The 139,262-nt window shown below is 41.9% G+C and overlaps 15 protein-coding genes and 1 long non-coding RNA gene across 28 annotated transcripts in view; 10 read left to right on the top strand and 6 right to left on the bottom strand.

Moving 5' to 3' along the window:
• LOC132988771 (odorant receptor 131-2-like) overlaps nucleotides 1-4,059 on the top strand; it is a 4,173-nt gene extending 114 nt beyond the window's left edge. Inside the window, exon 2 of the mRNA XM_061056347.1 lies at nucleotides 3,104-4,059. Coding sequence (XP_060912330.1) covers nucleotides 3,106-4,059 — 954 coding nt within the window. The 5' untranslated portion in view covers nucleotides 3,104-3,105. The remainder of the gene's footprint in view (nucleotides 1-3,103) is intronic.
• Nucleotides 4,060-8,746: 4,687 nt separating this feature from the next.
• LOC132988776 (odorant receptor 131-2-like) lies at nucleotides 8,747-9,787 on the top strand. Its single transcript, XM_061056349.1, has one exon. It carries the CDS (start codon nucleotides 8,753-8,755, stop codon nucleotides 9,704-9,706), a length of 954 nt encoding a protein of 317 aa, XP_060912332.1. The 5' UTR covers nucleotides 8,747-8,752; the 3' UTR covers nucleotides 9,707-9,787.
• An 8,766-nt stretch (nucleotides 9,788-18,553) lies between these two features.
• LOC132988778 (odorant receptor 131-2-like) lies at nucleotides 18,554-19,507 on the top strand. The gene has a single exon (XM_061056350.1). The coding sequence runs from the start codon at nucleotides 18,554-18,556 to the stop codon at nucleotides 19,505-19,507; it is 954 nt and encodes a 317-aa protein (XP_060912333.1).
• Nucleotides 19,508-23,541: 4,034 nt separating this feature from the next.
• On the top strand, nucleotides 23,542-24,549 carry LOC132988786 (odorant receptor 131-2-like). Its single transcript, XM_061056363.1, has one exon. It carries the CDS (start codon nucleotides 23,542-23,544, stop codon nucleotides 24,493-24,495), a length of 954 nt encoding a protein of 317 aa, XP_060912346.1. The 3' UTR covers nucleotides 24,496-24,549.
• Nucleotides 24,550-33,300: 8,751 nt separating this feature from the next.
• On the top strand, nucleotides 33,301-34,335 carry LOC132988783 (odorant receptor 131-2-like). The gene has a single exon (XM_061056356.1). The coding sequence runs from the start codon at nucleotides 33,301-33,303 to the stop codon at nucleotides 34,252-34,254; it is 954 nt and encodes a 317-aa protein (XP_060912339.1). The 3' UTR covers nucleotides 34,255-34,335.
• Nucleotides 34,336-37,672: 3,337 nt separating this feature from the next.
• On the top strand, nucleotides 37,673-38,599 carry LOC132988669 (odorant receptor 131-2-like). Its single transcript, XM_061056238.1, has one exon. The coding sequence runs from the start codon at nucleotides 37,673-37,675 to the stop codon at nucleotides 38,597-38,599; it is 927 nt and encodes a 308-aa protein (XP_060912221.1).
• A 2,541-nt stretch (nucleotides 38,600-41,140) lies between these two features.
• nup98 (nucleoporin 98 and 96 precursor) lies at nucleotides 41,141-64,579 on the top strand. Of its 6 annotated transcripts, none has more exons than XM_061056201.1 (36): nucleotides 41,141-41,320; nucleotides 42,824-42,933; nucleotides 43,487-43,585; nucleotides 44,003-44,029; nucleotides 44,136-44,321; nucleotides 44,617-44,801; nucleotides 45,176-45,283; nucleotides 45,435-45,615; nucleotides 45,876-46,042; nucleotides 46,417-46,554; nucleotides 46,703-46,838; nucleotides 46,939-47,031; nucleotides 47,331-47,474; nucleotides 48,068-48,201; nucleotides 48,331-48,518; nucleotides 48,723-48,839; nucleotides 49,000-49,195; nucleotides 49,602-49,704; nucleotides 50,753-50,866; nucleotides 51,057-51,195; nucleotides 51,307-51,484; nucleotides 51,704-51,865; nucleotides 53,600-53,839; nucleotides 53,918-54,056; nucleotides 54,187-54,449; nucleotides 54,532-54,713; nucleotides 54,981-55,240; nucleotides 55,560-55,835; nucleotides 55,955-56,112; nucleotides 56,375-56,515; nucleotides 56,976-57,121; nucleotides 57,429-57,650; nucleotides 58,649-58,890; nucleotides 59,924-60,078; nucleotides 60,917-61,028; nucleotides 61,753-64,579. In XM_061056201.1, the coding sequence occupies exons 2-36, from the start codon at nucleotides 42,855-42,857 to the stop codon at nucleotides 61,950-61,952; spliced, it is 5,610 nt and encodes a 1,869-aa protein (XP_060912184.1). In that variant the 5' UTR covers nucleotides 41,141-41,320; nucleotides 42,824-42,854; the 3' UTR covers nucleotides 61,953-64,579. The 6 variants fall into 6 exon arrangements, with proteins under 6 accessions (XP_060912184.1, XP_060912185.1, XP_060912187.1 ...); XM_061056202.1 differs by having other exon boundaries at nucleotides 47,334-47,474; XM_061056204.1 differs by having other exon boundaries at nucleotides 44,656-44,801.
• Nucleotides 64,580-66,540: 1,961 nt separating this feature from the next.
• LOC132988666 (proteoglycan 4-like) lies at nucleotides 66,541-72,138 on the bottom strand. Of its 6 annotated transcripts, XM_061056234.1 has the most exons (7): nucleotides 72,022-72,129; nucleotides 70,020-70,317; nucleotides 67,414-67,887; nucleotides 67,339-67,368; nucleotides 67,156-67,293; nucleotides 66,727-66,752; nucleotides 66,541-66,621 (listed from the first exon to the last, which is right to left on the bottom strand). In XM_061056234.1, exons 2-7 carry the CDS (start codon nucleotides 70,315-70,317, stop codon nucleotides 66,565-66,567), a joined length of 1,023 nt encoding a protein of 340 aa, XP_060912217.1. In that variant the 5' UTR covers nucleotides 72,022-72,129; the 3' UTR covers nucleotides 66,541-66,564. The 6 variants fall into 6 exon arrangements, with proteins under 6 accessions (XP_060912217.1, XP_060912216.1, XP_060912215.1 ...); XM_061056233.1 differs by having other exon boundaries at nucleotides 67,156-67,653; nucleotides 67,729-67,887; nucleotides 72,022-72,138; XM_061056232.1 differs by having other exon boundaries at nucleotides 67,339-67,887.
• Nucleotides 72,139-74,709: 2,571 nt separating this feature from the next.
• On the bottom strand, nucleotides 74,710-79,701 carry LOC132988440 (uncharacterized). Its single transcript, XM_061055850.1, has 8 exons — nucleotides 79,647-79,701; nucleotides 79,208-79,505; nucleotides 77,792-77,842; nucleotides 77,022-77,050; nucleotides 76,906-76,926; nucleotides 76,393-76,818; nucleotides 75,462-75,692; nucleotides 74,710-75,088 (listed from the first exon to the last, which is right to left on the bottom strand). Exons 2-8 carry the CDS (start codon nucleotides 79,503-79,505, stop codon nucleotides 74,828-74,830), a joined length of 1,317 nt encoding a protein of 438 aa, XP_060911833.1. The 5' UTR covers nucleotides 79,647-79,701; the 3' UTR covers nucleotides 74,710-74,827.
• A 2,654-nt stretch (nucleotides 79,702-82,355) lies between these two features.
• rnasekb (ribonuclease, RNase K b) lies at nucleotides 82,356-87,608 on the bottom strand. The gene is made up of 3 exons (XM_061056258.1): nucleotides 87,391-87,608; nucleotides 85,262-85,344; nucleotides 82,356-83,071 (listed from the first exon to the last, which is right to left on the bottom strand). Exons 1-3 carry the CDS (start codon nucleotides 87,466-87,468, stop codon nucleotides 82,927-82,929), a joined length of 306 nt encoding a protein of 101 aa, XP_060912241.1. The 5' UTR covers nucleotides 87,469-87,608; the 3' UTR covers nucleotides 82,356-82,926.
• An 83-nt stretch (nucleotides 87,609-87,691) lies between these two features.
• Nucleotides 87,692-92,557, top strand: LOC132988676 (chromatin complexes subunit BAP18-like). The gene is made up of 5 exons (XM_061056248.1): nucleotides 87,692-88,003; nucleotides 88,516-88,610; nucleotides 88,956-89,057; nucleotides 89,518-89,849; nucleotides 91,931-92,557. Exons 1-5 carry the CDS (start codon nucleotides 87,983-87,985, stop codon nucleotides 91,993-91,995), a joined length of 615 nt encoding a protein of 204 aa, XP_060912231.1. The 5' UTR covers nucleotides 87,692-87,982; the 3' UTR covers nucleotides 91,996-92,557.
• LOC132988687 (uncharacterized) lies at nucleotides 90,719-91,710 on the bottom strand. The gene is made up of 2 exons (XR_009675845.1): nucleotides 91,363-91,710; nucleotides 90,719-91,055 (listed from the first exon to the last, which is right to left on the bottom strand). It is a non-coding gene; the product is annotated as an uncharacterized LOC132988687 (long non-coding RNA).
• A 3,859-nt stretch (nucleotides 92,558-96,416) lies between the features above and the next one.
• On the bottom strand, nucleotides 96,417-105,537 carry LOC132988675 (P2R1A-PPP2R2A-interacting phosphatase regulator 1). 2 transcript variants are annotated; one of them, XR_009675843.1, is made up of 10 exons: nucleotides 104,781-105,537; nucleotides 104,251-104,335; nucleotides 104,101-104,157; nucleotides 103,715-103,761; nucleotides 103,574-103,631; nucleotides 102,354-102,418; nucleotides 102,222-102,277; nucleotides 101,981-102,065; nucleotides 100,242-100,508; nucleotides 96,417-100,039 (listed from the first exon to the last, which is right to left on the bottom strand). XR_009675843.1 is itself a non-coding variant. In XM_061056247.1 (9 exons), the coding sequence occupies exons 1-9, from the start codon at nucleotides 104,879-104,881 to the stop codon at nucleotides 100,385-100,387; spliced, it is 678 nt and encodes a 225-aa protein (XP_060912230.1). In that variant the 5' UTR covers nucleotides 104,882-105,537; the 3' UTR covers nucleotides 96,417-100,384. The 2 variants fall into 2 exon arrangements, 1 of the variants encoding a protein (XP_060912230.1); XM_061056247.1 differs by having other exon boundaries at nucleotides 96,417-100,508.
• A 2,613-nt stretch (nucleotides 105,538-108,150) lies between these two features.
• On the top strand, nucleotides 108,151-122,386 carry im:7136398 (schwannomin-interacting protein 1). 2 transcript variants are annotated; one of them, XM_061056243.1, is made up of 7 exons: nucleotides 108,151-108,430; nucleotides 110,152-110,340; nucleotides 111,329-111,432; nucleotides 111,608-111,689; nucleotides 111,977-112,093; nucleotides 112,187-112,304; nucleotides 119,056-122,386. In XM_061056243.1, the coding sequence occupies exons 2-7, from the start codon at nucleotides 110,155-110,157 to the stop codon at nucleotides 119,148-119,150; spliced, it is 702 nt and encodes a 233-aa protein (XP_060912226.1). In that variant the 5' UTR covers nucleotides 108,151-108,430; nucleotides 110,152-110,154; the 3' UTR covers nucleotides 119,151-122,386. The 2 variants fall into 2 exon arrangements, with proteins under 2 accessions (XP_060912226.1, XP_060912225.1); XM_061056242.1 differs by lacking the exon at nucleotides 108,151-108,430 and having other exon boundaries at nucleotides 109,599-110,340.
• A 3,087-nt stretch (nucleotides 122,387-125,473) lies between these two features.
• On the top strand, nucleotides 125,474-129,536 carry LOC132988662 (P2Y purinoceptor 3). The gene is made up of 2 exons (XM_061056223.1): nucleotides 125,474-126,094; nucleotides 127,313-129,536. The coding sequence occupies exons 1-2, from the start codon at nucleotides 125,613-125,615 to the stop codon at nucleotides 128,226-128,228; spliced, it is 1,398 nt and encodes a 465-aa protein (XP_060912206.1). The 5' UTR covers nucleotides 125,474-125,612; the 3' UTR covers nucleotides 128,229-129,536.
• Nucleotides 129,537-132,000: 2,464 nt separating this feature from the next.
• The window catches only part of LOC132988441 (uncharacterized), a 7,400-nt gene continuing 138 nt past the window's right edge, over nucleotides 132,001-139,262 (bottom strand). Inside the window, exons 1-9 of the mRNA XM_061055851.1 lie at nucleotides 139,124-139,262; nucleotides 136,828-137,040; nucleotides 136,541-136,679; nucleotides 135,696-135,838; nucleotides 135,529-135,581; nucleotides 135,292-135,416; nucleotides 135,014-135,121; nucleotides 133,967-134,176; nucleotides 132,001-133,461 (exon numbers count right to left, since the gene is read on the bottom strand). The exon at nucleotides 139,124-139,262 is cut by the window's right edge and continues 138 nt beyond it. Of these exons, the coding sequence (XP_060911834.1) occupies nucleotides 133,150-133,461; nucleotides 133,967-134,176; nucleotides 135,014-135,121; nucleotides 135,292-135,416; nucleotides 135,529-135,581; nucleotides 135,696-135,838; nucleotides 136,541-136,679; nucleotides 136,828-137,033 (1,296 nt within the window). The 5' untranslated portion in view covers nucleotides 137,034-137,040; nucleotides 139,124-139,262 and the 3' untranslated portion in view covers nucleotides 132,001-133,149. The remainder of the gene's footprint in view (nucleotides 133,462-133,966; nucleotides 134,177-135,013; nucleotides 135,122-135,291; nucleotides 135,417-135,528; nucleotides 135,582-135,695; nucleotides 135,839-136,540; nucleotides 136,680-136,827; nucleotides 137,041-139,123) is intronic.

Consider the following 139,262-nt stretch of genomic DNA (forward strand, 5'->3'; position numbering starts at 1 on the left):
AAAATCTGAAAGGAACTTGTTTGTTTTTTAAATCCTATGCCTGGAACTAAGATGGTTAGGTCAAACTTTTTCCAGTCTGCATTTTACAAGGTTTTGTTGTTAATGGACACACCTACACATTCGCACACTGATGGTAGAGGCTGCTGTGTAAAGAGTCCATCAGATAAGGAATCCCATTCATACACATTCATACGCCGCCAACGAAGCAGCGGTAGCAACTTTGGGTTAAGTGTCTTGCACAAGGACACATGGGACATGTGGCTGCAGGAGCTGGGGATCGAACCCACCAACCTTCTGTTTGAGAGACGACCAACTCTACCAACTGAGCCACAGCTGAAAAATGTGTTCTCAGAATCTAAACCTGGGTTGTTTAAAAAAAAAAAACCAATCTATTCTAATTCTAATATAAACTTGGGCCTTCATTTACTCCCTCTGCAGAAGGTACCAGGTGAAGAAGGCCTGTCAAGGCATCAAGTTCTCTCTGTCCGATTTGATGTCAAGTTCACAGCAGTTGTGAGTTGTTTCTGGCCTGGGCTTTTCCATCACATTCTTGCCCTTTCCCACAACAAATGTGAAGTTGTGTGCAAGACTCGAAAGATTTTTTGATTTGAACCACTTTGCCTTTCTTGTTTTCCTCCTCCATAGACTCTAGCCAATGCCAGACGAGTGTTGTGTGATTGTGTATGACAAAAGGATATTTTATTGATTTTCTGTCCAAGCAGATAGTTGAAAAGCTTGAAGTAATTGAAGTAACAAGAAAACTGTTTAATTAGAAACGGTAATGTCTTACATTCTTTTCTCATTACATGTTCTGGTTTGCTTTTGTAGGTCAAACTGAGGCATCAGACTCTTCTATAGGTTAAAATCATTCAGATTGGACCTAAGGTAAAATAATGTTCAGATATTTGTAATGATTTTTAAGGCCAATGTCCATGTTGTCTTCTATAGTCTTTTACTACTAACTATAGATGAAGGATGTCCTTTAGACTTTTACATCAGTTTTCATGTTTCTCTGGAACATATTCCAATGCCCTAAACAAATCAGAAAATAAAATTGCAGAGCTGGTTGGTAAGAGTTTTACTTCTGCTAACTTCTAACATAAGCAGGTTTGTTATTGTAGGAATGGAAAAATGTCAGCATGGTAAAATACTTTGAGGTATCACGGAGTCCCCTGATATCTCATTAAGACACATTAAATATTTGATTCCATAGTCATCATTGTGTTCGCTAAACAGTAATATAAATAATGTGAATGAATGTCCCATGTGGTTGTTCATCAGTAATCCTAACGAAGAGGGGGGATGTGATCATGTGTAACTCAAAATCAAACAATCGGAACAGAAGTCAAATGAGAAAACTGAAATCTTATAGTATAGCACTTACACTTAAACTGGGAAAACATCCTTTGAATTAGATTTTGAAACACAGTATTTTCTTTTCCATGAAAAGGTGTCAGCAAATACGTTCAATCAACAAAAATATCTCTAATAAACATTTAGAGTCATTGTTTCTAAAGTTTAGAACTTTTTAAATTGACGTTCACTTCTGTAAATCTGTGAAGTGCTGTTCAGTTGTTTTTCTGTTGCTGAAAACACTGAAGGTGCCTCAGAGAGACATCTGTCCCATCTGACCTAGACTCTTGATAACTCATTTAGTCACATTAAATATTCAACCCCTTATTAAGTCAGAAAATATTGACATGATTAACGGTTCCTGTGGGTATTTCGAATTAAACCTAATAGTTGGAGTATGATTAGAAACTTTGTGGAAAGTTTAACAAAAATCTGAAAGGAACTTGTTTGTTTTTTATATCCTATGCCTGGAACTAAAATGGTTAGGTCAAACTTTTTCCAGTCTGCATTTTACAAGGTTTTGTTGTTAATGGACACACCTACACATTCGCACACTGATGGTAGAGGCTGCTGTGTAAAGAGTCCATCAGATAAGGAATCCCATTCATACACATTCATACGCCGCCAACGAAGCAGCGGTAGCAACTTTGGGTTAAGTGTCTTGCACAAGGACACATGGGACATGTGGCTGCAGGAGCTGGGGATCAAACCCACCAACCTTCTGTTTGAGAGACGACCAACTCTACCAACTGAGCCACAGCTGAAAAATGTGTTCTCAGAATCTAAACCTGGGTTGTTTTAAAAAAAAAAAACAATCTATTCTAATTCTAATATAAACTTGGGCCTTCATTTACTCCCACTGCAGAAGGTACCAGGTGAAGAAGGCCTGTCAAGGCATCAAGTTCTCTCTGTCCGATTTGATGTCAAGTTCACAGCAGTTGTGAGTTGTTTCTGGCCTGGGCTTTTCCATCACATTCTTGCCCTTTCCCACAACAAATGTGAAGTTGTGTGCAAGATTCAAAAGATTTTTTGATTTGAACCACTTTGCCTTTCTTGTTTTCCTCCTCCATAGACTCTAGCCAACGCCAGACGAGTGTTGTGTAATCGTGTATGACAAAAGGATATTTTATTGATTTTCTGTCCAAGCAGATAGTTGAAAAGCTTGAAGTAATTGAAGTAACAAGAAAACTGTTTAATTAGAAACTGTAATGTCTTACATTACTACGTTACAGACAACTGTTATCTAATAACAGTAACCAGTCGGTTTGTAACTTTGTTACTCCCAACACTGGTGACTGCTAGCATGATGTGTGGAAAAAATAATTAACATTGAATATTGTACATTGTGTGCTTGATGTTGGATTGTAGTTGTGCTTTCCTCACAACAAGATGTTTCTTGTGTGTTTAAACACATACACCCCAATTGTCTCTTATTGTGTAGAGTTGAGATTGTTTAACAAGTTTCTAAAAGTAAGGTAAAGGTGATTGCATCATGTCTCTTGAAACTGCCAACCATGTTAACATGAAGGCGTTGCATGCACATGGCAAGGACAGAAGCTTATATACAGTATGACTGGGCAGACAACTCTGCAGACCAGCTCTGCTCTTATAGAGAGCATGGATGCTAATCTGCCTAGTTTTTTGGATTTTGCATGTTGACTTCACAGGCATCTGGGCTGAAGTTTTTTTTTTTCATTTTAGGGATACAAGTTTTCATATTAATGTTAAGAAATGTGTGAATTGCTTCTCTGAATGTCTAATTTAAATCTGTCTCAGAGCAACATCACCACTGAACAGTATCAGGGGCTACTGGAAAGAGTGTTGTTCTCCATTTTCATAACGGTACCATGCTGTGTGTTTCTCTTCATTAATTTTACCATGTTGTTCATCTTAAGGAGTAAGACTGTGTTTTGTGAAGCCTCTCGTTACATTCTGCTGTATAACCTGCTTTTTGCAGATACTGTAATGCTGCTTCTGAGTCAGTTAATGTACATAATCACTGCATGTAGGATACTGCTGACATATCCTGTGTGTGTTGTTCTCATCATGCTTGCTGCTCTCACAGAAGAGATCTCTCCGCTCACACTGGTGGTGATGTCTCTGGAGAGGTATGTAGCTGTGTGCTACCCACTGAGCCATGCTTCTATCATCACCATCAGAACCACAGTGGTGGCTATCCTTGTGGTTTGGGCTATCAGTTCACTAAATGTCCTCATTCGAGTTATTTTGCTGTTACAGTTTCCATTTGAAGACCTGCAGAGCCTGCAGATGACACAACTTTGTAGTGCACGCGTCATGTTGCTCTCGCCAATGTATGATTATTATGACAAAGCCTACACTTGTTTTGTATTTGTATCAGCTGGTTTAGCAATCATTTCCTCTTATATTGGAGTGATGATAGCTGCCAGGTCGGCCTCCACTGACAAAACTTCAGCTCGTAAGACCAGTAACACACTGCTGCTGCATATGATGCAGCTAGGCCTCACTCTCTCCTCAACTATACACAACCCATTGATCACAGCTGTTTCTGACATAGTAACAAGGATTGTTATTGTTCGTATACAGATCATTTTTTATGTGTTTATTTTTATCTTCCCCAGATGTCTGAGTTCTCTTATTTATGGCATCAGAGACCAGAACATCAGACCCCTCCTCATGTACTATCTATGTTGTCGACTAAAACTCAATTATGTCAGCCAAGGCTGAGCAGTGGATCTTGACAACTTTTCGAAAGGCCTTCATGAATCTTTAGTTGTGATTGAGCAAGAGGAAGAGATTTAACAAAGCTTCTTTGACAGGGTGCAAGCTGGGGATGTGTGTTCATGTTGAGTGTAAATACCCTGTGTATTTCGTATCACTGTTTATTGCAAAACCCTTTGCATAAAAAACCTAATCTGTTAAAATAATACAGATCACAAACTCTTCTTACATGTATGATTTGCAGGTTTGACACACAAAATGCAGTCTATCCCTCTGCTGCACTCATCTGCCTAGTGATAAGAGCCTGACAGACAGACAGACAGAACCATTACTCAGCCCAGCCTTTCAGAATATACACTGAACTTCAACCAATTCTTTTTCTAATCTCTCTTACTGTACTAAATTCTCCGCACAAGTTTTTGGTTTTTATTTGATGTCCAACTGAATGAGGAATAAGCTGGGAGGAAAGAAAATGTGTTTCATACAGGACAAAAATAATTGGAATGGCCTCGTTTGTAAAGCACATTTTCTGAGTATTTTGACATAATGTGGCAGCAATGTAACACTCTTTTCACTTCACTCAGCATGTCAGCTCTATGTCTTCTACAGTCTAGACACTTCTGAGCTTACAGCAAATCATTGCGGGATGAAACAAGTTTACGTTGGTAATCTTAAATTCTGTAGTTGGCACTAAAGTTCTCAGTTAGCTGATGGTTCTTAAGTGGTACAGACATGATAGGGTTGGTATGGGGGGGGGGGGGGGGGGGGGGGGGGGGGGGTAGCCGTTCATCGACTTGAAGTGTCCTATGTAAAAGAAACATTTATTGAAATATCAGAGCACCGGATCTCAGACCTCAAAAACAAAAGTGAGAGGCAGAGTTGACTTGAGTTGAGGCCATGTCAGTGGTCCCCTCGGGCGCACAGATCTGGAGGTTGTTGCCTTAAATCCCGAATGTTTTGAATGTAGCCCCTTGCAGAGCTCAACAGTGTGGTTCCAGAAGTAAAAATCCTGTTCACTTAATCCATCATGGATTTGATTATTAGCCATGTTTTTTTAAAAACATTTTTATTTTTGGTCCTTTATTGTAAAGATATGATAGTGGACAGAGTTGGAAATCAGGGAAAGAGAGAGTGGGTAACGACATGCGGGAAAGGAGCCACAGGTCAGATTCGAACCTGGGCCCCCCGCTTCGGGGACTACACCCTCCGTACATGGGGCGCTTACATTAACCTCTACACTTCTGGCACCTTGATTATTACTGATAATGTGATAACCATCCAAGGAAGAATGATCATGAGCTACCTGATTGTGAAACGATGGTTTATGCTCCTGTAGAAGACAGAAGTTTGTAATGTACAGTTTATGTTGTTGTTTGGTTTTTGCTTGTCATTGTGGTTATGTACATTTGTTTACGTGTGAACCACCAACCTGCCACGAGACTACGGATATAAATTAACCTATAATCTTGCATATTTACATATTTATGTTCATTCATGTGCACTGTCCCTATTTTTAAATAAAAGAGTAAATAAATTATATCAACTTTTTTTTCATAAAAACATGGTTACACGCAATCTCAGGGAAAAGAACTACACTACCCATAATCCTGGAGTGTCACAGCGATGTCTCTCATTGGTGGAGGTCGCTGTCACGATGGAAATGTTTACTGCTCCCGCTAACTTCGACTGTTGGCTGCTACCATTAAAGTTACCGGAATTTCAACACACAAACTACACTATATAAAAACATAACTATTATTATGTTTTTCACTACAGTAAAGATTAATATAGAAAGAAGGTCCATGTACGCTTTGAGAGAAGTGCGCTTAACTATAGAGCTCAACAGAGACCGACCACTTTTTTGGTCTGGTGTGATGAGTCTTTCCTTCAGCTAAACCTACTGAAAACAAAGGACATGATTATTGATTTTAGGAAGACTCAATCTAGTCCTGTGCCAACCATATTAAAGGGTGCTGACCCCAATCTATTCTAATTCTAATATAAACTTGGGCCTTCATTTACTCCCTCTGCAGAAGGTACCAGGTGAAGAAGGCCTGTCAAGGCATCAAGTTCTCTCTGTCCGATTTGATGTCAAGTTCACAGCAGTTGTGAGTTGTTTCTGGCCTGGGCTTTTCCATCACATTCTTGCCCTTTCCCACAACAAATGTGAAGTTGTGTGCAAGACTCGAAAGATTTTTTGATTTGAACCACTTTGCCTTTCTTGTTTTCCTCCTCCATAGACTCTAGCCAACGCCAGACAAGTGTTGTGTAATCGTATATGACAAAAGGATATTTTATTGATTTTCTGTCCAAGCAGATAGTTGAAAAGCTTGAAGTAATTGAAGTAACAAGAAAACTGTTTAATTAGAAACGGTAATGTCTTACATTCTTTTCTCATTACATGTTCTGGTTTGCTTTTGTAGGTCAAACTGAGGCATCAGACTCTTCTATAGGTTAAAATCATTCAGATTGGACCTAAGGTAAAATAATGTTCAGATATTTGTAATGATTTTTAAGGCCAATGTCCATGTTGTCTTCTATAGTCTTTTACTACTAACTATAGATGAAGGATGTCCTTTAGACTTTTACATCAGTTTTCATGTTTCTCTGGAACATATTCCAATGCCCTAAACAAATCAGAAAATAAAATTGCAGAGCTGGTTGGTAAGAGTTTTACTTCTGCTAACTTCTAACATAAGCAGGTTTGTTATTGTAGGAATGGAAAAATGTCAGCATGGTAAAATACTTTGAGGTATCACGGAGTCCCCTGATATCTCATTAAGACACATTAAATATTTGATTCCATAGTCATCATTGTGTTCGCTAAACAGTAATATAAATAATGTGAATGAATGTCCCATGTGGTTGTTCATCAGTAATCCTAACGAAGAGGGGGGATGTGATCATGTGTAACTCAAAATCAAACAATCGGAACAGAAGTCAAATGAGAAAACTGAAATCTTATAGTATAGCACTTACACTTAAACTGGGAAAACATCCTTTGAATTAGATTTTGAAACACAGTATTTTCTTTTCCATGAAAAGGTGTCAGCAAATACGTTCAATCAACAAAAATATCTCTAATAAACATTTAGAGTCATTGTTTCTAAAGTTTAGAACTTTTTAAATTGACGTTCACTTCTGTAAATCTGTGAAGTGCTGTTCAGTTGTTTTTCTGTTGCTGAAAACACTGAAGGTGCCTCAGAGAGACATCTGTCCCATCTGACCTAGACTCTTGATAACTCATTTAGTCACATTAAATATTCAACCCCTTATTAAGTCAGAAAATATTGACATGATTAACGGTTCCTGTGGGTATTTCGAATTAAACCTAATAGTTGGAGTATGATTAGAAACTTTGTGGAAAGTTTAACAAAAATCTGAAAGGAACTTGTTTGTTTTTTATATCCTATGCCTGGAACTAAGATGGTTAGGTCAAACTTTTTCCAGTCTGCATTTTACAAGGTTTTGTTGTTAATGGACACACCTACACATTCGCACACTGATGGTAGAGGCTGCTGTGTAAAGAGTCCATCAGATAAGGAATCCCATTCATACACATTCATACGCCGCCAACGAAGCAGCGGTAGCAACTTTGGGTTAAGTGTCTTGCACAAGGACACATGGGACATGTGGCTGCAGGAGCTGGGGATCGAACCCACCAACCTTCTGTTTGAGAGACGACCAACTCTACCAACTGAGCCACAGCTGAAAAATGTGTTCTCAGAATCTAAACCTGGGTTGTTTTAAAAAAACCAATCTATTCTAATTCTAATATAAACTTGGGCCTTCATTTACTTCCACTGCAGAAGGTACCAGGTGAAGAAGGCATGTCAAGGCATCAAGTTCTCTCTGTCCGATTTGATGTCAAGTTCACAGCAGTTGTGAGTTGTTTCTGGCCTGGGCTTTTCCATCACATTCTTGCCCTTTCCCACAACAAATGTGAAGTTGTGTGCAAGATTCGAAAGATTTTTTGATTTGAACCACTTTGCCTTTCTTGTTTTCCTCCTCCATAGACTCTAGCCAACGCCAGACGAGTGTTGTGTAATCGTGTATGACAAAAGGATATTTTATTGATTTTCTGTCCAAGCAGATAGTTGAAAAGCTTGAAGTAATTGAAGTAACAAGAAAACTGTTTAATTAGAAACTGTAATGTCTTACATTACTACGTTACAGACAACTGTTATCTAATAACAGTAACCAGTCGGTTTGTAACTTTGTTACTCCCAACACTGGTGACTGCTAGCATGATGTGTGGAAAAAATAATTAACATTGAATATTGTACATTGTGTGCTTGATGTTGGATTGTAGTTGTGCTTCCCTCACAACAAGATGTTTCTTGTGTGTTTAAACACATACACCCCAATTGTCTCTTATTGTGTAGAGTTGAGATTGTTTAACAAGTTTCTAAAAGTAAGGTAAAGGTGATTGCATCATGTCTCTTGAAACTGCCAACCATGTTAACATGAAGGCGTTGCATGCACATGGCAAGGACAGAAGCTTATATACAGTATGACTGGGCAGACAACTCTGCAGACCAGCTCTGCTCTTATAGAGAGCATGGATGCTAATCTGCCTAGTTTTTTGGATTTTGCATGTTGACTTCACAGGCATCTGGGCTGAAGTTGTTTTTTTTTTCATTTTAGGGATACAGGTTTTCATATTAATGTTAAGAAATGTGTGAATTGCTTCTCTGAAATGTCTAATTTAAATCTGTCTCAGAGCAACATCACCACTGAACAGTATCAGGGGCTACTGGAAAGAGTGTTGTTCTCCATTTTCATAACGGTACCATGCTGTGTGTTTCTCTTCATTAATTTTACCATGTTGTTCATCTTAAGGAGTAAGACTGTGTTTTGTGAAGCCTCTCGTTACATTCTGCTGTATAACCTGCTTTTTGCAGATACTGTAATGCTGCTTCTGAGTCAGTTAATGTACATAATCACTGCATGTAGGATACTGCTGACATATCCTGTGTGCGGTGTTCTTAACATGCTTGCTATTCTCACAGAAGAGATCTCTCCGCTCACACTGGTGGTGATGTCTCTGGAGAGGTATGTAGCTGTGTGCTACCCACTGAGCCATGCTTCTATCATCACCATCAGAACCACAGTGGTGGCTATCCTTGTGGTTTGGGCTATCAGTTCACTAAATGTCCTCATTCGAGTTATTTTGCTGTTACAGTTTCCATTTGAAGACCTGCAGAGCCTGCAGATGACACAACTTTGTAGTGCACGCGTCATGTTGCTCTCGCCAATGTATGATTATTATGACAAAGCCTACACTTGTTTTGTATTTGTATCAGCTGGTTTAGCAATCATTTCCTCTTATATTGGAGTGATGATAGCTGCCAGGTCGGCCTCCACTGACAAAACTTCAGCTCGTAAGACCAGTAACACACTGCTGCTGCATATGATGCAGCTAGGCCTCACTCTCTCCTCAACTATACACAACCCATTGATCACAGCTGTTTCTGACATAGTAACAAGGATTGTTATTGTTCGTATACAGATCATTTTTTATGTGTTTATTTTTATCTTCCCCAGATGTCTGAGTTCTCTTATTTATGGCATCAGAGACCAGAACATCAGACCCCTCCTCATGTACTATCTATGTTGTCGACTAAAACTCAATTATGTCAGCCAAGGCTGAGCAGTGGATCTTGTCAACTTTTCTAAAGGCCTTCATGAATCTCTAGTTGTGATTGAGCAAGAGGAAGAGATTTAACAAAGCTTCTTTGACAGGGTGCAAGCTGGGGATGTGTGTTCATGTTGAGTGTAAATACCCTGTGTATTTCGTATCACTGTTTATTGCAAAAAACTTTGCATAAAAAACCTAATCTGTTAAAATAATACAGATCACAAACTGTTCTTACATGTATGATTTGCAGGTTTGACACACAAAATGCAGTCTATCCCTCTGCTGCACTCATCTGCCTAGTGATAAGAGCCTGACAGACAGACAGACAGAACCATTACTCAGCCCAGCCTTTCAGAATATACACTGAACTTCAACCAATTCTTTTTCTAATCTCTCTTACTGTACTAAATTCTCCGCACAAGTTTTTGGTTTTTATTTGATGTGCAACTGAATGAGGAATAAGCTGGGAGGAAAGAAAATGTGTTTCATACAGGACAAAAATAATTGGAATGGCCTCGTTTGTAAAGCACATTTTCTGAGTATTTTGACATAATGTGGCAGCAATGTAACACTCTTTTCACTTCACTCAGCATGTCAGCTCTATGTCTTCTACAGTCTAGACACTTCTGAGCTTACAGCAAATCACTGCGGGATGAAACAAGTTTACGTTGGTAATCTTAAATTCTGTAGTTGGCACTAAAGTTCTCAGTTAGCTGATGGTTCTTAAGTGGTACAGACATGATAGGGTTGGTATGGGGGGGGGGGGGTAGCCGTTCATCGACTTGAAGTGTCCTATGTAAAAGAAACATTTATTGAAATATCAGAGCACCGGATCTCAGACCTCAAAAACAAAAATGAGAGGCAGAGTTGACTTGAGTTGAGGCCATGTCAGTGGTCCCCTCGGGCGCACAGATCTGGAGGTTGTTGCCTTAAATCCCGAATGTTTTGAATGTAGCCCCTTGCAGAGCTCAACAGTATGGTTCCAGATGTAAAAATCCTGTTCACTTAATCCATCATGGATTTGATTATTAGCCATGTTTTTTAAAAACATGGCTAATAATCAAATCTAATCAAATATTTTTGGTCCTTTATTGTAAAGATATGATAGTGGACAGAGTTGGAAATCAGGGAAAGAGAGAGTGGGTAACGACATGCGGGAAAGGAGCCACAGGTCAGATTCCAACCTGGGCCCCCCGCTTCGGGGACTACACTCTCCGTACATGGGGCGCTTGCATTAACCTCTACACTTCTGGCGCCTTTATTATTACTGATAATGTGATAACCATCCAAGGAAGAATGATCATGAGCTACCTGATTGTGAAACGATGGTTTATGCTCCTGTAGAAGACAGAAGTTTGTAATGTACAGTGTTGGGGTTGTATCAAGTCAACTTTGGTTATATTCTTTAATAATTATACCTAAATAAGATAATAAATATTAAATAAAATATCATTAAACTATGTTTAATCTCGTTTTGGGGCACCAGCCTGTACTCAGGTAAATATAACCAAAATATCACTCAAATCAGTCTCAAATTAGTTATTTAATTACTAATATTATTAATAATTAATAACTATATTTAATAAATTGAAGGCGTGAAATCCGTACACAAAGCCTTTGCACCCAGCTTATATCACAATGCAAATACACCAGTAATCACAAACAACTGCTCTCTTAAAATTATAACAGAATTTATTTAAACAAAGCAACATCAATCCAAAATCAATGAACTTAATCAAACAAATAACTATCATAAACTAATCTAAGCAACAAACATTATCAAGCAAAACTTGTGAATGAGGTGTAAATGTGTTTGTGTGTGTGTGTGTATGTAGATGAGAGAGAGAGAGAGAGAGAGAGAAAGAGAGAGAGAGAAAGAGAGAGAGAGAGAGAGAAAGAAAACAAGATGGTGGAGAGAGACAATGCACCATGTGGCTTCGTCACATGGTGACAAAATGGTGGGCAACAAAGGAAGCCGTGTGGCTACCTTTTGAAATAGTGTGAGCACTCTGAGCTGAGTTCAGTAACTGTTACTTAAACACCAGAAAGCCAGTGGCCGGACTTTGATTCAACGGTGGGTACACTGGTCTTTCTGATTGTGAAAGCCGTTGACTGAAGGTAAACTAGCATAGCATTACACACATAGGCAAACACAGTGGTTCATTACAATAAAACAAATGCAGCAGCTTACAACAGATAATAAACAGAATGTGACGTCTTGTCAACAATGATGCATAATTATCAGTGGTTATAAAAGAAACATAACTATTTCTGAAACTATTTCTGCCCAGACCAAAGATCTTACTTGGGGTAACTCCTGGTGATCGTTGCAAAGTTGGTTAGATCGTCACTCTGTTGAATGTTGAATCATCAGATTCAGGCAGGTTTCCTTCGTGGCAGATGTAGGAGGAGGGTAGCGGGATTCAGATCTTCGACCAGAGCGCTGCTCTATAGGGTCTTCTGGTTGCAGGAGCCGAGTTCTTTATGTGTCCTTGTGGATTCAGGGATCAGTGGGCTTCCTTCAGCGCTCCTGTCCAGTTGCGTTCAATGACGTCTTACGAAAAATCAAAGGAAAGAAACTCTTCTTTTTGCTCGAACCTGATAGCATCTGATTGCGCCCAAAACTCCTAAAAATATGCCGTGGAAGTAGTCAGCTGAATCCTCTGATGCTTGAATTCAGCATGTGAAGAGCTACCTATACTGAGCAACCTCAGCTCTGGAGTTTAACCTATGTAAGTCAAGAGGAGGAAAGGCTTTGTCTCGAATGCTGGAGTCCATCTTGTTGGAGAGGGTATCCTCTGGTGTCGGCAGACCACACTTGAAGAGAAGGAAGAAATGCCTGGTGATTGCTTTTAAAGACTGGAGCTGCCTGTGGGTTTACCTCAGGCCTCCTCCAATGAGGATAGAGAATTCAGAAGCCCCCAACCCCCCCCACTTTCCACACCTATTTGTTAGTTTCTGTCGGGGGGTTGCTGGGCTAAGACCCCTTTGTAGCCGTTATCAGCAGACACGTTTACAACTCTCTTAAAGACATGAACTGTGACCGAAACCAGTCTCTGCAAAGTCGTAAAATTGACCATCTGTTGAAGGACTGCTGAAGAACTGAACCACAGCTTTCAATTCTGCATCAAATGAACAATTATGTCTTTCTTCATCTAGATATTTGTAATTGTCACATTGAATGTATTATAATCATCTTTTTAAACTCAAAATCTGATCTTCAGAACAGGAATAAGAGTTATATTATTTTTAATAGGAATTTGATGTGGAGCGCTATTGCCATCTATTGTTAGAATATCCATGAATACGTAACCTTCATAATTATACATTTAGACATGTTATAAAGCATACTCTTTGATATTAGCTATAGAAGGTGTTATTTAAAGACACCAACTTCTTTTCCTACTTTATTAATATGTCTTATTAAGAATGTTGACTGTATAACATGTTTTTGTTCACCTACAGGCTGGGATTAACTGAGGATGTTCCCAGATGGTGTGATTTTCATCTCAACATGAATCTGATAGAAATGTTTGTCTAAATATATGACGTGAACCTACATCAACGTGGATCTGATAGAAATAATATCAAAATGAATGTATGGTGACGTATATATGTTTAGATTCTTATTCTTAATCTTATTGAGTAAACTCGGTTTAGTTTAAACAATTGTCCTCCAGTCAGAATGGGAGTCACCCGTGGGCGGCACCCCTCTTTGCCTGCAGAACCCCCTCTTCTCATCCAGCTGATAAGAGTTCACACTGAGCTCAGATCTTGGGTTCTTTTTAGTTTTGGTTTCTTGAAGTTTAGAGCTTCAGCTCTTGCTCTCTTCTCTTCGGACTTCGGTCCGAATCACTTCTTTTAAGTTTGTGCCGTAGAGACGAGTCTCTGCCGAACTTTCTTTTTCACGCACAATTTTTGGAACATCAATTCTTTCTGGCTCAAGCAAGGTTTTTGAACTTTCTTCTCCAAAGTTTTTGCTCTTCAATTTTGAATGCCAATTACTTAGTTTGGATTCATCAAGATGGCCATCCGGTTAATCTGAATTGGAAATCGACGTATCAAAAGACTCTTTAATATTTTTTTTCTCCTGTTGGATCCTCTTGGAGCTTCTGAGACAACGGCTGAACCGACGTACAATCTACATCCCAGCTGCATACTCCGACCAAGTTGTTAAGGCATCTTATCTGGCCCGTGGACCTCTCTCAGCCTGAAAAGAACCACTTGCCAGAGACTGAAACGCGGGACCAGCCGGCGGAGTTCAATTGAACACATCTCACAGTAAGACTGCTGGTGGCAAGGGGTGTTGGAAGATTAAGTGTTGAGTCGTGTCTATTCAGAGCCCTCCTTTAAATCCAAATAGAATCCCAAAATTGCTTTATCAACTTTTTATTTTTGATCATTTTCTGATTAAGTCATTCAAACAATATCGCGTCTTATCTCATTACTAAATATATAATGTCACCATACATTATAATTGTATTATCCTGATCATAATAATCCTATTCTTTATCTGTTTCATCTATACATTATTGTTTACCCCTTTTATATGAAATTTTACACATAAAATTCAGGACTTTGTCTGTGTTTTCTTGTTTAACATTTCCAGAACTTACTTCTTTCAAGATATGAAACTGACTGATTAATTAATTAACTTATACCATTAAAGTTATTTTCTTCCTTTAACAGGAAGTGGTGCCGCTTCTTAAATCCGAGGTTAAATAAAGATATAACATCTTAATAATAATTTAATTATGCTACACCTTTGTTTAGTTGCCTTCAAAATAACTTTAGTCAGGCTCGAGACTGTGATACAGGCCTGAGTCCTTTGTCCTACCCACATGGCTGAGGCCCAACATCCCCCCTTGTCATGAAGAGCGAAATGCAGGTTACGATCTTTAGGGCAGCTCACGGACCAAGCAGTCCATGTGTCTGGGATGGAGACACATCCCAGTTTTGCAGTTCCTTAGGGAAGCAGTCCATAGGGTTAACAGTTCAGAGATATTAGAGGCATTTTGGTCTGGGCAGACACTGAGGCAAAGTCTGGGCAGACTGTCTAACTATGTCTAACGCTAGGCATAAAACATAAACAGGCACTAGCAAAGCTTTGCTACTCAAGGTGCATTCTTTAACAAAACAAATGAAACAAACAGACAAGAGGAGGAGAGAAAGAGAAGAGTATCAGGTGTAGATTTGTGGGCTAACTCCTAGCCTGGGCAGGAGTGAGTCTGTGGGATGGTGTATGTGGCATGTAGGTGTGTAAATATACATGTGCATTATGTGTCTCACTACCACTGTCAGGTCATAAAACAGAGACTAGAAAGCATTAACGCTGAGTGACTTTGGTGGGTTTTACAGTGGAGGCTACTCCCCCCTCCCCACTGTGGAGTCAGAACCTTGTTCTTTGTAAGGGCTGGAGGCCTCCAACTGTCTAATCACCTCTGTCACACACCTCCAGATCATGTTCCCCATTCCCCTGTCAGAGCCTGCATCCTTGGGAAGTTCATGGGAACTCCGGTTATGCCTACCCCTCTGTCTGGGGCTTCGGCCATCCCGAGAGTTCCCGTTCGGGTCTGGTGGTGATCAGTACTTCAGGTTGGGAACTATCCTGTGACTGGCTCCTTCCTTCACCCCCCTGGTTCTGTTGTCTATTCTGCCGGTGATGCGATTTCTTAGATTTATTCATAGCATAAGGCAATTTGTTACCTTCTAGTGCTAGGTCACTATTGTGGCTCCAAAACCCAGGACGTATGCGTGTTTCCCAAGCCATCTGTGCAAATTTCTTGATTTCTGGCATACCAAGCTGATGTGTTCGGCAATGCATGGTGACATCGTAACGCACACAGCCATGCAGATTGTGCAGGAATAAGGACTTGAAAGTCTGGTCCTCTTCCAAACCTGGAGCATTACGTCCCTGGAAATATGCAGATTTTAGGCGCCGGTAATAATCTTTGGGTGCCTCGTGCTTCTGGTGCCAGACACTAAAGGCTCTAAGAGGAGCAGATACAGGGTCGGTGTAGGTGGAGAATTTCTCGCACAAAGTGTTGCAGAGTGCTGAGTACTGGTCTCTGATCTCAGGCAGGAGGGTAGTCATGAAGTCATTTAAACTCAGATTACTGTGCATTTACAATACACCAAAGCTGGTTTATTGAAGGCCTCACATGAGGCACCATTTGTTGGGGTTGTATCAAGTCAACTTTGGTTATATTCTTTAATAATTATACTTAATTATTAATAATATAAATAAAATATCATTAAACTATGTTTAATCTCGTTTTGGGGCACCAGCCTGTACTCAGGTAAATATAACCAAAATATCACTCAAATCAGTCTCAAATTAGTTATTTAATTACTAATATTATTAATAATTAATAACTATATTTAATAAATTGAAGGCGTGAAATCCGTACACAAAGCCTTTGCACCCAGCTTATATCACAATGCAAATACAACCAGTAATCACAAACAACTGCTCTCTTAAAATTATAACAGAATTTATTTAAACAAAGCAACATCAATCCAAAATCAATGAACTTAATCAAACAAAAAACTATCATAAACTAATCTAAGCAACAAACATTATCAAGCAAAACTTGTGAATGAGGTGTAAATGTGTTTGTGTGTGTGTGTATGTAGATGAGAGAGAGAGAGAGAGAGAAAGAGAGAGAGAGAGAGAGAGAGAAAGAAAAGAAGATGGTGGAGAGAGACAATGCACCATGTGGCTTCGTCACATGCATTACAGACATAGGCGAACACAGTGGTTCATTACAATAAAACAAATGCAGCAGCTTACAACAGATAATAAACAGAATGTGACGTCTCGTCAACAATGATGCATAATTATCAGTGGTCATAAAAGAAACATAACTATTTCTGAAACTATTTCTGCCCAGACCAAAGATCTTACTTGGGGTAACTCCTGGTGATCGTTGCAAAGTTGGTTAGATCGTCACTCTGTTGAATGTTGAATCATCAGATTCAGGCAGGTTTCCTTCGTGGCAGATGTAGGAGGAGGGTAGCGGGATTCAGATCTTCGACCAGAGCGCTGCTCTATAGGGTCTTCTGGTTGCAGGAGCTGAGTTCTTTATGTGTCCTTGTGGATTCAGGGATCAGTGGGCTTCCTTTAGCGCTCCTGTCCAGTTGCGTTCAATGACGTCTTATGAAAAATCAAAGGAAAGAAACTCTTCCTTTTGCTCGAACCTGATAGCATCTGATTGCACCCAAAACTCCTAAAAATATGCCGTGGAGGTAGTCAGCTGAATCCTCTGATGCTTGAATTCAGCATGTGACGAGCTACCTATACTGAGCAACCTCAGCTCTGGAGTTTAACCTATGTAAGTCAAGAGGAGGAAAGGCTTTGTCTCGAATGCTGGAGTCCATCTTGTTGGAGAGGGTATCCTCTGGTGTCGGCAGACCACACTTGAAGAGAAGGAAGAAATGCCTGGTGATTGCTTTTAAAGACTGGAGCTGCCTGTGGGTTAACCTCAGGCCTCCTCCAATGAGGATAGAGAATTCAGAAGCCCCCAACCCCCCCACTTTCCACACCGATTTGTTAGTTTCTGTCGGGGGGTTGCTGGGCTAAGACCCCTATTATTGCCTGGTATGGTAATCTGGCTGTAGCCAATAAAAACAGACTAGGTAGCCTGGTTAAAGTGGCGAGCAAGATTGCAGGGAGGAGTCAAGTCCAGCTGAGCGACCTCTACAGACAGGTGGTCAGAAAGGCGACTTCTCTCCTGCAGAGTCCAGATCACCCTCTCACCCCTCAGGCAGACGGTACAGACTGCCTGTGGTGAAGACTAAAAGGCATCGGGTCACATTTGTACCTGCTGCTATTTGTCTGTTGAATAGCAGTTGAATTCTAATTCATTGCTCATTGCACTTTATAATTTTTAGAGTGATGCTGGAACATCTCTGCTGGGCTTCATGTTTCATGTTGTATGTACTTATGCACTTGAGGTTTGGATGATTTATTAGTGTTGTTTATGTATTTGTATGTCTCCAGCTGCAAACAAATGTACCTGTGGGGACAATAACGATACCTTTGACCTTTGTAGTGTGTTGTTATCGTCTGGTATTAGCTAACAAAACAAAGGTACGCCTGAGCGTCCGTGTTGCTTTTCCGACTTACAACTGGGACGCAGTTAACTCGGGTCATTCCCAGTTCCCATTTCAGAGTTCCGAGGTAAATGGAACGGGGCATTATGCCTCATTGTTCGTTGTGTCTTGTTGGAATCGCAATGGATTGTGGGATGCGTAGTTCCTACACTTCTGGAAAAGAGATGATGTACTCAGCTTTGCACCTTTCCCATTTTTTCAGTTTTTCCCCCAATAATTTGCACCAGCTCAAATATAAGTTTTAATATTAAAAATTAAAAATTAAAAATATTGATATGAGGTTTTTCTGAAATGTCAATGGAGGATGTGAATGAGGACACTACATCGGGAACCAGAGCAACCAAAAAAGTGTTCAAGATTTGCTTGCACAGTAAACAGTTATACCCCAATTGTCTGTTATTGTGTATTGCTGAAATAATTTAACAGGTTTCTCAAGGTAAGGCACTAAAGGTGATTGCATCATCTCTCTTGGAGCTGCCAACCATGCTAACATGAAGGCATTGCATGCACATGGTGAGGAACAAAGCTTATATACAGTAGACTGGGCAGACAACTCTGCAGACCAGCTCTGCTCTTATAGAGAGCATGGATGTTAACCTGCTGATATCATTTAAATGAAAAGGATTTTTTTTATCATTTTAGGTTTTGCATGTTGACTTCACAGACATCTGGGATGAATTTTGACCTTTTTTTTCGGGAAACTAATTTTTATTTTTGCATAAATGTCTGAATTACTTCTCTGAAATGTCTAATTTAAATCTGTCTCAGAGCAACATCACCACTGAACAGTATCAGGGGCTACTGGAAAGAGTGTTGTTCTCCATTTTCATAACGGTACCATGCTGTGTGTTTCTCTTCATTAATTTTACCATGTTGTTCATCTTAAGGAGTAAGACTGTGTTTTGTGAAGCCTCTCGTTACATTCTGCTGTATAACCTGCTTTTTGCAGATACTGTAATGCTGCTTCTGAGTCAGTTAATGTACATAATCACTGCATGTAGGATACTGCTGACATATCCTGTGTGTGTTGTTCTTATCATGCTTGCTGCTCTCACAGAAGAGATCTCTCCACTCACACTGGTGGTGATGTCTCTGGAGAGGTATGTAGCTGTGTGCTACCCACTGAGCCATGTTTCTATCATCACCATCATAACCACAGTGGTGGCAATCATTGTGGTTTGGGTTATCAGTTCACTAAATGTCCTCATTCGAGTTATTTTGCTGTTACAGTTTCCATTTGAAGACCTGCAGAGCCTGCAGATGACACAACTTTGTAGTGCACGCGTCATGTTGCACTCGCCAATGTCTGATTATTATGACAAAGCCTACACTTGTTTTGTATTTGTATCAGCTGGTTTAGCAATCATTTCCTCTTATATTGGAGTGATGATAGCTGCCAGGTCGGCCTCCACTGACAAAACTTCAGCTCGTAAGACCAGTAACACACTGCTGCTGCATATGATGCAGCTAGGCCTCACTCTCTCCTCAACTATATACAACCCATTGATCACAGCTGTTTCTGACATAGTAACAAGGATTGTTATTGTTCGTACACAGATCATTTTTTATGTGTTTATTTTTATCTTCCCCAGATGTCTGAGTTCTCTTATTTATGGCATCAGAGACCAGAACATCAGACCCCTCCTCATGTACTATCTATGTTGTCGACTAAAACTCAATTATGTCAGCCAAGGCTGAGCAGTGGATCTTGTCAACTTTTCTAAAGGCCTTCATGAATCTCTAGTTGTGATTGAGCAAGAGGAAGAGATTTAACAAAGCTTCTTTGACAGGGTGCAAACTGGGGATGTGTGTTCATGTTGAGTGTAAATACCCTGTGTATTTCGTATCACTGTTTATTGCAAAAAACTTTGCATAAAAAACCTAATCTGTTAAAATAATACAGATCACAAACTGTTCTTACATGTATGATTTGCAGGTTTGACACACAAAATGCAGTCTATACCTCTGCTGCACTCATCTGCCTAGTGATAAGAGCCTGACAGACAGACAGACAGAACCATTACTCAGCCCAGCCTTTCAGAATATACACTGAACTTCAACCAATTCTTTTTCTAATCTCTCTTACTGTACTAAATTCTCCGCACAAGTTTTTGGTTTTTATTTGATGTCCAACTGAATGAGGAATAAGCTGGGAGGAAAGAAAATGTGTTTCATACAGGACAAAAATAATTGGAATGGCCTCGTTTGTAAAGCACATTTTCTGAGTATTTTGACATAATGTGGCAGCAATGTAACACTGTTTTCACTTCACTCAGCATGTCAGCTCTATGTCTTCTACAGTCTAGACACTTCTGAGCTTACAGCAAATCACTGCGGGATGAAACAAGTTTACGTTGGTAATCTTAAATTCTGTAGTTGGCACTAAAGTTCTCAGTTAGCTGATGGTTCTTAAGTGGTACAGACATGATAGGGTTGGTATGGGGGGGGGGTAGCCGTTCATCGACTTGAAGTGTCCTATGTAAAAGAAACATTTATTGAAATATCAGAGCACCGGATCTCAGACCTCAAAAACAAAAGTGAGAGGCAGAGTTGACTTGAGTTGAGGCCATGTCAGTGGTCCCCTCGGGCGCACAGATCTGGAGGTTGTTGCCTTAAATCCCGAATGTTTTGAATGTAGCCCCTTGCAGAGCTCAACAGTATGGTTCCAGATGTAAAAATCCTGTTCACTTAATCCATCATGGATTTGATTATTAGCCATGTTTTTTAAAAACATGGCTAATAATCAAATCTAATCAAATATTTTTGGTCCTTTATTGTAAAGATATGATAGTGGACAGAGTTGGAAATCAGGGAAAGAGAGAGTGGGTAACGACATGCGGGAAAGGAGCCACAGGTCAGATTCGAACCTGGGCCCCCCGCTTCGGGGACTACACTCTCCGTACATGGGGCGCTTGCATTAACCTCTACACTTCTGGCGCCTTTATTATTACTGATAATGTGATAACCATCCAAGGAAGAATGATCATGAGCTACCTGATTGTGAAACGATGGTTTATGCTCCTGTAGAAGACAGAAGTTTGTAATGTACAGTGTTGGGGTTGTATCAAGTCAACTTTGGTTATATTCTTTAATAATTATACTTAAATAAAATAATAAATATTAAATAAAATATCATTAAACTATGTTTAATCTCGTTTTGGGGCACCAGCCTGTACTCAGGTAAATATAACCAAAATATCACTCAAATCAGTCTCAAATTAGTTATTTAATTACTAATATTATTAATAATTAATAACTATATTTAATAAATTGAAGGCGTGAAATCCGTACACAAAGCCTTTGCACCCAGCTTATATCACAATGCAAATACAACCAGTAATCACAAACAACTGCTCTCTTAAAATTATAACAGAATTTATTTAAACAAAGCAACATCAATCCAAAATCAATGAACTTAATCAAACAAATAACTATCATAAACTAATCTAAGCAACAAACATTATCAAGCAAAACTTGTGAATGAGGTGTAAATGTGTTTGTGTGTGTGTGTGTATGTAGATGAGAGAGAGAGAGAGAGAGAGAGAGAGAGAGAGAGAGAAAGAGAAAGAAAGAGAGAGAGAGAAGGAGAGAGAAAGAAAACAAGATGGTGGAGAGAGACAATGCACCATGTGGCTTCGTCACATGGTGACAAAATGGTGGACAGCAAAGGAAGCCGTGTGGCTACCTTTTGAAATAGTGTGAGCACTCTGAGCTGAGTTCAGTAACTGTTACTTAAACACCAGAAAGCCAGTGGCCGGACTTTGATTCAACGGTGGGTACACTGGTCTTTCTGATTGTGAAAGCCGTTGACTGAAGGTAAACTAGCATAGCATTACACACATAGGCGAACACAGTGGTTCATTACAATAAAACAAATGCAGCAGCTTACAACAGATAATAAACAGAATGTGACGTCTTGTCAACAATGATGCATAATTATCAGTGGTTATAAAAGAAACATAACTATTTCTGAAACTATTTCTGCCCAGACCAAAGCTCTTACTTGGGGTAACTCCTGGTGATCGTTGCAAAGTTGGTTAGATCGTCACTCTGTTGAATGTTGAATCATCAGATTCAGGCAGGTTTCCTTCGTGGCAGATGTAGGAGGAGGGTAGCGGGATTCAGATCTTCGACCAGAGCGCTGCGCTATAGGGTCTTCTGGTTGCAGGAGCCGAGTTCTTTATGTGTCCTTGTGGATTCAGGGATCAGTGGGCTTCCTTCAGCGCTCCTGTCCAGTTGCGTTCAATGACGTCTTACGAAAAATCAAAGGAAAGAAACTCTTCTTTTTGCTCGAACCTGATAGCATCTGATTGCGCCCAAAACTCCTAAAAATATGCCGTGGAGGTAGTCAGCTGAATCCTCTGATGCTTGAATTTAGCATGTGACGAGCTACCTATACTGAGCAACCTCAGCTTTGGAGTTTAACCTATGTAAGTCAAGAGGAGGAAAGGCTTTGTCTCGAATGCTGGAGTCCATCTTGTTGGAGAGGGTATCCTCTGGTGTCGGCAGACCACACTTGAAGAGAAGGAAGAAATGCCTGGTGATTGCTTTTAAAGACTGGAGCTGCCTGTGGGTTAACCTCAGGCCTCCTCCAATGACTTCTCTCCTGCAGAGCCCATATCACCCTCTCACTCCTCAGGCAGACGGTACAGACTGCCTGTGGTGAAGACTAAAAGGCATCGGGTCTCATTTGTACCTGCTGCTATTTGTCTGTTGAATAGCAGTTGAATTCTAATTCATTGCTCATTGCACTTTATAATTTTTAGAGTGATGCTGGAACATCTCTGCTGGGCTTCATGTTTCATGTTGTATGTACCTATGCACTTGAGGTTTGGATGATTTATTAGTGTTGTTTATGTATTTGTATGTCTCCAGCTGCAAACAAATGTACCTGTGGGGACAATAACGATACCTTTGACCTTTGTAGTGTGTTGTTATCGTCTGGTATTAGCTAACAAAACAAAGGTACGCCTGAGCGTCCTTGTTGCTTTTCCGACTTACAACTGGGACGCAGTTAACTCGGGTCATTCCCAGTTCCCATTTCTGAGTTCCGAGGTAAATGGAACGGGGCATTATGCCTCATTGTTCGTTGTGTCTTGTTGGAATCGCAATGGATTGTGGGATGCGTAGTTCCTACACTTCTGGAAAAGAGATGATGTACTCAGCTTTGCACCTTTCCCATTTTTTCAGTTTTCCCCCCAATAATTTGCACTAGCTCAAATATTAAAGTTTTAATATTAAAAATTAAAAATTAAAAATATTGATATGAGATTTTTCTGAAATGTCAATGGAGGATGTGAATGAGGACACTACATCGGGAACCAGAGCAACCAAAAAAGTGTTCAAGATTTGCTTGCACAGTAAACAGTTATACCCCAATTGTCTGTTATTGTGTGTTGCTGAAATAATTTAACAGGTTTCTCAAGGTAAGGCACTAAAGGTGATTGCATCATCTCTCTTGGACCTGCCAACCATGTTAACATGAAGGCGTTGCATGCACATGGTGAGGAACAAAGCTTATATACAGTATGACTGGGCAGACAACTCTGCAGACCAGCTCTGCTCTTATAGAGAGCATGGATGCTAACCTGCTGATATCATTTAAATGAAAAGGATTTTCTATCATTTTAGGTTTTGCATGTTGACTTCACAGACATCTGGGATGAATTTTGATATTTTTTTCGGGAAACTAATTTTTATTTTTGCATAAATGTCTGAATTGCTTCTCTGAAATGTCTAATTTAAATCTGTCTCAGAGCAACATCACCACTGAACAGTATCAGGGGCTACTGGAAAGAGTGTTGTTCTCCATTTTCATAACGGTACCATGCTGTGTGTTTCTCTTCATTAATTTTACCATGTTGTTCATCTTAAGGAGTAAGACTGTGTTTTGTGAAGCCTCTCGTTACATTCTGCTGTATAACCTGCTTTTTGCAGATACTGTAATGCTGCTTCTGAGTCAGTTAATGTACATAATCACTGCATGTAGGATACTGCTGACATATCCTGTGTGTGTTGTTCTTATCATGCTTGCTGCTCTCACAGAAGAGATCTCTCCGCTCACACTGGTGGTGATGTCTCTGGAGAGGTATGTAGCTGTGTGCTACCCACTGAGCCATGTTTCTATCATCACCATCATAACCACAGTGGTGGCAATCATTGTGGTTTGGGTTATCAGTTCACTAAATGTCCTCATTCGAGTTATTTTGCTGTTACAGTTTCCATTTGAAGACCTGCAGAGCCTGCAGATGACACAACTTTGTAGTGAACGCGTCATGTTGCACTCGCCAATGTATGATTATTATGACAAAGCCTACACTTGTTTTGTATTTGTATCAGCTGGTTTAGCAATCATTTCCTCTTATATTGGAGTGATGATAGCTGCCAGGTCGGCCTCCACTGACAAAACTTCAGCTCGTAAGACCAGTAACACACTGCTGCTGCATATGATGCAGCTAGGCCTCACTCTCTCCTCAACTATATACAACCCATTGATCACAGCTGTTTCTGACATAGTAACAAGGATTGTTATTGTTCGTACACAGATCATTTTTTATGTGTTTATTTTTATCTTCCCCAGATGTCTGAGTTCTCTTATTTATGGCATCAGAGACCAGAACATCAGACCCCTCCTCATGTACTATCTATGTTGTCGACTAAAACTCAATTATGTCAGCCAAGGCTGAGCAGTGGATCTTGTCAACTTTTCTAAAGGCCTTCATGAATCTCTAGTTGTGATTGAGCAAGAGGAAGAGATTTAACAAAGCTTCTTTGACAGGGTGCAAGCTGGGGATGTGTGTTCATGTTGAGTGTAAATATCCTGTGTATTTCGTATCACTGTTTATTGCAAAACCCTTTGCATAAAAAACCTAATCTGTTAAAATAATACAGATCACAAACTGTTCTTACATGTATGATTTGCAGGTTTGACACACAAAATGCAGTCTATCCCTCTGCTGCACTCATCTGCCTAGTGATAAGAGCCTGACAGACAGACAGACAGAACCATTACTCAGCCCAGCCTTTCAGAATATACACTTAACTTCAACCAATTCTTTTTCTAATCTCTCTTACTGTCCTAAATTCTCCGCACAAGTTTTTGGTTTTTATTTGATGTGCAACTGAATGAGGAATAAGCTGGGAGGAAAGAAAATGTGTTTCATACAGGACAAAAATAATTGGAATGGCCTCGTTTGTAAAGCACATTTTCTGAGTATTTTGACATAATGTGGCAGCAATGTAACACTCTTTTCACTTCACTCAGCATGTCAGCTCTATGTCTTCTACAGTCTAGACACTTCTGAGCTTACAGCAAATCATTGCGGGATGAAACAAGTTTACGTTGGTAATCTTAAATTCTGTAGTTGGCACTAAAGTTCTCAGTTAGCTGATGGTTCTTAAGTGGTACAGACATGATAGGGTTGGTATGGGGGGGGGGGGGGGGGTAGCCGTTCATCGACTTGAAGTGTCCTATGTAAAAGAAACATTTATTGAAATATCAGAGCACCGGATCTCAGACCTCAAAAACAAAAGTGAGAGGCAGAGTTGACTTGAGTTGAGGCCATGTCAGTGGTCCCCTCGCACAGATCTGGAGGTTGTTGCCTTAAATCCCGAATGTTTTGAATGTAGCCCCTTGCAGAGCTCAACAGTGTGGTTCCAGAAGTAAAAATCCTGTTCACTTAATCCATCATGGATTTGATTATTAGCCATGTTTTTTAAAAAACATTTTTATTTTTGGTCCTTTATTGTAAAGATACGATAGTGGACAGAGTTGGAAATCAGGGAAAGAGAGAGTGGGTAACGACATGCGGGAAAGGAGTCACAGGTCAGATTCGAACCTGGGCCCCCCGCTTCGGGGACTACACCCTCCGTACATGGGGCGCTTGCATTAACCTCTACACTTCTGGCGCCTTGATTATTACTGATAATGTGATAACCATCCAAGGAAGAATGATCATGAGCTACCTGATTGTGAAACGATGGTTTATGCTCCTGTAGAAGACAGAAGTTTGTAATGTACAGTGTTGGGGTTGTATCAAGTCAACTTTGGTTATATTCTTTAATAATTATACTTAAATATTAATAATATAAATAAAATATCATTAAACTATGTTTAATCTCGTTTTTGGGGCACCAACCTGTACTCAGGTAAATATAACCAAAATATCACTCAAATCAGTCTCAAATTAGTTATTTAATTACTAATATTATTAATAATTAATAACTATATTTAATAAATTGAAGGCGTGAAATCCGTACACAAAGCCTTTGCACCCAGCTTATATCACAATGCAAATACAACCAGTAATCACAAACAACTGCTCTCTTAAAATTATAACAGAATTTATTCAAACAAAGCAACATCAATCCAAAATCAATGAACCTAATCAAACAAATAACTATCATAAACTAATCTAAGCAACAAACATTATCAAGCAAAACTTGTGAATGAGGTGTAAATGTGCTTGTGTGTGTGTGTATGTAGATGAGAGAGAGAGAGAGAGAGAGAGAGAAAGAGAGAGAGAGAGAGAGAGAAAGAAAACAAGATGGTGGAGAGAGACAATGCACCATGTGGCTTCGTCACATGGTGACAAAATGGTGGACAACAAAGGAAGCCGTGTGGCTGCCTTTTGAAATAGTGTGAGCACTCTGAGCTGAGTTCAGTAACTGTTACTTAAACACCAGAAAGCCAGTGGCCGGACTTTGATTCAACGGTGGGAACACTGGTCTTTCTGATTGTGAAAGCCGTTGACTGAAGGTAAACTAGCATAGCATTACATACATAGGCGAACACAGTGGTTCATTACAATAAAACAAATGCAGCAGCTTACAACAGATAATAAACAGAATGTGATGTCTCGTCAACAATGATGCATAATTATCAGTGGTTATAAAAGAAACATAACTATTTCTGAAACTATTTCTGCCCAGACCAAAGATCTTACTTGGGGTAACTCCTGGTGATCGTTGCAAAGTTGGTTAGATCGTCACTCTGTTGAATGTTGAATCATCAGATTCAGGCAGGTTTCCTTCGTGGCAGATGTAGGAGGAGGGTAGCGGGATTCAGATCTTCGACCAGAGCGCTGCTCTATAGGGTCTTCTGGTTGCAGGAGCCGAGTTCTTTATGTGTCCTTGTGGATTCAGGGATCAGTGGGCTTCCTTCAGCGCTCCTGTCCAGTTGCGTTCAATGACGTCTTACGAAAAATCAAAGGAAAGAAACTCTTCTTTTTGCTCGAACCTGATAGCATCTGATTGCGCCCAAAACTCCTAAAAATATGCCGTGGAAGTAGTCAGCTGAATCCTCTGATGCTTGAATTCAGCATGTGAAGAGCTACCTATACTGAGCAACCTCAGCTCTGGAGTTTAACCTATGTAAGTCAAGAGGAGGAAAGGCTTTGTCTCGAATGCTGGAGTCCATCTTGTTGGAGAGGGTATCCTCTGGTGTCGGCAGACCACACTTGAAGAGAAGGAAGAAATGCCTGGTGATTGCTTTTAAAGACTGGAGCTGCCTGTGGGTTTACCTCAGGCCTCCTCCAATGAGGATAGAGAATTCAGAAGCCCCCAACCCCCCCCACTTTCCACACCTATTTGTTAGTTTCTGTCGGGGGGTTGCTGGGCTAAGACCCCTTTGTAGCCGTTATCAGCAGACACGTTTACAACTCTCTTAAAGACATGAACTGTGACCGAAACCAGTCTCTGCAAAGTCGTAAAATTGACCATCTGTTGAAGGACTGCTGAAGAACTGAACCACAGCTTTCAATTCTGCATCAAATGAACAATTATGTCTTTCTTCATCTAGATATTTGTAATTGTCACATTGAATGTATTATAATCATCTTTTTAAACTCAAAATCTGATCTTCAGAACAGGAATAAGAGTTATATTATTTTTAATAGGAATTTGATGTGGAGCGCTATTGCCATCTATTGTTAGAATATCCATGAATACGTAACCTTCATAATTATACATTTAGACATGTTATAAAGCATACTCTTTGATATTAGCTATAGAAGGTGTTATTTAAAGACACCAACTTATTTTCCTACTTTATTAATATGTCTTATTAAGAATGTTGACTGTATAACATGTTTTTGTTCACCTACAGGCTGGGATTAACTGAGGATGTTCCCAGATGGTGTGATTTTCATCTCAACATGAATCTGATAGAAATGTTTGTCTAAATATATGACGTGAACCTACATCAACGTGGATCTGATAGAAATAATATCAAAATGAATGTATGGTGACGTATATATGTTTAGATTCTTATTCTTAATCTTATTGAGTAAACTCGGTTTAGTTTAAACAATTGTCCTCCAGTCAGAATGGGAGTCACCCGTGGGCGGCACCCCTCTTTGCCTGCAGAACCCCCTCTTCTCATCCAGCTGATAAGAGTTCACACTGAGCTCAGATCTTGGGTTCTTTTTAGTTTTGGTTTCTTGAAGTTTAGAGCTTCAGCTCTTGCTCTCTTCTCTTCGGACTTCGGTCCGAATCACTTCTTTTAAGTTTGTGCCGTAGAGACGAGTCTCTGCCGAACTTTCTTTTTCACGCACAATTTTTGGAACATCAATTCTTTCTGGCTCAAGCAAGGTTTTTGAACTTTCTTCTCCAAAGTTTTTGCTCTTCAATTTTGAATGCCAATTACTTAGTTTGGATTCATCAAGATGGCCATCCGGTTAATCTGAATTGGAAATCGACGTATCAAAAGACTCTTTAATATTTTTTTTCTCCTGTTGGATCCTCTTGGAGCTTCTGAGACAACGGCTGAACCGACGTACAATCTACATCCCAGCTGCATACTCCGACCAAGTTGTTAAGGCATCTTATCTGGCCCGTGGACCTCTCTCAGCCTGAAAAGAACCACTTGCCAGAGACTGAAACGCGGGACCAGCCGGCGGAGTTCAATTGAACACATCTCACAGTAAGACTGCTGGTGGCAAGGGGTGTTGGAAGATTAAGTGTTGAGTCGTGTCTATTCAGAGCCCTCCTTTAAATCCAAATAGAATCCCAAAATTGCTTTATCAACTTTTTATTTTTGATCATTTTCTGATTAAGTCATTCAAACAATATCGCGTCTTATCTCATTACTAAATATATAATGTCACCATACATTATAATTGTATTATCCTGATCATAATAATCCTATTCTTTATCTGTTTCATCTATACATTATTGTTTACCCCTTTTATATGAAATTTTACACATAAAATTCAGGACTTTGTCTGTGTTTTCTTGTTTAACATTTCCAGAACTTACTTCTTTCAAGATATGAAACTGACTGATTAATTAATTAACTTATACCATTAAAGTTATTTTCTTCCTTTAACAGGAAGTGGTGCCGCTTCTTAAATCCGAGGTTAAATAAAGATATAACATCTTAATAATAATTTAATTATGCTACACCTTTGTTTAGTTGCCTTCAAAATAACTTTAGTCAGGCTCGAGACTGTGATACAGGCCTGAGTCCTTTGTCCTACCCACATGGCTGAGGCCCAACATCCCCCCTTGTCATGAAGAGCGAAATGCAGGTTACGATCTTTAGGGCAGCTCACGGACCAAGCAGTCCATGTGTCTGGGATGGAGACACATCCCAGTTTTGCAGTTCCTTAGGGAAGCAGTCCATAGGGTTAACAGTTCAGAGATATTAGAGGCATTTTGGTCTGGGCAGACACTGAGGCAAAGTCTGGGCAGACTGTCTAACTATGTCTAACGCTAGGCATAAAACATAAACAGGCACTAGCAAAGCTTTGCTACTCAAGGTGCATTCTTTAACAAAACAAATGAAACAAACAGACAAGAGGAGGAGAGAAAGAGAAGAGTATCAGGTGTAGATTTGTGGGCTAACTCCTAGCCTGGGCAGGAGTGAGTCTGTGGGATGGTGTATGTGGCATGTAGGTGTGTAAATATACATGTGCATTATGTGTCTCACTACCACTGTCAGGTCATAAAACAGAGACTAGAAAGCATTAACGCTGAGTGACTTTGGTGGGTTTTACAGTGGAGGCTACTCTCCCCTCCCCACTGTGGAGTCAGAACCTTGTTCTTTGTAAGGGCTGGAGGCCTCCAACTGTCTAATCACCTCTGTCACACACCTCCAGATCATGTTCCCCATTCCCCTGTCAGAGCCTGCATCCTTGGGAAGTTCATGGGAACTCCGGTTATGCCTACCCCTCTGTCTGGGGCTTCGGCCATCCCGAGAGTTCCCGTTCGGGTCTGGTGGTGATCAGTACTTCAGGTTGGGAACTATCCTGTGACTGGCTCCTTCCTTCACCCCCCTGGTTCTGTTGTCTATTCTGCCGGTGATGCGATTTCTTAGATTTATTCATAGCATAAGGCAATTTGTTACCTTCTAGTGCTAGGTCATTATTGTGGCTCCAAAACCCAGGACGTATGCGTGTTTCCCAAGCCATCTGTGCAAATTTCTTGATTTCTGGCATACCAAGCTGATGTGTTCGGCAATGCATGGTGACATCGTAACGCACACAGCCATGCAGATTGTGCAGGAATAAGGACTTGAAAGTCTGGTCCTCTTCCAAACCTGGAGCATTACGTCCCTGGAAATATGCAGATTTTAGGCGCCGGTAATAATCTTTGGGTGCCTCGTGCTTCTGGTGCCAGACACTAAAGGCTCTAAGAGGAGCAGATACAGGGTCGGTGTAGGTGGAGAATTTCTCGCACAAAGTGTTGCAGAGTGCTGAGTACTGGTCTCTGATCTCAGGCAGGAGGGTAGTCATGAAGTCATTTAAACTCAGATTACTGTGCATTTACAGTACACCAAAGCTGGTTTATTGAAGGCCTCACATGGGGCACCATTTGTTGGGGTTGTATCAAGTCAACTTTGGTTATATTCTTTAATAATTATACTTAATTATTAATAATATAAATAAAATATCATTAAACTATGTTTAATCTAGTTTTGGGGCACCAGCCTGTACTCAGATAAATATAACCAAAATATCACTCAAATCAGTCTCAAATTAGTTATTTAATTACTAATATTATTAATAATTAATAACTATATTTAATAAATTGAAGGCGTGAAATCCGTACACAAAGCCTTTGCACCCAGCTTATATCACAATGCAAATACAACCAGTAATCACAAACAACTGCTCTCTTAAAATTATAACAGAATTTATTTAAACAAAGCAACATCAATCCAAAATCAATGAACTTAATCAAACAAATAACTATCATAAACTAATCTAAGCAACAAACATTATCAAGCAAAACTTGTGAATGAGGTGTAAATGTGTTTGTGTGTGTGTGTATGTAGATGAGAGAGAGAGAGAGAGAGAGAAAGAGAGAGAGAGAGAAAGAAAACAAGATGGTGGAGAGAGACAATGCACCATGTGGCTTCGTCACATGCATTACATACATAGGCGAACACAGTGGTTCATTACAATAAAACAAATGCAGCAACTTACAACAGATAATAAACAGAATGTGACGTCTCGTCAACAATGATGCATAATTATCAGTGGTTATAAAAGAAACATAACTATTTCTGAAACTATTTCTGCCCAGACCAAAGATCTTACTTGGGGTAACTCCTGGTGATCGTTGCAAAGTTGGTTAGATCGTCACTCTGTTGAATGTTAAATCATCAGATTCAGGCAGGTTTCCTTCGTGGCAGATGTAGGAGGAGGGTAGCGGGATTCAGATCTTCGACCAGAGCGCTGCTCTATAGGGTCTTCTGGTTGCAGGAGCTGAGTTCTTTATGTGTCCTTGTGGATTCAGGGATCAGTGGGCTTCCTTCAGCGCTCCTGTCCAGTTGCATTCAATGACGTCTTACGAAAAATCAAAGGAAAGAAACTTTTCCTTTTGCTCGAACTTGATAGCATCTGATTGCACCCAAAACTCCTAAAAATATGCCGTGGAGGTAGTCAGCTGAATCCTCTGATGCTTGAATTCAGCATGTGACGAGCTACCTATACTGAGCAACCTCAGCTCTGGAGTTTAACCTATGTAAGTCAAGAGGAGGAAAGGCTTTGTCTCGAATGCTGGAGTCCATCTTGTTGGAGAGGGTATCCTCTGGTGTCGGCAGACCACACTTGAAGAGAAGGAAGAAATGCCTGGTGATTGCTTTTAAAGACTGGAGCTGCCTGTGGGTTAACCTCAGGCCTCCTCCAATGAGGATAGAGAATTCAGAAGCCCCCAACCCCCCCACTTTCCACACCTATTTGTTAGTTTCTGTTGGGGGGTTGCTGGGCTAAGACCCCTATTATTGCCTGGTATGGTAATCTGGCTGTAGCCAATAAAAACAGACTAGGTAGCCTGGTAAAAGTGGCGAGCAAGATTGCAGGGAGGAGTCAAGTCCAGCTGAGCGACCTCTACAGACAGGTGGTCAGAAAGGCGACTTCTCTCCTGCAGAGCCCGGATCACCCTCTCACCCCTCAGGCAGACGGTACAGACTGCCTGTGGTGAAGACTAAAAGGCATCGGGTCACATTTGTACCTGCTGCTATTTGTCTGTTGAATAGCAGTTGAATTCTAATTCATTGCTCATTGCACTTTATAATTTTTAGAGTGATGCTGGAACATCTCTGCTGGGCTTCATGTTTCATGTTGTATGTACTTATGCACTTGAGGTTTGGATGATTTATTAGTGTTGTTTATGTATTTGTATGTCTCCAGCTGCAAACAAATGTACCTGTGGGGACAATAACGATACCTTTGACCTTTGTAGTGTGTTGTTATCGTCTGGTATTAGCTAACAAAACAAAGGTACGCCTGAGCGTCCGTGTTGCTTTTCCGACTTACAACTGGGACGCAGTTAACTCGGGTCATTCCCAGTTCCCATTTCAGAGTTCCGAGGTAAATGGAACGGGGCATTATGCCTCATTGTTCGTTGTGTCTTGTTGGAATCGCAATGGATTGTGGGATGCGTAGTTCCTACACTTCTGGAAAAGAGATGATGTACTCAGCTTTGCACCTTTCCCATTTTTTCAGTTTTCCCCCCAATAATTTGCACTAGCTCAAATATAAGTTTTAATATTAAAAATTAAAAATTAAAAATATTGATATGAGGTTTTTCTGAAATGTCAATGGAGGATGTAAATGAGGACACTACATCGGGAACCAGAGCAACCAAAAAAGTGTTCAAGATTTGCTTGCACAGTAAACAGTTATACCCCAATTGTCTGTTATTGTGTATTGCTGAAATAATTTAACAGGTTTCTCAAGGTAAGGCACTAAAGGTGATTGCATCATCTCTCTTGGAGCTGCCAACCATGCTAACATGAAGGCATTGCATGCACATGGTGAGGAACAAAGCTTATATACAGTAGACTGGGCAGACAACTCTGCAGACCAGCTCTGCTCTTATAGAGAGCATGGATGTTAACCTGCTGATATCATTTAAATGAAAAGGATTTTTTATCATTTTAGGTTTTGCATGTTGACTTCACAGACATCTGGGATGAATTTTGATCTTTTGTTTCGAGAAACTAATTTTTATTTTTGCATAAATGTCTGAATTGCTTCTCTGAAATGTCTAATTTAAATCTGTCTCAGAGCAACATCACCACTGAACAGTATCAGGGGCTACTGGAAAGAGTGTTGTTCTCCATTTTCATAACGGTACCATGCTGTGTGTTTCTCTTCATTAATTTTACCATGTTGTTCATCTTAAGGAGTAAGACTGTGTTTTGTGAAGCCTCTCGTTACATTCTGCTGTATAACCTGCTTTTTGCAGATACTGTAATGCTGCTTCTGAGTCAGTTAATGTACATAATCACTGCATGTAGGATACTGCTGACATATCCTGTGTGTGTTGTTCTCATCATGCTTGCTGCTCTCACAGAAGAGATCTCTCCGCTCACACTGGTGGTGATGTCTCTGGAGAGGTATGTAGCTGTGTGCTACCCACTGAGCCATGCTTCTATCATCACCATCAGAACCACAGTGGTGGCTATCCTTGTGGTTTGGGCTATCAGTTCACTAAATGTCCTCATTCGAGTTATTTTGCTGTTACAGTTTCCATTTGAAGACCTGCAGAGCCTGCAGATGACACAACTTTGTAGTGTACGCGTCATGTTGCTCTCGCCAATGTATGATTATTATGACAAAGCCTACACTTGTTTTGTATTTGTATCAGCTGGTTTAGCAATCATTTCCTCTTATATTGGAGTGATGATAGCTGCCAGGTCGGCCTCCACTGACAAAACTTCAGCTCGTAAGACCAGTAACACACTGCTGCTGCATATGATGCAGCTAGGCCTCACTCTCTCCTCAACTATACACAACCCATTGATCACAGCTGTTTCTGACATAGTAACAAGGATTGTTATTGTTCGTATACAGATCATTTTTTATGTGTTTATTTTTATCTTCCCCAGATGTCTGAGTTCTCTTATTTATGGCATCAGAGACCAGAACATCAGACCCCTCCTCATGTACTATCTATGTTGTCGACTAAAACTCAATTATGTCAGCCAAGGCTGAGCAGTGGATCTTGTCAACTTTTCTAAAGGCCTTCATGAATCTCTAGTTGTGATTGAGCAAGAGGAAGAGATTTAACAAAGCTTCTTTGACAGGGTGCAAGCTGGGGATGTGTGTTCATGTTGAGTGTAAATATCCTGTGTATTTCGTATCACTGTTTATTGCGGAACCCTTTGCATAAAAAACCTAATCTGTTAAAATAATACAGATCACAAACTGTTCTTACATGTATGATTTGCAGGTTTGACACACAAAATGCAGTCTATCCCTCTGCTGCACTCATCTGCCTAGTGATAAGAGCCTGACAGACAGACAGACAGAACCATTACTCAGCCCAGCCTTTCAGAATATACACTTAACTTCAACCAATTCTTTTTCTAATCTCTCTTACTGTCCTAAATTCTCCGCACAAGTTTTTGGTTTTTATTTGATGTGCAACTGAATGAGGAATAAGCTGGGAGGAAAGAAAATGTGTTTCATACAGGACAAAAATAATTGGAATGGCCTCGTTTGTAAAGCACATTTTCTGAGTATTTTGACATAATGTGGCAGCAATGTAACACTCTTTTCACTTCACTCAGCATGTCAGCTCTATGTCTTCTACAGTCTAGACACTTCTTAGCTTACAGCAAATCACTGCGGGATGAAACAAGTTTACGTTGGTAATCTTAAATTCTGTAGTTGGCACTAAAGTTCTCAGTTAGCTGATGGTTCTTAAGTGGTACAGACATGATAGGGTTGGTATGGGGGGGTAGCCGTTCATCGACTTGAAGTGTCCTATGTAAAAGAAACATTCATTGAAATATCAGAGCACCGGATCTCAGACCTCAAAAACAAAAGTGAGAGGCAGAGTTGACTTGAGTTGAGGCCATGTCAGTGGTCCCCTCGGGCGCACAGATCTGGAGGTTGTTGCCTTAAATCCCGAATGTTTTGAATGTAGCCCCTTGCAGAGCTCAACAGTGTGGTTCCAGAAGTAAAAATCCTGTTCACTTAATCCATAATGGATTTGATTATTAGCCATCTTTTTTTAAAAACATTTTTATTTTTGGTCCTTTATTGTAAAGATATGATAGTGGACAGAGTTGGAAATCAGGGAAAGAGAGAGTGGGGAACGACATGCGGGAACGGAGTCACAGGTCAGATTTGAACCTGGGCCCCCCGCTTCGGGGACTACACCCTCCGTACATGGGGCGCTTGCACTAACCTCTACACTTTTGGCACCTTGATTATTACTGATAATGTGATAACCATCCAAGGAAAAATGATCATGAGCTACCTGATTGTGAAACGATGGTTTATGCTCCTGTAGAAGACAGAAGTTTGTAATGTACAGTGTTGGGGTTGTTTGGTTTTTGCTTGTCATTGTGGTTATGTACATTTGTTTACGTGTGAACCACCAACCTGCCACGAGACTACGGATGTAAATTAACCTATAATCTTGCATATTTACATATTTATGTTCATTCATGTGCACTGTCCCTATTTTTAAATAAAAGAGTAAATAAATTATATCAACTTTTTTTTATAAAAACATGGTTACACGCAATCTCAGGGAAAAGAACTACACTACCCATAATCCTGGAGTGTCACAGCGATGTCTCTCATTGGTGGAGGTCGCTGTCACGATGGAAATGTTTACTGCTCCCGCTAACTTCGACTGTTGGCTGCTACCATTAAAGTTATCGGAATTTCAACACACAAACTACACTATATAAAAACATAACTATTATTATGTTTTTCACTACAGTAAAGATTAATATAGAAAGAAGGTCCATGTACGTTTTGAGAGAAGTGCGCTTAGCTATAGAGCTCAACAGAGACCGACCACTTTTTTGGTCTGGTGTGATGAGTCTTTCCTTCAGCTAAACCTACTGAAAACAAAGGACATGATTATTGATTTTAGGAAGACTCAATCTAGTCCTGTGCCAACCATATTAAAGGGTGCTGGTATAGAGATAGTGAACAGCTACAAATATCTGGCCACTGTGCTGGACAACAAACTGTCCTTTGAGCAACATGCTGTTGTTACCACAAAGAAGGTCCAACAGAGGTTGTATTTCCTAAGACAAATGTATTCTTTTAATGTATCCTCTGAGATGATGACCCTCTTTTATAAAAGATTTACTGAATCAGTTTTAATGTTTTGTATTATTGCCTGGTATGGTAATCTGGCTTTAGCCAATAAAAACAGACTAGGTAGCCTGGTTAAAGTGGCGAGCAAGATTGCAGGGAGGAGTCAAGTCCAGCTGAGCGACCTCTACAGACAGGTGGTCAGAAAGGCGACTTCTCTCCTGCAGAGTCCAGATCACCCTCTCACCCCTCAGGCAGACGGTACAGACTGCCCGTGGTGAAGACTAAAAGGCATCGGGTCACATTTGTACCTGCTGCTATTTGTCTGTTGAATAGCAGTTGAATTCTAATTCATTGCTCATTGCACTTTATAATTTTTAGAGTGATGCTGGAACATCTCTGCTGGGCTTCATGTTTCATGTTGTATGTACTTATGCACTTGAGGTTTGGATGATTTATTAGTGTTGTTTATGTATTTGTATGTCTCCAGCTGCAAACAAATGTACCTGTGGGGACAATAACGATACCTTTGACCTTTGTAGTGTGTTGTTATCGTCTGGTATTAGCTAACAAAACAAAGGTACGCCTGAGCGTCCGTGTTGCTTTTCCGACTTACAACTGGGACGCAGTTAACTCGGGTCATTCCCAGTTCCCATTTCAGAGTTCCGAGGTAAATGGAACGGGGCATTATGCCTCATTGTTCGTTGTGTCTTGTTGGAATCGCAATGGATTGTGGGATGCGTAGTTCCTACACTTCTGGAAAAGAGATGATGTACTCAGCTTTGCACCTTTCCCATTTTTTCAGTTTTCCCCCCAATAATTTGCACCAGCTCAAATATAAGTTTTAATATTAAAAATTAAAAATTAAAAATATTGATATGAGGTTTTTCTGAAATGTCAATGGAGGATGTGAATGAGGACACTACATCGGGAACCAGAGCAACCAAAAAAGTGTTCAAGATTTGCTTGCACAGTAAACAGTTATACCCCAATTGTCTGTTATTGTGTATTGCTGAAATAATTTAACAGGTTTCTCAAGGTAAGGCACTAAAGGTGATTGCATCATCTCTCTTGGAGCTGCCAACCATGCTAACATGAAGGCGTTGCATGCACATGGTGAGGAACAAAGCTTATATACAGTAGACTGGGCAGACAACTCTGCAGACCAGCTCTGCTCTTATAGAGAGCATGGATGCTAACCTGCTGATATCATTTAAATGAAAAGGATTTTTTTTATCATTTTAGGTTTTGCATGTTGACTTCACAGACATCTGGGATGAATTTTGATCTTTTTTTTAGGGAAACTAAACTAATTTTTATTTTTGCATAAATGTGTGAATTGCTTCTCTGAATGTCTAATTTAAATCTGTCTCAGAGCAACATCACCACTGAACAGTATCAGGGGCTACTGGAAAGAGTGTTGTTCTCCATTTTCACAACGGTACCATGCTGTGTGTTTCTCTTCATTAATTTTACCATGTTGTTCATCTTAAGGAGTAAGACTGTGTTTTGTGAAGCCTCTCGTTACATTCTGCTGTATAACCTGCTTTTTGCAGATACTGTAATGCTGCTTCTGAGTCAGTTAATGTACATAATCACTGCATGTAGGATACTGCTGACATATCCTGTGTGTGTTGTTCTTATCATGCTTGCTGCTCTCACAGACGAGATCTCTCCGCTCACACTGGTGGTGATGTCTCTGGAGAGGTATGTAGCTGTGTGCTACCCACTGAGCCATGTTTCTATCATCACCATCATAACCACAGTGGTGGCTATCATTGTGGTTTGGGTTATCAGTTCACTAAATGTCCTCATTCAAGTTATTTTGCTGTTACAGTTTCCATTTGAAGACCTGCAGAGCCTGCAGATGACACAACTTTGTAGTGTACGCGTCATGTTTGTCGTTCCAAGAAGATTTGATTATTATGACAAAGCCTACACTTGTTTTGTATTTGTATCAGCTGGTTTAGCAATCATTTCCTCTTATATTGGAGTGATGATAGCTGCCAGGTCGGCCTCCACTGACAAAGCTTCAGCTCGTAAGACTCGTAACACACTGCTGCTGCATATGATGCAGCTAGGCCTCACTCTCTCCTCAACTATACACAACCCATTGATCACAGCTGTTTCTGACATAGTAACAAGGATTGTTCTTGTTCGTATTCACACTATTTTGTATTTGAGTCTCATCATCTTCCCTAGATGTCTAAGCTCTCTTATTTATGGCATCAGAGACCAGACCATCAGACCCCTCCTTGTGTACCATCTGTGCTGTTGAAAAACATTAATCACAGGCAGGTCTTAGAACTGTAGCGTAAGTAAAGATGGAGAAAAACAGAAATGCATATAAAAGAAGTCCATAAGGAAATGAGTGTTGGTTGACTGTCTGTGCCTTCACCTTGAGTTTGCATGAGAACATCAGTACATGTTTTTATCTTTGCACATTGCTTTTCACATGGATTATTTGTTGTTTTGATAAACAATGTGATAGAGCTGGCACTATATGCTTTTGTCCTTTTTATCACGTTTCATGAATGCCAATTTTAAAGTATTGCTATTCAACAATTATTGTGACTTGATCGTATGGAATAATGCAATTTTCTTTTCTATTTTAAACAAAAACCCAAGTTGAATCAAACATCAGGAGAGAGATAGGGTATCATCAGTAATATTTCCAAAACTATTTCACATCATGTGTCAGTCAGTCAGTCGGTGTGACAACCCCTCCCTCTTTGGGCTCCTACTCTGCCTGCCTGTATGCATTCTTTCTTGTTTCTTAGGGTGCACTCACACTAGGTAATCTGTCACTCTTCACCCCCAAAGTCCAGTTCTTTTGACTAGAGTGAGTGCTCCGATCCGTGCTAAAGCTCGATACACTTCCTCTGCTCTGGCACGCTTCGAAGAGGTGTGATCATGCGACACGTTACAGGTCATGCACAAGCACAAGCACAGGTACACAACATGGACAGCCTTTATTATGGAGAAATCTCAGAGTGTTCTGGCTGTATCGACTAAAATGACGCAGCCACCTCAGCCATTACTTTGTTTGGTTTGCTGCACTCATCACTATCATCAAGCATTTTCACTCACAGAGACATTTCAAAGATGACTGATTCCTCATTCTCACATTTCACATTAGTGAGTTAATACATTGGATAATTTTAGTAAAATAAAGAGAATTTTGACTGAGTATCTTTGTGTGACCTCCCTCTTTCGTAACCAGCCCTGAGCCATGTGGTAGAAGTTGCTCTCTTTTCTTTCTTTTCTCATCGGCCTGTTATTCTTACTATAAGCTGAAACAGTCAGGGGATCTGTACTTTCTCTGTGGTCATCATCTGATATGCATCTATTTTTACCAGTCACTAATTTTTTTACCAGCCATTTTACAGACAGCATTGTCTTATGACGTATAATATTAAAATCAAGGCTCATTGTATTCAAGTAGTAGGCTATATTATGAAGGGAAATGCTGACATGCTCTTTGTCTCACAGAAACACATTCATTTTAGTTATTTAAGTTATTATTTTGAGGCTGGTTTAAAGAGGGCATGTTATCCCCCTTTTTCAAACAGTCCCCTGTGGTCTAAATGAAACATCTGTGCTGTGCTTTGGTCAAAATATAACATGAATCAAGCACCAGAGGAGGTTTGTGACCCTGTATAAACCAGCTCTCTAAGAACGCTCCGTTTTGTTGTGTGTGTCTCTTTAAATGCAGTTTGCCCCCCGAGCAAAAAATCTGATTCAGGTCACTTTTGGCTAAAATGTGAATGCAGCCATAGAGTTATGGGATTGTGCCTGTGGACGGACTGGGATTCCCAATTTACAAAATGGGGGAAGGGTGGGCATCAACTTTCAGGTATTAGGTAGTTTCACGCTAGGGACCCGGGTCCGGATCTGAGTAGGCTTGACCCAAAAGTCCAGTTCAATTGATCAGTGTGAACACAAACGTACCGTACTTGTGTACCGTGCCCGATTCATGTGTACACAAGTATGGTCCGCGGGAGATGTGAACACAGTGGGCAGCTATATGACGTAAGTCTTAACAGCTCGTGTCGCTTCAATAACCGCTGTATCCACGAATTACGTGGCCGTTACACAGTAGATGTGTAAGTGGGAAGAGGGTCGTTGTTGGTGTCTCTATTTTCTTCTATTAGTTCATATAATGCACATGTTAAATTTACAAATTATCCCTGCTCTCATGTTCACTTCATTTGGCTGTCTACTCACCGTTATATTGAATAGTTTCTGCTTATAATATGTCTACACCATAGACTGTAAATATTACACTACACTCATGCACTTTAACTTATGTCAATACTGTCCATTTACAACTCTGTTTTTGCACATTTACATTTAATCTTTCATATTTAATTTACAACCATTTACAACTCTGTTTTTTCACATTTACATTTAATCTTCCATATTTAATCTTTCATATTTAAGACTAGTAATGCTTAGTTACATCCTGGTTGTATATATTCACATTCTTAGTTTTGATATTTTTAGTGCTTATTTACTTTGTATTTAATATTATATTATGTTTAGATTTGCTAATATTGTGTTTTTTGCTCATATTGTGTGTTTGAACAACCTGCTGCTGTAACGCCACAATTTCCCAGTTTGGGATCAATAAAATAATTCTATTCTATTCTATAATTTGACAACAAAAATGTATTAACAATGGATCACAGTGGGTAGACACTGAAAATATTTTCAAAGATTGAACTAACAAATCCAGACGGTGGCGGTAATAAGGATCCAACCGCCATAAAACTCAACAGAAGAAGAAGAATTCTCGTCACCTATGATGTCGTCATTACGCATGACGTATGAATGTGCGTCGTGACGATTGCTGGTCGACAGTTTTCCCTCCTCGTTGACAAAGCTATCCGGCGCTGCTGATGTTTGTCTAAACAAACATCATTTTGGACTCGATAGCTTCAACAACATCACGAAAGGAAGATAAAGAAACCCAGCGACCAGAGCAGCGTTGGTTTAGGTAACTGAGTTTTAAACTCACGGTTCTTCTTCGTCTGTCTGCCGTTTGTTTTGCTAACGTTTGCGTAGTTAGCAGGTGAGCTAGCTGGCTAACGTTAGCATGACACACGTAACTCTTAACAAACTGTCAATAGCGTCAAAATACAAGTATGAGTTTGAATTGTAAACATGCTTTTGCATTGCGGGTAATAGTTACAGTGTGGACAGCTGTATTAAAGTCGTAATGTGTTGTTAGCCGTCAGTCTTGATGCTACATGTCCGTGTTAGCCTCCGTGTTCTGGTTTCTAACTGGTTTTATCTGGAAATCTCTCGAGAATACTCGGCTATGTTTTCCTACAGTTTAACCTCGCCCATCCAGTAGGGGCTTACATATTAAATTATTATAAAATATATAGGATTCCCGGTGTTTGGATTAACTCAGCCCGGTGAGGTGCACGTGGAGCAGGAAGTCTGTTATGATGTTTTCTTAAAATAAAATATTTTTGAACTTCAGAGTTAAACTCAGCTTCACTTAACTTTAAAACAACGTCAAAGTTTCACTTTCCACATCTGACTTCATGTGTAAAAGTTTCAAATGTGAAACTGAAAGTCTTAAAATAATAATGTTTGAGTTCTCAGTTGATTTATTTTACTGTTGGTATTTTGTGCAGTTTTACTATATTTTATGTTGAAACTAGGAAATCCATGTGCATAAGGTTATTAAAATATCTTATGTCGATGGATTTTGATACTATAAATCATAAAATGCCCACTCTTTTTTTTAAAGTAGCAATCAGTAAGATATGTAGTGACTGAAATGATAAAAAGCCTCTGCATGTTTCTAATAAGCTCCACGAGCAGAAACGTGCTCAAACTAGGATCAATATTGGAGATGTTTTTGAAAAATGGAGAGAGGTTAGAACACAGAAAGGTTTACAGACTGATGCAGAGCTGGATAAACACTGAAGCTTCAGTGTCCACCACATGGCAACCTGTGTGAGCATCGACTCTAGAGAGGAGGGGGGGGGGGGGAGACAGCTCTCTACAATGTTTTGAATTTGGACTGCAGTACCCATTTTAAACACTAGGAGTCAGAGATACAGATTGCTCCTTTAATGGTCGATATAACAGAAATTGACCAAATCTTTACATTTCTTAGTTTACAATTCTGTATCATGATGTTGTAGGGCTGGCTGGGCACTAAATCATGGGTTTTTAAGACATATTAATGTATTTTCAAGAGATACATACCTACAAGATATAGGGTAAGAAAATATTATTGTAGCTCTACTGTCATTACGCGTGAAAACAATAATATTATCCCTGTTCAGACTGTTTTTTCAAGCTACTATATTTACGCCCCTCAATTTCGCGGAGGCGTAATGGGGGGGGGGGGGGGGGGGACTGTCTGTGTGTGCATGCATGTCTGACTGTTTGTCTATGTGGAGCTTAAGACATGTTGCTGTAGAAATGCAGCTTTTCAAACAGTATATTAAGTTCATGGTTTTTGTTTGTCTCCATACAGACAACCTATGAGGTCCTGCTAGCAGGGCAAGATGTTCAACAAGTCATTTGGTACTCCCTTTGGGGGAGGGACTGGGGGGTTTGGTACCGCATCAACCTTTGGCCAGCAAAGTAAGTTTTTTATTTTTAAAATGTAAACTGTGATGCAAACCTTTAACAACACCTAGGCGAATGTTAGAAATAACAAAGTGACTTCCTTATTGTCGGTTTGATTCTCTAGACTTCTAAAGTTTAAAGTTCAGCAAACCAGACGCCATGTTGAAATTGAATTCGCATGTTGGTCGTTGAATGTTAATGTTTCTCCTCCTGGGGAACAGGGAAGATATGCAAGACAGATGAACAAATGCATCACCTTTTCTCCCCAACATCAGTATCGGGCCAAAAAATCCCATATCGTTCGGCGCCAGCAAGTATACAGATGAAATATTACAAGAGACTCCGTAAACTTCAGAGATCAAACGGCTCAATCCAAATATCCAGAGTCTCTAACTGCTCTTTACAGGTTGATAAAAAAGATGTACAGACAAAACAACCTTTTTACACGTGAAATTAAATCTCACCTTTTTAGTTTTTTGTTCTCGATTGGTGAATTTGCAGCAGGTGTTTATAGCATCATGTCCTGTCCTCATGTCGTCCTCTCCTCACATGAACTCGGTTTCTTCAGACGCAGGTTTTGGGGCACCAGCAGGAGGCTTCGGGACGTCTGCGTTTGGGACCACAGCCACCGCTCCAGGACTGTTCGGCGCTACACAGAATAAACCTGGTTTGTCAGCTGCTATCTTTAAACCTCTTTCACACATGAACTCCAGAAAATCTCTAGACAGCCTGCCTCTGTAATACTCCGGAGGTGTGCTTTCACACATGTCCCTCACAGCAGGACATTTTCCTGCTGTGTGCACACATCTGACTTCTTGTGTACATTTTATTAGGAGGTTGGCAGGAAACATTCTTGATAAAGTTAGGGTAAAAAAAAATGTCTGTTTGCATTCACACATGCAGCAGACCCTGAAGATTTGGAGGCATTTTCAGGAGTTTGGTGCATGTGTGAATGCATCTATAATATCAGTCAAATTTATGAAGTGTTTGGCAGTTCAGTTTCTTAGCGCTATGAGCTCCACCAGAGACTGTCTTCCTGCAAAGTGTCTTAATCCAGTGTTCAAACTTCTTTTTTGTATTCCAGCAGAAAGAAATAAAGTGAAAGATATCGGTAAATCAATCCCCTAACATGTTTATCAATTGAGTAAAGAAGGTGGCTTTTAAAGATGAACAGAGAAAAACTTGGCATAATAAAATTCTCCATGTTTTTCCTCTAGGCGGTCTGTTTGGGTCCAGTACGTTCAGCCAGCCGGCGGCTTCTTCCGCCAGCACTGGCTTCGGTTTTGGTGCAGCGAGCGGAACGACCACCAACCTGTTTGGCAGCACGGCAGCCGGCACCACCGGTGGACTCTTCTCCCAGCAGAACAATGCCTTCAGTGCCAACAAGCCCACCTCGTTTGGAAGTGAGAACCCCCCATATATATCTGCTGTACTTACTTATTGAATGTGATATGATCATTAATGACGAACTTCTTCTGAAGCACGAAACTGTTTCATTACAAAACACAAGCAGAATTAGAATTAATTGAAATGAACAAATATTTGGTACCTAGGACTTTTTGTTCCCGATGTGCTGAAACAGGTTTCAGAAGCTTTTGACTTTAACTAGAATCATATCGGGGTTTAAATTCTGGTATCATGAAACTCTAGTTTCTAATTTACGTAGACACCATTGAGATTTATCTAATAAACTTTCAGAACCTCCTGACAAAGTCTCCCTCACACCGTGTCCTCCAGGCTTCGGGACGAGCACCAGCAGCGGCGGGCTGTTCGGCGCCACCAACACTGCTGCCGCCGCCAACCCTTTTGGTGGAACCGCCTCCCTCTTCGGAGGCGCGGGCTTCTCCGCCACACAGCAGCCAGGAACCACCGTGAAGTTCAACGTGAGTAAAACTGGACGCACGACATGTCACAACGTATTCATTCGTCTCTCGCTTTCTGATTGTTCTTAGTTTCCCCTTTTGATATGTGGTGCGTTTATTTTGAGCTGAATAAAGTTTCTCTCCGGTGTTGACACAGGTCAAAGGTCAACATTTCAATCATGATGTGGATATTATTAATGCACCTTTATCTCCACTTTGTAAAACGAGCTCTGTTGCGAGAGAAAATCAGAGAAAATTTTCCTTTATATGACACTGCCAGTTTTTAAACTTCAAACCAACTGGATGACAATTTGGAGCCTGAAATTTGTCAAACGGAAACCAAAAAGTTTGAGCATAACACACATTAAACTTGTCTTTTGTTTTCCAACCTTCAGCCTCCAACAGGAAGTGACACGATGGTGAAAGCGGGCGTGACCACAAACATCAACACCAAGCACCAGTGCATCACCGCCATGAAGGAGTACGAGAACAAGTCCCTGGAGGTGAGACTTCAGGGCGACACACTGCTGCGTGAGGAGTTCTATCGTGTTCAGTCTACAACGTGCAGCGACTGCAGAAAACTATTGTTTACGGGTTTGACCTTTCCTTTATGTTCTTTACGTTTTTAATTTTCTCTCCCATGTCTCCCTGCAGGAGTTGAGGCTGGAGGACTACCAGGCAGGCAGGAAGGGTCCGACCACCCCAATGGCGGCGCCGACGGGCAGCATGTTCGGAGCAGCCCCGGCCACATCCAGCGCCGCTACCGGTCTCTTTGGCGCCACCGCCCCCAACACCAGCTTCTCCTTCGGACAGAACAAGAGCACTTTCGGAGCAAGTAAGTGACAACTACAACAAAGTCTAATACGTCTTAAGTTGCACAAAACTATTGGAAAAGTTAAAGTACGAGTCAAGTATGCAATTTGTTTAGGTCATTAAAACTAAATAATTATTATAATTAAGAACACAATTAGGGTGCCTCAAACTCCTATTTTGTTACTGCGGTTTAGAACCAGGTATGAATGTTGTTTGGTTTTGAGAAGTATCGCTTCATTTAATATTCTACATTAACATGCTCTTTGTTTTTCATCTCTCCAGCACCTGCCGCCGGTTTTGGTGCGACAGCCGGCGGTCTGTTCAGCCAGCCGACACAGCAGCCTGCCGCCAGCCTCTTCAAGCCGTTTGGTCAGCCCACCACCACTCAGAGCACAGGCTTCTCCTTCGGCAACACCAACACCATGGGACAGGCCAACACCAGCAGCATGGTGAGAGTCTTTCTGATTCCCGAGGTTTATAAATAGCAACACACAATCCGTGTGCCAGTCGCACAATTAGAATAACAACCTGAGCCTGTTAGGGACAAAAACAACACCTTTTTAGAGAGAACACTTTGATCCACCTACCATTATGTTACAGACAGCCTAGTGGTTATGTCGTGCCCCACTTACAGAGTCCTCATCTTAGAGGCTGTGGGTTCGAATCCGACCTCTGCCCTTTGTTGCGTCGTACCCCCCTCTCTCTCTCCTCCCAACATTTCCTGTGTTTCTTCACCTGTCCCATCCAATAAAAGCAAAACACTCCTAAGTAAGAGTTTTGTGGATGTTTGAATGTTTATTTTTTTCCCTCTCCTGTGTTTCAGGGTTTGTTTGGGAACACTGCAGCGTCTCAGTCGAGCGGGTTGTTTGGCGCAGCTCAGACGAGTACAGCCACCGGCTTTGGGACAGCCGCCGGGCTGTTCGGCCAACCCAACACTGGGTTTGGAAATGTGGGAACTCAGGTACAAACGGTTTTATCTGATATCAAACATATTTTAGTTCCAGTCAGTTTATCAGTATCAGAAACTCTGAGTCACATGGTCATATCAGCCGTTTCTGCTAAAATGAACTCTGCATGTGTCATATGCCTTCATGTGTTGTTTATTACAGCCGAGTCTCTTTGGTAATAAGACGGCTGGGTTCGGCACCACCACCACCAGCGCCCCGTCGTTCGGCACCGGCACCGGGCTGTTTGGAAACAAGCCGGCGCTCACGCTGGGCACGGCTGCCAACACGTCCACCTTCGGTAAGTCTGCCATCAGTGATTTATTGCTCTACTTACGTGTGGATTTGTCCCACAATGCACATCGTTATCAAACCTTTGTCACTGATCAAATGTTTTTCAGGATTTGGTGCGAACCCCGCTGCAGGGAGTCTGTTTGGGAGCAAGCCGGCCACCGGAGGACTGGGAACTGGGCTGGGAACCACCTTTGGAGCAGGTACGAGAGGAACCACGACATCAGGGAGGAATTCAAACATAAACCGAGCTAAAACCAGGAACTAAAGTTAAACAACATTTAGAATACTGAAAAAATACATGAAATACTTTTTCATGCTTGTACCTCGGTGGTGCAACGTGAAACACTTAAATGAGAAACCACCCTCAGATTTTTATTTTAGAATAATTGGTTTACGCTTGACGGAAACAATTTTTTAAATACGAGAGTTCTGATTTTTCATGAGCAGCTGAGTTAGAATTCTCACAAATATACTGACACAGTATTGTGTGTGTGTTCAGCAGTGGGTGCCGGTCAGACGTCTCTATTTGGAAGTAACCAGAACAAACTGGGCACCACGCTGGGAACCATGGGAACGTTCGGAGCTACAGGATTCAACAGTGGGACGAGCACGCTCGGCTTTGGAGCTCCGCAGCAGCCCGTCGGTGAGAAAGAGAAAAGAATCTGACCTTATTTTTTCAGAAGTATTTAACTTTGCACAAAAATTACTTTAACTCAACATGTCTTCACCTTCAATGTCACACTGACACGTAAAATAAGTAGATGTTCTTTGTGAGATTACACCAAGAAAAATTGCATTTCTGCAGATCAAATGTGGCCTGAACTGTCGGGGTCTGAGCCAAACAACATCCTGCTGCTGTTGGATCTCAAAAGGGCGCAGGAGGATTTTAATCAAGCCGTGTTTTTTTCTTGAGCGGTAGTTAAGGTGGTGGGTGCATGTTGTTACGATAAAATACACCTTATTTTACCCTTGGGGAAATTTGTCTTTGACACAAAGTCCTGCCGAACATTCAGCTGCTTCCACGAGAATCAATAAATAAAAACGATAGGAAAACACATGCAAACCAACACAACATTTCTTGCACATTACGGCAGCCGCCTTCTCTCTAAACCGCTGCGGGACACACTGGTATTGATCATAATGCTCCACTTTTACAATTTTTTAACTGTGAATATTTAATTTCTTGTCCCTCTCAGGAACATTTGTTGATTTGTTTTTTTCATGTCTTGCCTGCAGCTCTCACAGATCCGAATGCAGCGGCGGCCCAGCAGGCCGTGCTACAGCAGCAGCTCAGCGTCCTGGCCTACTCACCGTACGGAGACTCACCGCTGTTCAGAAACCAGCTGTCAGACCCGAAGAAGAAGGAGGAGGTGAGAGAGACGAAGCTGCTTTTTTTTTTTTTAATTGACAAAGCTTCTGTTGTTTGTCTTCATTAACTGAAAAAGTTTGTTACAGAATGAAAGTGTTGCCACATTACAATCACAAACCTGTTCTTGCAGCGTCTGAAACCAACCAATCCGACGGCTCAGAAGGCTCTGACCACACCCACTCACTACAAACTGACGCCCCGCCCTGCGACCAGAGTCCGCCCCAAAGCACTTACATCATCGGGAGCCTCCAAGACGCAACTCTTCGATGGCCTGGATGATGACGAGCCCTCGCTCACCAACGGAGCCTTCATACCCAGGTAACCACCTGATCACCTTGGAAACAATGTCTGAACAGGTGTTTGAAAGTGTTCTGTGAGATCCGCCACCAACATGATCACGTGTAGCCGGCGCTAAACTACGAGAAAACATTTTTTAATTCAACAAATCTGACTTTACTGCTGCATCACGAGTGTTGCATCGAGCTGACTTTGTGTGTTTCTTTGTGTGTGTCTTGTTGACAGGAAGAGCATCAAGAAACTTGTGCTAAAGAACCTGAACAGCAGTCAGTACAACAGTCCAATCAGCAAAGAGACAGACGACCTCGCTTCACCTTCAGATTATCCACAGAATGGACACAGGTATGAACACACAAACTCATTTGAAACATTTAATCACCATCCACTTGATTATTTTAAAATATAATGGATTCATAATGATTTTAAAGAAGAAAGCTTAACAGTGAGCTGATAGATGACGCAGAGCTGAATCGCATCCTTTCCCCCGTTATTCCGTCCTCAGTCACATGGAGGATGAGGAGGAGCTGAGGGAGGCGCCGGGCCGCAGCAGCCGAGCTGAAGACGACCCCGAGGTCACACAATTTTACGTCAACCCCATCGCCAAACCGATCCCTCAGGGATCCCTCAGGGTCCAGACCAGCCTGCAGGACACCATCAGCGACCTCAACTTGCACAAAGCAGCCAGGAACGGACTGGAGGTCAGAGGAGCTCCTCTAATCGATCTGCGTCTTTACGCTGTGTTTGGTTTAAATCATGTAGAGTGTTTGAGGAGCTGAGAGCAGAATGTGCATGAAGCTCTGAGACAACAGAGGGAGTGTTTACACATCCTTAATTGTTCTCTTCAGAGTCGAGACATTCAAATCTGTTGTTGATGCAATCAAAGAGACCATCTTGTATCACCGGCTTGAATAATCTGCAGATTCTGATTTCAGTTTTCACACAATAGTTTGTGTTGGTCCCCTCTAAGATCAGAGTAAACTGAAGTTTTTGTATTAAGCATAAGCGTATGTTTCAGTATTTGAACCCGCACACTCTTTGTAGACGTTTGTATTGAGAGGTCATTGTAGAGGTTCCGGTGTTGATTTCTCATTTTCTCTTCCCCAGCTGAGCAGTGAGGATGTGTCGGCGTCCCTGGGGGAGGAGTCTCTGCAGGAGGAGAGAGAGGAGGAGCCGCCACAGGAGTCCCAACAGTCTCCTCACCCTGCAGGTAAGAAATACGGATACATAACCTCTAAAGTTTTGATCATTTTAAAGGCTTTATGTGATTTTTTTGTTCCAGCAGATGTTGCCCTTTAGCACCAGCATGAAACCAAAACAACTCGCGCTGCATTGTTGTGTTAGCATGCTAATGCTAGCGATCTTTATTACACTCGTATCTTCACTGCATGTAAATTTACCCGAAATGACTGTGATCTAGAAACGCAGTTAAGCAGTGAGTACAGTATGTTATTCTTCTTTTCTCTAGTCCCTCAATTAAACAACTTTTATACTCGAGGGGAGGAGTTAGCCGCTGTCCCGGCGATGTAAACAAACTGAAGAGAGGATGAAACACTAAAGGACTGTGCATTCAGGAGAGAACACAGCGAGCGCTCTGTAACGGAGTTTGTTTGTCCAAGTTTGCAGCTGCAGACGACGGCATGATGTTAGGTTACTGAAGATACATTTCTGATTGTTGTAACCGGATGATACCTCCATGATACACACAGACACAGTGAGATGACACAGTGGAAAGTCTTGCTTGAATTGGAGAAACCACAATGAAATATCCACACTTCACAACTCATCTGTGTGAAACTCAATAACAAATAATCTGCAGATGACGTGTGGCCATCTGGCACTGTTGTTGGATCTCACGTCAAGACGCTGGAGGATTTAAAACCTTATTTTTCACAGTAGTTAAGGTGGAGGGCGTGTGCTTTTAAGGTGGCCACACTAACGTCAAAGCTCTCAGGGAAACACTGAAAGCTGAATAAATTTAAAGACATAATAATAATAATAATAATAATAAACATTTATATGTTCTGATACCAAAGGAAAATAATATATCAGATAATATTGCACTGATGTTGATAAATAAAGATATATTCACGTCTTCTTGGCAGATGTACAGAAAGGTAAAAGTAACTTCTCTTTGAAGTCTTTACTTCACGATGTTCTCCGTTATGGTCAGAGGAAAGAGATTATTTTAATTTTTAAACTGTACCGTTTGGATTTCTGCAGAGCGAATGCATCACCTGCTGCTTCCTGTTTTTCAGGCATCGTTCTGAACCGTGTGGGATACTACACCATCCCTTCCATGGATGATCTGTCGGAGATGGTGGACGAGAACGGAGACTGTGTGGTGGAGAACTTCACTGTTGGCAGGAAAGGTAACCGGACCTCACTATCACCTGTCGTCAGACGGTCTGAAGTCTGAGACACTTTCAGTCCAAACTCATCAGAGCGATAGTCTACTTCTGTTTACCTGCCGGGTTCTCAGCCCGTGTGAGACTCACCTGTTTTGTTATGAGTCCTTATTGGACAACAGTCTCATTGCTCTGCTCTGATTGGCTCTCACAGGCTACGGCTCCATCTTCTTCCCCGGCGAGGTGAACGTGACTGGACTGAACCTGGATGAGATTGTCCACTTCAGACGCAAAGAAGTCATTGTGTATCCAGATGACAAAAACAAGCCGCCTGAGGGGGAGGGGCTTAACAGGCGAGTGACATGAGCGCTGTAAATTGTCATGTTTGAACAGTCGTTAAAGGTGGAGGATTCGTAGAAAAGTTCAGCCTCATCTAATCCGTTTTCTTTGTGTGTGTGTCGCAGGCGGGCTGAGGTGACTCTGGACGGCGTTTGGCCGAACGATAAGACGACCTGCATCCAGATCAGGAGCCCCGAGCGCCTGACTGACATGAACTATGAGGGCCGTCTGGAGAAAGCTTCACGCAAACAGGGCGCCAAATTCCTCGAGTACAGAACTGAGACTGGATCCTGGGTCTTCGAGGTCTGTCACTGATTTAAACCTGAAAATAACTCAGACTCTTTTCTTGTTTCATTGGTTCTTCTTTACGGACTCCAACGCAGGGTGGTCACGATACCAGAATTTAAACTTGTACCCAATTATTAACTTTAAGTAAAATCCGGTACATATGATGCAGTCAGATTTTTGGTTTAAACTGTCGTCCTCCTGTGTGACGATTTCTTTCTTTTCTCTCTCTCTCAGGTGAGCCATTTCTCCAAATACGGCCTCCAGGATTCTGACGAGGAGGACGACGTCCCGCTCAAGACAGACCCCAAAAAGCTGAAGACGATGATGTCACTTCCTCCCTCCAATCTGCAGCAACAACTGCCCCCATCCCAGCACCAGGTGGCGCCGCAGGCTCAGGTAGAGCAGCCTGCGCCCATCAACACTCATCTTCATCCTCACTGACACACAGAGATGATTAAAGGAGCAGTTCACTCAAACCCTTTGATTTCATTAGCTTGTTTTCATTTACAGTTTTTGAGTCGGTTGTTTTGTTTCTCCGGGAACGCCATGACACTTTATATCCACATTAAATATCTTCGACATTGAATCTTTAAGCCTTTAAAGGCAGGAATGTTTTACTGTTTAGGGTTAGAGCCTCTGAAGGTAAATATAGTCAGGATCAATTACAAGCGACCGACTCGATGATGACCAGAAGGGGAGCAATAATTCAGCAGCATAACCTGACATACCAGAAATGTTACGTTTTCTCAGAGAAGTGAGGATGAGAGGTAGAATCTGTTTGTGCAGCTTTTTGTTGTCACACTGAGATCAGTATTAGAAATGTAAACGTGCAGACAGACGTGTCGGAGCCCGAAGAACTCTGGATGGACGTGAGTGCAGGAGATGTTTTTAACTTCTGCCATTAATAAAAGAAGAATGTATTTTTATTTTCTCTGTTCAGGAAACGTATCAGGCTTTATTGGGTTTGAGGTTTTTTAATATAAAGAGTTTCAGCTGCCTTTTATTGTGAACGTATTTTATAAAGAGTTTGTTGTGTGTTTAACATCAAGTTAAACTTCTTCAGATCAACAGTTTAGATCAGGCTGCTGCTGATTACACAAATTCATTGCTCTCTCTCGCCCTCTGGTTCTCTCTCTGTCTGTCACAGCTGCTTTGGTTAAACCTGACTTAAGATATGAAGTCTATTTTTAAGTTTCTGCATTGTCTGATACCATCGCTCACTGAAATAATAGCATGTATGGATTCGTATTTTGACAACCTTATTTCAGTTTGTAACCTGCTCTGAGGTGTGACACAGGAAGTGCACTTTCTCATTATGTGAATAATAAAAGATGAATAAAGTTAACCAAGGTGATATTTACATTTTGGTCTGATTAGCTTCTCTTCATGACAATAAATGAAATCAGAGTTTTAATATCTCCTATCAGGCTGAGACAGGTATTGAGTTTTGTTTGAATCGGGGCGGTCAGCATTAACGAGTTGATCACGATTAACCTCATGTTATTTTGTCCCTTCAAGCTCACCATAGATAGTGGTCCTCAGTGTCTCCCTGTAGTCTCAGTGATGTAAAAGAAGGACACTGCTGCATCTTTGAATGTCTCATTTCACTTTAACAAACTCTCAGACAGCTCAGCTGACGAGTCCAAAGTAATATCCACCTAAACTTCCTGTTCTAACCATCACTTTACAGGAAGGGCCTTACTTTATTTCAAAATAAAAGCACACAGCAAGTAAAGTACTCTCAGTTTAAGACAGTACAAACATTCAAAATAAAGCCTAATAATTTAAATTTAAATGCCAAATAATATAATTTCTAACGTGAGTAATCAGGGCGCTGGTAGTGTAGTTCTTATTGTTGTCTAAACAGGATAAGATGTCTGTTATTTTAAGAGATTAACGACTGGATCAGGAAATGGATCGTGATTGGAAAAAACTTATCAAAACCAGGCAACATGTCCACAAATCACAGACTGCTGTAGAGTCCTGATAAAAGGTTGCAGTAAGTTCTGTTTTCAGTATGAATGAAGCTCAAAGTTTTTATAAGTTCCGGTAGGTGAAAACAGAAAATGTTAAGTCCTTGATGAAGTCTGTGTTTGTGGCTCTAACCTCCTCGTCCTTCTGTGTCTTCAGTCCACTGTCGTGGCTGATCTTCACAGCGACATGGCAGAGTTGGACAGCGACATGGCCGACATAACTCAGAGCTTCCCGACAGAGAGCATGCTGGGAGGAGAAGGGTACATTGAGCTGCCTGTGGGGGAGATGGAGACAACAGCCGGGAAGCTCGCAGGTTTGATCTCTGCAGAGCACGACAGCGTCTCTACGTCCGGCCACATCGCGTCCTCGCTGGGCATCAACCCGCACACCCTTCAGGTAGAGCCGCAGGCCTCGTGCACAGACAGGAGAGCACACCAGAGCACCGCCGTGTTAAAATGTCTGTTCCGTCTGCAGATTATGAAGGCGTCTCTGTTTGCTGAGGACGAGGATGGCGACGACATGTTCCCGGATCACACAGCCATGAAGGTGTCTAAGGTCTCTGACGTCTCGTCCCCTCGCCTGGTCGTGCCGGGGACTCAGAGCCGACCCTCAGGTAGGAAACGATAAACTCCGCCAACCTCTTCTCTTTTTTTTTACCCCAACTTTTAGAATATTGGCTGCTATTACTTGGAAAAGCAGTTATTGAACATGATGAGTATTCTCTCCCTCTCTCTCTGCTCCAGTGGGCGGTCTCCTTCAGGCTCGTTTCACCTCCGGCCTCCTCTCTCAGATGTCAGACTCCTCCCCCCGCCCCCCTCTTCTTCCTCCCTCTCTGTCTCGGGCGTCTCCTTCGGCGGTTGAACCCTCCCGGTCCATGCAGTGGGCGGGGCCTGGACCCACTTCTTTCCTGCTGCCCCCTCGGGCTCCTGAGCCGGCAGTCAGGACAGTTGGCGTTCGACGCCTGGGCGGCCCCGTCCCCTTAACAGAGTCGATCACTCAAGGGAAGGTTGGTTTTTTATTATTCTCATTTTCTCTGAACACAAACTCTAAACTCCGAATGTGACTTGATGAAGGTTAATCCTTTTCAGGGCCATCTGTTGATGGACGCGGGGCTGTTTGCAGGTCGCTCCTTCAGGGTGGGGTGGGGTCCCGGCTGGACGCTGGCACACTGCGGCCAACAGCTGAGCTCCCTGTCGGCCAGACAGCTCGACCAAGAACTGACCACCAAAACCGACTTCAGCTTCCTGCCAAAACCAGCCAGGAGCAAACCGTAAGACGAAGACCTCTTCTGTTTGTTTTATGATTTATCATCTAATCTGACACGTGAACTCCTTCTGCTAATGGCCACGTCTGTCACAATGTTCCTCGTTTAAAATAAGTTCATAGATTGTTTATCGAACGAGTGTCAGTAAAGTCTGGCACAGTAGTAATATCTTACTGGTTCTTTTTGGCCGAGCTGAAAATTATCTGTGAGATTTGATGATCTGTTGCAGAAGGAAACTGAAGAAACGTGACCGTGGCGTGTTTCTCTCCTCAGACTCGTGGAAAGTCCCTATAAGGTTCTGTTGGAGCAGCTGGTGGGTCTGGAGCCTCCTGCAGTGAAGAGCAGTGAGGAGGAAGACGAGGAGAGCCAGGCGGTGCTTCAGCGCCCCCTGGAGATCTGTCTGAAGCACAGCACCGTCGACACCACGGACGCCTCCGCCTGCCCGCTTGTCCGACCGCTGCCTGGTGTGTCGGCGCTTCATGAATACGCCGAGTGGATCAGCGAACTGAACGACCAACAGGGAGATACAGACCGTAAGTTTTAGGAGTTCACGCGTTAGAAAGAAGCTACAGATTGCTGTCGGCCGTTAACAAAAACTGAATTTACGTGACGTCTTTTAGTTTCGTTTTTGAGTTTTATCATCAAAGATCTATTATTAGCCCGTCATGGTCTTACCTTTTTCGAGGAAACAAAAGTCTTCAAGTCATAGAAAAGATTAATTATGTATTTTTCCTTTTCAAGTAAAAACATGGAGACTGTTTATTGTTTTAATTTCCCCATTGTGATCAACTGAAAATCATTTTATTCATATTTATTGATTTAAAATATATGTATGTCCGTCTGTTGCTGCAGCTCTGTTGGGGTACTGGTCAGAGGTGTGGACGCTGTGTGAGGCTCTCTGGGGTCGTTTGGCTCCTGCAGATCAGGATCCCGACGTGGAGACGTTTGGCGAGTACGAGCAGCAGCTGGAGAGGAGGCGGAGCTTCTCGGCCTGGCTCGCCCACGGAGCCTCCACCAGGGTGGAGGAGGAGGTGGCGCAGGCCAGAAACGGTCGCCACACGGACGCCATCTTCAGCTACCTGACGGGAAACCGCATCAGTGAGGCGTGTCGACTCGCCCAGGAGAAAGGTGAGGAGAACTCTGATTATCGAGTCAGAAATGTGAAAACACTGCTGATTATTTACAATGTATGTGCAGAGAAGACAAACTGACTTTATTTCCTGTTTATTTCTCTGTGCGTCCTCAAGGGGACCACCGTCTGTCCCTGCTGCTGTCTCAGGCCGTGGGCTCTCAGTACTGCCGAGAACTGCTCGCCCTGCAGCTTGCGGACTGGAACCGCATGCAGACCGACTGCTACCTGCCCGAGGAACGACTGCGTATCTTCACGCTGCTCGCCGGGAAACCTGTACGACTTCCTTCATTTTCCTCTACCTGAACAGGCTCACAGAGATTCATTAGGAGGCCAATAAAACATGTCAAATTCTCTTACATGATAGTTTTGGAGTCCCTGAATGTGATTTTAAAATGCGTCTTAAAAGTAAAAAAACACGTCATTGCAGAGTCGTCTAACCTTCATTGTTCAACACTTTATCTTTGAAGCCTAATCACAAATTATTTCTTCCGTTTAAAAGTGATTTATAGTGTTATTTGTGCGTTTTGCTCCTCAGGTCTGGCAGTCGTCTGACTCTGAGGTTAACGTGTGCTCGGAGCTGGACTGGAAGCGCTGCATGGCCGTCCACCTCTGGTTCATGCTGCCGCCTACGGCCTCTGTGGCAGACGCCCTCGTCAAGTATGAAGCTGCCTTCCAGGTGAGCTGCAGTCGCGTGAAGGACATTCACTAAAACTTCATTTTCTGACAACTAGTGTTTAAAATGGGTACTGCAGTCCAAATTCTAAACATTGTAGAGAGCTGTCTTCCCCCCCCCCCCCCCCTCCTCTTTAGAGTTGATGCTCACAGGTCACCATGTGGTGAACACTGAAGCTTCAGTGTTTATCCAGCTCTGCATCGGTCTGTAAACCTTTCTGTGTTCTAACCTCTCTCCATTTTTCAAAATCATCTCCAATATTGATCCTAGTTTGAGCACGTTTCTGCTCGTGGAGCTTATTAGAAACATGCAGAGGCTTTTTAGGTCGGGTACAATCACTTCTATCTGACCCACTTCTCTTGCCCGCTTCCATCACTGCAACACCTGTTGGTTTGACCTGATAACTGCTCTCATATCTGGCAATGATTCAAAACAGTTTCATTATCTTGTTTCTGTCCTGCAGGGCTCATGTGAGGGGGGGAAGTACGCCTGTGCCCCCCTGCCTCCGTACATTGAGGCAGAGCAGCCGGACATGGAGGATGAGGAGGAAGAGTTGAAACGTCCGCTTCACGACCTCTGCTTTCACCTGCTGAAACTCTACAGCGACAGGTAAACCAGCAGAATCTCTTGATGACGTAAATATTCTGTAGTTGCAGCTTTAGTTCTTATGTTTGAAAAGTGCTCTAATAATACAGTTCAGGTAATATTATTATTTCTCCCCCAGAATAAAGAGGACATTTTAGCTAACGATAAAAGTAGCATCTTTGTAGTCTGGGGCAGACGTTGCGTGATAACGTCTGCGCAGTCATGTTGTTATTGTTTACATTTTCTTTATATTTCACGGTCTGAGTAGAACAAGCCACACTGAGTAAATGTGTGTAACGCTCCTTTAATCCCTCTGTGTGTCCCCATGCAGACACTACAGCCTGCAGCAGCTGTTGGACCCTCTGACCGTCACCTGGGAGCGTCTGGACTACCGTCTGAGCTGGCACCTGTGGGGTGTCCTGCAGGCACTGCACTACAGCCACCTGAGCGCCTCGCGGCAGGGTCTCCTCCACGCCAGTTACGCCGCACAGCTGGAGAGCGCGGGCCAGTGGCACATGGCCATCTTCATCCTGTTGCACATTCCCGACCACTCGTAAGAACACCTAAAGTTTCTGACATTCATTTAGGAAATGTCACAGACACTTTAAATGATGAATTAAAAACGTTCAGAAAGCTGCAGAGACAATGGTAATGCTTCATCCTTCATTGAATTGAATTGAATTATACATTTATTATATTTCTGTTTGACATGCGGACACAGATGATCGAACTTCTATTTTACCACGACTATAAAACATCTTTTACGATTAAGGGTCACTGAACAGGAAGAGCAGCTGTCACATCTTAGTGTGAAATAATTTATAGTACAATAGTTTATGGATAACGCTTTATAGTTATTGTCACTCAAACAAATTGACCCTTTGTCAAGCTCCGGCCTCCTTTATTACTAGGTTTGAAAAAATCTCCTGTCGCCTGGCTTCTTCTACCTCGAGATCTGACGACTTTAATTTGTCTTTATTGATTAGATTATTTTCTGAACTCATCCTCAGTGACAGAATCTTGAAAGATGTATGAGGAGAACTCTAAATCTCTACAAACTTTTAAAACAATTTAAAATATGATCGACGTCTGATGCTAGTGATGGCGGCTAATGTTAGCTGTCCTCCCGCATCTGCTCGCTGGTCTCTCCTCTACTGACCTCTGGACTCCATCAGCGACCATTTCTGAAGCCAGGGGTCTGAAACATCCTCTAAATGTTGCCCACCTGGTTTTCAATATGCAGTTCAGAGTGCACAATGTGACAATCACAGAGACATCACGTAGAGCTAAATGCTACAGATCCATGCTATGAGAGGGAGCTCTCTGATTGGTGAGTCAGTCAGACCAATTAAGATAGACAATAGTAAAAACAGGAAACAAAGTGCCAGCTTCAAAACTGTGCAGACAATTGACATTTCAGAGTATTTATAAGATCACATCGAACTTCATTTATCCTGAAGGAAATCTTTGAAAAAACATAATATTCTGGACTGAGCTGCTGAACTTCGCCCTGAAGACGACAAACTGATGTTTTCCTTTGTTTGTTTTCAGTCAGCGGGAGCGAGCGGTGCGGGAGATGTTGGCCCTCCATTGCCCCCTGCATGACACGGACGAGTCGGTGCGGAGGGAGCGCTTCCTGACCGAGAGGCTGCTGATCCCGGAGCAGTGGATCCACGAGGCCAAGGCTACCCGAGCATGCCGCGACACCAACAGACACCTGGAGGCTCTGCACCTGTACCGTGCCGGATACTGGAGCCGGTGTCACCGTCTGCTGATCCAACACCTGGCCTCAGGTAACAACCCTGAGGGAACTGACAATATTTTGAACTGCCAGAAAACATGCTGCAGTTTAGCAAAAAAATATTCAAGGACTGGATTGAAGTCGGTTTTGGAGTTAAAAACTAGTTTCCTGGCGCTGCAAAGATTTCCCTTCAGCCTAAAGATGCTGAATCCAGAGGGGGGGTGACAGAAGTTCAGGCTCTTTTCGAACCGTTTGGACTACAAGCACAAATAAAGTCTCTTTTGAAAGCTAACAATCCGTAGTTTCAGAATGTGTTAAAATTCTTCCAAAAATCATGCCGCTGATATAACGCGGGGCTTCGTCACATACCAAGGTCGGTTTGGATTTACAGTTTACAAGACACATCAGACATCAGCACAGTCGCGAGCAGTTGGCTCGGTGTAGATACGTCAGAATCGGGGCAGAAACCACCTTTTAAATCAGGCTCTTATTGGCTATAATACGCTGGGAACACTGAATGGCAGCCTGTAATTGGCAAAATGAGGCACCATTCGAGAGCTCTGAGTATGATTGCCAAGTTGATGTGTTGGAAGCACACATTAGAAATATTACGGAAAAACAGAGAAATATTAAGATAGTGGCGGCAAGTTTGAAGCAATCTGAGGACCTTTATGGATGTGCTGTGTTTTGGTTTAAATATTTTACTGGATTTGGATCACGGGAGCGATTTTGTCTGAGTATTATGTCCTTCAAACGGTGTCATAATACAGTACATAGTTATTTGTTTGTCAGAGAGATTTGTAAATTGTGGCTGCTGTGTTGGTTGGACCTTGAAATGGTTAACATGGTCGTGATCACAACGAGCAAAGCTTTCAAACGATCTACAGCACAAATTAAACACGCACAGCTCTGTACACAAAATATGTGTTAAGGACCCACCTCGTGCACGTTAGGCATACCGAAGGTGGTCAGTCGGATCTAAAAGAGGAGATTAATGATGAACTTTTTGCAGAAATTGTGAATTTTAAAGTTGTTTAGTGAATCGTTAATTAAGGTATTCTTTTGTTCCTCCCATCCTGCCGCAGACTGCATCATCAACGATAACCACGACTACCTGCTGGAGTTCCTGGAGGGGCTGGCGGTCCCTGAACACAGCGCGACCATCCAGGACTGGGACACGGCAGGGAGGGTTTATCTGGACTACATACGAGTCATAAAGACTCTGCATGACATCCAGCAGGTACAGACACCATCTCTGCTTCGAAACCTCCATTTATTAATTAATCTGACATTTTGTTCTGAGTTTGAACCGGTCTTAACATTCAAATAAACTCAGGAAATCAGATTCTGATTCATTCATCTGCATGAAAACAGCGAGTACTCACAAATTCCTCTTTGTTCATTTTTCATTATTGATGAAAATCAACTCATCAGATCTGAATTGAATGAAAACTAAACACAGGAATGTTCATGATGACCTTTTTGTTTTCAACAGCTGTTGCCGATGACCTCGGAGGCATTCAGATCAAAGTCACCAGTTAACATGGTCACACATTAAAGCGTAACACCAACAGAGTGTTGAAAGCAAGCGGCAACCCTTGTGTTGAAAAATTAGAAGTGTAAAATCCTGCAGTTCCTCAAGTGTCCACTAGAGGCTGGCTGCAGAAGCACAGGAAGTCACATACACACCCATTCTAAACAGCCTGTTTTTACAGCAGAGATGAACATGTTTACAGCCTGGTTCAAAAAACCAAACAGGTCTGATTAGCTCATGTCTCGATCGGCACAGTCTAGTGCGCATTGCATTGTTTTCCTTCGCAGTAGGGTAAGCAGGCTGTTTTCTTTTGCCCGCTTTACAACATTGCAGTGTGAACGACCCGAGGAGAAAATGTAAAAATGAATAATTTAATCTGACTAAATGAAACTAAAGCCTCAAGCTAAAAACTGAAGCTGTACAATGAATGTGGTGGAGCTGAAGGGGTTAATCGGTTAAATGTTTATAAACTCATCTGAGTTCACAGCGCTGAAATAAAAGTTCTGATAGAGTTTGACATTTGTGTTTTTCTCCTCACTGTCAGATGGAGAACGCAGGTTACGAGCTGGAGCGTCTCTACACGGACACAACGTCTCTGTGCAGCAGGATCGAGCTGCTGCCCTGCAGCACCGCCAGAGACCGGCTCGCCCAATCAGGTGAGTGCTCCGCTGTTTCCATGGTTATCTTGTTTTACACGGAGAGGAGAGTCTGCAGCTTTTTCTTCAGCTGATAACAACAGCAGGGTGAGTTATGAACACACCTGTTGTCAGATTGAACGTAACTGTCGCAGGAAACATCAACAGTCTGATTATTTTAATCAGTTTATCCACCAGGCTCGTTCAAACCGCCGTCTTCGGCTACACGAACAATAAAGTTTGATTGAAGAGAGTCTGAAGTCAGGAGTTCGTAAATCTCAATGGGACTTTCTCACAACACACAAACCCTGATACCTGCCACAATAATCGTATTAAAAGCCCACTGAAGTATCAACACGCACGGCACAGATCAACCAAGATGGTTGTGCGAGCTGAGAGTGTTTAAAGTGATCAGTCTCTCTTTGAAGAAGTTCAGACTGAACTGTAAGAAGTGTCCACAGATCATCTCCATGACGACATTCAGACAACCTGGAACGGCTACTTCTATCTGATCAAAAGTACAAATCTTACACTTCAGTTACAAAGATTTAGTTTGATCCTCTTTGAATAAAAGAACAAGAAACACAAAGCTGCAGGTGTGTGAGGATGTTAGTTTCAGGAAGAGTAGACAGGTGAACCCGGCTGTTGTTTTTGGTGAGAGGGAAAAACTTGCAACTTGAAGATCTTCACTCTGACTAAACAAACCCTCCGCCTCCCCCACACCTCCTCCCCCCCCTCCATGCAGAAATGGCGAAGCGTGTGGCGAACATCCTGCGCGTGGTGTTGAGCTTGCAGCAGGGCGACGCGGTGTCCGACTCCCTCAGCATCCCGCTCGCACAGCTGGCCCCACACATCACCCGCCTGCCGATGCCCGAGGACTACACACTGGAGGAGCTTCGAGGCCTCACGCAGTCGTACCTGAGACAGCTCATCGTCAGCCAATGAGAGCACAGGAACACAAACAGGAGAGCAGACATGACGACAGATGGACAGAGCATCACAGCTGCTTCAGATGCAGAAGGTTTTTAAAAAGACAAACAAGCAAAAAAAGGTGTCTGATTTGGTTTCTGGGAGTCTCAGAACAGTTTGAGAACTTTCCTCTGGAGTTTATTTTTTGTTTGATTTTGGACGCCGTCCGTCTCCACTTCAGCATTTTCAGTTTGTAAACCTGTGACACTTCATTCCTCATCATCTGTGTCTCACTTTGTCAGAGTGTCAAGAAAGATAATCAACAGCAGGTGACATGAAATGACTCTTTAACAACCTAAACCACACCACTGCGATCTAAATGTTTTATTTACTCGCAGCTCAAAGTTCCCCACTTTTCCCCGAAGTTAATGCAGGAAAGCAAAGAAAAATAATTTTATATGACCAAAATGATCTTTGTGTTCTAGACTTTTGTCGGTTAATTAACTAAATGAATCGACTTGAAATACACTTGGAATAACATAAATAATTTGGAGCATGAGGCAGAATAGCGAGGGTTTGTGCAGACATTTAGGAACAAATGTTTTTGTGTTCAGACCAAAAGCAAAAGATAATTTAACTCTATTTCTAGAACGAGTCGTTGCAAAGATGTAGAAATTCACACAAATGACTTTGACATTCCTGATGTGAAGTAAGAAAGCCGAGAATGTCAAACATAAGTCCAGACAGAGGTGACGAGACGCTTCCTTACAACCTGTCTAGATGATGTTGTGAACCCAGACATGAAAGATGCCGAGAGAAATGCAAAAGTTCACTTTGCTTTTGGTCTGAATACATTTTCACACATTTGAGGCGTTTATTCTTCGTTTTATTCTTTCTGATGGAATAAAGTTCAGCAGACTCTCTTGGGTTGATATTTTGGGGGCCTTTATTAGATCTGACAGCAGAAGAGAGACGGGAAACTTTGGCAGGAGAGAGAGCATGGGATGACATGCAGCAGAGGTCGGAATTTTTAGTTTCCCCCTCGCAAACATTATGACATCTGGTGCTTTTGTATTGATGAGCTGTTGACTCAAATCACAACACTCAGAGGATCCTCGATTGACGATCAAAGGTCAAAGGTCGAGGTTGAGTCAAAGGTCAACATTTAAATCATGGATGTGGATATTATTAATGCACCGTTATCTCCCCCTTGTACTCCCCCAAGACAACGGCAGCCTCCATATATGTGTTGTGCAACATAAGTGCTAGGCTATCCGGCGCCCCAGCAGACTCTCTTAGTTTATTTGTTTTTTTAAATCCGGGTCTCAGAGCCCTCGGGGTCTACCCAAGCTCGTTTGAGACCAGATGAAAGACTTAAAATGTGTAGATCCAAATTACACACCTTGACTTTATAACTTAAGATTTTCATCAAGCTATGTCTGAATTATTGGAATAACTGAAATTAAGACGCACCAAATCATAAAAAACTAATTGTGACTGGTCAAAGTAGAATTGAAGGTCTGTCATTGGATGTGTCGGAAATCTGGAGCCTGAAACCGTGGGATTAAAATTATATTCACAGAAAGAGTCATTTTAATGTTCTGTGCTTGTTGTTTAATCTTTAAATGCTCCCAGAAACAGGCTTCACTCCTCCAATGGCCGAGTTTCTTCTCTCTGTGCACGCTAGCGTTAAAACCCTCCATAGCTCGTCTGACACATTCTCCAAAGAAACGTCACGTTATTGCAAAGCTCTGATAAAAATGTGTGTGTGGGAGAAGACACGATCACACCTCGGCAGCGTTAGTTGTTGGTGAAAGAAAACGGCCGTTAGCTTAGCGCAGTGTGACGGTAGCATCTGTTCATCTGTCGATATGTGAATAAATTATCTTATTAATACAGACGAGCACTGACGTCTTACAAAGGGGTTCGATGTGCACAAAGTGGATTTTTCTGGAGACGACGACTTGGACGAGAGCTCGACGGGCAAAGAGTTAAAACACCTGATGGTCTATTTTTGTAGATTTCTTTTTTTTTTTTCTCTGTTTGAATGAGAGTCAAGTCAGGTGTGTGTGTTGGTGTGTGTGCGCGTGTTAACGTCTGTGTGAGGTGTGTTAGCGTGTGTTTGAGTCAGTTTTGTGTGTAGCGTGTGTGAGGTTCTATTAACGTCTGCGTGTGTGTGCATGTAAACCATAGATAAATGACTACAAACATAAAAGTATTTTTTATATATTATAACTTCATTTGAGTTTGATGTCATGTTTTCTAAAGTGAAGCGTTTCCTTCCAAAACCCGGACGCCAGTCAGAGATTTCACTGCGTGTAATTATATAAATATTGTATATTTTTGGAAACGGGGAACATCAGGTCATTTTTATCCTCAACCTTTAATTATTGATCAATTGGATGCAAAGCGTTTTGGAATGAAGCCCTTCACTTATTGGTTGCTTGTTTGGCTCGTCTTCTTTTTGTTGTAGATTAACCGTCAGCCCGCCAAGAACGTTTGTTTTTCAACTCAGTTTTGTTGTTTCACAGGAAACAGGAAGCTCTATGATGTCTGTTTATTCTCCTGTTTAACCAAATGTGTGTGTGAGAGCATGTTTCCTGATGATTCTGTTGATAATATTTTTTAATAAAGTCGAGTAGAAATAAAGAAACGTTTCTGTTTTTCCTTTTCCTCTGGATGTTTTATTTTGGGTGGTGAATAAAGGTCAAACTTGAGTCAACAGTCGGATGTTTACAAGGTGAAGAAAATGAGAAATGGAGCAACCTTAAGCACCGAACCACGTCAAATGTGCTTTGTTTATGAAAGTGTTAGGAAACAGAAAAAGATGATATAAAAAGGCCTGAGCACAATTCCCCCCCTCCCCCGCTGGTCTGCGTTCACATTAGTAACATCGTTCCCTACCCCGAGTACACTTGAGTATGTTCACAGTCAGATACAGCAGGTGACAGTACGCAGAAAGTTGATTTGCAAATCCTCCAAAAAGCAGAAATAAGAAGTAACCATGGGAACCACTCGCAGACTGAGTCCATCCTGCTAACTTTGGATGTTTAGGTGATTTCTGAGATGCCAACAACGACCCTCTTCCTACGTCCTCATCTACGTTGCAGCTCAGAGGACGAAACGGCCCGTGCTGTGAGATCAGATGGTTTTTGAAGCTACAAGAGCTGTTTAGAATTATGTCATACAGCGATCCATTTCCTTGTTTAAACACGTTTGTGATCACATGCCCTACGGACTGTACTCGAGAACTCATGAATCGTGCCCGAGACCCCCTCTTCAAGTCGACTTGGGCAAGGTACAGAGTATGGTACGTTTGTATTTACACTTTTCAAACGAACCAGACTTTGGGGTCAAGCCTTCTCAGATCCGGGTCCTGGTCCCTAATGTGAAACCACGTTGGCTTGTCACTGTGACTCATTTGAATCAAAAATATAAAATACAATTCAACGTCCAGATTTTTTAAAATTTATTAAACAAAAGAGTGAAAACATTATTTTAAACAAAAAGTCTAGAAGATATTAAGATGACGATGACGGTCAGAACTGAACAGGTAAATAAGTTAAAACTTTGTAATGTAACTCATCAGTTTGATCATATTAAGACTAAGAGTTACGCATACATTTGCATAATTAGGAGTGTAGCTGAGTTGAGCACAGTGTGGCTGTTTGTCAGGAGGCTTTGTCGGTGTCGGTTCATTTAATCAAACATCCAGCTGAACAGGTTTCCATCAAAGCCTGCAGAGAGACGGGTACAAAGGAAGTGAAGGTTAGAGACAATCTGTCATCCTGGGGACGATGCAACGTGCTGTAGACTTTACGTTTCTTTATGCATGTATAAGCGTTGTGTTTATGTATAAAACTATTGCTTTGAAAATTACAAAGTGAACCCAGAGTTTATAACAGATTGTCTCGTGCTATTGCTATAAATAATCTGAGTTCTGACGGTTGCTGAAAGAGTTTAACTATCTCAGAGTCTTGTTCACGGTGAGGGTACGATGGCCGTAAAATTGACAGGCAGATTGGTTCAGCGTCGCGGTTATGGAGGCGAAGTGCTAAACCGTCATGGTGTAGAGGGAGCTGAGCCTCAAAACAAAGCTCCTAATTTACCGGTCTACCTGCGCAGGCGCCGCCTCAGCCAAGTGTCGTATCAACAAAACAAACATGTCGGCAGCAACGAGAGCGTCTTAATTCTCGATCCATGAATAAACTGAGTCTTGTCTTTTGGTAATGAAAGAATTGGAAAAAAATTGGAAGTGAAGATGGAAGGATGCATCAAATTGCAAAAATGGTGGTGTCATTTTTCTCAGATCATTCCGACAGGGATATGAAGAACCAGGTTTCTCTGTGCATGTAAATGCCATATCCTAAATATGATCAGAACCAGGAGAAGGCTCATCTCCGGGTACTTGAAATCATTGTTATCAAAGTATGCAGTCTATGACACAGCCGAGGAATCTTCTGTAGACCAGACCGTCTCATTTAACGTCAGCTTGATTGGTCTACACAAGCTTCGAACGCCAGGTCCTTCAAAGGATGCTCCTCCTGAATTGGGACGCAGCCGTAGACTGTCTATGGCACTACATATACACGTGCAAACATCAAATAAAATAAAACATTTTCACCTTGTTTGTACTCTGAGCAGAATCCTACACAGCTTTCCCAGCTGAGGCTTTTGTGCATTTGGGTTTGCTGGCAGCTTTCTTCTGGAAACAAAGAGGACAAAAACAGCGTTTATATAAACAGCAGAAAAGGTTGTGAGCATGGTGTAGTGTTTAAAGTGGACCTGATTTAATGTCCTTCACTCTCACCTCAGGTTTGCTGCTCTTCTGTTTATCTGCAGAGAAACAAAGAAACAGAGTTCCCTGTAAGGGGTCAGACTGAAAGGTCACTTTAATGTTTTCAGTATCAGTGGATCTCATGAACATTTGGTTCCTTGATTTAAAATTATGACGCATTTGTTTTTTTATCCCCCTGAGTTTTTCAGCGTTGCCATTAGTGTATTCATGGTGTGTGTTGTTCAGTCTTGGATTTTTTTTAGGACTTATGATTGTCAAGGGTCGATGGTTATTACAAACTTGACTTCCCACCTGAATTTGCCTCTGAGTCGTCTCTGTTAACGAACATCAGAGCTAAGATTTTATGAAGAAAAAAAAACATCTTATACATTTAAGTTTCTTACTCTGATCCATGAGCTACAACACAAACTGTTCCACACAATCACTCGAGTGGTGACATACCAGCTGCAGGCACTGATCCTGAGTCAGCTTTAGGTTTTGTCTTCTTGGGCACTAATCCTGAGGGTTTTGGCTCCTTGGACATTGATACTGAGTTAGCTTCAGTTGCAGGTTTTGGCTCCTTGGGCACTGATCTTGAGGGTTTCGGCTCCTTGGACATTGATACTGAGTTAGCTTCAGTTGCAGGTTTTGGCTCCTTGGGCACTGATCCTGAGGGTTTCGGCTCCTTGGACATTGATACTGAGTTAGCTTCAGTTGCAGGTTTTGGCTCCTTGGGCACTGATCTTGAGGGTTTCAGCTCCTTGGGCACTGATCCTGAGGGTTTTGGCTCCTTGGACATTGATACTGAGTTAGCTTCAGTTGCAGGTTTTGGCTCCTTGGGCACTGATCTTGAGGGTTTCGGCTCCTTGGGCACTGATCCTGAGGGTTTTGGCTCCTTGGACATTGATACTGAGTTAGCTTCAGTTGCAGGTTTTGGCTCCTTGGGCACTGATCTTGAGGGTTTCGGCTCCTTGGGCACTGATCCTGAGGGTTTTGGCTCCTTGGACATTGATACTGAGTTAGCTTCAGTTGCAGGTTTTGGCTCCTTGGGCACTGATCTTGAGGGTTTCGGCTCCTTGGGCACTGATCCTGAGGGTTTTGGCTCCTTGGACATTGATACTGAGTCAGCTTCAGTTGCAGGTTTTGGCTCGTTGGGCACTGATCCTGAGTCAGCCGCAGGTTTGCTCTTTGAGGCTGTAAAAGACATTTTAAAAACTTAAAAGCCACAAAAACTGAAAATTATTTTGTAATAAATAATGTATGAAAAAAGCTAAAAGGCCTCTTCTGTGTAGAGAACATGCTCAAAGGATCCATCAGTAGCTCTGTTATACGGCCCTAACACCAAACAACACTTAAAGCTACTTCAAAGTCAAAGTAGTAAAATCCTGAGAGTTTATCTAGAGTCAGGGCTCGTTTTGTGTGAGGTCCGAGCTGTTTTAAGTCTGTTTCTAGTCTTCACATTACGATAAAATCACAAGTTTTATATTTTAACAGTTCTTTAGTCTTGTCTTAAAGGGATACTTCACCCGTTGAAACATGAATCTGTATTGACATTGGGTCATATATGTAGTAGAAATGTGAAAGACATTTTGAAGTTGGTGCTTTCTTGACCGAGAAAAGGCAGAAAGTGTCTTTTTGGCTCATGTTGATGAAAGACACCAAATCCCAGAATGCACAGCACCGCAGGCCACTCCAACTAACGTCCTCTAGTTCAGAATCAGAAATACTTTATTATCCCAGAGGGAAATTCGATCGTTACAGTTTCTCCAAAATATACAATATAGCAGTAGAAATATAGTAATAAAAACATTTACAGACATATTTACTTCAACACATAAGACCATTTACTCAACTGATTCTGAAATTTCTTCCAGAATTGATCTTGGAAATTCCTGGCAGAAAACAGACTCTATGTCTGTGTCCATAGGCAAACAGTGAGAGCAGCGACACTACCAGTCCACCCCAGCTCGAGCCGGCCCGGGCTCCTCGTCCTCACCGCCGCCGATCTCCATGACAACAGTTTATTTGAGGAGTTTCGGTCAGGATTTAGAGTCCACCATAGCACTGAGACTGTACTAGTTAAAGTTACAAATGATCTACTTCTAGCTTCAGACAGGGGACTTCTCTCTGTGCTCATCTTGTTAGATCTTAGTGCTGCTTTTGACACTATTGACCATCAGATCCTATTATACAGACTAGAACATTTACTTGGAATTACAGGGACTGCTTTAAGTTGGTTTAAATCCTGTTTATCAGACCGATCTCAGTTTGTACATGTTAATGATAAGTTCTATATGCACACCAAAGTTAGCCATGGAGTGCCACAAGGTTCAGTGCTTGGACCAATTCTCTTTACATTATATATGCTTCCTCTGGGAAATATTATGAGGAAACACTCCATACAGTTTCATTGTTATGCAGATGATACTCAGCTTTATGTATCAATGAAGCCCGATGGCACCAGTCGGTTATGTAAACTAGAAACGTGCCTTAAGGACGTTAGGACCTGGATGACCAGAAATGTTTTGCTACTTAACTCAGACAAGACTGAAGTTATTGTGCTAGGCCCTAAAAACCTCAGAGAGACTTTTTCTAATGATATGACTGTCCTTAATGACATCAGCCTGGCATCTAGCACCACTATTAGGAATCTAGGAGTTCTATTTGATCAAGACATGTCCTTTAACTCTCACATCAAGCACATTTCAAGAAGATCAGGAATATCCTGTTGCAAAATGATGCAGAAAAACTAGTTCTTGCATTTGTTACTTCCAGGTTGGATTATTGTAATTCTCTTTTGTCAGGGTGCTCTGGTAAGTCTCTAAAGACTCTTCAACTCATCCAGAACACTGCAGCTCGTGTACTAACGAGCACTAGAAAAAGGGACCACATTAGTCCTGTGTTGGCTTCTCTGCACTGGCTCCCTAAAAAATCCAAATCTAGAATAGAATTTAAAATCTTGTAAAATCCTTTGAATTTAATTAACTGGCTTGTTTCAATCTAAAGGAGTAGCAGCTCTACTCCAAGCTTCCCCGAATGTCTGGGCTCCTGACCCTCGCGCTAAGGCTGAGCCCAGACCTCTCTTTGATCAACACTACTAGATATTCTAACTACTTGAACCTTGTTTCCTCAAATGAAATAAATGATTAAATTAACAGAAATGAATTATATGTTTTAGCTGCTTTCTGAAGCTCCTCCCACAGGAGGTTGTACTGTCGTACCTGTGATTGACAAAAGCGCCCCCTCTGGTGTGATACTTCATGCTGCTAAGTTTTATAATTGTTTTAATCTCAATTTTGAAGAACTGTGTTGTGTTTTGAAATTACCCTTTAATTTCAGTTGATATTTTTCCCGTCTTTCCATAAAGGGGCGCAGTATGCTTTGGACTGCATTGTCCATCCTCGGTAGCCGCTTCAGCTCTTTGTCCATCAAATAAATGGAGTACAACGGCCCGTAGTGCTTGATGATTATTTGAGGGATCTCCACCCTGTGCTTGTCCACCCTTTCTCCTTGGGGGATTTTTTCCAGGTTGACCAAAAGCTTCCTGTATTCTAACTCCGTCAGCTCCTCCATGATTTGGATCATGGCTTTTTTCCAGCTTGACTCTAAAATCTTCACTGACATCTGTAACACAGAGAGGAAACAGAAACTGAAGCACCACTAGACGACTCAGCAAAACCGTGAGATCACCTGCAGTTTGTAGTAACAATCTCACAGACACGAGATCTCAAAGAAACTTGTGTGATCAAACATGAAGGACGAGCTGTGTGTTCTGTTTTGCAGTGAAGGAGATCCTGGCTGAGACAATGGCTGCAACAACCACCCAGAACAATATCAAATAGACACTGTTGTTTTTAAAGGAGCAGTATGTAGCTCTTACACCCAGTGTTTAAAATGGGTACTGCAGTCCAAATTCAAAACATTGGAGACAGCTGTATTCCCCCTCCTCTCTAGAGTTGATGCTCATGCAGGTTGCCATGTGGTGGACACTGAAGCTTCAGTGTTTATCCAGCTCTGCATCGGTCTTTAAACCTTTGTGTTCTAACCTCTCTCCATTTTTCAAAAGCATCTCCAATATTGATCCTAGTTTGAGCACGTTTCTGCTCGTGGAGCTTATTAGAAACATGCAGAGGCTTTTTAGGTCGGGTACAATCACTTCTATCTGAACCACTTCTCTTGCCTGCTTCCATCGCTGCAACACCTGTTGCTTGGACCAATTCTCTTTACATTATATATGCTTCCTCTGGGAAATATTATGAGGAAACACTCCATAATTTTTTATTGTTATGCAGATGATACTCAGCTTTATGTATCTGTTGGTTTGACCTGATAACTGGTCTCATATCTGGCAAACTGAGGGGCGTCCAAAACGGCCGTGTGGGCCTTAAAACCGCCTATCTTCCCTGGTCCGAACAAATCCAGGTAATTCAGGACTAGAATCTAAAGTTAGAAGGAGGACATACTGGCTGCTGCATTGTTGTCAGAGAAGCCAGCACTTCAACATAGCATGTTTCCTTAATGTTTCCTTAATGTCTGATCATATAGTAAGCTCACTTTATCATTTCACTCACTACACATCTCACTGATTGGACCTTTAAAAGTCCCCTTTTAATGTCATTAGTTCATGTTTTATTTTAAATGTAAGTTGTGTTTTTGTGTGAGCCTTGTCAAAGGAGAATGTCTGTCCCCGTTGTGAAAGACAAAGTTTATCTATGTAAACTTTTCGCACAGATTTGCATTTCCTCAGTGAGGTCAAGACGTAAGTCATTAAATCCATGCAGCCTGTCTGTCTCTCTCTCTATCCTCAATTCAATGAGATTTATTGGCATGACAGATCAACAATCCATGTTGCCAAAGTAGTAAAACCAGTACAACTACCTCTCTCTCTTTTGCTCTCTCGCTCTCTCTCTCTCTCTCTCTCTATCTCTCTGTGTGCACAGGCAGTTGCAGGCGTGTCTGTCATTTAAACTGTAACAACACCTCTTTCGACAAAAACGAAAATGAAACGCTGAAAAGGTGCGATCACGTCTTCACTGTCACAGAAACTAATCACATTCTGGATAATGTTTACATATTTTTGTCTTCCATTCTTCATAATTTCTCACATTCACACTTCAGGTGACTGTTTGAAGCTACACTTTCCGGATCACATTGACTAAAGAAGCGTGAACTGTTTTTTCCTTCAGTTTAAATGTTCATGTATGTATTTAAACATCCAGAACAAGATGTACCTGCTTTCAGGTGTTTAAACCTCGACCCTCAGGTATCAGGTTATTAATCTCACCTCACATTCAAAATAAAACAACACAGGTTATGATGAAGACTTACTGTTTCCTCACAGTCTGTTTCCTCAGAGAGATGTCGATCAGTCAGCAGTGGCTGAAAAAGAAACTATTAATGTTTATGATTCAAATAATGAATGAGTGGAAGATACCATCTCAACACAGGTTTTACATCCTGCTCACCATCCAACTTAACCTCTTCATTAAATGCTTATATTTTTATTTAGAGTGTTTCTTCATTTAATCCTTCGTGTTAAAAACTTTTCTACCTGCTCGTTTCCTCTAACATCCAGTTTGTAACTCACAGTTTCCCCTCAGACTAAAGATGGTTCAGTCCACTTCCTGCCTCTGAACACAGCTCAAACTTTGAAAACGAATGTGATGAGACTCGGACTTGAGTCTCACACAAACATAACTTGAGACTCTGACTTGCCCCTCAAAGAATTCAGACTCGTGGTGTGTTTATGTTTTTAAAATTGTACTTCCGGTGTGTTATTACGAGCTGAACGTCAGCCCCTCCCATCATGCCATGCGTAAGCACGTTCCTCAGGTGACACCTGCGGCTCACCTGGAAACCTAAACCCTGAGCCCTTACTGACTTTATTGACGTCACCTGGAAAGTGATTGAGTGCATGAGGCTGCGGGGGCTCCAGTGGTTAAATACAAATGGGACAGCACTTTGCAACTTTTCTGTAACCATGACTACATGATGTCATGTGGCAAAAGCTTATTTTACATTTTTCACTTTACTCACTCAGACATGGCGCTTATAAAAAGTTCTACTCAATATAAGCCTAAATATAAATGTATTCATTGTGGGATAAATATAGGTCTTTCTTATCTTGTATAAATATAACGGGACTAATATGCTCTCTGTCTCTCTTGTTTACATTTATAGACTTGCAAATGAGTTCTGAATTAGCGGTATTTTCCAAGTAACCTTTTTTAGTAGACTGTAAATAGAGCATGGTTTCACCTTCCTGTTTTTTTTACCGTCTCTACCTTTTTTCAGTTTTATGGCGTTTGTACCTCTCAATTATTGTGGGCTTCCCTGGGAAATCATATGTTTCACGTCCCAATGCTATGAACCATGGGTAATTCCCTCACAGTAAGTCTGCTGTTATGCCCTCTTACGGACAGGGTGCATAAAGGGCTCGTAAAGTCAGCGAGAGATCCCTCAAACACTTGACGATTTGACAGAGGGACAGCACTAAGCCCTCACAGATTTACCGGGAACACGCACCAAAGTCAGTGAGTGTGTGAGGGTGGACATCAAGATTGGGCCCCTATTGTCTATACGGTCTATATACCATACGTCTATACCAGGAATGACGTTACAGCTGCTCGGAGCAGCCAAAAAGAACGAATGCGGGTCCGTATTTCAGCAACTTGTTATGAAACAGGAAATATAAAATTAACATTAAATATTGAAGAAAAAAACCTTGTTAGGCATTAAATGATATCCATTTATAATTATATAAAGAGTCATAGAAAGCCCCAATGATAAAAATTTTGTGTAAAATTAAATAGGTAAATCAATTTCTGTTTTCATGTTTAATATTTTAGAAAAAATTGTAAAATAAGCAAAAAATCAGCTTGAAGAACTTGACAATATGGTAATTTATTTTATTTTAATTAAAAATATAAAATTCCTGTACGGTTTAAGATGCTTTTACTGTGAAAAATCTTTCATAGTTGACAAGAAATTTTCAATGGATTCCTGTACCTCATGATTCACGGTGGCCCTGAAGGTCAACTGTGCAAATATTATTTATTCATCGCAAAAAAACATTTTTTACCTTCTGCAGATTTCAGTCCTCACATGTTTTTTTGTTTTTCATTAAATATTTTTGCATGTAGTGAAATGTTTTTTGCGGTCATTAAATATTCGGTCAGTTGACCTACAGGGCCAACATGAACAATAAAATCTGCAGTCACAGCCCAGGACATGAGGAACAAGAATCCATTGAAAGTTCCTTGTCACCTTTCAGACTTTTCAAAATAAAAGATGAAATAAATATGACTAAAAGATTAGTGTGTATTTCCTTTAATCATCTCAAAAATGTAAAATCATCCTAAACTGTACAGAACAATCACAATGTTTGAATTATATTTTTATTTCGGTTTATATTTTTCTGTTTCATGATGAGTTGTTATAATCCACAACCTCATTCGTTGTTTTTGGGAGCTCCAAGCACCTGTACCGTAATTCCCAGTATAGACCTGCACCATTTTTCAAGCGGCAGCTGGCCTGACCGCAGTGGAACATCTGCCAGACGGGATTTAGGACGTCGCCAAGTTTGCCACATCCAGAGCCCAGTTTAGGATGTCAAAGACAACACCACTGACCCCCCTCCACTCTCCCTCTCTCACTGAAACGCACCGTCCGGACTCCGACCCACGAGTCCAACATGATGCTCAGAGGCGCTGCTTGTCAACAGGCAAGGCAGGCAACTGCTTGGGGCCCCAGGCCAGTAGGAGCCCCCCGAGGGCTAACAACCTTTAAACCATAGCAGGGGCTTCAAATTTTGCTACGACTTTAGGAAACTTCACTAAGAGGGCCCCATCTGACAGTGCTCACATTGTTGCACTACTACGACTTTCATATTGAAATCTCAGATTAGTTTTTCCCCTTAATGTGGTCCTAACACTCCTTCGTTTAAAACAAGGCAACAATCTCAGGTGTGATTATTGAAGTACAAAGTTTGCAGGACAAGAGAACATGTTTTATTCATGGTCTTCTTTTATTCTTTAAACTAACAGGCAGCCCCTTATCTCGTAAGAGTTGATAAAAAAAACAGCCATCACATAATTAAATAAAATTAGTGAACAGGAAACCTTCAAACAGCCGTTTACATCTTTAAAGCTGCTTTAATTTTCTTTATGCGATTTCCTTCGATTTCCACATCGGCTATGAGTGGGATTTTATCAAGGAGCCTTTTTTCAAAATCACGCTCCAGTTTGATGTCCAATTCCTTCGCCAGAAGTTTAGACGCCACAACAAACGTGTGAACTTGTTGGTTGAAATCTGCCTCCAGACGAGTCTCCTTCTTTGTGGCCTTTAGGATCCCCACGATCTCGATTTTGACGCTCTGGATGCCCGCAGTCTTAACCTGCACACAGACAGAGCACCATCAACAGTCAGGGTTCAGGATGTGCAGAAACAAAGTGTTGAACAGTTGGCAGCATATAAAGTCAGTGAGTGTGTAATACAAGATTATGCCAGGAGGGGTGCAGTACGAAGCAAGAATAACTGGTAACCCGGTATGTTGAGCCAAACATCAGGCGTCTCTTAACCTGCCGCCTGAATGTTCCTTCTATGAGAGACTATCATTCAGACTTTGAGCCGTCTTACTCGAAGAGAGAAATCATGTTGAAACTCGCTCCGTAGTGCATCCCTCTCATGCCTCATTCTATAAGCAGTCTGAAGGACAAACATGGCCGACATAAAAAAAAAGAAACAGCAGAGAGGAACAGTGCAGACACCTTTTGGATTTTAGCATTTGCAGTAGAGTTCAGCTTCACTTCTTCGTAATATTCGTTGGTCTTCATGTTGGTTAGCTTAATGACGTCTCCAACTGATAAACCTTTGCATTGCTTGGTTTCTTCGCCCCACATCTGGATCCAGATGGAACTGGACTCATCTTTCAGCTTGAGGCGCTGAGTCTTTATTTTCTGCTTCTGGTACGACACCTTAGTGTCTTCAGCTGGATCAATCTACACAAAATAACAACAAGAGATTTGAGACGCACCGATTGTCAAAATCAGCAATGTTTCAAATAACAATTAGGCAGATTCTGATGCTGTTTATTTCATTACTTCTTCATAACTCTTCATGTCTGTTTTCAAAGAAGCTTTGTGGTTGGCTGAATTAAAATTGCCGTCAGTCGTCCATCCTCTCTGATGGCGCACTCACATTAGACATTCCGTAACGTGCCTAAGCACCCTTCACCCCTAAAGTCAAGTTTAGTTTAGTGTGAATGCTCCGATCCGTGCTCAAGCTCGGTACACTTCCTCGGCCCTGGCACGCTTTGAAGAGGTGTGCTTTAGCATGGTACACTTCACGCATGAGCACAAGCACGGGCACACAACATGGACAGCCTTCATGATGAAGAAACCCCGGAGTGTTCTGTTTGTATCTGAAGCCGTTTTCACATTGCACTCCGGATAATAATATCTAGATAATTACAGGAGGACCGCTGGGGGGTATATGCTGCCGCGCTGCACGTTACGGGAGAACTTAGCTAGTGTGAGTGCGCCCTAAATGTCAATGACATCAATCGAGCACCTTAAATAGAAGTTAAACTCAGATATAATTAAAGAAACAAAACATGGTATCTGGTGTTACCAAACTCTGTGATAATAAAAAGACAAATCACAGAGAATCTAGGCATCTCAGTCACCAGTTTAAACTCACCTCTTCGATTGTTCCCTCCACGCTCACGTACATCTTGTCAGAGAGGGTTTTGACTGCAGCGATGGAGAAAAATGGACTCTCAGGGTAAATAAGCCTAGTGGCTTCCACCTCCAACTCTTCTGGGACTTCAACAGATTTTGTCAATGATGCTTTGCTTGATTGTGTTACCTTAACAAAATTGTCATCTTTTATCAGACGTCTGAATAAGTAGGAGCATCCTTCCTTAATTTCTCGATAGCGCTCTTTTCCATAAACCATCACTTTAACACAGTCTGTATCATCAGCCACCGCCAGGTAAGAGAAGAACTTTCTCTTTTTGTCTTCAGTGTGATAAGTGCGCAGCCCGGATTTCTGAACAACTTTCCCGCTAAAGGCTTGAGTCTCAAGAAGTGGGTCCTTGGATTTCACATCACGGATGGTTATCTCCTAAAAAGAAAAGAAAATCTCCATCAAAGTCACATCAATAAAAAACATGAAACGTATGAGCCTGAAGACGATTCAAAATGAACTCACCCAAGGACAAGCTTTTCTCTGCTGGAAAACAAACGTTTCATCAATGCAGTATTTTAAAATATAAGTCATTGAAACCATCACATGTGAAGGTGTGCACTAAAAGGAAAGCTTTTTACCTTTTCAGGTTGGCAGCTGATCTGTGGATCTATGAAAAGAGAGAAACACATCGGTCAGTGTTCTTGAAGACAATTGTTTTTGATAGTCTAACAATTGATTTGTTTTTGTCTACTTGCTCGTGTTTCTTGAATTATAGGACATTTATTTGTGACATCACTGTGCTCAAAGATCTCAGATATTATTATCTATTATATTATTATATATTATTATAATTTTGTGACCAGTAAAAAACTATGTAGAGCCCGACCGATTTATCGACCAGCAGATAATATCGGCCGACAATAGCATATTCAGTGAATATCGGTATCGGCTAATTTTATCTCCGATATGCACTGATATTACTCGATTTATTCATCACTCAAACAGAATTTCACTTGAGTTTCAATGTATTACACTAGCAGTTCTCTGTCACCAGCAGAGGGCGCTATATGGATTACAACAAACATCATCACTCTCCAGTGTTAAGCAGTGATGCACGTACATGCTCAGTTACTTTCCAGTTGAGTGACCATCTTGTCTTCATTATAAAGTGTTTGATAACTGACTTTGAGGGATTAACACAATAAATCTATATCTATCTCTACTGATCAAACATAGATCTAAGGAAGATAGCGGTTGATATATCAGTATCAGTTTTTTTAGTCTCCCCAATATCGGTATCGGCCCCAAATATCTCACATCAATCGGACCCTACAACTATGACAGTAAGAGTTTACCTTCATTGATTAAAAAAAATACATCGGTAGACAACAGTGATTTAATAACTGACCCGCAGCAGGCTCTTTTTCCTCATCAACTTCATCACGTTTCCTCTTCGTTCCTGACGAAAAAAAAGTTTAAACAGGTAATATGAGGAGACAATCCTTAAATGTTCATCATTATGCAGATGATACTCAATTATCAATCAATAAGGCTAGAGGAAACAAATACACTCCTTAAGGACATAAGGTTATTGTGTTTGGCCCCAAACACTTTAGAGAGACATTTTTCTAATTATATAACTATCCAAGATGGCTTCAGCCTGGCCAGTACCATCATTAGGAATCTAGGAGTTCTACTTGGTCCAGATACATCCTTCAACTCCAGCATTACACAAATGTCAAGGACAGCCTATTTTCAACTTTGTAAAATCTCAAAAAGCATGTCTAGCATGTCCTGTCGTAAAACGATGCAAAAAAAACTAGCTCATGCATCCTCCAGGTTTGATTATTGTATTCCTCTTTTATCAGGGTGACCTAGTAAGTCTCTAAAACTCTTCAACTAGTCCAAATGCTGCAGCTCGTGTACTGACTAGACTTAGGAAAAGGGACCACACTACTCCTGTTTTGGCTTCTCTGCACTGGCTCCCTATGAAATCTAGATTGTAAAATCCTTCTTCTCACTTACAAAGCTCTAAATGGTCAGGCACCATCTTATCTTAAAGAGCAAATAGTGCCGTACTACCCTTCGAGAACATTATGCGGCCATTACGCTTGTGGGACCTACGGTCTCTAAATGTACTATGGGAGGTAGAGCCTTCAGTTATCGGGCCTGCTCGTGGTACCTACGGTCTCTAAATGTACTATGGGAGGTAGAGCCTTCAGTTATCAGGCCTGCTCATGGTACCTACAGTCTGTAAATGTACTATGGGAGGTAGAGCTTTCAGTTATCAGGCCTGCTCGTGGTACCTACAGTCTGTAAATGTACTATGGGAGGTAGAGCCTTCAGTTATCAGGCCTGCTCGTGGTACTTACGGTCTCTAAATGTACTATGGGAGGTAGAGCCTTCAGTTATCAGGTCCCTTATTCTAGTCAGGGTCTGGAAGGCAGACACACTGTACTTTTAAGAGTAAGCTACTGCTGGTGTCTGGTCACCAATGTGTCCGGTACTCCTCAAGTTTTAGAAGCAGTCCTCCTGAATTATCCAGATACTTTCAGGAGTGCAGATGTGAAAACGGCTTTAGACAAAGTGAAATTTCTTTTGCTGCCACACACTCAAGCCTTTAATAATTTCAGGTGGATTTGTCTTTGAAGAAGGGAACACTTGTATTTCTTTGGTCATTAGCTTTTCTCTGACATTTAAATATTTTTTAATTTAAACATTTGATAATTCGATAACTCCACCGCTGATCCAATAAGAAGTATATCACGAGTCCAAGAATTCTCAGCCAAAACTAGCAGTTGTCAAGCTTTAAAAATAAACTCACCTTTGTTTTCTTTATCATGTTGCTCCCCCAGCTTGTCCACAAAGGGGCGCAGCAGGTCCTGGACTCTAGGGTCATTTCTTGGTATATCATTGATTGCTTCATCAATTACAGAAACAGACTCTTCCAGCCCGTAGTGCTCGATTATTATTCCGGGCATCTTCACTGTAAAGTCGTCAGTTTTCTTACTACGGGGGATTTTGTCCAAATTTTCCATTAACTTTCTGTACTGTGTTGGGTCCAGCTCCTCCAAGATGGAGATCAGGGCTTTTTTCCAGTCCTTTTGAGAAATAACCGACATCTCTGACACATAAAGAGACAAAAGAACATGCTTTAACATTCACCTAAACTAAATAAAATATATAATGAAAGAAAGTTTACTGAAACATGACAATAGAAACCGTTTTCAGTTTTCTTCCTCTTTCTCCTTTTCTTTAATCACCTTTCTGTCCAGATCTCCGGTTCCCTCAGAGGCGGGAAAACAGTAGTCTTAATCCTGTTTCTTTCGTTTTGTTAGTGGCTCAGCAACAGAGGTGTCACAGTCCAACTCAAGTAACACATCACAAACTTGCCTGCTGCTTTATTTTATTAGAATAAATGTTAAACTATGTTTCAAGATCAATGTTTCTGCAGATAATATGAAATATCAGATATTCCTGTGTTAATCCTTGTAATATCCAGCCTCAGAATCCCATTGCACCCCTACATGACATCGAGTAATGGTTCAGCCCACTCCTTCCCGCCCACAACCAGGACATTGACTTTTATGAAGCCCAGCGAAAACAGTGTGTGATTTAAAGTGTGTTCTTGTTTAGTGTTAGAGAGGGGAGAGGGACTCAGATCTCATGTTACTGTGATCTGTAACAACTGAAAGTCTTTGAGGACATTTAAAACTTATAAAGAAATAATGATGGTACGTTTGTTTTGATTTTTGCTGTCATCTGTCCATCCCCAGGTGAGATTATAACACCACCATGTGAAAAAGAATAAATAAACCAAGCTCATAAATAAAACAACACAATACTTTAATATTCTTCAAACTGACACATTTGACGTTGGAAATTTCAAAATGAACTGTACATGTGTCCGAGTACATGTTTAGCTCCCAGGCTTTCAAGTAAAAAGTTAAATCTATCTTTCTCTGAGCGTCAGCCATATTGAAACATGAATATCTGTTTTTTCGTTTTTCCAAACCATTTGTTCCCAGAAAAAAAGGGGGCAAATTTAAATTTGCATCAAAGTTAAAACTCTCTCATCCAGGTCTACACTCCCTCCCGCCCACTACGCTCTGCCAATGAAAGGCGTCTGAGCCAACCTTCACAACAGGGTCCTAAGTCTCTGACTCTTCTCCTCTGTCGCCCCCCGGTGGTGGAACGAACTACCAAACTCCATTTGATGTGCGGAGTCCCTTTGCACCTTTAAAAAAAAGCTAAAGACCCAGCTCTTTATGAACACCTACTAACTTAATGATGATGATATTTAGGATGGTATTGATGCCGATTAGAACTCTCAAGAATAGCTGTCGATGCTGTGCTCTACCTCCAGTAATTTCCTGTCAGCACCTGCGTGTCTGTTCAGACTTGAAGCTGTTTGTTTGCACTTCCTGACGTTGTTTCCTCCTCTCTATCTCCTCGCTTGTGTTGTTCTTCCTCTCTGATGTTTGTTGCTTTGAATAAAAGCGTCTGATAAATGAATTGTAGAAGATCCCAAAAAGTTGTCTGATATAAATTTTGATGATAGTAAAAGCAATTACAAGCCCTATTAAGGCTGCCATTTACGGACGCAATATTTACATCCCTGTGACGTGTCACCTTCAATATAAATGTCGTGGAGGTCCCCCTCTGTACCGTCTTCGGAAGCACAGAGGCATCACGGCAGTGGTGTCCAAACTTTTTTTCTTGCAGGTCAAAATTGTCGTGTTAGAATCACTCGCGGGCCACAGGTTTTGTTTTTTAAAATACAGTTGAAAAAATAGTACGACTTTGTTGATCAGAATCAAAAGGCTCGCTAAAGAAACCCTTTAATAAAAGGAAATCAAATATTTTGATTTCTTCGTTCTACTTTATTTGTTTTTTTTCTCAGAATCAAACCTGTAACGTGGTTCATTTTTTTTAAAAAAGCTTTCTGCATTTAGCTCAGGTCATTAAATGGTTAAACAACAGTCCGCTTGTTTGCAAAAACTTTGCATACGTTTTTTTTTTCATAGTTTACAAAAAAATGTGGAAAATAGTAAAAGTTGTAGATTTAAAAAAAACAACAACATACATGTTACTGAACATTTTCTATTTTAGGAATATTGTTCAGCCCTTGTTAACATGAAAAAGAAAAATAAGATAATGTGCAAAAAATCCCCTCAAGGGCCGCAAATGGCCCTCGGGCCGCACTTTGAACACCCCTGCGTTACGGGATCATCCATGGAGCGCAGCGCTGTGCATGTGTACATGTCCAACTGTGTGTGTATGTAGAGCTCCTGCTGTGTCGTACTGTCTCTTGCTTCCGCACTGCCATAAGGCGATGTGAATGCACAGACACCATTAACACACCGTTGTGGAATAATATGAATGTCTTACAAGCGTAATGACAGCGGAGCTTCTTTACAATGCTGGTGGGGAATTGTAATATGAGAGGGGATACTTACATAGATGACTATGCCTAAGTGGTTTCACCTATTTCAATCTTTAAAGGAGCAGTATGTAACTCTGACACCTAGTGTTTAAAATGGGTACTGCAGTCTAAATTCTAAACATTGTAGAGAGCTGTCTCCCCCCCCCCTCCTCTCTAGAGTCCATGCTCACACAGGTCACCATGTGGTGAACACTGAAGCTTCAGTGTTTATCCAGCTCTGCATCGGTCTGTAAACCTTTCTGTGTTCTAACCTCTCTCCATTTTTCAAAAGCATCTCCAATATTGATCCTAGTTTGAGCACGTTTCTGCTCGTGGAGCTTATTAGAAACATGCAGAGGCTTTTTAGGTCGAGTACAATCACTTCTATCTGAACCACTTCTCTTGCCCGCTTCCATCACTGCAACACCTGTTGGTTTGCCACCAATTTCAAATGTAACCCTATTTAATGTGTACTAATAGTTTGAATGTGCAGCATGGTGTTTTGTCATTTAATATTCTCCTGATTTTAGACAGATGAAGACGATGATGTTTTCACACACACTTTTGACTTTATTGCAAAGGTTATCCACAGTCATAGTTTTGCACTTTTATCCACAGTAGCATCGCAAACAGCCTGAACACATTTCACCTTCACATCAATCAGAGGAGGAGCTTCAATGTGAAACTGACGTCTTAGCGTGTTTGTTTGAGCAGAAGATAAAGATCAGAGATGAAACAGACTGAAGGAGTTGTCTCCAGAAAACTTCATCAAGGTGAATCCTGACTCAGAATCTGACGTTTGCTCGATTGATTGATTTCTTATTTTCCGTTTGTTAATTTAAATCTCAGCGCTCGGCTGCTTTCGTGGATAACCTGCTCAAAGGAATGATGTCACATTTCAGCAAACAACAACAACAACAACAACAAACATCAGAACAACAACAAAGACATTGAAGGGTTTGAACTTTAAAATAAATAATTCAGGTATTGGCCGACCCTTTGACCACATCCAACATTTAAAACACTCTCCAGCTGCTGATTGGTCCGCTTTAAAGGAAGTGGTGTGCCATGGAACGTGGGCAGGAAGTGACCTCCAGCGGCTGGCGGCGTCGGGTCGTTTATGTGACCATGTACTCCTGGCGTTTGTTCAGCCGCACCTGGCAGAGCGACACAGCGCCCACAGCCACGTAGATGGCGGCGGCGATGAAGCAGTTGATGCCGACCTGGTTGTAGAGACTGTAGATGTTCTGAGGAGGATTTTTACTGCGGAAAAGAAGAAGAAGAGATGAGTTCCTGCGACGCCACCTGCAGGCGGATTTTAAGTTCTGAGACTTTTAATTTTTTACCAACTATTTGACATTTTTGTAAACGTGACTTCTTTTTTCTTGTGGAGTACGACGAAGTGAGGTCAGAGGGTAATCCCGGTCTGTTGAGCCTGAAGTCTGAGTGTCACGAAGCTGGCTCTCTTTTAACCTGGCTATCACCATGGTAACCACCTCTTAGGGCTGTTGAAATCAATCATTTAATCGATGCATCGCGATGCAGACTAGAAGATTAATGCATCGAATCAGGGACAGGACGGAATCGATGCTGACGAGGGTTAGAAAAAAGCATCTGCCAACCGCTAAATGTGGTTGTTTTGCGCAGCATTGAGCGAGTTTGTTTTACCTATCGGCCACGGTGGTGTGTAATGAAAGTAACGTAGGCTAACAGAGGGATTTGTGACAGAGAACAACATAAATTGAGTCCCGGTCCTGTGCTTGCTGACTTTATGAGCAGAGTCAGCTGGTCCTGCAGGCTCAGACCACAGTGCTCCACTTGACTCGGTGTCTCTTTAGCCGACCGCAGCACGGGTTAGCATCTTCATTACAGCACACAAGGTGTGTTTAAACTGATGCCTCGCTGTCTTAAGTCCAGGATAACTAAATGAAGGGGGCTGTGATAAAGTGAGCGGCTGTAAACACAGTTGACTCCCGACACAGCATCATCGAGAATCACCATTAATAAGTGCACCTCCGCTAAAGCTGCGTTCGTTCGATGATAAACACTTTCTATTTCTGACAAGTTCTTCACAATAAAAGTCCCCGACCTATCTGTAGTTGAAGTGCTTTTAATGTGAAACATCCATATCAGGAAATGGGGTGTTTACAGCAGTAGCAACTTAACACAATTCGTCTGAAATAAAAAAGGACAGAAACAAAACTAACCCTGAACAAAGCTCACAGCTAAAGGCTACAACGTCCTGAGAATGAACACACAGAGACTTTAAAAACATCTTTCTCTCGTAATAAACTAAACACACAAAAATGTATTATTGTTACCTATACTGTAGGCTACCTCTATAATGTATTAATTTTAACTTACAATGTAAAGATATTGATAATGACATTGTTGTCTAAATCACTTTATAAATTATAAAAAAGTAGTTCATATTTATAAGACTGTTTGTCTCTGTTTATGAAAAAGTAGCCATGTAATATAGAAAATTGAGGATGAATCGTGATATCGAATCGTTGACTGGATAATCGTAATCGAATCAAATCTAATCGTGAGACCAGTGAAGATGCACAGCTCGAGCGACTCTACACTCATAACTAGTCAGTACCGGGTTTAAGTGCCCTCGTTTTATGAATGGTTACCTGGGAGCGTTCTCTGATCCTCGGCTGCAGGAAGACGTTTATGGAAACTTTTGGAATCTGAACTTTAACGTTTGTGATGTCACAGGACGAAGCGGTGCGGTCGCAGTAACACATCCTGTACGCAGCACACATTCATTATTCGCTCCGTCATCATCCGGAGGCTCTCTTCTCCGTTTGTCTCGGGTCAAATTCAGTCAAATTAAATCTGCTGATTGAGAACGATGAGGACGTTTGTTCATAATATCCTCAAAGTCAGCTTCACATGTCGAGTTTGACAACAGAGATGCAGATATTAAAACGGATTGGACTTTAGTCATCATCACGTATTAAGAAGTCAGCATAATTCATGTTCAGCTTCCTAACTTTCCATCATTTAGCAGAAATCAGGAGAGCAAACTGAGTGAATGACCTGTTAGCTTTAGACTGAGATCATTGACAATAAGGGACTAATAAACAGCCAGTATGCTACTAGTTAGCATGCTAATAAGCAGCTAGTTAACGGTGAATATTGTGACCTTCATTAAAAGTGTAACTGATGCGCGTTCAGAGCCTGCAGCAGAAAGATTACGTTCTTTGTGGTACCTGATATCTAACTGGAGCGCCAGACAGACTAAGAACAAACTGAGTACGATGAACTCGCTTCGTGGTGTTCCCCTCTGGACTGTGAGCACCGTCAGGATACAAAGCTCAATATAAAACAGCCCGAACATGCGCCGAGGTTTCCCCCAAAACTTTTTATCAGAGATTGAACTTGAAACTCTTCGTTGGTTTCATTTGTTTAGAAGATGAATATCAGACGGATTAAACGACTCACTCTCCACGAATGTCCTCCTCGGTGAACGGGACGTCCTCGATCAACACGGCCGACTTGGCGCTGAAGAAGATTCCCAGCATCGCCTGCAAGAACAGAGAGGCTCAACATGAGGCTTGGGGACAGAGAGGAGGACACACAGCTGAAATGTGACTAACAGTTTAAATCATTAATTAGATTCCAGTGTTTCCCCTAGGTTGGAGTTGTAGCAGCGATGGTGAAGTAGAACAATGTTAACGTTGCGTGCAATTTTTTAAAGAGTTATTAACAGAGCCGGGAGGAGTCAGAAATTTACCAAAGAAAATGAATAATTTATTTAAAAATTCGAGTCAGAAGCACAATTTAGTAACAATGTTAGTTTCTAAGGACATAAACTGGAGCCCAGCAGCGGAGGTCATATTTCAGCAGCTGTGCACCTCCGCTGCTCGATGCATAATGGGGAAACACTGGATTCATACTGTGGTCAAATCCATCCGAGCAGATGGTTACCTGCCTCATACATACATACCCACATTCATCAGAAAGGCGATTCAAACAAGTGAAGTGAAGGCGATTCAAACAAACCTTTTCAAAATGTTTCACATAAATCATCAGACTGATCTCTGATGAACACCGCAGATTCTAATTGTTGATATATCAGCTGAAGACATTTTTCAATCAAGTGCTAGGCGCTGCGCTTTTACTCCAGGCGCCCGCTTTCTGTTGCGAACGCTCTCTGCTCATTAGAACAATTTAAAAAAGACATTGGCGCTCAGAAAAAAACACCATATGTACATGGGGCCTTACCCAAAATCTACTATTCAGACGATTTTTACTTATAAATGTCTGTTACCTACGTAGCGCCCGAAGGCTAGAAAAAATAAAATCAATGTGGACAGTTTCCTGAACTACGCCCAAAGTCGGGCTGTCAACTTTTCAATAAAATAACTTTGAACAAAGTTAGAATAAGACGCGTTACTGTTCATTCACAATATCACCTGCTGACGAGAACACCAGTTAAGAGCCAACAAACATTCCTGGTTCACGGGAATATTTGCTAGCCAGCTTGGAGAGTTGCGGGTTTGTAGCGGCTAAGCCTGGACGATATGACAAAAAATGTTATCACGATAAAAAATGTAATGTCAGTCGATATCGTTATCATTTTATCGCCCAGGCCTAGTAGCGGTCTCTCCACCAAAGCAGCGTTTTCTTGATTTGACTCTCTGTAGTTCAGGGTCACTCTGAGTAACAACCTGACCTCATCATCCGTCCACACAAACGTTTGTGTGTTAGTCATGTTTGTGTGTTTACACCTCACCACGCTGAAGGAGGAAGAGTATTACATTCACATGTTGTTTCATTAGAAAGTCACACTGCCAACTACTGGCCTTGCATGTGTACTGCAGTGTTAATGGTTGTTTTTGTGGATCGATGTGCACGGCGGTTCTCATTAAAACATTATTGTCAGAATGCAGAACTTTTTTTTAGAAAAAAGAAATTGACCCTGATTTATCCGGGATCGTCGTCGTGCAAACGCAACCTTAGAAAGGAGATAAAAGATTCTTTGTGTGATGTTTCAGTTTTTCTGACTAACACAGCTGTCGTTGGAAAATCTGACTTCCTTAAAATCACATAAGTATAAAAATAGAAAGCACGAGTCCTTTTCAAAGTTCCTCAATTAAAATTAGCGATTGACAAGTTGCAAATGTGTTTGCACAATTCAGACAGTACGCAAGTTTACCTGCAATGTTAAGTTATTCAAAGAAATACCAAATAATGATCTAGGACTTTTTGTTGCCATGGTTTCTAAAGAGGTTTCAATATTGATCGATTTGAACTAGAATCGAAGAATCGCGATACTCTAAGTAACACAGGCACCAGATATTTAGCTCTGTGTTGATTAGCAGAGCAGTAACATTATAAAGCCCGTAGGTTAAACTGGGCCTGCTTGGTCTCCGTCTAATTACTGAAACAGACTTTATGATTAATACTGAGGGCTCGTGATGGCAAACACCTGAATTCAATTGAATCCGCTTTAAGGAGAGAAGACATATTTGGTGTTTCGTTAAACCGTGATAGTCCAGGTGAATGGTTCTCCATCTAAAACATCATGATTCCAGGAAATAGCCCACACCCGCTGCCATTTGTCTTACCAGCATTATGACTCCCCAGATGCTGATCACGATCCCGCACGCGGCCATCTTCGGCCCGCAGAACAGAAGCGACGGCATGTCGGTGTCCGCGGTGTGATCGATTAATCAGAGAGTTTATTTTATTTTGATTCAACAAACCGAGAAGTGTTCCATCGAAGGACGACAGAGCCCCGCAGTCAGCTGATCCTCATCACTCGGCTTAAGTCGATAGAATTCGGTAACTGTCGTGCCACGCAGCGCAGCGGCCAATCAAACGTTCAGAATGACACGCCCCGCCCTTTCCTGTGAGACTGACCAATGGCGTTGAAGTCTCAAAGTAGCGCAACATTTCCTTTATCCCGTCTGCCTTTGTTGTCCAATATTTGTATATATTTTATTAAATATGTAACTAAAATGTATTCCGCGTTGATTTAAAGTGTCTATTCGGACGTTAATATCCTAAAGTTTCGTTTTTGTTTGTTTGAAATCTCCCGCTAACGACACCGAGCTACAAGGAGCTAACTTTAGCTAGCAGCTAGCTTCGTGTGTTTTCGTTTTGTTGTTTTGATCGAAGAGAAAGTTGAAAGAAGATAAACTCGACTTCTACACCGCGATGACTTCAGCCTCTGCAAAGGTAAGTCACCTGGGAAACAGAAGAGTCACCTATGAGAGAACAAGCGAGCAGAGAGCTGCACGCAGAACCTCATTCAGAAAACATAATTTAACTCCTCATCCAGTGTCCTACTCTCATCTTTACAGAAAAGTGTTTTACATTGTTGTATTCTGCATCAGTTCAGTCTACTTGTAGAATCGGTATGTAGTTAAAATCTATTCAATCAGCTTGATTGGCCTGAATGTGACAATATTGCCAAAGCATATCATAACAAATAATTATATTAATTTAGAATAATCTTTAATAATTCAATAGAACCAATAATAAAGATCAATAATTATATTACAACAAGAGTAATGATCGTACATTCTCGTGAAGCATCAGTGGCCTCATGTTTAAAATAAGTTTCAGACAGTTTCCAACCCCTGGACGAACAGACACTGATTATGTTATTTAAAAACATCATTCAGCTGTGAGGTTCCTGTTGGCTCTTTTGAACCTAACCTTCACTCTCTCTCTCCTGTTCTCCGCAGGTGGGCGAGATTTTCTCTGCAGCCGGAGCTGCTTTCACTAAACTGGGAGAGCTGACCATGCAGCTGCACCCGGTGTCCGACTCCAGCCCTGCAGGGTGAGACACACACACACACACACACACACACACACACACACACACACCTCTTGTACTCACATCCTCCTCGCTCCGCGTCTTGTCGGGAAAAACATTTTCTCAAAATGTAAACATATAATAAACAACATCAGAGCAATGTCGGTCATACAGCGACCGTCGTCAACAAACCGTTGTCATAGACAGGACAGACGTGCAGGGCTTTTGTTCTCTCCGTAGCTCACAGCCAGGTGGACACGGGGCTTTACTTCTGTTTTAATTGTTGAATTTATTGTGATGAAATCTTACACTAAGGAAGGTCTTATCATAAGTGTTTAAATGTGTGTGTGTGTGTGTGTGTGTCCTCAGAGCGAAGTGGACAGAGACGGAGATCGAGATGCTGCGTTTGGCGGTGCGTCGCTTTGGAGACGACCTGAACAACATCAGCACGGTGATCAAAGAGAGAACTGTGTACGTCCTCGCCTCGGGTTCAGCTCCTTTCAAAACATGTCTCTACGTGTTTTCATGTTTAAGATGTTTTTTATTTTTACTCCTACAAAACTAAAAGAACAAAGACCACAGCTGTCTTCAACATGTCTGCTGACCATGTTTCATCTGATGTCCTCTTAAACATTTATTATCTTTTCTAACCCAAAACGTCCGGTCGAATATTTAACATTTAGGTTTTAATGTTGTCAGAAGTTCTCATTGACTTCACTTCCGACCTTTTTATTGGCTGGGATCAGTTGCTAGGCAACAAGCAAAGACTCCACACAGTAACTGGTCCTGAACAAAAACTGTCAAACGGTAAATTGTTGTGTGGCCTTCAAATGAACTCAGGATTTTGTTAGCTTTGCCCATGCTAGCTGTTTCCCTCTGTTTCCAGTCATTATGCTAAGCTAAGCTAACGTCTCTGTGTTTCCGCCCGCAGCGCTCAGATAAAGAGCACGGTGAAGAGGAAGCTGTACGAGGACAGCAGAGTCCCCATCTCTGAGTCCCCAAAGAAGACGGTCAAGAAAACCTCCGTCTCCATGACAACGGCTCCACCCCCGGCTACCCCGGCAATGATCGCTGGGCCAACCTCGCAGGTCGTAGTGGCAACAGGCATGCAGAGCAGCCCCTCCATGGCCCCGCCCATAAAGAAACAGAAGACGGCGGACGTGACGCTGAGCGCGCTAAACGATTCAGACGTGAACAGCGACCTGGTGGACATCGAGGGGCTCGGAGACGGATCAAACAGCAAGAAGCTCAACTTTGACCAAGGTCAGTGTGTCCTCGAGATTCCTCGCTTTGAAACAAGACGCAAGAGTGGCGATTAATCGTGATCATCAAATCGATTTGAATCGTCCACATTCCTGTGAGAAATCGTTACATCATCGAAAAAAGATCAAATAAAACCGTTGAACGGTGACGGAGATGAAATGGTTAAAAAAGTAACATCACACATCAAACTGAATGTTGCACCAGCAGAGCTCAACACTGAGCGCCCACTTTACCGTCTGCTCTGGTTCTGGAATTTAATTCCCCCGTTCAGATCCTCCGTTGACATTTTACAAAATCCTTATATCAAGAGATTGAAGCCAGTAACCATGACAACCAGCTTCACCAATACTCATGACTATAGTATGTTTGATTCAGCGTTAAAAAACAGAGAAGAAGGGCAAAGGGACAAGACTGTGTACATGTTTTTGTTCTGGAGTCAAGGAACTACCCATCCCACAATGCATTGCGAATGATCCATCTTCTTAAATGTGACTGTAGTCGTTATCGTGTTTATACTCTTAATACACGTGTTGTAATGTCTTGTAGAAACATTGCCATGGTATCAGCGAGCTCCACCAATCAGAGACGTTGCTGTGACACTCTATGATTGTGGGTAGTGTAGTTCTTTCCCCGACATCGTGAATAAACCGTGTTTCTGTTTAAGCGAGGTTGATATCAGACGATCTTGTGTCTCCTACAGGAGCATCAACCATCGTTTCACCCTCAGGTAGCTCGTGGTCAGTCTACCTCGGATAGTTATGACATCATCGCTAATACCGTATTGGTCCGAATATAAGACGACCCTGATTATAAGACGACCCCCGTTTTTCAACACTCACATTTAGAAAAAAAGATTTGCAGACCAGATCTTGTTTTTATAAAGAACTTTTTTTAAAGAACTTAATTTTATTTGAAAATAACAATATTAAAAACACATTGAATGAAACCTGTTGTATTAATAATTATAATAATAATTAACATACCGTATTTATCGGTATAGGCCTACAGCACTTTTCAAAACAAAGTGTTTCACAAGGGCGAACTATGTACCGTATGATTCAAAATTAAAATCGATTAACAATCAAGCAATATTATCAACATGTTTTTAACATTTTTAAATAACAGGAAATACAGGCAACATTTTTAATTAAACTACCGCTAAACTAAAACTCGCCAAACTTCTCCTCCGATGTCTCCTCTCTATTCCTCACACACACACTCTGCCCCGCTGTGTTCGCTCTCATCGCTCCCCAATATTAAAAACACATTGAATTAAACACCTGTTGTTGTAATAATGATAACAATAATAAACGTAGGCCTCTTTATCGTTATATGCTACGGCACTTTTCAAAACAAAGTTTTTCACAAGGTCAAAATATGTACAGTATGATTCAAAATTAAAATCAAGCAATATTATCAACATTTTTAAATAACAGAGAAAATACAGGCCACATCTTTAACTAAACTAAAGCTCGCCAAACTTCTTCTCCGATGTCTCCTATTCATCACACACGTCCTCCGCCCCGCTGTGTTCGCTCTCGCTGTCATCACTCCCCTGCTCCTCCCAGAGCGCGTCATGTGTATTGACATTTAAAGGGACAGGCGAACAATTAGAGCTGCGCTCTGAATACTAGACCCCGAATATAAGACGACCCGACTTTTTCGGACCTATTTCGATGGGGAAAAAGGCCGTCTTATATTCGGACCAATACGGTAATTAAATCCACTATAGAGGAAACAAACAGGACTTTTACTTCTGGAACCAAACTGTTGAGCTCTATTCAAACAAACATGAATCTGATTGGCCGACACTCATCTGCTCATCCTGTATCATTTTCTCGCTGCTCGTTTATTTTCTCATTTCTCACTTTGTGAAACATCTTTGTAATCTCTCAGAAGTTATTTTGACACTTGGAACATAAAAACATTTCAAATTCAGTCAAAAGAAAACATTTACTCAAATCACAGAAACAGGAGATCGTGTTAATCTCGCAGTATCGTTAAGTATGTTTACATTTTGAAGACTGTCGACCCCTTTCAGTTTGACCTTTGAATCTAAAATGTTTTTTTTTTTTCCTCAGAGAGTCTGAACCTCGACTCCAGCCTCATCATGAACTCTAGTGACCTCCCACTGCTCTCCCGCTGACCTCTCCACATCTAGTCACAAAAACAACACGTTCTTTATTATTTTAAACACGTTTATGTTTCGCCTGTTACCTGACGCCCACCTGTCGATAATTTAGAAACAAACAGGAAATAATTTTTATTTTAAGTTGAATCCCTTTTAAACTGTCAGGAGTCACATTTCAAACGTTTTTTATTTTAAAGACTCTTTGACGGAGGAGCTGCAGGTTCATTTTTCTATGTGAAGAAGAATCATGTTTCATCAGAGACGAACAAAAACATCCAGAACTAAACGTTTGGAAGAAAGGAGGAGCTGCAGATGAGCTATCGAGGAAGTGTTTCTCCACTTGGACTCTCAACATCATGTCAGCCTGACGCTCCTGAACATGTCACTCAAGAGTCATGATGTTCTGAATCAGCTGCTCTGTAGTTCTGTGATTGGTAGTTGGATCCTCGGCCTGCTGGTTCGAGTCCCAACGAGTGTAACGTCACGTCTTTCTGATGCTTTGTGATCATAATCGAGCTGCAGAGTTTGGATTTGAACATTTTATCGTCCAGTGAGAGTAAAAAAAAAACTGAAAACACTTCATGTCGTCTTTTCTTGTTTGTTTAAAGGTTTATTTTTATTGAGGAGACATGCAGGAAAGGAGCTACAGGTCGGACCCGGGCCGCCCACTTTGAGGACTAAGTCCTCTGTACATGGGGGATGGAACTAATCACTCAGCCACCGGCGGCAACGTGTGTTTGGTTTTTAAACCTGTCATTAGTGTTGTAGTCAAGATCACACTAACCAGGACCCAGACGAACCCGCGACCAGAGTGCTCCGAGACCAAGATCATGAATATCACTGAAAAATCATCGTCTTGTGTTCAGGGGGCGTGTCACTCACTTAACCGTAACCCCGGGAAGGTTGCTTCCGTAACCGGGGGATAAAAATCCTATAAATGACTTGAAGTTGTTTGTTCTTTTAAAAAGAGGAGTTTTCCTTTTGACTTGTAAAAATAGCCAATCAGTGGAGGTCTTGATTTAAAATCTCGCCGACTAAAATCTTAGTCTCGAGACAAAGACTGGTCTCGGTACAGTTGATGAAATCTGTTCGGTTCTTTGCTGCCCTCCGGTGGCAGAAAGACAAAACTGTATGAAACAGTTTTGTCTCTGATGTCATTTAATCTGTCATAAAAAAACAAACACCTGATTGATTAAATTTAGCTGAAGCTGAAATATGAATCTCTGGCTGATTAAAGTTTAAAAAACAAAATGATGAATAATTATTTAAATGTTAAATTAACAAACATTTTGACGGTAAACGGGAAGTAACCGAGACTTCTGTTGATTAATTAAAGTGTTTTTTAAACTTTTAGTCAGCAGTTTTTAAAACTGTTTAAACACTGAAAAATAATAAGGGTTTAAATCTTTACATTTTTTTACTTTCTGATTTAATCTCCTGAGTATTTTGTACTTTCCATTTTAATTTTTTTGCTTACATTTTACCATCTGTGTTTTTTGGTCAAAATCCCAGAAAATACTCATTTAAAAAGTTTATATAGTGAACGTAAAATCGTTCATTTAGTTTTCAGTCGTGGAAGCGTCCCTCTCCCCAGAAACTTCTTCCAGCTCCTCCTGAGGGACTCCAAGGTGTTCCCAGGTGGGATCGAGCGAGCTCTGGGTCTACCCCGGGGTCTCCTCCCAGTTTGCCAGGAAGACCTCCTGAGGGAGGGGGGGCAGGAGGATCTCCTTCCCTCCTCACCTGGAGGAAATAATCAACCATTTTCCGGCAGAGAACGACGGCCTTGGAGTTGGAGGTGACAGAAGAAATAAACCCATGAAAAGTCAACGCTACAAAGCAAAGACGTTGACCTTCAGTTTGTGATCAGAGGAGAAAGAAGGAAGACGTTTGTGTTTCTGATACAGGTTTTCTTTTATTGATCGTTTTCATAAACAATGATATATTTAAAGATGAACAGACTAAAAACTAAAACGTCTTTTTCTTTTTATAGCCGCGAGGGAATGAACGCTCGAATATAGACTTTTTATTTTACACTTGCATAAAAATACATCATCTCATTTCTTTAATGTCGAGAATTTGTCCAAAAGAAAAAGAAAGAAAGAAACTATTTACAGTCTGAAAATACTTGTGTGAATGTTTGTGTACATGTGCTTTTAGTTCCCTTTTTTTAAACTCTAGAAGCCCTTTATTTTTAAATCCAACGTCACTCTGGAAAAACGTTAAAACTCGTCAGACCCAAAATCTGACCAGGAGAAAAGGTCGGCTGGTTTCTAAATTTTAATAATGCAGCAGATAATAAACGCTTCTGCACGTGTCCACAGCGCCTTGTAGTTCAGCGTTCTCAGCCCCCATTGCCCTGAGTGCTTAAACGACATGCTTGTCAATGTCACGTCATCCTCATCGACCAATCAGAATGAAGAAGGGGCGGGACTTCTGATATAGCTTTGTCATCAACAATGGCAGAGGAGACACTAGTCTGACTTGTTTTCTTGGTGATACTTCCTTGAATCAAAGCAATAATTTAAAATTGACAAACGCCAGGGAGCATGTCCAAAGGGGCGGCACGGTCCCCCCTAGAATTCTGATTTGCCGTCCCAGGTGCCACCCTAAGAATCCTAAACTGTGATTTACTATTTGCCCTGTCAGAGGCGGGACTTATGTTTAAACCGCCTATTAGGGTACAGATGTGCGGTTTTACAGATTTTCAAACTTCTGTCTCATGACCACGAACAGAAAAACAGCGAGAGAGAGAGAGAAGCCCCCTTTACCGTCACAGCAACTAAAACCTTTACGAACACTCGTTCAAAGATCTCTGACATCACGTGGAGAAAATACAACAGAACTTAAAACTTAAAAATGTTCAGAACAGGGAAGCTATAGCGTAACGTGAAGCGAGCTATAACGTAACGTGAAGAAAGCTTTAACGTAAAGCAAAGTGAGGAAAGCTTAAATGTGACGTGAATGGAAGAAAGCGCTATAACGTTAAATTAACGAACATTTTTACCAAACGTGACGTAAGGTGGCGTCTGAAAACACGTTCATGACGAAAAGATTAAAACAAAGGCGGCTGAAAGTGTCGACAGCAAAAATTTCTAAAGAATACATTTTATAAATCAAATATATTTATTCTAATATTTCGTGGTAATCAGAGATGTTTCCAAATTTTAAACTTTGTTGTGAATCTAGTAAAAAATAAAACAATATCGAGTTTGATACCACGGCAACAAGAACAGAAGTCCGACCGCCGGGTCGTTCCTTGTTTTTGTAAACTTCTAGACATTTTAAATTTCGGTTGATTGAAACGTTGCCAAACAATTTGTGCAACTTCGACTGTTCAGGAGTTTGTCCTCACACTCATTTTATGAAAGGAACAAAACATTTTAAAGTTCAGGTTCCTTTCAATAATCAATGCTTTTAAACTCGTGGTATCAAAGTATCGATCATTTTGACAACGGGGAATGAGAAAAAACCACAAATAAAAAGTTTTGTACAATGCAGCCGTTGGAGCATCGGTGTTAAAAAAATAAATTTGCATTTTGCTGAAGATTTTTTTGGCTTAAAAACATTCTTTCTTTGAAGCAGAAAATTTGTGCAAACTGATCACGTTTAAATCCAGCGATATAAAGAAAGTCTTCTCTCTTCATATTTAAAACAGTTTGTGATGCGACTGTGCAAAGTTCAACACGATAACATAAAATAAAATAGTCTCAAAGCTAGAGTTTGTACGGATGTTTGATTTGGCAGCGTGTCGTTGTTACCTCTGAGGAAAGTCTGTCCTGTTTCTGACCATTTAAAGTCAGGAAATTCTTCAAAAATAAGAATAAAATACTGTTTTAAAATCTTGAAAGGTCACATATTCTGTAAAATACACTTCACCATGTTTCTCTAACACTAATATGTGTCTCTAGTCTGTCTACAAACCCCAATGATGAGAAAAGTTCATCCTCTCCATCTTTAGCCTGCTCCACTTTTCAGAAAATGTGTACTCAAACAGGCCGAGATTTTCCCTTCATGACATCACAAAGGGCAGTAACTCCTCCCCCAGGTGGGTGACACTCCCACAGCTAGGTGTTTGTTCTGCCTTCTCACCGTAAACAATAGGACATGGAGCGAGAAAGCCCGAGACACCCGAGCCCTTCCAGAGAGGGGGCGTGGTCAGACACAGCTCATTTACATATTTAAAGGTACAGACACAGAAACAGCCTGTTCTGAGCAGGGCTGAAATAGAGGGGTTTATAGACATGATCAAATACAGGATCAGAGTGGATTTAGAACAAGAAACTTCACACACATGTTTTGAGGAGCTCTGAGACTTATTTAAACTGGTTGAAGAGGAGGAGGATATGTGACCTTTAAAGCTAAATTCTCAGCGGGAACCTTTCTTCAGAACAGGATAGACTCGTAGAGACGGTAACAAGTCAAGAAATAAAGCAAGAAACACAGAAAAAGCAGCTATATTTAACAGCATTTTCTTACATGACGATGCATTTTCATGATCATGTAACCTAAAAGATTAAAGTGATCTAAATAGAAATGTGCAAAGTCGTGACAGAAACAAAAGAAAGAAATGACGTCAAATCTGTCACGGCGAGATTTGGAAACATTTTGAAGAAGTCAGGTTTGTGTTTGCAGCGACCCACGCTCACTCGGATGTTTACGTTTCAAAAGAGAGGGGGTCGATAGAGACACATCTATAAAAACAGCTTATTAGAGACTATGTACAAACATATCGCACAGGTGTGTCAGGTGTGAAACAAGAACAGGTCAAACTTCCTGTCAATGAATCTGATGGGATGGAAAAATAAACAGCCCGACCGACGGTCCTCTGAAATATGACGACATGTTTAGGCACGATGATGAGTGAACATACAAAACTGTACAATACTGTGAAAGTGCAAAAGTTGGAAGCAGAACTGCAGCTCATTTAAGACCCCCCACACACACACACACACACACACACACACACACACACACACACACACACACACACACACACACACACACACACACACACACACACACACACACACACACACACACACACACACACACACACACACACACACACACACACACACACACACACACACACACACACAATCACACAATCATCACCTCTGACGGAACAGCAACAGCTACAAGCTTGTGCTAAATATTGCGACTCAGACCAGTTTCCTCGGTGCAAACTGAGGAGGAGTTTGATTTTTAAGGAGCCTCGGAGGGGAAATGAGCTGTTTGGAACCAGATACTCTTGGTGGAGTCAGATTGTTTCAGGTAAGTGCTAGAAAGTTTCTATAGAGCTCTGAATACCGGGCGTTCTGGTTCAGTTCGATTCACTACGGTACATTTGTCGGCGTTTCCACCATCAAAAGTTTGGAAGGGTACAAAAATATACGATCTGTACCTTCCTACTTTTTGCTACCCTCCTGTTGGGGTGTCAAGCCGACCGATCCGACTCTAGACTCAAGACTAAAGTTTCTAGTGAGTGTCAGATCGTATTCAGTAGCCCTGTTCAGACACCTTCAATCTAAATGTGGCAACGGTGTAATGGGGGTCTGTTCGGTCTTTGGAGGTAGTAACAGAATCTGCGCTAGAAACAGAATCTAGCGCAGCGCTATGTGTGTGTGTGTGTGTGTGTGTGTGTGTGCATGTCTGACTGTGTGTGTATGTGCTCCCACAACGCTGAAACGCAATGTGACTTCACAGACTGGGACACCAATCATACACCAACGTTTTGTCATTGTGAGCTAGTTTGATTCTAGTAGAGAAGGTTAATGTTGGCGCTACATACGTTTCTACTAAGTGCTGGATAGTTTTTTTTTTTTGTTGGCTCCAGATAGTGTCAATGAATTTGAAATAGTTTGGACAGTTTCAGGTGAGAGTCTAATAGTTTCTTGCTGATGCCAGGTCATTTTGAGGCGTTCAATGTCATTCTGTAGTTTTGACTGAGTGTCGGGCAGTTCTAGCGCAGACCAGACATTTGTAAAGAGGTGTAGGTTGTCCTCTTGAGCATTGATTGTTTCTGGTGAGTTTCTGGACAGCGACAGATACACTCCTGTGAGTCAGATAGTTTTCTAGTGAGCAGAAGTTATTTACAAGCGTTAGTATCTTGAAGGTGAAGAACAGGATTGATAGATTTTAGGTCGTTCAGTGGGGGATAGTTTGTGCTTAGAGTCATGTCCCCTCTGAGGCTCCGTAGATATGGGAATTAAACCGATGACGTATTAACAGGACAGCTAAAGCAAGGAAATGTTGTCAACACGGTTATTGTGCTCATATGGATATTTTCTGATAACTGTTTGGAACCTGATATGGAATATATATGTACATAAGTCCCATCAAATAACTGATGACACTGGATTATTGCCCGGCCCTCTGATTATCATAGTTCTGTGAAATATGAAGTATTAAACCAACGGGCTTTCTTGGTATCCATCGAGTGTCTCTGACTAATCACGTGAGCTTTCGTGAACTGCTTGGCAGAAAAAATCCAAACATATTTCTGAAGGACAAGGCGGCTGATTTCAAGTAAAAAAAGATTGAAGACGCTCGAAGAGAAAACAAACGGAAATAAAAGAAAAAGTAAAAATGTTAAAAAGGGCAGAGCACATCCACTTCCTGCAGATTTAATATGTACAATCAAACCCTGCAGCCTGAAGAAAACTGAGCACTTATAAGCTGCTCTGACTGTCAATATTCACATATAGATACATTATTAACAAATTAAACCTCAGTTTCTTCACTGGGAGCCAGTTATTAAACCAGTCTCTCAAGCTGGGAGGAAACCAAACATCCAACAGAGGAACCATCGCTAACAAACATTCGACAAACGTTTGACAAATAACTGATGTCTGTCGGGTTCCTTCTGGTAAAACTAGAAGTTTCAGTCAGGTGGACTCAGTCGACACAGACGAGACATTTTTCGTTAAAACACAAAAATCTTCAATGACTGAAACTTTGTTCAGTGGCTGAATCTCAGGTTTGTCCGGTTGAGCTACTTTGGGCTCAAACGTAAAGGTTCTCTAAGACAGAAAGCTACAACCCCTTCATGTGGATTCTGAGTTTGGACAGGGACTGTTTGGACGTGTTTGATTGGATATTTGGGCTTCTGTATATTTCATAATTTGCGTTGTTGATAAAAGATGCAAACTCATGATCTTAACCCTGGTTCACTGTTTTGAATAAGTGCTAGTGGAATCATTAATCCCAGCGACTTCAACTGCCAAACTTCCGAAATTTCATCAGATTGTTTCGACTCGATGGAAAGATCGATATACGTTTACATGTGGTTTTCCAAAACCTCCACGACAACGTGGGAGTATTTCCTGAATTTTCTTTGTTCCGTTCAGATCCTCGACGTGTCGACTGGATCGCTGAAGTTGGAAGCAGATCTTCCAGAACTACCTCGATGTCTTCGTAGATACGTTTAATCTAAACACTTCAAATGTTTCTTCATTTCCTGTGTTTCTACGTCTTGATTACAACTCAAGACCTTATAAGAACTCAGAACAGTTGACCAGAGACGATCTGGAGCTTCATACAGAGCATCGACTGATCGGTCAGACTTCAGCTGCAGCCTCATACAGGCAGCCCCAGATGTGAATCCATCGTCAAGAACAGGTTTTCTCTGTGCTGCATGTGCACAAACATGCACAGCGGTTTGGTGTTTCTGTGCTTACTTGATTTATCCGTCCTGCTTCTGTACGTATTGAATAACAATTAGCTTGTTTGATCCTTGATCCTTGGGTCTGCAGAGAGGTTTGGATTTTTTGGAGGTGTGCTGTTCCCCATGTGCTTCCCAGAGTTCCCCCAACACGCCCCTCTGTCAGTCTGAATCCGGCTTCTGTCCGGCGACACAACCAGTGTGTCCTCGGTTTCACGAGATTCATGAATCTTGCGACGATGCTGATGATGAATCTTCTGTAAACCTTTCCTTTGGGCGTTGGATTTAGGGTTATTCCACAACTTCAGTCAGATGATGGACTCACAACTCTAAGGCCACACATTTGACAAAGCAGATGTAAGAGTCCTTCTCCCCAGTCACAGTCGACCGCTGACTCTGAGGGTTTAAAATAAAGTAACGGCGCGGTTATTCCAACTAACCAACAAAAAATGTCTGATAGCCAATCAGAAACTTCAGGAGGATTTACTTTCTGAAGCGTCTCTGAACAAAAACTTCCCATGGCAGTAAACCAGCTCAGAGAGCAGAAAACTTCATTTCCTGTGATTCTTCAGTGGTCGCAGGAAGAGGCGGGACTTACAGTGATCCTGGCGATTAACTGGAGCAGAAATAAGGTGCGATCGGCGTCGATGTTCATCGTGGTTTTTCTGGAGCTGATGCTGGTTGTCAGTCTGCACCCACAGTGACAGGGTCAGGACTCCGGGCGAGGAGGATGAGGAGGGTTTAGTGTCCGGGGTGCTGGTGGGAGGTGAATGGGGTGAAGGCAGGGGGAGGAGAGAGAGACAGAGGGCTGGACTGAGGACTGACGCCCCCTGCTGGCGGAGAACCTGCCGCCGTCTGGGAAACACTGAGTGGAAGGAAGGAGAGGCAGGAAAAGTGAGTTTCATGCAGATTTCGATTTCTGTAGCAAAATAAAAGTCATAGACACCAAATATGATAAACTTGCTTTTTTTAATCCACAAAAATTGCAGGCAAACTACTACATATTGTCTGAACTGATCAAATATGTTGGCAATGCTTCGCTAGTGACATGTTGGCCACATGTTTGTGCAATTTAGAAAATGTTCTCCTCGAGTTAAAACTATGACTAAAGATTTGTAGTTTGTCTAAAGCTTCGGTACTTTTTGATATATCGATCATTACAATGACAGCGCTTGTATCATTTTTAAACAAGTGGTATCAAACAGTTGTCACCCTTACACTGTGTCCTAACAGCATGCGAGTGTTGGATAACACGTTGCATCGCGCACAATCTCATGCTCGCTGTCCATGATGTACCCATTCATTTAGACCAAATTAATCCCAAAGGGCAATTCAGTTCCAGAGTCCACCCAGACCATGCAAACATTTGCAAACAACAGATGGAGTTTGTCAGAGATAAAACATTACATTTCTTTGCTCTGTGAATTTCAGTTTCTCCATGCAAACAGTATGACATGATTTTATTTTGAAGGTGGACAAACTGAAGCGTGGTGCTTTTATTTTGAAGGTGGACAAACTGACGTGTGGTGCTTTTATTTTGAAGGTGGACAAACTGAAGCGTGGTGCTTTTATTTTGAAGGTGGACAAACTGACGTGTGGTGCTTTTATTTTGAAGGTGGACAAACTGACGTGTGGTGCTTTTATTTTGAAGGTGGACAAACTGAAGTGTGGTGCTTTTGTTGCATTAATTTACCGACACATCGGTAAAAACGAGTTTACAAGTGCACGACTTCCCGACTTGACGTCAGAATCGTCATCAAATGGGGGGCAAAATAAGTTTTGTTAATGTTAACATACTTTTCATTAATTCAAGTATCGACTATCAACTTTTTGCTCATATATAACTTTTAACAGTTACATTTCACTGATCTTATTCTTCGTAGCATAAACACTTTTTTTTTGCTGTTGTTTCAACATTCAGACTTTCCGAGCTGAAATCACGTGAACACACGACTTCCCAACTCGGAAACTTGGACCATCTGAGCAGCACATGAATGCAGCATTTGTAACGACGAGCTGTTGAAGCTCGTGAATAAATGGCTCGCAGTGAGCTAAATAGTTTTTCTCCGTGTTGACACAGGTCAAAGGTCAACATTTTAATCCTGTTATCTCCACTTTGTACAACAAGCTAACGAGCTAACAAGCTAACGAGCTCTGCTGAGTGAGGGAAGTGAGCGACTTGTAGAGCCCTCTCCTATTTCATTCCTCGTCTGTCTACACAAGCGACAGAGAGGAAAATAGAAACATGGTGTCAGGGTCAATAGAATCCAGCTGATTTTGTCACTGACTCGTGTTGCGTGCAGTTAGGACAGGCTGTCAGTTCGAGGTGATCCTCACCTAACTGTGTAGCTGCTCCTGTTGGCTGGATCTGTTACCCCGGCAACAAAGAGCTTCTTAGGTGGTCCATCTGACTCCACCCCTCCTGAGGAACAGAGGTTCATAAAAGTATAAATATTTCTGACATTACTAAAGAAGGAAGGACTCAAAGGAGAGTATTAAACCCACATGTACCAGGTCAACGTTCAAACGCCGTTAACCTGACCACGAGGTGGCGTCATATTTGCTGGCTGTGAATTACCTTTCCTCTTGAGTGGAGTTAATGCAGGCCACCTCACAGTGGCGCTGACTGCTGGTCTGTGGACAGTAAACAGGTTTGTAAGAACACAGGTTCAAACAGAAGCTGCATCTTAACACAATGTGATGCACGTACCTGAACCTCCGGGTTGGACTTGGGGAGGAGTTAGGGGTGACACCGCTGTCCTGTGACTGAAACCACTGAAGAAGAAAAGAATGAAAACAGAACAAAACTCAGCTTGGATCCTCTGAAAACTCTTCTTTGATACTTTGTGATACCACACGTCATCTCTGTTCTTTTACTGATCCATGGTATCCAAAAGTATGTAAGCTTTGGAAAAAACTATTTCATGAGACAGGTAGGAGAGGAATGAAAACATGACGCTTCTTGGAATTAGATGGGATCTTCTTAAACCTCGCCTTAAACCTCCAAACTTAAACAGTGTGAACCCTCTAGTCTAAAGTCGTGTTCACTCATGCAGTCCTGAAAATATCTAGATGATTTCAGGACTGCTCCCAAAATCTTTCTGATCTGGTTATTCACACATGATCCTCACAGCAGGAGACTATCCCTGTCAGACAGGAAAGGGGGGGGGGGTCTCCTGAGGTAAGACAGGATGTAAAAAGAACGACGTGGAAGTTGCAGATGAAGCATCAGAGTCCTCAATACGACGCTATAATGAGAATATCTGTCTTTCTATCAATGTGAACTAAAGAGTGGAGAAGAACATACTGGAGAACAGGAAACATAATGCAGCAGGTTCATTAGAGCACAGAGATGGTAGAGGTGGCGTACAGACAGTCTATGGTCGTGCAGCGATCACAGGGAATAAACATCACCACCCACTCGCTCCAGGTGAATTCTCCTGATTATATCCTGCTGCGTTCTCACATCAGCTCACTCTGACTTTCTGCAGAATAAATACGAGGAGGCTGGAGGAGAAACTCCGGGTGAAGAGAGAAACATTCAGCTGTTTGTGTTCACACATGCAGCTCAGCAGGAAAATATCTGGAGTTTCTGGAGGTGTGAACAAGGATCAAATGTTGTGATTCGGGTTAATACTGAATAGTTTGATGAGTTTTGATCTGGATATGAAACCAGGATTAAAAACTGGATTCAATCCTAATTATTAGTAAAAGTATTTCAGTTTTCAACACCTTAATCTCTCTTAACAAATCATGTGTCTATCTCTCTCTGAGTGGTGGATTGGATTGTTGTTAACACTACATTACCCATAATCCTCTGAGCATTCAAAAGACAAACCTGGTGAGTAATTGTGCTCAATGACAGAAACAACATCAAAAAGCATCATAAAGAGAGCTGGTGAGTTCAAAATAAGGTCAGGCGATGCTCACCACTGATGCGTGATCGTGCCACTGACTGACTGAAGGAACTGGGATCAGACTGGAAGCACTGGGAGAGAGCGAGAGAGCGGTGCAATTAGATATTCTGGATTCAAACTTCAACCAGCTGAACACTGAGTTTGTTGAATGTACCTTATTCTCTGCAGACTACCTCTGAGCATCATCTCCATGTTCTCCTCCTGCATCAAACACAAACAGCTGTTGGTGAAGATTCACTTCCTGTCCTCACTAAACCCGACATGTTAACTAGTTAGTCTGTGTCATTGTTTGGTTACCATAGAAACGCGAGGCTCATCTTAACTAGCAGAGCATACATACAAACTAACCAAAACATAGTGTCAGAAATTAGGTTTGAACTTGATGTGACCAATCAGAGAGCGGCATTTCGTCACAGAGAGCAGTGTTACCTCTCGTGTCTGATCGTCTCTGAACAGGCTAACGTCAGGAATAACTTCTGTTCACTGACGTTCATCCACAAACTCTAATGTTGGTACGATCTGACAAAGCATCATCCTCACCTGCCTCTTCTGGTCCAGTCTGTCTCCGGTCAGAGAGAAAGGAGAGAGAGGGACGAGCTGCAGGAGAGGAAGACATAGAAACGATGGATGTGAGTGTGGGGAGACTGGACCAGACAGTAGACGTAGAATCAGTCGGTGTGATCCACTGACCTGTGAGGGGCAGCTGGGGTTGATGGACACACTGCTGCGTCTGTACCGAGCTGACGTCACGGGACTGAAGACCGCCATCCCATCACTGGCAGGAGGACATGAAGGAAATTAATAACATGTTTATATAATATATAGAGAGAAAATAACTGCTTAAAATACAGCTTAATTATGACACATTCATTTAAGCGGTGGCCTTTAAACTCAGCCTGTATCCACCTGTTGTACATTCAAAAATGATATCATTAATTAATACAAAAACCACATTTCAATGAGATAATACGTATTTTAAGAATTCACAACTCTTGACCTCAAAACCACTTATTGCAAAGGAAGGCTTGAAAAATCAGACCGAAGTTTACATTTTATTTAATGTATCACAAATATGCAAAGAAGATTAGTAGCTATACATTGTAATAATTTATTATTAAACATTTTATAAGTTGCGTATGGTTCACTACGAAAAGGTTGGTAAACACATTATTTATTTTTATGAGGTTCGGTGAGTCACATTTGGGTGTAATACCACTGACCTGACGCTGGTGATCATGGGGGCGCTGTTAGATCTACGGAGTGCCCCGCCTCCTGCCCCGCCAGCTGCGCCTGCGCACTGGTCGACTTCCATCCGTTCCATACCTCGGTACGAAGGCCCGGCGGTGGAAGCGCCGACTGCCGGCCTCCGACCTTCAGACGGCGGCGTCGGGCTCTACTCAAGCCCGGTGGAAGCCCGACCCGCAGGCCTCTCGAGCAGCTAACCGTAGAGCCGCTGAACACGGACGCTGTCTTCTCTCTATCGCATTTCCCTCACAAAAAAGACCCTTATCCGTGTTTCACTGCGGGGGGCGACGTCATTTATTCCCCGCGGATACGCTTCACTTGCTGCCGTTTCCAACGCAAATTTAACGTCTGCGTAAAAGCGAGATTATATACAAACCCCGCGAAAAAACACTCGAGACAAAGTTTAGTAAGGACATCCGGTTAAAACTCACCCGGCTGTCCCGGCTCTGCGGGGAAACTTTTAATTCGAGTCCGCACAGGTGACGTGACTTTTCGGATTAGCTGTTGAGCTAACTTGCAGTGAAACCTCCAGATCGGAAAACCGCTAAGCAGCTGTCCGAAGAAGTCTCACCCGGGCCGGACACACAGTCCTCACACGGGCCGCTCACACAGTTCCCCCCTAAACGCCGATCAGACCCCTAAAAGAATCCAAGAAACGCGGAAAATAAACAGTTTGAAAGATTTTTTTAACAACATAGTCCTTGACCAAATAGAGGTAGTTCACCAACTGTGAAAACAACGCCGCCGTCTGGTCACTGAGGGAACTGCTGCAAAGAGGCGCAACAGGACGAGAGTACAGCAACATAATAAGGTTTATAGAGGATTAATAACGTTTTAAATATGTATTTAAGCAGGAACACGTCAATTAAACTATTTTAACAGTCATTTTATACAAATCTGGTGTGATTTCATTGTATTTTATATAACTTCTATTTGTTTAAATTATTTTTAATCCTTGTTTTCTTCAGATTGGACCCTGAAGTCCCAAAAGGTTTTTAAAAAATAAAATAAATTTGCATCAGGGGCTCCGTGAATTTGTTGTTATCGTTCAATCTTTGTTTCCTCTATGGAGCACTTTGTAATAACGCTTTTAAAACAAGTCACAAAAATATAGAAGAAGACAAACTCATACTTTATTGATCCCGTGAGGGGAAATTCAATTTTCACACTTCACACACACAGAGGCTGAAACACATGCACAAACAGGATCCTGTAGACTGATTGGAGGGATGTCAGAGTGAGGGGGCTGCACACGGCGTTCCTGAGCAGGTTTGCTCAAGGGCACCTCAGCAGTGCTCAGGAACTGAGCTCGCTCCTCACCAGCTACCAGACCAATTTCAAGATTTGGTCCGTACCTGGACTTGAACCGCCAACCCTCCGAAGTTTGCAAATATAGTGTTAGAAATACATAAATTAAAGAGTTTGTTTTGTGCTTTCTTAGTGAGCTCATCAAACCTAAAGCCTTAAAAAGAGGAAAATAAATCATGTTTATGAACAAAAAGGCCCCTTGTATATTAAAGTCAAATTAATTATTATTCCAAAAATGTTGGAATGAAAATAACGAGAACGCTCCGAGCAAAAGTCAACAACAGAAACAATTTGAGTAACAGTGATATTTAAACAAACTAATGGAGAGATTGGTTAATATTTTTGTTTTATTTTGAAGGAAAAATGTCTTCCACAGCTCTCAAAGTGTTGCTGAAAACTGTTTCAGCTCAAGTGCAAAGACATGATCAAGGAACTGGAACTATGAATCAGTTAAAAAATATTGAAATCAAAGCTCCTGTGTTAATCTTTTTATTCTGAATGTTTTATTGGGCAAGCTGAGCATAATGAAGCGTGTGTGTATCTGAGGTATGCTCTCTGTTGCTGTGACTCTGTATTCTCCTCTGTTCTCCCAGAATCCCCAAATCCTCCGTCTGCTTTGAGTCGTCATCTCTAAAAAATGATGAAACCGGACACCGGGAGGCTCGGCCTTTAACCCCTTCACTGCCTCCGGACACACGTTTACCCAAACATGACAGTGGACTGAAGCTGACGAAACACGCAGACATGAGCTTTACAAACAGTTTAAGGCTGGAATGCCTTTTTTAACGTTTTGATCTTTAAAAGTCTTTCAGGTAAATAGATAGTTAGTACAGGGAAGCTTTAAATGGACACCTTACTTTTCTGTGTGTGGGAATGTACCCAAACTTCAAAGGAATTAAAGGTCACATCTTCTCCTCCTCTTCAGTTTAAATAAGTCTCAGAGCTCCCAAAAACGTGTGTGTGAAGTGTCTTGTTCTAAATCCACTCTGACCCTGTATCTGATCATGTCTATAAACCTCTCTATTTCAGCCCTGTTCAGAGTTCAAGTTTTCACTTTAACTCTAGGGTCAAGTATTCCCGGTTTGTTTTGAACAACATCACACAGCCACTTTTTATGCTCGTATAAATGTGTCCCTGTCAACTCATGTACAGTTTATGCTGTTGTTTGGTTTTTACTTGTCGTTGTGGTTTTACGTAAATGTGTGTATGTGTGAACCACACACTGTAAATCATGATAAGACATCAAAGGTTAGGAGCGCTGCGTGGGTCCTCAATGGAGATGAACAGCAAACAGGCGCTCTTTGTGGAGGTTGGAGTGATACGGTGAAAAATAGGCTGGATGTGTTTATCACTTAAGTGAAAAAAAATCCTCTGAGTCTGAAGAGTAAGGTAAGAAAACACAAAAAGATATGCAAAGCACTCTGTTCTGTTACAAAAGTTAAAACACCTTTACTCATTCATGGCTACAGGTCAAGTTAAAAATGTGTGGCAGACCGACACGTTTCAGCTCATCAGAGCTGGATAAAGGATAAAAACGCGACCACTTGAAAAAATACATTTGGGGACAAATTTAAAGTTTACCCACTTCTATGTTACTGTTGATGAGCGTAGCAGCCATGTTGGATTTTAACTCGGGCTGCCGAAGGTTATCCAAGTTTCCATGTTTGAGTTCTGACTTCAGGGAGGCGTTCCTGATTACGTATTAACGGCCAACTCGGAATTTCAGAATTTCAAGATCAAATGGAACACACAAAAATAATCAAAGATTTTGGGGTGGCCGATAATATTTCCAGGGGGGCTCATGCCCCCCCTCTGGACACGCTCCTGCTTACAAGTGCTTTAAATACTGATAGGGAGTAGGCTACTTAAACCAGTGTCACAATTACTCTATAGGCTATACAAAAAAACAACTAGTAGACTTAGCCTACTTAAACTAAAAGTAGGCTACTGACACAACTTAAATGACCACCGGTAGCGGGTTCCGGTGTCTCGGTACCGTTAAGTCTTCGTCCCCCTGCAGACACTTGAGTTAAAGTAGGAAGAGCGGAAGGGGGGAGGAAAGGGGGAGGAAGAAGGAAAGGGAAGGTCCGTCCTCCCTCCACACGGAGTCAAACTTCTCTACAACACTTTCACTACCTTGTCTTCCATGTCTGAATAAAACGGGGGAAGCTTTTCTTCGTCGCGGTCAGCCCTCAAAGTGGATCCGGCGGGCTGACGGGACCCGCGGGGTGACGGACTGCGACATGTCGGAGGGATCCGGGGCCGAGTGGATGCGACTGTGAGGCGGGTAAAACCCTCCGAGGTCTCCCTGCTGCTGGTAAACAACTGCGGACAGAGCAGGCTGACTGCTGCGGGGACACTTCAGCTTGCTCAAGTCGGAACAACTCGGCAAGAAATGAGGAGCCCGACTTGACATCATAATCGTTATCACATGAGGGTCAAAATATGTTTAGTTCATGTTAAGATACTTTTCATTAATTCACGTTTTGCACATCAACTTTTTGCTGAAATATAACTCGTAACAGAGACATCAACATGTGTTCTTCGTAGCATCCATGATGTTTGTTGCTGATGTTACAACATTCAGACTTTCCGAACTGAAATCAGGTGAACCCACTGAAGTCGAGATGGGGACTGTCCAGGGAGCGCATGAATGCAGCATCATAGTTTTGTTGACATAGCCCAACAGAGGTTGCTCCAGAGTACGACCGATTAATCTGCAAGCCGATAATATCGGCCGATATCAGTTTATCCAGTGACCATCAGTATCAACTAATTTTTTCTCCGATATGCGCCGATATTACTCGATTTATTCACTAGTCAAACAGTATTTCATTTCAGTTTCAGTGTATTACACTAGCAGTTCTCTGTCACCAGCAGAGGGCACTATATGGATTACAACAAGCATCACCACTCTCCAGAGTGTCGAGTGGTGACACACGTACATGCTCAGTTACTTTCCAGCTGAGTGACCATCTTGTCTTCATTATAAATCTTTTCCACAAGTGTTTGATAACTGAGGGATCAACGCAATAAATGTGTTTATTTATCTCGTATCTCTTCAGAGATAAATCTAAAACTTTTTTCACACATACAGAAATATCCTGAAAAACTCCAGAGATTTGGCTACCCTGAAGTGCTTTAGGCTATGTGTGAACGCAAACAGCCGCATTTATATAGCCTCATTATAGTGTCGGCCGCTACTTCAGCATTGTTTATTTACGTCACGTCTTACCTCGGGAAATCCCCCGAGCCCCCTCCCCTCTGACAGGGATAGTCTCCAGCTGTGAGGAGCATATGTGAACGGCTAGGTCGGGAGAATCTCTGGAGAAGTCCTCCTGTAAATATCTAGATATTATCTGGAGTGCATATGTGAAAAAGGCTTAAGAAAGACATCGGCCAATATATCGTATATCGTTTATATATATATATATATATATATATATATATATATATATATAAAATATCGTTTCTCTCCCCAATATCGTTATTGTTATTGGCCCCAAAAATCCTGTATCAGTCAAGCCCTTGTTACTAGTATCTAGAAGTTAAAAATTCCGGTATCGTGGCAGCCTTATATTTATCCTGGAGTTTAAAAGTAGCATTTATTAAGAGGTTGAATTGAACACTCAAACCTTAAAACGCACCTTTACGCCTCGGCTTTTGGCTCTGCTTGAGAGTCGGCTTTTATTCCTTCGATCACTTCTTAGTAGTCTAAAAACGTTTTACCTTTTGATGCACTTTGGTCACCTTTTGTTGTTTGTAAATGTGATTTATAAAAACATTAGGATTGTATTGGATACAGTGTAATCATTATTTTTGGTATTGACTTTAAATTCAAGTCCTCATGAATATTGATGTGTTTTAGTAACTGACTCATGATTGGCTATTAATTCATCATTGATCTTTCCCCCCAAATGAGTCGGGAGATGTTCAAACTTCTATCATTCTTGATGCACTTTTGGAAACTTGATTTTTTTTTGTGAGGTTATGTTTTATGTTTTTATTGTCGTCTCACATTCTTGCTTATTCCCGCAGAAGATGGAGGGAGAGAAAGAGACGGCAGAGGAGAAGGAGGAAGAGGAGGAGGACAACAAGCTTCATCATCACATCGCAGCCGCCTCCTCTGTGGACTACCCGGACCTTCCCATCATGCACTGGGACGACCTGAGTCAGAGGATAGCGGAGTTGGAGAAACAGGAGCAGGAGAGGAGGGAAAAGTCAAAGGTCAGACATGAAGATACGTTTTTGTTGTGCTGTTGAGTCTCTGTTTGGTTCTGGAGACGCTGTCAGTGGATATATTTTTCTTAAGACTACATTTCCCATAAATCTTTGTGCCCTACTCCCCCCTTTGAAGTGTTATCTAAAGACTGGGGTCAGAAAACTGAAGCCATTATAAATTAGCCTTTCTGTTGTCCACATGAGGGCGACTCCGCTGGTTTTAAAAAGTTATCTGATCCTGAAGAAGCCTGAAGCCCTTTTCGTCGTGCAATTCTACAACAGCAGCGTAACGAAGCCCCGACGCCAACTTAAGACATTCATATCGATTCTGATGGCGTAATATCGTTGTCCCTGTCTGCATTTCAGCATTGTGGAAGAACGGCGCAGCGGGAGCTCCACTTACACACAGTTAGACATGCACACACACACACACAGCGCTGCGCTCCCCTGCTGGCTCAGCTGATCTTGTCACTCCTCTGTAACTCCTCCTCCTCCTCCTCTTCCTCCTCCTCCTCCTCCTCTTCCTCCTCCTCTTCCTCCTCCTCCTCCTCCACTTCCTCCTCCTCGTCCTCCTCCTCCTCGTCCTCTTCCTCGTCCTCCTCCTCCTCTTCCTCTTCCTCCTCCTCCTCTTCCTCCTCTTCTTCCTTCTTATCTCCGTCTCTGTCTGATTACATTCCTCGGAGGACGAGAACATGCTGGTTGTGGCTGTAAACACATTTTGTGATTCACGCTGAGGACGGAGCTAAAATGAGACCCTGACATTACAGAGACGCTGTGTGGACGCTCACAGCTGCATGTTTGTACATTCTCTGGCGGCATAATGATCACGTAGCTTTATATAAAAAACTTCCCAACATCGTCTCTGCGATAAATCTGCTGCTGCTGAAGGGATTCCTCTCATTTCCAGTTTTTTATTCTAGTGTGGTCATTTGTAGTATGTTTATGTGTTTGGACCCCTGTGTGAGGGGGACTGTCTCTGCATGTCTCCCCCCAGAGAGGTGAGGTGAGGATGGGGGAGAGCCACGGGGGAGTGTGGAGGGACGTGTGGGAGGAAGAGGAAGACTTCCGGAGGTGCAGAGTTGCTTCTGTCGCCTCACGGTGAGTTTAAAAGTATTAATGAACAGGCACTCCAAAGACGTCATAAAGTTCTACAAAAATCTTGAGAGTAAACTGGCAGAGATGTTTGGAGACAAACACAACAACATGACTCCATCGGCTGTGAACACGTGTAGACCTGCAGTCTGACGTTTTCCTGTTTGTCGTCCGTTTACAGATTTCACAACCACAGAAACCTGCAGCTGTGCTTCATCAACAACAGCGACAGTGAAGACGACGAGGAGGGAACCAAGAAAAAGGTCATTTGTTCTCCGTTTGTACAAATATACGCTCGTATATCAACATCTGCCGGCCTTGGCTGGAAATGCACACCATAGTTTCCAGAGCTCAAAGTTATTTCTTTTTCTTTTGTGAAAACCAACATCCAAAAACAAAAAAACAAAGACTCTAGACTTTAGAGTCCAGGGGGCGGGGCCTAGGGGGCTGAGAGCCGAGCTACCACTCTCAGTAGAGCTTATTTCCACACTGTTTATTTGACAGATTTACTCAAAGTCTGACCACTGACAACCTTACACATCTCTGTCAGGTTTCCATGGGACCGGGGGGAATCAGTTGCCATGCCGCCGCCGGGTTGAAACAGGAAGTGATCATTGCCCTGAGGACGCTGAGAGACAAACTGCTGGCTGAACAGAAGGAGAAGGAGGTGAAACATGAGGGAAAGAATGACAGCGAGAGAGAGAGAGAGAGAGAGACGTGTTATCAACAGAGGAGGATAACGTGTGTGTGTGTGTTGCAGCATCTGGCTGGCTGCAGCAATGTTGCCAAGCGGAAACATCTGGAGTGTTGGGAGCTTCAGGAGTGTTCAGAGAAACAGCTCCGCAGCCTGAGAGGGACACTTCAACAGGAAGTACACGGTATGAACTCACACACGCACGCACGCACACACACACACACACACACACACACACACACACACACACACACACACACACACACACACACAGACAGACAGTCTTCACCGTGGCTCTGAGAAGCTTGTGCCTTCATAAAGTTAAACGTCAGATCGACCTAAAGAGTGGAGAAGAACATACTGGAGAACAGGAAACATAATGCAGCAGGTTCATTAGAGCACAGAGATGGTAGAGGTGGCGTGCAGACAGTCTATGGTCGTGCAGCGATCACAGAGAATAAACGTCACCACCCCCTCCCACTCGCTCCAGGTGAATTCTCCTGATTATATCCTGCTGCGTTCTCACATCAGCTCACTCTGAACATATCAGGAGTTTTAAAGCAGGATTTTGTGCAAGGTTGAAAGTTTTGACAGAGCTCGCTGCAAGCACAGAATATAACAACCCGGACAGGAAGTCAGACAAGGAAACGCACAGAGTGTCCGATCAATTTAAAAATAAAACACAACATACCGACTTCTGATCGTATATTCCATCTCTTTATCAACATGACGTCAAAACAGGCACCGAATGAATAAGAAACCATCCTCAGAAAGACAAAGCAACGTTTGCACGTTGTTCTCTTTATTCACACGTGGTCCTGTAGTTCTCCCGTGATCTTGTAGTTCTCCCGTGATCTTGTAGCCCTCCTGTGATCTTGTAGTTCTCCCGTGATCTTGTAGTTCTCCCGTGATCTTGTAGTCCTCCTGTGATCTTGTAGTTCTCCTGTGATCTTGTAGTTCTCCCGTGATCTTGTAGTCCTCCTGTGATCTTGTAGTTCTCCCGTGATCTTGTAGTTCTCCCGTGATCTTGTAGTCCTCCCGTGATCATGTAGTTCTCCTGAGATCTTGTAGTTCTCCTGAGATCTTGTAGTTCTCCTGTGATCTTGTAGTTCTCCTGAGATCTTGTAGTTCTCCTGGTATGTGTGTATAGCTGCTCATAGCTGCGCTCACATTCCAGAAACAGACCAAGTGGGGCAGGGCACGTACCGTCCGACTGAGCAAACCCGGGCGCTGACAGACCGCACGGACTATGTGGAAATTTGCTATAACGGTTTATCCAGCAATGAGGGTTTTTGAGATTTCACGTAATTGAAAAAAAAGAAGGAATAGGAACATCTTTTTTTTTACATGTATTTATTGAGTTTTTACATTTTACAAAAAACACAATACATTTAACAAAGCATATAACAGTCAAACTATATATATAAAAAAAAAAGAAAATCCACTCCCCCCACCCCAAAGGGAAAATATATAATTAAAGAAAAGACAGACCTAAAGACAAAACAAAACACAAAAACTGGGTAACGACATTATGTAATCATACACAGCTTAGCATCACATCACATGGTATCGACAGTTTGGGACATATCACCTTCAAGTTACCAGAGTTTCTCCAACTTCACAGTCCTTTAAAAATGCAAGGAAGGGATTCCAGATCTCTTTGAATTTGGCTGATTTCTTTTTCATTGTGTATGTTAACTTTTCAAGGACAAGGCATGCTGATAGTTCTTTCAACCAGCGACCAACCGAAGGGCTCTTCACATCTTTCCAGCAAAGAGAAATCAAGCGTCTAGCTTGTACTAAACATAAGTCAGTTATTTTCTTCTCTTTGCTGTTTAGCATACAGTCCTTCGGATACAAATTAAGAATACAAAGTGTAGGGCAGTCGGGTACTGGATTCAAGGTAATCTGAGAAATGCATTTTATAACTTCATTCCAGAACTTTCGTATCTCAGGACAGTCCCACAGACAGTGAAATAAGGTGCCCTTTTCGACATTGCATTTAACACAGACAACAGGATTATTTGGATTCATCTTATTCAGTCTATCCGGAGTAATATAAGTTCTCATAATCCAATTATATTGAATCAGTCTGAGATGGGTATTTATTGTTAGGAGTTGAGCTTTCGAACACACCTCCCTCCAGTCCTCCTCCGAGATATCTTTTTGCAAGTCTTTATGATTTTTCACCAGTATGTTATACAGTAAGGATTTCTGACCCTTACCAGTACAAGTATTCACTGCTAAGTTTTCTAATATGGACAAAGGGGGTTGTATATAGGAGTGCGTCTGTGCATAAACAAAGCTCCTTAACTGTAAATATTTTAAAAAGTGTGTCTGAGGTATGTCATATTCAATTCTAAGTTCTTCAAATGGAGTTAGTTTGCCTTCCTTATATAGATCCATAACTTTATAGATGCCCTTTGTTGCCCACATTTTAAAGCCTTGGTCTTTTTTGCCAGGAGAGAAGTTATCATTCCCCCATATTGGTGAAAAGCCAGAAAACAAAGTAGATTCACCAAGAAATGACTGTACATTGTGCCAGACATTAATTGTGTTTCTCACAAAGGGGTTATCAGTAAGTCGCTTCAATTTTTTGACAGATGCAGAGTATAAATAAGTGTCAAGTCGCAGGCCTTTAGTGCAAAAACTTTCAATTTGTACCCATGGTAAGTAAGGTTCAGGCAAAAACCAATACAATGCAGCTCTAATTTGAGCAGCCCAGAAATACCACTGTAGATTGGGTAATTGTAACCCTCCTCTCTCATATGGCAGGTAAAGAAGTGACAGTCTCAACCTTGACCTTCTGTTATTACAAATAAACTTTGTAAATAGTTGCTTCATTTTTTAAAAGAACTGTGGTGGTGGGGGTAAAGGGATCGATTGAAATAGATATAAAAACTTTGGTAATATATTCATCTTGATTACATTTATACATCCCAATAGAGAGATTGGCATTGATGACCAACTATTCATGGATTCAGTTACTGTGGAAATCATAGGAGCATAGTTACAGGATACTAAATCTTTAATGGTTGGGGTAATGATGATACCAAGATATTTAAATCCGTTTACTGCATTATTGAAAGGGTGGTTTATCACCGGATTTATTCGCTCCCGCTTATTCAAAAACATAATAGAGGATTTTATGTTTTGTTTACTTTAAAGCCTGAAAATTTTCCGAATGTGTCAATTAATTTAGTCAGATTAAGGATTGAGTTATTTAGGTCTGTTAGAAATAAAAGGGTGTCATCAGCATACATTACAATGCGATGTTCGGTGTCCAATACTTTTATACCTGAAATTGAGGGGTGTGACCTCACCGCTATCGCAAACGGTTCCATTGCCAAAACAAATAGCATTGGCGAGAGAGGGCACCACTGACGGGTACCCCTTGTAAGTTTGAAAGGAGATGATATTAAATAGTTGGTGGAGACCTCTGCCATTGGGTCAGTATAAAGTGTCTCAATCCATTTTCGAAAGTAGTTACCAAAGCCAAAGCGAGATAGCACATCTAATAAATAGCTCCACTCCACTCTGTCGAATGCTTTTTCAGCATCTAAAGACAGAATGGCAGTGTCAGGGGTTCCCTCCCTCGCATTCATCAAATTCAACACCCTTCTGACATTATGGAAGGCTTGACGGTTTTTCACAAAACCATTCTGATCTGGATTGATCACAGTTGGAAGCACCGATTCCAGTCTTCTAGCCATTACTTTAGCAATAATCTTAGCATCTGTGTTAAGCAGTGAAATGGGTCTATACGATGTGCAATTGGTAGGGGACTTATTGGGTTTCAAAATAAATGTTATCAGCGTGCTCCTCAGGGAATCTGGGAGACGACCCTGTTGAAACGCCTCCTCATACATAGCTAAATGAGGTTCAATTAATTTATCTTTAAATATCTTATAAATATCAACTGGTAGAGCATCAGGGCCTGCAGCTTTATCTCCCCTCATATTGGTAATAGCGTCAGCGATTTCTGAGGCATCTAGTTTCCTATCCATATGTCCTTTAAGATCGTCTGGTATGGAAGGAATACAAAGATCCTCCAGGAATAGAGATTGTGTTTCCACGTTTTCTGAGGATTCAGATGTATATAATATTTTAGAGTAGATGGAAAAGGTATCATTCATTTCCTGAGGGTCTGCTGATATTGCTCCACTCTGAGTTTGAATTGCAGTAATTGCCCTGTCTGCATCCAATTTCTTAATTCGCCAGGCCAACAATCTCCCCGGTTTTTCACCTTGATCATAGTAACTCTGTTTGAGCCGGATTAAACTATTTTCTGCTTTCGATGTGGACAATTCCTCATATTGGGCTTTAAGTAACGTTAATTCTTGTTTTGCTTTTGTGGAGCCATCCAAAAAGGTCTCTCTATCCAATTGTCTAATTTTGTGGTCAAGCTCGTTCATTTTTACTTTGAGTTTGTTTGTTTTTGAACTGGTATAAGATATGATCATGCCTCTGATGTACGCCTTAAAGGCCTCCCATCTGACAATAGCAGAGGTCTCATCCGTATTTGTGCTAAAAAACAACTCAATTTGTTCCTCTAAAAATTGCAGGAAATTCGAATCGGAAAGCTATCTGGGATGGAATCTCCATTTAGGAGTGCCTTTAACTACCCCTTGGGCTCTGTATACAAGTGAAGTGGGAGAGTGGTCTGACAGTAGTATGCTGTTATAGTTACATTCTATCACAGAGGAGAACATAGAGCTGTAAATCAGGAAATAATCTATACGTGAGTATGATTTAAATCGAGGAGAATAACAGGAGAATTCTAGTTTATCTGAGTTTAATCTCCTCCAGGGGTCACACAAGTTCAAATCCTTCACATACTGTAACAGCTTCTTCCTACTTTGTATATGAGAGGAGTCCACCCCAGTTGAACGGTCCATTTTAGGGTCTAAAGTGCAATTGAAATCGCCTGCTATAAGAGCCTTCCCTGGGAGAGAGGAAATTAATAAAAATACATTTTCAAAGAATTTGGGATTGTCATCATTCGGGGCATATATGTTAATCATGTTTATCTTTTCATTTATCAATGTACCCTGGACAATCAGGTACCTACCCCCTATGTCACGGATGACGTTGTCCACTTTCAAGGGTACCGATTTATGAATCAGGATCATCACCCCACGGGTGTGTGATAAGTAGTAGGAGTCTGAAATTACTTGCCCTGGCCATCTCCTTTTTATCTTTACCACTTCATCTGCCAGTAAATGTTTTTTTTTGGAGATATACAACTAATGATTTAATTTGTTTAACCCTACTGAGTACTTGCTTCATTTTAGCCAACTTCACCAAACCCCTAACATCCCAGGATGTAAACTTCAAATTTACATTAGAAGACATACAAAATAAAATCAAGTATGAACACTTTCAACCAGGCCATATATGTAATAGGAAGGAATGATGTAAACTGTAATCTCGTTCTTAACACAATTGGATTGTATGTCGTTATCCCACACTTCAAAATAATATGTACATTTATAACCCCTAAAATAATCCCAGCACTGTCTCCCCAAACGAGACAGCGTACCTTCCCTGGTATCATTGAGAGCAAACTAGGCGCTCAACTGATCCGCTAACAACGAGGATCAGTTACGAACTGACGAATCACACAATAAACAAACCCTCCGCTCACAATCGGCTCAATGCAATAAGCGAACAAAATATGCTTAGGCTATATGCGTATCTGTCTGGTGTGTGGGATTAAAGACCATGTCATCGTATAGTGACAATCAGGTGCAGCATAGGAAAGCATTGTTACCGCGTGCATGAAACAGACAGTACCTTTCCTTAGTAGAAGCAAAACACAGATCAAGTTGAATGTTCACGCCGTCTGCTGCCGTTGAAGAGTTCAGTCACTGACAGTGGTTATCCCAGTGTAATCCCGCTAGCCGTGACCATCCTGCTAGGTTTCCAGTTCTTTAATGAACGACTCCACACCTGCAGGATCAGCAAACACGCGAGGTTTCCCTTCGTGGAATAGCCTTAGTTTAGCGGGGTATATGATGCCGTATTCTAGCTTTAGGTCCCGTAGTTGTTGTTTCACACCGTCAAAGCGCTTTCTTTTCTTGTGCAGCTCAGTGGAGATGTCTTGAAAAAACATGACATGGTGGCCTTCATACATGATCTTACCCTTCTTTCTAGCCGCTTGCATGACTCGGATCTTGTCACAGAAGTTTAAAAACTTCATTATCATGACTCGCGGAGCAGAGGATTGTGGCGCACCTGGTAATCTATGTGCTCTTTCGATAACCAGCGGTGCAGGGAAGGTCTCGGGTCCCAGGACGTCGGGTAGCCACTTTTCCAGAAAAGCAGCGGCATTGCCCTTTTCAACTTTCTCCGGGAGATTCACCACTCTGAGATTTGAACGGCGGCTCCTGTTTTCCAGGTCATCCACCTTAGAGGTGAGCTCAGACACCTGCTTCTCCAGTATCGCAATTTTGGTTTTCTCACCAGCAATATCATCCTCTATGTCACCAATACGTTCCTCTGCTTGTTCCAGTCTCCCTGAAAAGTCTTTAAAGTCCGACTTGATCTCATTTATTGCAGTCAGAACTCCGTCAAATTTGGAGCCGAAGTCGTTTTTCAGGGCTGCAATTGCCTCTAAGATCCCCACTGTTCCAGAAGTTTGCACACCGGTGGTTAGCATGCTAGCATCTTCCTCTGTTTCCTCGTGTCGGTTGGTCTTTTTCTGAGCCTTTTTCTGGTGTCTGGTCAACATGTCTTAGATTACAGATACACTTAACTTAAGTTTGATAAAGAAGTGCGTTGGCTTTTAACTCAGGATAGTTAAATTTGGCCGATTCCCACGGAGAGCTCGAAAATGCGACCGTTCAGCTTCGTTCACTCCCCCGGAATAGGAACATCTTCATGTAGTTGCACACTGTTAAAATAATTTTCTCCATTTTGTGTTTTTCCTGCAGCTCTGAGCTCCGAGCTGGTGGCTCACCTGTTGGTACGAGACCAGCTGAGGACGAAGCAGGACGCCATGCTGCTGGACGTGCAGGACCTGACCTAACACCAGGACCACAGAATACCCCGTGCATGTGATTCAATGTGAACGTTTGGATGCTTTGTGACCAGGAGAAGCTGCTCGCCCACGTCCGACCAGAAGTCTGTTTCCAGGACGACTAATTAAAGAAAACTGACCAGCGAGCGAGCAGCGTTCAGGGAAACAAACGGAGATCTGAATGGAAGCTCTGCAAGTCCTTAAAAGTCGCTCAGCATCGTCGAGAACAAATGTTAGCTCATATCCAAGGGAAAGAAAAGCCTCTGCACGTGACGGCGCGTTCATATGGAACAACAAAGGTCGTAAACAAACAATCACATGTTGGTTTTTGTTGGGTAGTAGTAATATCTGTATTCAAACATTCCCATCACGCCTCTCGCTCTGTAAAGGTGTTGAATGTGAGTTTCAGGAATTTTAGGGAAATTTGATTAGGAATTTTTAAATCCTCGGAAATTTTCTTAGTAATTAAGGGAACTTTTTGTTCAGAAATTTTAGGAACCCTTTTCTTAGATCTTTCAGAAGCTTTTGTCTGGAATTTTCATTTGAGTTTTCTGGTGAATTTCCCGGATATTTCCCTGTGAGTTTTTTTTTTTCCAAGTTTTGACCGAAGTTTTCAGAAGCGTTCGTCAGAAGGTTTTTGTAAGTTTCCCCAGAACGTTTGTAATTAAACTGAACTGTTTTAAAGTTTTGTAACCTTTAACCGAGAGCACAAAATCAGTTGTACAAATATTAGAAAGAATCTTGAAAATCTGAATTAAATTTGGACTGCAGTACCCATTTTAAACACTAGGGGTCAGAGTTACATATTGCTCCTTTAAAGATCCTTGAATTCATTTCATTGGCTGATATAGTATTACATTTAAATCTTTAAGATTTTAATTAAAAACAAAACTTCCTTCGACATAACAACATTTCCCACAATCATTCAAACAAAAGGATTTTTTATTTCCTGTTTGTGAAAACTCGACTTTAATATGCAAATAAGGGATGTTAACTTATCTTATTTAAGTTTGATTGTGTTTAATACTTTTATATTTTTATTATATTAATATGGGAACATAACACTCACGCAGCACGTGTAGCGAGACGTAACCCATGCCGTTTTATATTTCATGTTTTATTCTGAAAAATCGTCTTGGATGTCTCAGATGATCCTCTGCACCTCCAAATAAAAGAAGGAGGAGTGCCGGTAGCGTAGCGGTTAGATCGTGCGTCCCATGTACAGAGGCTTTGGAACTCCAAGCGGGTGGCCCGGGATCAAACCTGACCGCATGTCATTCCCCTCCCTCTCTCTCTCCATCTGATTTCTGACTCTTTCCACCGTCCTGTCTCTACAGTAAAGGCGCAAAAAGGCCAAAAATAAAAGAAGTTGATATTGGATTTTAGCGACTGCAACGTGGCCGTCCATAAGTTTCAAAAGATTTCCAACGATGGAATATTTTCAGCATTTGTGTTTGTAGTGATTTTAATGATGGCGTGAAACCTCGTTTAACAAACGATGCTAAACCCGTCAGGTACCGTCCGTGATGACATTATAATGAAGAGATGAATGCACTTAGTTTAAACATCCCACCAACATTCTCTGTTTTCTATCCTCCTCAAATGTTTTATATATATATATAAAGTATTAGTCCTCGTCCACACGTAGGCGGGTCTTTTTGAACATGTGGCTTTTTCTGTGCATTTTGATCTTTCATTCGCAAATGGCGTTTCAGGTCCCTGTAAACTCTCCTTTAGTAAAACTCCTTCCAGGGTGAAGATGTTCAGAAACTACGTTTAAGGTGTTTCTGTGTGAGGACATTGGGGGTCCCACCACACAAACCCCATCGCTACGGTCGGCGGTTTTGGATGAGACTCCGTTGGACTTTGGGAAGGTGGGAGAACTTTGACAATGAAATGGTCGTTGCGGAGGAATCACCGCCTGTTGACTTGGCGTGCGTTGTTGCATTTTCATGTGGACGAAGATGTTTTTGAGAACTGAGCGTGTGTGGACGAGGTTATTTTTAAAATAGGGTAGGAAACCTTTTTAAAAAAATTCCTGCCTTCTTGTGGACTCGGCCTGATTCTGACCTCAGTGAATTATTTTGGTGTTAATCAGGGATATTCAGATGATTTATAACGAGGCGTTTTTAAACCACTCCTACCAATGTGGCCAGCTGCAGGAATGATACTGACTGAATGTCGTACGGATGTTACTGTAAAGAAAATGTTTCTTATTTTTAACGTAAAGCTATAAACGACATCTAAACAGTGTCGTATGAAACGGGACATAAATACGAGAAGACTTTAAAAGAGTTATACTTGGCGTTAATGTGGTCGTGGAAATTCGCTAACAAAGAAGCTAACAATGTGAACGATTTATTATTTCATTGAGACCGTGGGCATATGTTAGAGATGTGTTTTCAGATGTAAATAAATACATTTAAAATATATTTTGTGAATGTAAACATTAACTCTGAAATATACTTTGATGTCAAGCTACACAGATTTTTTTGTGAACTTATTTGTTTGTGTTTGAAGAAAGTGGCGTCCTCGGATGTTAAAAGTGAAGCCAATGCTAAAAGTGTAAAATCCTGCAGTTCCTTGAGTGTCCACTAGAGGCTGGCTGCAGAAGCACAGGAAGTCACATACACACCCATTCAAAAAAGCCTGTTTTTACAGTAGAGATTAACATGTTTACAGCCTGGTTCAAAAAAACGAATAGATCTGATTAGCTCATGTCTCGATCAACGTCACCCTGCAGGTGGCGCTGGAGTCCCATGGCGGTCTCCATGCTGGAAATGGAACACACACAGAAATGGTCTGAGGCGGGTTTTAAGCCTCCTGACAAACCATCACACCGCACCCGCCTGTCAATCAGGTCAGCTACACGTCTTATTGTGAATAACTCTTATCCTTCATCAAATCAAAACTGATGAGTCATCAAAACATTCACCCCCCCGTACAGTGTGTGGTGATCGAGACATGAGCTAATCAGACCTGTTTGGTTTTTTGAACCAGGCTGTAAAAATGTTAATCTCTGCTGTAAAAACTGGCTTTTTAGAATGGGTGTGTATGTGACTTCCTGTGATTCTGCAGCCAGCCTCTAGTGGACATTCGAGGAACTGCAGGATTTTACACTTCAGGATCAGCTTCATTTTTCAACACTGGAGGTTGCTGCTTCGTCGTAGGAGACACATGGAGAGAACATTTTCTAAATCTTATTTTAAGTGTTTAATTCTTTAATAAATGTCGGAGGGATTTTATGTTTCGCCTCTTTGTGTTTACTCGTATCTGTTCCTCAAACGCCAAATGTGCTGCCAACACTAACACCTTCACACATCTTGACCAACACACCAAAAGCCCAGTATGAGTCTGAGATGATGGTGATGATGATGGAAGGAGACGAGCCGAGGAGGAGGAAGAGGAGGGGCTGATTTACTTTGCTTTCCTCAGAAAAAGAGGCAGAGTGAGGAGGAGGAGGAAACGACATGAGTAAATCTTCAGCCGCTTCTCTGGAGGGAAAGGTGAGTGATTTTGATCTTTAGAGAGCAGCTTTGTTCACAGATCCACATCATGCAGCCGGTAGTGATGAGATCTGATAATCTAGCCTTATGATGTTCTTATATTTGGAGTTCTGGGGAAGCAGTGCATGAATTTAATGTTATTTACAGAACAGCAGCAACTCAAAAATGATTTCTTTAGTTTCTTGTTGAATTCGAGCTCCATAAAAAACTACTTCTGTGTTTTCAACGTGTAACAGTGAAGTGATTGTTCTGAGAGACTGTGACCCCGACAGGTCAGCTCACTTACAGAAGAATTAACTCGAAGGTCATTTGCATCGTTGCCAATTATTTAAAAACATAAAAGCCAGAAAATCAAACGCTTTGTCCATTATTAAACAGAAAGTCAACATTTTGTGCAGGATTGAAATGTATGCTTAAAGATATGACATTAAGGCTTCTGTGTTTTTTTAAATGTTTTAATCTCAGTTCCAGTATGAGCCAGTCTGCTGTATGTAAACCAGTTCAGAGCTGAACTGGGAGCACCTCCTCCTCCTCCTCTGCAGTCCCTGTATTGGGTTTCATTCCTGCAGTTCTGACTGAATGAACGCTGATCAATTATTTACAGACAAACTGAAGGTCAGGGGAGAAACCCCGAGAGACCCTTCAGCCCCGAAACAGACTCTTCTGGATCCACGGAGAAACTTGACGAGGCGAGAGCAAGAGGACGACTGCAGGTAAAAAACGATCTCCTTTAACTCCTTTAACATCGGACAAACAGCCTCTTCAGAGCAGACTCTAAAGGTGAAGCTCTGCCGTCTGATTGGCTGTCAGAACTTGATTGAAGCAGCACGTTTTTATTCAGGTTTAATTAGACTTTCATGTTTTTAAGGAGAGTTTATGTATGAATCACTTCTCGCAGACAAAGGTCACATCAACAAAAAAACTACATACATGTAATAAAACAGGAACAAACTTCATGGACCGGCATTTTAAAATCCAGCTCTGACCCGGAACGATAATCGGCACAGAAAAACACAGATCAGTTGGTGGACTGGGTGGACCTGATCACTCACAGGCCTGTCCTAACATCAACGTTTGTAGCTGCTTTTTAAAAGACTCAACAAAGTCAGAAAGATGTAACCGGACAGGCAGAGAGATCCAGAGGATTGATGCTATCGCCTCAAACGCACGATCAACAAGAGTCTTAAAATGTGTCTGTGGGACGGACAGCAGGTGTCGGGTGTTCGACCTCAGTGAACGGGTGGGTGAACGAGTTCTCACAAATATTCTGGGGCCTGACTGTGGATGGCTCTGAAAGTGAGGGTGAGGATTTTAAACTTATTCTTATAAGCCACAGGGACCCAGAGCAGAGATTTCAGTGTGGGAGTGATGTGAGACCGCTTGTTGGACCTGATGAGGACTCGAGCAGCATTCTGGATTGACTGGAGAAGGTTTAGGGCGGACATGCTGAGTGAGGTGAAAAGAGCGTTACAGTAGTCCATACAGAATGAGATAAAGGCGTGTGAGGTCACCTGTAGATGACACTGATGGTCTCAGTTTACTGATATTAAATGTGAAAAGAATCCTGCAGATCGGCTGTCCTATTTAAAAAACAAAGACTAAACTTTGGGAGAACATTATAATAAATAATACTTCAGTTAAAGGGAGCTTGTTGCTCAGGAGGTAAAGTGGGACGTCGACTAACTGACGCTTTGATTCACATCCTTTAGTTTATCATGTAATGTTTATGATGACGTGTGCTGCTGCTGCCCTCTTGGCCAGGTCAGCCTTATGAAAGAGAACTTGATCGTAATAGGTTAAAGGTCACATATTTTGTATAATCCACTTAACCATGTTTCTCTAACACTAATCTGTGTCTATAGTCTGTTTACAAACCCCCCAGTGATGAGAAAAGTCTATCCTCTCTTCTGCCTGCTCCACTTTTCAGAAAATATGTGCTCAAACAGGCCGTTTGGAGATTTTCCCTTCATGACATCACAAAGGGCAGTAACCCCTCCCCCAGGTGGGTGACACTCCCACAGCTAGGTGTTTGTTCTACCCTGTGAGTCTGCCTTCTCACCGTAAACAATAGGACATGGAGCGAGAAAGACAGAGACACCCGAGGCCTTCCAGAGAGGGGGCGTGGTCAGACACAGCTCATTTACATTTAAAGCCAAATATATGTTCAAAAACACTGTAGAAGTGGATTTTTCATCATATGTCCCCTTTAAAACCAAAATGTTGCCAACGCATTTGTTTAGTTGAGACAGTGGTCTCTCTCTCTCTGTCTCTCTCTCTATCACTCAATGAAATAATAGAGATTGTGTTGTTTTAAACAATGTATCAAAACCTTAATCTGCTTCATCAAGTACAACAACAACAACAACAACAACAACAACAACAACATGTCTATACTGTGAATAATGAAGTGTCACAGTTTGTTAAAGCCAAGAGAACATCTCAACACAACCTGCACCAACTGCTGCAACATTTCTTGACACTGTCGTTCCAAAACAGCAGCTTGGGTTTAATCAACCATGAATCTTTATTTGTTAAGTAGCAATTCATTTCAAAAGTTACCTAGAGACACTTTACAGAGAGAGCCGGTCGAGACTGTACTCTGTGTTACATTAAACCTTAAAGTAGGACAGCTGGAACGTGCCTTCTACCTGACGTCCAGCAAGGAAGGTTGCATGAATGGAGAGGTGTTTCCGGAAGGCTTGTGTTAATGATTGAAGGGCTAATTGTGCGAAACAAAGTCCTCATCAGCAAAACACCGGCAGTACATGGTGAACAAGCTTTTCTGAACTAATGACAAAGTGTTTCCTCTCCCCTCTTTGTTGCAGTCCTTCGACACACCAGAGATATGGGTCAGACGGCGGCAGAGAGACATTGAAAGAGTAAGAAGACTTGAATCCGCTGGAGAAGCTGAGATGACGTCAGAGGAACCTGAACCTATCCAGCCCTGCCAGGAATAACCTCCATCATGGGATTGAGTCAAGCCTCCAGTGTCACCCCAAACATCGGTCTGGCTGTGGCGGCGGGGGTGAGCAACCCTCCCAACACCTCTGGCATCATCCCCACCTCTTCTCAACCTCCCTCGTCCTGCAGCATTGACGAATCCTACAAGTACGTCTTCCTGCCGGTCTGCTACTCGCTGACCTTCCTCTTCAGTCTCACCCTCAACTCGGTGGTGTTGCTGCGCTCCTGCCGTCACCATGGCAGCGGCTGCTGCGGCGTCATGGGTAGCAGTGGCGGCGGGCGACGCTGGAACACCTCACTCATCTACATGGTTAACCTGGCCACCACTGACCTCATGTACGGCCTGTCACTGCCCTTCCTGGTGGCGAGCTACATGCTAAGGGACCGCTGGGTGTTTGGGGACTTCATGTGCCGCCTTGTTCGCTTTCTGTTCTACTTCAACCTCTACTGCTCCATCTTCTTCCTCACCTGCATCTCAGTGCACAGGTAGGACGCTCTGGACGCACGGCTGCCCATTGGGAAACTTTGTCCTTAATGGTACTTTTAGCTGATTCTCCTGAAGTAAACATTGGTTTCAGTCTTAGGACCTTTGCTAATACGATGTTGCTTGCTTTTGCCGTTATTGGTCCATTTCATAAGGCTAACGTTGTTTGGTGCATCAACCTTTTAGTAAGCACCACACTCCCCCAGGAGAGTCCCCTTAACCTTCCAGAACTTAACAAAGCCAGTCTACAGAATGATAGGTACAATAGAAAAGAAGATTTAGCTGTATAGAGAATTACTAAACATACCAAAGCTCTGTTCTTGTCAGAAGATTAATACTAAAACTTCTGGAGTCACACCTCATTGTCCCTGTTCTCTGAGGAAAAACTGCTGCAAACGCACTTTCCTGCAAATGTAAATTTTTTACCTGACCTCCCTTTGAATTTTGACCTGACATAAAAGTAGCACCACACCACATGTTCATTAACAAGCTAGCTGATTCTCCTGACCATCAGCAACTGGTCAAATGTTTGGAACCTAAGGTCATATCATGAGTTTGACTTTGGAGACAAGTTAGCAGAGTTGCTGTAAACATATCTGCTGTGAAACAGGCAACTTTAAATGGGACCCATCCCAAATGGGGTTTCCTGGGCTTTTGCAGCCAGCCTCAAATGGACACTCGAGGAACTACAGTTAACACCGAGTTTGAAACAGATTTTTGGTGTTTATATGAAAATCATATTTCAAACTTGGGACTGATGCATGATGTTCATGAAAAGACAAAGGCTGATGTTAAAAGAAATAAGGGAATAAGGGAGTATGGCCTGGGGAGATCTGAATTTGAAAGTTATCACTATTTTGTAAGATCAGCTTTGATTTTTGACTTGAGAACATAAGTCCAGCCTTAAGTCCAAGTGGATGTTTGTGCATTATTTAAAGACACAAACATTGGAGGAATGGACATATTTACCAATTGACTGTTTGACAGATGACCTGACAAATTAAAGCCTCTGGCCAGGAGGACTGTAGTGAACTCTCATTTTGTTTAATCGACTGGGAAATCAGTCATGAGGATCATGGTACAGAGTACAAGCCTACACCCACAGGCCAGTAAAGGATGCTCGTTTGAGGAAGTCGAGTGAACCTTTAAGTCTTCTTCTATCTGAACCCAACACGAGGTTAAAGCGTTGTTCTAACTCACCCCTGGTTGTCTGTCCACAGGTACCTGGGAATCTGCCATCCCATGAGGACCATCACTCTGGAGAGCAAGCGGGTGGTGAAGGGGACCTGTGCGTTGGTGTGGGTGGTGGTCTTCATCCTCACTTGCCCCATCTTCAGGTTCGCTCAGACGGGATACGTCCATCGAGGAGGTGGGGCTGTCGGCCCTGAAGGTGCGAGTGGAGGCAGTAACGGTAGTGGACCTCAGTTTGAGGATCAGGAGGGATACATGAACTGCTGGGACGACGCCATTGATAAGGAGTTTGCCGACTACGTCCCATACGGCATCGTCCTCCATCTGCTGGGCTTCTTTGTGCCCTTTGTGATCATCGCTTGGTGCTACTCTCAGGTGGTCAGGACGATATTTCAGACACTGCGTTCCCCTCCCAGTTCCATAGAGGGTGGGGAGGACGGTCCAGTGGGGGATTGGGCCACAGAGGGAGTCAGAGACCGAGAAAGAACCTCGGTCTCCATCTCTGGATCACAGTACTCGCACTACATCAGACGACGACGGAAATCCATCAAAACCATCTTAACCATCACGCTGCTGTTTGCCCTCTGCTTCCTGCCGTTTCACGTGACGCGGACGCTCTTCCTGCTGCTGCGGCGGGGACAGCTGGGTGGCTGCAACGCCATGAAGACTGTCTCTATCTGCTACAAGGTCACCCGGCCGCTGGCCTCCTGCAACGCCTGGCTCAATGCCCTTCTCTACTTCCTGACAGGGGATAAGGGCGCCCCCTGCTGCTGGCCTAAAGAACACAAAGTCCGCAGAGACCGCCGGCGGAACGGCTCCCTCTGGTGGCCTCTAAAGATCATGAAAAAAGAGGGAATGGGCGAGGAGGACCAGGAAGCGGCCGAGAAGGTTAACAGGGAGGTGCACATGGAAAATGAGTCCAAGTCTTCAAGGGTCATCTTCTAAGAGTTTTAAACGCCCTTTACTTTGAAAGGGACTTCAAACAGTACGCGTTGGAACATGTAATAAATCCAGCACTTGAACTGAAGGTCGTGTTGGAGGTGGTTTGAAATATTTTAAACTCTGTTTGTGTATAATATCTCAGTTCGGGTACCAGCAATCGAAATTAAAAACCTTTTTTTTTTAAAAGAACTGAAGAAGAAAACCAATGTTTAAGATTTATTTTTGGGCTTTTTTGTGCCTTTAATGTAGAGATAGGACAGTGGATAGTGTTGGAAATCAGGGAGAGAGAGAGTAAGGAATGACATGCGGGAAAGGAGCGACAGGCTGGATTTGAGCCTGGGCCGCCCACTTGGAGGACCATGGCCTCCATACATGGGTCTCGCGCACTAAGCAGTGCGCCACCAACGCCCCAAGAAAACCAATTTTAATGCACATTTTCCTTCACTAGTGTTTTCTTTTTAGCTTGTTGGGAGTTATGATGAACTGCAGATGGAGCTAATGCTCTGATCAGTGCCATGAAATTTAGAGGACACGACTTGATTATGTCATTGGAAGAGCTCCGCTTAATGCTCAAACATGATGAAAACATATTTAGGGTGTAAAAATGCAACTTCCAGAGTAGATGTCCAGTAGATGTCGCACTTTAGCCCCAGTCTCTCAAACCAAAACAGAGTGCACTGCCTCCCCTCCTAGTGTTGTAGACCACACTAACCGAGACCAAGACATACCAGAGACCAAGAGTGCTCCCGAGGCCCAGACAAGACCAAGACTGTTAGGGATCAAGACCGAGACGAGGGCAGAGTAAAAATGCGTTCGATTCAGAGACAAGACCTTAAAAAAGTGGTCTGGAGACCGGTCTTGAGACTAAGACTGATTTCGAGTATTTAAACGTTGATTTATCCCCTCCTCTCCCACCTCTCCCGCAGTGTTTACACTCAGTGCAGCTGTTTGTAGGACTGATCTCCATTCTGATATGCGGCCTAGCTTCTTTGAAGTATTTTAGACCAAACAAAGTCTGTTGGTTCTGCCATAAAACTCAGCCATTCTGCAAGCATTCTGCAAGCAGCTTCCCTGAGTGGGCGGGGCTGTCTCCCTTTCCCCCCGCGTTGGCTAAAGCCTAATTTATATTTTTGCATCAAGTCTATGCCATAGTATACCCCAAAGGTTGGCCCTGTAGCTTTACGCGGAAGCCTTAGCCTGAAGTGCACCTCCTCAAAAATCTAACCAAGTGTTGAAATAACGCAGACCAGACAGTGATTGGACCGAGCATCGTATTGGCTACAGGTTTATTGTGTATACTTTGGGTTAGGGGTTAGGGGTTAGGGGTTAGGGGTTAGCACGTCAAATCAACTTGCAGCCATCCGAAAATATCAGAAGTGCATTTCTTCGTTTATGTCTCAGTGGCCGGACAAGAAAAACGAATTCCCCTGACGTCCTCGACTGATTCAGCGGCCGTACATCCCCTCCGATGTCTCCTCTCTTTTCTGCTTTACAATAATTGCAGTTAAATCAGCTGCTGCTCAAAAGTTATCAGCTCCAACTCCAACATAATCCGCTCTGTTTCAGTCGCCATGTTTACCTGAACACAAACATGGGCGGAACCAGAAACAGGCGATATCACCAACATATAACTCACTCTGTCAACTAGCCTTTGTGGGCGGAGTATTGCAGAGCTACGCAGAAACACCAAGGCACAAATATGTAGTTCTCTCGACAATGTAGGCTTTGACAGTGCAGATTTGATGCAGAAGTATAAATCAGCCTAACAAAGAGGGAGGGGTTCAGGTGGAAAAGAAACATGTTTGAGCCTCTGAGTGAAACATAAACAAACTGAAGGAAGAGACGTCCCGTCAGTGTGAACACAGAGCTGCGAACAACCACCCCAGAGGGAGTTTGACTTCACTCTCTTTAAAGGTCATCACTTAGCGATATATTTAGTTACGCTACATCAGATATCAGCTGTATTAATGTTTTAAATGTTGTAATCTGTTAGTGTCATGTATTCATGTGATGAAGGTTACAGTCTCTGCTTTGCTTCACACAGATCTGAGGACTTGAACGTTCTCCCCTCAGAGGATTAGAGGCCTCAGGTTAAAGACTCGTTCTGCCTCACAGGATGCTGACTTTGTGTTCTTTTCTCATGTTTTTAAAAATGAACCATCACTTAATCAGTCCTGGAAAATGTAAACGAGTGTCTGGCTGTGAAGTGTAAAGTGTGATTATTAGAAACTGTGATGCTCCCTCTTTAAGACGCCTGCGCTGCTGGTGTCTGAATGTATTCTTCCTGCACAGATCAACACTCTGCACGCTCCCGCTTCATGTGACGATGATGTTGTTGTTTTTGTTTTTGAGCTCAGGTCAGTCTGTGATGTCACACCTCATCTTTCAGCTCGTGTGTTTTGATGTTTTATGGAGCAGTGTCTGTATTAAAAGTTTGATGTTGACATCTGCTGTGTTTTCTCCGGCCTCGTTCATGGTTAACGTGCGGATCCGTCCCTCTCAGAAATGATTAATCAGCCGAGTGTTTGTGTCACAGCTGAGCTTCTAACGCTGCTGATTACACCGTTAAACCTTTTTATTATCTCACGCTGATTCTTTCATTCATCTTCTACTGAGGAGCATTGCCTTTGGTTTCCCTGTATAGATAGTAACACACTTTAATTATATATTTATAATTCATACGCTGAAACTGCAAACTTTACGAGCTGCGAGCGAACATTGCTACCGACTCCACCTTTAATGTTACTTATTAAGATGGAGCAGAAGATTTATATTGAAGGAGTCCACGTTTATGTTCAACCTGCTTCATATCGTCTTCACTCTTAAGGTTGTCATTAAACCAGTCTTAAACTTTACATGACATTAATTTTTTATTGAGATCTATTTGGTCACCATGGCAACAGAAACATTATTTATAGACTCCCAATATTCAGTAATTTATTGTTTTTTATCAACAGAAATTGTTAGAAAAGGGAATTAGGAAAATACATACTGAGGGAATAAATCAAATGACAGGAAGGAACATTTTATCAAAGACTTCTATACTATCAGACGTCTTCTGAGTCGCCCCCTGCTGGTAGCTTCTTCAAGGCACAGCACAATAAATGTGCAAAGATATTAAATACAGTTTAACGCCACATTAGCTGCTAACAGTTCCCAACAGCTCAGTTTATAGCGTTAGCAGATCCCAGCTGTCATTGGGCAAGAGGCGGGGTTACATGCTGGACTGGTCTCCAGCCAATCACAGGGCTGATATATATAGAGACAGACAACCAGCCACACTCACATTCACACCTACGGACAATTTAGAGTCAGCAGTTAACCTAACGAGCATGTCTTTGGACTGTGGGAGGAAGCCAGAGTACCTGGCTATTTGCCTCTTTCTATGTTTTCAATAATGAACTGCTGTTGAAATTGTAAACTCCTTAAAGTTCTTGGGAATCCGGATCACTGACTCCCTCTCTTTGTCTTTGAACACCAGAGAGGCAGTGGCGTTTCTAGACCACTTTTATGGAGGGGGCCAAACTGGGGCCAGTTGTTTTGTCAGAGGGGAACATTAAACTCAGAGGATCACCATGCAGCAGGAGTTGACCTCTGGAAAACATGAACGTCTGACAAATATAAACCGTAAGGACCCAAAGCAACGTACCAACCGAGCAGCTTCTTCATTCCTCGGATCAAGTCTCCAGAGTGGCTTTAAAACAGGAAGTGATTGTTCCCTCAAAGTTTAAAATGGAGTCCTTTTTTTCCATCTCTGACTGTGACTGACTCTGAGTGTTGTTGAGGAGTGTTTACACCAGCAGTGAACAGGCGACTTTAACGAAGATTTTTAACAAAATTAAAATGTATAAAATAAGCATCGAGGTGAATTCAAACTTGTGCCAGACTTGAGAAAGATGGAGGAGCTTCATGACAGCAGTTTCTGTTGGACTGATTTCTCTTAGTTTGGAGTCTCCTGTTCATAGAGTGTCTTTGTTTGTGATTTTGCACACCTGCTGTGTAACGTTTCATCACTGTTCCTCCATCCAGGGATTAAAGCAGAAAAACACATTTTGACTGAAAATTCTCAACTTATAAAACAAGTAAAAAAAACAATTTGAATAGGTGTTTTCTATCTAAGGAAGCTCAAGATCTATGCTGACAGATATGAGCTTGCTTCTTTTTAACAAATTTGACCTACAGCCAGGTGAATTTTATGCTTATATAAATTAACAGGTGCAGCAGGTGTTCTATACAAGAAGTGAGACTCTGAAAAGTAATTCAAGTTAGGGGGGTCTGGGGGGATTCTCCCCCAGAGGAAAAATCTAGCTATTCTAGCATTCAAATGAGGCTTTTTGGAGCATTTTGAGATTAGATCATGAAAAATGAGGACCTTGTTTTGATACTAAATAAGAAGCCTACTCTGTTCTTGACCTTAAGCCACCTAAAGTAGTAACAACACAGACACACCCTCAAACAAGCACTGTACAAACGTATCAGACTTTAGTCTGGAGTAACAAATGAAAAATAATTACTTTGCAAAAATGTACCTTTTACAGAATATTATTTATATATTCTTTTTATTGCATTAATGTGTTCCTCATTTTGTTGTCATTGCTACAGTTGGAGCTAATCCTATTTACATAACTGTAGCTGGATACCTTGTGAATTCCCAGGGCATATAATAAACAGTCATTAAAAGTAAACTATAGCTTGTTAAGATCGGATTTCACGTAGCAGATAAAAGTTCTGACTGTAGCCTACATTGAAATGCCAAACAGACGCAAAACTACACTTGTGTTACATGGTTCAGATAAATGCCTGACATTAAAAACAGCAGTTTGCACGTTTGTCACTAACCCACATTCTGCTCGACTTATTACAATTTTGAAATTGACGGAAATCCGTCGTAGCAACGGAGAACTTTAATCCCTGCCTCCATCAGTCACTTGATCAGCTCCCACTCTGCGTCGCTGACCAGCCTGTAGTTCAGTCTTCTGTAGTTTTCTGGATGAATCCGTCGTTGTCTCCACACCTCCTCGTACAGGCTGCGGATGGTTGGAGGCAGAGGCGGGAAGCCTGCGATGCCAGCCAGCGTGTGGCAGTACTCCCACTGTTCCTGCTCCATTAACATCAGGTGGCGCTGCTCGACTCCGTGCTCTATCTTTTCCTGTTGCTCTCGACGGACCTCCTCCTCCATCTGGACCTGAGGCGGTAAAGTGACGGAGCCGTCCAAGACAGCCAGAGCAAACTGGATCTGCAGAGATCAGAATTAAGGATGATCAAACTCGATCTCATCAGTCTGCAGTGTTCTTGTTTGTTTCATGTGATCTTATTAAGAAATAATGTTGTGGAATAAACTGAATATTAATGACAATACCCGGTGTAAATATATCGTTGAGCAAGCACTTCTAAACAGAGAGTGAAGTCAAATTGTTCTTAGCTCCATGTTATCGCTGACGGGAAGTCTTTTCCTTCAGCTTGTTTATGTTTCATTGAGAGGCTCAAACAAGTGAACCCCTCCCTCTCTCACCATTAGCCCTGCCACCACATGGAGGAGGAGTAACAGCCCCGCCCACAGCAGCCATAATGTTTGGAAACACTTGAGTGTAATTTTCCTTTTTCCACTACCAATCACACTTTGTCTGAAGCCGCTCTAAAATGTGGTGGTGTCCCACAAGGCTCAATACTTGGTCCCATCCTGTTCTCTCTTTATGATTCATGAAGCTATTTAAAGAGAATCAAAATATATGTGAGCTCACCTGACAGTTGAAGTAGGGGAAGGGGCAGATCATTTTGCAGATGCCGATGAAGAAGAGTGAGGGGAAGGCGGGGGGCATCAGGAAGCGATAAAGGGGAGACACCACATGGTCCTGGATCTCCAGACCCAGCTGAGCCGAGTCCAGGAACGGATATCTGAAGTTGTAGCCGGTGCAGAACATCAGGGTGTCAGCGGAGCTAACTGACCCGTCCTGGAACAGAGATCTTTCATCTTAACAGGTTGGAAATGTTTTTTATATACATACAATAAAGTTTCCCTCCAGAGTGTAAAAACAAACAAAAAATTTACGGAAACATTTGCTGGTTTTCCAAGATTCTGAATTTTCTTTTCTTCTAGAAACAAAAAGATATCTGCATTTGAGGGATCAACACAGTAAATGTGTTAATCTATAACTATCTATCTCTACAGTTTGAAGATAGATGTAAAAAAAAAAAAAAAATTCTCCCCAATATTGATATCGGCCCACAAAATCCCATATCGGTCGTACCCTAATGAACACTACACAAACCCTCTCCTTTCAATCCACATCATTATTACACACGTCAACATATTATCAAAACTCACACACACATACTGTACAACTTTCTCAATCGTTTCTTCTCCCTCTCAAGTCCACCTTATAAAAGTATCATCTCCCCCCCCCCCACTCTCTCTCTCTCCTTTTTATTATTCCATTTTGTTTTGTAATTTCTGTCTTTGTTGGAAGTCTAAACCGGTCAATGTCTCAGTATTTTGCAGTGTTTTTGTCTTTGCTGTCCTCCCACTCTGTGATTTGATTGCATTGTTTGGTTTGTATCGTGTAGCACTTGAACTGTTTTCACATTTGCACAATCAATCAAATAGACAAAGTTCTGTTATCATGACAACCCTGATCCATACGTTTATATTCTCTGTTATTTTTTCCACCTGCAAGAGGCTGCCGATTCATTTTTTGAAGATGACATCAGAACATCGTCTTCATACTGTCACATATGTGTTTAACAAACAACAGAGGCTAAGCTACAGATGTGTACAATTCTTCAGTAACCTGAAAGTGAATGCAGCCGCTCTTGTCAACTGCAACCACTGGACTGGACTGTCGTATCCCAGGAAGAAGAGGAACTGTTAAAGGAGGACGACCGTGACTCAGAGTCACCTGGAAAAAAGAGAGATAGGCATCCTTAGACCGTGCTGTAATGGAAATACAGTTGCGAAAAAACCTCGAGCTAAGAAAGGGAAGCTAATGTAGAACTGCACAGAATGTGTCGTCGTTTAGAAACATTTCAAGTTGCTGTATATATCAGCCAGAGCTGCAGTGTTAGTTACCTGGGCTCCAACTTTTGCCAGTTCAATGGAAATGTCCAGTCCTGAAGCTTTGGCTCCCAGAACCACCACCGACTGACCTGAGAACGGCTCTGGATACCTGTACGAGTGACTGTGGAGCACCTTTCCTGCGTAGAGAGAGAGTGTGAGAGAGATAGAGAGAGAGAGAGAGAGAGAGAGAGAGAGAGCCTGTGCATGTTGTGTGCGGATTTAAGGTTTCAGTATGCACCATGAGTTTACCTTTAAAGTTCTCTATGCCTGGGATGTCTGGGACGCTAGGGTCGGAGTAGTGCCTGAAAAACAAACAACAATAAAGAAGAAACGACTGAATGAGACATTTATTTTTCAGGGAAACAAACGTTTGATCAGTGATGGAATAACTTCATAAACCGGCTGTCACGTCTCACCCCGAGCAGACAAACACAGAGTCGAAGGTCTCCGTTTTCTGACAACCTGACGAGTCAGATGATGTCACTTCCCATGTTGTCCTTGTCTCCTCGTCCTCCATTGTCACGACAACCGGCTTCACGGTCTCCACCACCGTGTTAAACTGAAATTCAGGGAGTAAGGTAAAAGTTTTTAAACGTTCTAATCAAAATCTAACTTTGTTGATACCTGTTTCAAAACCACAGCAACAAATGCAGAAGTCCAAGGCCTCTAGGTGTTTTTAAAGCTTTGGTACAATGTAGATTATGTGTGTAGGAATTTTTCGTAATTAAAAGTCACATATCCTCCTCTTCTTCAACCAGTAAATGTCAGAGCTCCTCAAAACATGTGTGTGAAGTTTCTTGTTCTAAATTCACTCTGATCCTGTATTTGATCATGTCTATAAACCCCTGTATTTCAGCCCTGCTCAGAACAGGCTGTTTCTGTGTCTGTACCTTTAAATATGTAAATGAGCTGTGTCTGACCACGCCCCCTCTCTGGAAGGGCTTGGGTGTCTTGTGCTTTCTCGCTCCATGTCCTATTGTTTATGGTGAGAAGGCAGACTCAGAGGGCAGAACAAACACCTAGCTGTGGGAGTGTCACCCACCTGGGGGAGGGGTTACTGCCCTTTGTGATGTCATGAAGGGAAAATCTCCAAACGGCCTGTTTGAGCACACATTTTCTGAAAAGTGGAGCAGGGAAAAGACGAGGGGATATTGTTTGATTTTAACTCGAATCTAATCGAATCTCATCATTTTAACATGGGCAAGTATTAAAGTATCAGAAACAACCTTGATCCAGGTAATGAACTGCAGGTTAGACTCACCCTGATGTGAGGCCGGATGTTGTGGCTCTCGCAGTACCTCTCCAGGTACCTCTGGACCTCCTGATGGGGCAGGAAGCTGCTCAGCTGAGACTCGAAGGGGAAATCAGGGAACATCATCACCTCTTTGGGCAGGTTGGTTCTGCAGTGAGGTCAAAAAACAAACAGCACACTTTATTCACTCTTTGTTCTGTTTCTGTGTAAAGCTGTCAGATAAATGATGTGAAAGTAACATGAAGTAAAAGGAGCTCAAAGTTATCGAAACGGAGGTTTCCATGGCTGTTTCCTACCTGAGGTTTCTGTACATGCTGCTGTGTATCGGATGTCCGTTGTCGTACGTCCCGACGCGTTCATCGTAACACCAGGTGCCTCCGACGTTCTCAGTGAGTTCAAACACCACTGGGGGGGCAAAGATGTTCAGGCGGGACTGGATGTGTCTGGCTGCACAGAGTCCCGCCGCCCCGGCACCGATCACCGCCACCCTCTGCAACATCATTCACACCCTGAGAGAGAGAGAGAGAGAGAGAGACTAACTGTTAACCTCGACATGCGGTACGTATCAGACTGGCGACTAAGAATTTCTGAATTATGAGATCAAATGGAACGCACTTTTAAAAACTGTGGAAGCAAATTTGGATCCATTACAATTTGCATATCGGTCAGGCAGGGGTGTTGAGGACGCAATGGGCACTTTGTTAAACACAGTCCTGACACACCTTGAGGGGGCTAAGACCCTCACATGCCTAGTTTTTATTGATTTCTCCTCAGCTTTTAATTGCATACAACCACACATCTTAGCAGATAGGCTCAAGTCCATCCACAACATTGACAGTGGTCTTATATGCTGGCTGATGGAATTTTTAACAAGAAGGTCACAGCGTGTGAGAGCAAATGGCATCGTATCAGATGTTCTTTATTCCTCTATTGGATCACCCCAGGGATGTGTCCTTTCTCCCCTTTTATTTGTACTATACACAAACAAGTGTCAAAGCAGACATGAGAACCGGCACATCATCAAGTTTGCAGATGACTCGGTGATCGTTTCCCTCCTGAGCACTGATGACCCAGATCACGGCCCAGTCGTGAGTGAATTCACAGACTGGTGTAGGTCATCCTTCCTGGACATTAATGTCCTAAAGACTAAAGAAATGACAGTGGATTTCAGGAAAGATCCCTCTGTCATTTCCCCTGTTTTTATTAAACAACCAGGCTGTTGTACCTGGGGACTATCATCGATGACAAACTCACCTTCGAGCTCCAAACTGAAGCTGTCTGCAAAAAAGCTCATCAGCGTGTGCACTTTCTGAGGAAGCTTAGGAATTTTAATGTTGACAGCACTTTTATGAAGATGTTTTATTCCTGTTTCATTGAATCGGTTTTTAACATTCTGCATGGTGACCTGGTACGGGTCACTCAGCATCAAAAACCGCAACAAAATGCAGAGCATTGTTAAACTGTGTGTCAGAATCACAGGATCGTCCCTTTCTGACCTTTCTTATTTATATTAAACAAAGTGTCTTAAGAAAGCACAGTCAATCTTGGCAGATCAAAGTCATCCTTTGTCTAAGGATTTCAAGTTGCTACCGTCAGGCCGCAGATTCAGCCTGCCAGCATGCAGGACAAAGAGGATGAGAAACTCATTTGTTCCTGCTGCCATCACCTTTTTAAACCACCAACAACTGTGTTGCCTCTGTTTCTTATCTATTGTATTTATTTATTGTCCTTTCTATGTTGTTTGCTCATTGCGGGCTGTATGTATGTATGTGTGTGTTTTACTGCTGACTGCAAAACAAATTGCCCTCTCACAGGGATAATAAAGACAACCTTGAACCTTGAACCACAAGTTCTAGTGTAATTACTTTAAATAAAGACGTGTGTAAAAGAAACTCAAACGCACCTGCAATTTATGAAACAGGTGCACCAAATACGAAAGAAAACATGTGTACAAATTACTAAATCATGTGTGCAATTTTCTTCTTTTTTTTTAAACACACGCTTACAGTTTAAATGGAACATTTAAAAAAGATCATCCATGTCACCTCTTGGACTCCGTATAATGGAGTATAGGTCCAGAATTTAACAGGAAATAAACAAAGAAAGTACAAAAAGTAGTAAAAACATGAATTATAAATCCCCTTTTCAAGGCTCCAAAACTCTGATTAGTTCAGTTAAAACAGGAGATGACAATTTAAACAGTAATGATTAAACAAACTAAAGTTATGTTAGTTAAAGTAGATAAGCTCATGATTCTGAACAGGTGATATCTGAACAGGTCTATCTACTTCACCGGAAGTCTGGACTTTGACCCGTTGGGTCTGGACGCTGTTTAAGTTGAATTACTACTAAACAAACAATGTTTATAAGAGTGAAATAAAACAGAAACAAAAGCGTACTGCTTTGAACTAACGTTAGAGGAAAAGAGTGTATGCTTTAAAAACTGAATCTCAAAGGATTTTTAAAAACACATAAACAAGCTTCACACTTTGATTAACTCGTCACAATCATAGACTGAACTGCGCATGGCCATTAACGTCACGTTAAATTAAATATTTAGACAGATCAGACATTGTGGATGTATTGTGTTACCGTAAAGTCCCTCCGTCCGTCGCGGCGTACCGAACTCGTTCCGCTCAGTGGGCGCACACTGGGGCTGTGTCCGAAATCACTCACTCATTCCCCACTCCCTATTCACTACATAGTGAGTTCAACGCAGTGGACTATATAG

The sequence above is a fragment of the Labrus mixtus genome, chromosome 14 (genome assembly GCF_963584025.1).
Source record: "Labrus mixtus chromosome 14, fLabMix1.1, whole genome shotgun sequence".
In the NCBI taxonomy this organism is placed as follows: Eukaryota; Metazoa; Chordata; class Actinopteri; order Labriformes; family Labridae; genus Labrus; species Labrus mixtus.

Bases quoted from the DNA above. Each gene is read 5' to 3' on its own strand.
- LOC132988776 (XM_061056349.1), top strand. From the start codon at position 8,753: ATGTCTAATTTAAATCTGTCTCAGAGCAACATCACCACTGAACAGTAT.
- LOC132988778 (XM_061056350.1), top strand. From the start codon at position 18,554: ATGTCTAATTTAAATCTGTCTCAGAGCAACATCACCACTGAACAGTAT.
- LOC132988786 (XM_061056363.1), top strand. From the start codon at position 23,542: ATGTCTAATTTAAATCTGTCTCAGAGCAACATCACCACTGAACAGTAT.
- LOC132988783 (XM_061056356.1), top strand. From the start codon at position 33,301: ATGTCTAATTTAAATCTGTCTCAGAGCAACATCACCACTGAACAGTAT.
- LOC132988669 (XM_061056238.1), top strand. From the start codon at position 37,673: ATGTCTAATTTAAATCTGTCTCAGAGCAACATCACCACTGAACAGTAT.
- nup98 (XM_061056201.1), top strand. From the start codon at position 42,855: ATGTTCAACAAGTCATTTGGTACTCCCTTTGGGGGAGGGACTGGGGGG. The intron at 48,840-48,999 runs GTATGAACACAC...TTCCGTCCTCAG, and splicing joins TATCCACAGAATGGACACAG to TCACATGGAGGATGAGGAGG. The intron at 58,891-59,923 runs GTAACAACCCTG...ATCCTGCCGCAG, and splicing joins GATCCAACACCTGGCCTCAG to ACTGCATCATCAACGATAAC.
- LOC132988666 (XM_061056230.1), bottom strand. From the start codon at position 70,317: ATGTCAGTGAAGATTTTAGAGTCAAGCTGGAAAAAAGCCATGATCCAA. The intron at 67,888-70,019 runs GTAATTTCAAAA...TGTCTTTTACAG, and splicing joins ATATCAACTGAAATTAAAGG to CCTCAAAGAGCAAACCTGCG. The intron at 66,622-66,726 runs GTGAGAGTGAAG...CTTTGTTTCCAG, and splicing joins AGAAGAGCAGCAAACCTGAG to AAGAAAGCTGCCAGCAAACC.
- LOC132988440 (XM_061055850.1), bottom strand. From the start codon at position 79,505: ATGTCGGTTATTTCTCAAAAGGACTGGAAAAAAGCCCTGATCTCCATC. The intron at 77,843-79,207 runs GTGAGTTTATTT...TTTTTTCGTCAG, and splicing joins ACATGATAAAGAAAACAAAG to GAACGAAGAGGAAACGTGAT. The intron at 75,089-75,461 runs GTGTCTGCACTG...GTCTGTGTGCAG, and splicing joins CAAATGCTAAAATCCAAAAG to GTTAAGACTGCGGGCATCCA.
- rnasekb (XM_061056258.1), bottom strand. From the start codon at position 87,468: ATGCCGTCGCTTCTGTTCTGCGGGCCGAAGATGGCCGCGTGCGGGATC. The intron at 85,345-87,390 runs GTAAGACAAATG...CTGTTCTTGCAG, and splicing joins TCTGGGGAGTCATAATGCTG to GCGATGCTGGGAATCTTCTT. The intron at 83,072-85,261 runs GTGAGTCGTTTA...TCTTTTCCGCAG, and splicing joins GAGGAGGACATTCGTGGAGA to TAAAAATCCTCCTCAGAACA.
- LOC132988676 (XM_061056248.1), top strand. From the start codon at position 87,983: ATGACTTCAGCCTCTGCAAAG. The intron at 88,004-88,515 runs GTAAGTCACCTG...TGTTCTCCGCAG, and splicing joins TGACTTCAGCCTCTGCAAAG to GTGGGCGAGATTTTCTCTGC. The intron at 89,850-91,930 runs GTCAGTGTGTCC...TTTTTTCCTCAG, and splicing joins GAAGCTCAACTTTGACCAAG to AGAGTCTGAACCTCGACTCC.
- LOC132988675 (XM_061056247.1), bottom strand. From the start codon at position 104,881: ATGGAACGGATGGAAGTCGACCAGTGCGCAGGCGCAGCTGGCGGGGCA. The intron at 104,336-104,780 runs GTCAGTGGTATT...TCCTCCTGCCAG, and splicing joins CCCATGATCACCAGCGTCAG to TGATGGGATGGCGGTCTTCA. The intron at 100,509-101,980 runs GTGAGGATCACC...CCTTCCACTCAG, and splicing joins AGGAGCAGCTACACAGTTAG to TGTTTCCCAGACGGCGGCAG.
- im:7136398 (XM_061056242.1), top strand. From the start codon at position 110,104: ATGTTTTATGTTTTTATTGTCGTCTCACATTCTTGCTTATTCCCGCAG. The intron at 110,341-111,328 runs GTCAGACATGAA...GTCTCCCCCCAG, and splicing joins AGAGGAGGGAAAAGTCAAAG to AGAGGTGAGGTGAGGATGGG. The intron at 111,433-111,607 runs GTGAGTTTAAAA...GTCCGTTTACAG, and splicing joins GTTGCTTCTGTCGCCTCACG to ATTTCACAACCACAGAAACC.
- LOC132988662 (XM_061056223.1), top strand. From the start codon at position 125,613: ATGGGATTGAGTCAAGCCTCCAGTGTCACCCCAAACATCGGTCTGGCT. The intron at 126,095-127,312 runs GTAGGACGCTCT...GTCTGTCCACAG, and splicing joins ACCTGCATCTCAGTGCACAG to GTACCTGGGAATCTGCCATC.